Source organism: Mus caroli, unplaced genomic scaffold, assembly GCF_978045245.1.
Source record: "Mus caroli unplaced genomic scaffold, Mus_caroli_1 scaffold_11, whole genome shotgun sequence".
In the NCBI taxonomy this organism is placed as follows: Eukaryota; Metazoa; Chordata; class Mammalia; order Rodentia; family Muridae; genus Mus; species Mus caroli.
In genome coordinates this window covers 69,355,375-69,490,100 of record NW_028227266.1, presented here as the reverse complement: position 1 = coordinate 69,490,100, position 134,726 = coordinate 69,355,375, and the positions used below count along the sequence as shown (strand labels likewise).

At 39.4% G+C, this 134,726-nt stretch overlaps 2 protein-coding genes and 1 pseudogene across 4 annotated transcripts in view; 1 reads left to right on the top strand and 2 right to left on the bottom strand.

Moving 5' to 3' along the window:
* Lipc (lipase C, hepatic type) overlaps positions 1 to 4,303 on the top strand; it is a 128,421-nt gene extending 124,118 nt beyond the window's left edge. For all 3 annotated transcript variants that reach the window (XM_021173401.3, XM_021173402.2, XM_085844770.1), the window contains 2 exons: positions 219 to 437; positions 4,139 to 4,303. In XM_021173401.3, the coding sequence (XP_021029060.1) occupies positions 219 to 437; positions 4,139 to 4,280 (361 nt within the window). In that variant the 3' untranslated portion in view covers positions 4,281 to 4,303. The remainder of the gene's footprint in view (positions 1 to 218; positions 438 to 4,138) is intronic.
* Positions 4,304 to 21,482: 17,179 nt separating this feature from the next.
* On the bottom strand, positions 21,483 to 132,691 carry Adam10 (ADAM metallopeptidase domain 10). The gene is made up of 16 exons (XM_029481350.2): positions 132,399 to 132,691; positions 108,249 to 108,399; positions 92,000 to 92,118; positions 87,779 to 87,937; positions 69,692 to 69,792; positions 66,323 to 66,475; positions 56,354 to 56,446; positions 54,513 to 54,696; positions 46,397 to 46,560; positions 38,973 to 39,156; positions 36,261 to 36,411; positions 35,318 to 35,501; positions 34,467 to 34,575; positions 33,371 to 33,591; positions 25,206 to 25,332; positions 21,483 to 23,725 (listed from the first exon to the last, which is right to left on the bottom strand). The coding sequence occupies exons 1-16, from the start codon at positions 132,451 to 132,453 to the stop codon at positions 23,631 to 23,633; spliced, it is 2,250 nt and encodes a 749-aa protein (XP_029337210.1). The 5' UTR covers positions 132,454 to 132,691; the 3' UTR covers positions 21,483 to 23,630.
* On the bottom strand, positions 99,351 to 100,268 carry LOC115031912 (cytochrome c, somatic pseudogene; annotated as a pseudogene).
* Positions 132,692 to 134,726: the final 2,035 nt, after the last annotated feature.

Below are 134,726 nucleotides of genomic sequence, written 5' to 3'. Positions count from 1 at the left end.
GATCCTTTCTGATATGATAATATAGAAAATAGTATGGCTATCTGATTTTATTATTGGGGAAACCTGCCATACCTATTGCCCATATTGTTTATTGAACATTGGTTTTGGAAATGCAACAAAAATACCCACCAAAGTCACTTAGGTTCCCTGAGTGTGCCTCAGTGGCACTTGGGTGCTACAGCTAAACTCAGCTAACTGGTTCCCTTTGTATTTTCAAGGGGTGAAGGAATTACCAGCAATAAAACCTATTCCTTCCTTATCACACTGGACAAAGACATCGGCGAGTTGATCGTGCTCAAGTTCAAGTGGGAAAACAGTGCAATGTGGTCCAATGTGTGGAACACAGTGCAGACCATCATGTTATGGGGCATAGAACCTCACCACTCGGGCCTCATTCTGAAGACCATCTGGGTCAAAGCTGGAGAGACGCAGCAAAGGTGACAGTAACGGCTCCTTGCTTTGTGCCCATGGGTTCCAAGTGGTTTCTCACCTCAGCCTCCCCTCAGTCACAGGGAGTGGGTATCAGGCATCTTGGTGATAGGTGCAGGGAAGACATGGGGCCCTCCCTTGTTCACTCAACCCAAGGTGGAAGGCAAAGATGAAGGCTAAGGTCTTCTGACTGCATGGCCAGCTTCTTCTCAGCTGTGGCTATCACCAGCTACTTCCTCTGGAGTCTGAGGCTTCCCAAAGCCCAGGGTGCAGACAGAGCACTGGGGGAGGACTGCTGAGAGCTACATCCAGCTTGGTCGTTGAGCCAGAGAAGGGCCTGAGAGGCTGCAATCCCCAGATCCCTTCTCCCTACCCCCTCTCTTTCCCCTCCCCTCTTCCCCCCTCTGACTCTGTGTGTGCATCTCTTTTTCTGTATGTGTATTTTGTTTCTCTCTATTTCTTTGTTTCGCTTTGTCTCTGTCACTCTATGTGTCTCTCTGTCTCTCTCTGTCTCTTTTTCTCTATGTGTATTATGTCTGTTTCTCTTTTTCTGTTTCTCTATCTCTGTTTCTTCGTTTCTTGTTGTCTCTGTCATTCTGTGTGTCTCAGTGTCTGTATGTGACTCTCTCTCTCTGTGTGTGTGTGTGTGTGTGTGTTTGTGTGTGTGTCTTTCTTGTCATCCCCCCACCCCACCCCGCCTTAGGTGCCGAAGAGTCACGGGAAGCTTATTAAATATGCAGAGTTCTTGGACTCACGTGCAGAGCATCTATCCGATCCAGTATCTTGAAAGAGACCTAGGAGAACTCTGAGGAAGCTTGATAAGAACAATGTGACTCTTTGTGCCATCTCTTCTGGCTCCAAAGTGCCTGGGGGATGAAGGGGTTGGGATGGGAGTAGGAGAGAAGAAAGGGAAGTGTGGTACAGTGGTGCTTACAGACTTAGCAGAGCAGAGAGATGTTCAACATACTCTGCCATGGCAACCATGCTTCTCTATAGCTTTGTATTCTCCATGGCAGGGCACTTCTGTGCTTCTAAACGACTTTTCCTAGATCTGCCCTCTGTGTTCAGGAAATTCCAGTTCCCCTTTTTGCCTTAGCAGAGATAGCAAATAGTAGGCCGCTCACCTCCAAACAGCATGCCTCCCTCGGCCTCAGTTTCCACCACCCGAAGCCTGCCCATGGCAGACTTAATGCCTTGGTCCTTCCGCAGCTGCACTCTGAGATTTTTATCTCCCTGGAATGCAAAACCATGGCAGTTGCTGAACTCATACTCTGCAGCTGTCAAACGACCTCCTCATGATCACGCGGAGAAAATTAAACTGCTTCCCCTCCTCACACCCTTGGCTATTCTTGTGAGACTTTGAGGGCACTTTGGGTCCACAGTCCTCCTGAGCAGTGCTCCTCTCCACAGCCTCCTAGCTAAAGATAGTTGCCCACATAGGTGGCTGTTCATTGTGGCAGTCTGTCTGCCTTTCTCTGTGCACTGCTGTCTACACTGTTGCACACTGTATGGTTCTGAAGAAGAAAGGCGAAGAGGAAAAAGGCTTAAAGTATAGAGGACATGGGACAGAGTGAACTTAACATTAATCTCACATGACCTAACAGGGATATCCTGGATGCACGAGTCAGGATTCTAGGGCTCGCAGATGTTCTACAGTTAGTGTCTAAACCTAACTCTGCCTTGCATGGGTCAGATTCATTGCCCCCTTTCTCGCTGTTATACTGTTTTAAATAGTGCCTTTCTCTATTGGTCTTGGCTCCATTAATCTGATTTTCTCTAGCCCACTTTAGCAGAATTGCCTCACTGGGTATTAGTAATAAAGGTACATCAGTTGCTTCCTCTGGGTTGCTTAAAAGGGGTGGAGAAAGCTTGAAAGATAGTCTAGTCAATGACATGCTTGCCTTACAAGCATAAGGACCCATCCAAGCAAAGTTAGGTGTAGTGGTATGAACTTGTAATCTTGGTGCTAGGGAGGTGGAGACAGACTGCCTGGGACTCCTTGGTCAGCTAGCCTAGCCTATTTGATGCGTTCCAAACCAATGAGGGACTCTGTCTGAAAAGAACAAGGTGGACAGTGCCTGAAGAATGATGCCTAAGGTTAATCTTCTGGCCTCCATACGTGCACACACTCCTATGTGCACTCATATGAAAACACAACACACACATAAAGGAATAACAGAGGGTAGGGACCCAGGAGTTACAGCCTCTGTAGTTTTCCAAGTTGTAAATATGCCTATCTGTCTACATAGCACCACAGGCCACCATGGGGGGGGGGTGGGGGTGGATGGCTGGGACACCCCCAAATGCTTGAGTTGTAGCTTTCACCACAGACTCCAGGACACCATTAGGAAAGCAGGATAAATTAATTTTGCTAATGGTGTGCTCCATCCACAAGCTTCTCCAATCTAAATGAGCCTACCAACTTGTCAGAATGCAAGCCTGCCTTAGTAGACCAAGGTGGGACCACAGATTCCTCATTTCTAACAAGTTCTCAGCTGCTACTGATGCAGTCTGTGGTCTCTGAATGCCAAGATCCCAGTGGTTCACAGCCCAGGAACACTAAAGACAAGTGCCTCAGGTTATAGAAACCTGGACTGGGCTGCAGCAGGCTTTGAGGGATTTCCAGGAGACAGCCAGTGAACTAAATACCATGGCTAGCAGAGTCAGTCAGAATGCTGTGTTGGCCAGTCCTACTTCATAGCACACCATCTGTATAGCCTCAGATAATAACTCTACCTCTTTAAGACTGGGGTCTGTAGTAACAAATAGAAATCATACAACCTGTCTCATGTGACCAATGTTTAGCACCTTTGGGAATCCAAAGTCCAAAGTCAAGACACAAACACAAAACCTTATACTCTCAACCACTCTTCTAAATGCAAGGGATAAAAGAAAAAAGTAGATTAAGTAACTCACCCTGTGCTAATAAGTAGATGGACAGATATCTAGTTGAATGATAAATATACAGATAGACAGAGAGGTAGATGAATAGACAGACAAAAGGATGGATGACTAGGGTGAGCAGAAGGCTAGGTGGGTAGATGAACAGTTATATAGATGAGTAGAGAGAAGGATAGATAGATAGATAGATAGATAGATAGATAGATAGATAGATAGATAGATAGATAGATAGATGCATACATACATACATACATACATACATACATACATACATACATAAATACATACATAGGACAATTAGATTTGAAGTTAGTATAAAATATCAATTAGGCCAAAATAATGGTCAAAGCAGCCAGGTGTTTGCTTTCCTAAACAAACACCCTAAGGGGGCAGTGTCAGCACCAATAGGCAGGAAGGCAGGGCTGCAGACTGAATTAGCAAGGCTGAACTCTGGGGAGCTAAGCCTGCTCAGGAGGTTGCGGAGCCTTGGATGTCTGTCCTGGAACAGGGGAAATGTAATGAGAAACAACCCTCACTGTCAAGTCTGAAGAGCTGTAACTAGAAAACACAAGGGAAGCCGGCTCGCAGGCCCTCCGGGTTTCAGTGCTGAGTCCTCTGAGGATGGCTTTCACTGACTCACGTTTTGTTTTTCCTCTTAAGTTATAAAACTATACTCAAACCTAAGAATCTAATGTTAAAAAAATCCTATTGCATGCAATATACCACTGGTCTAGGCTCTGATAAAAGATGAGACACGTAAGCAAGCCCCACCTGAAACATCACACCGTGTTCTTTTGTTTCTCTTCAGAATGACATTTTGCCCCGAAAATCTGGATGACGTCCAGCTTCACCCGACCCAGGAGAAAGTCTTTGTGAACTGTGACGTGAAGTCGAAAAGACTGACTGAATCGAAAGAGCAGATGAGTCAAGAGACCCATGCAAAAAAATAAAGAAGTCTATTCTTTATCTGTAATGGTTGCCTTATTTGGAAGCCAAAATTACACAAAGGATCAATCATGCATCCGTTTAAATAAAGTTTGTATGTAAAGGAGGGCGTGCTTTGCTGTTATAAACTAAGCTTTCAAACTATATTGTGTGAGATGACTCAGCAGGTAAAAATGCTTTCAGCTTCTTCTATCCCTGGGACCAACATGGCAGAAAGAACAGACCTCATGTACCAAGTGGACACACACACAGAGTAAAAACCGTCTTGAAACTGAGCTTAAACACAATGTTATAGGACTATCTTCAGGTATTAGTACACTAAAAATTTCACAATTTTATCTCTGATTAGATGCATTCAAATGTAAGAGCCATTTTAGACTTGTTATTTTAATTGACAGTGTCTTTTACAGTTAAGTCAATTTCCCCATAATTCCTTGCTAATTTTTTCTGACCAATTTTTGAACCACAAAGGAATCATGTTTCTTTAGTACATGATTGACATTCAATAAAACAAAATCCCAATTAACCCCTGCTGACAGGTAGCAGCGCATTAGCCAAGACATACAGCTCCCTAAAAGAGACAAAAAATGTGCATCACAGAAAGGAGTTACATCCCACACATCCCACACATGCCACATCTATCTCACTGAAACAGACACAGAAGAACTCTACTGCCCCACTAGCAATAGCAGTGACAGCTGGACAGTGGGTATTTTAATTTTTAAATAACTAACTAGTGAATGTAATTCTTTTCTTTCACTAATGCAACAGAAGTGGATGGAAAACTTGAACTACCACAAAGAGTTTGCCATGGACTGAACGCATATGTTAAAATTTAAGGCAGTAATGTGGTGGTAGAGGTGAAGTTGTTAGTTTACGGAGTCCCTGGCTGTCCCCCCTCCTCCACCCCCAACCTCCTGTGCTTTCTACCTCCTGTGCACAATGTACGTAGTATGGACTTAGAAACAAAGGTTCACTGTCACCTCTGCTGCTCTTAGTACACAATTCTGATACCTCTGAGTTAAGGGCAGGCTCCCCACCCCCCACCCCACCCCAGGGGAATGGTATAAGGGATTCAGCAGACTAGGTATAAGCCTAGAAGACCTGAGGATTTCTATTGCTGTGAAGAGACACCATGACCACAGCAACTCTTATAAAGAAAAACAATTAGGGCTGGCTCATAGTTCAGAGGTTTAATACATTGTAGTCATGGCCAGAAGAATAGCCTTGTACAGGCAGATATGGTGCTGGAGAGATAGCTGGAAGCTCTACATCTCCACAGGCAGCAGGAAGAGAGAGTGTGTGCAGAGAGACACTGGGCCTGGTTTGTGCACTCAAAATTTTAAAGCCTGCCCCCAGTGACACACTTCCTCCAACAAGGCCACACCTACTCAAATGAGGCCACACCTCCTAATGCCAATCCCTATGAAGGCCATTCTTATTCAAACCACCCGATGTCAGGAATGGACCCATGTGGGAGCACTCTAAGCAAAAGCAGCGCTGCTAAAGCCACTCCAGGAAGGAGGAAGGACACCACAGTGTCCCCGGAGCCAGCTTCATCTCTAGGTAGTGCTGATGCAGATCTTCATGGTGACAGCCCTTCTACAAACGGTGTACAGACACTTTGTGCATGCTGTGTATACATACCACATATCACATGATGAGTAGAAACAAGTAATGAAGTAAAGAGCAGAGTTAAACAAACACGATCCCACTATAGCACCATGTCTTCTGACATTTATGTAAATTTCATGGGCGATATAATTAGCAATTATTTCATCTTTAGCAAGAGGATTTTTGAAGCGACACATACGTCATAACATTTTGGGCCGAGAGCTCCACTGGCATACAACATGGCAAGTGGTTAACCTAAGCATTTGAAACTCCTTAGTATGTCCAAATTTGGGTGCCAGTTCTGTTAGTGTTGGATTATGTTCCCTGGGGGAGGCATGCTCATCACCATCACATTTTGAAAAGTACATTCGAGCAGGGAAGTCAAAGAAGAAAGTTGAATAATGCAGCCACATCCGTTCATTGCACAAGAGACACACTAGCTGGAGCAGCGATTACACACACTGCTCTCCAAAGACAGCACTGATTTACGAGCCCACTCAAGAGACACACTGGCTTCTTGCCCTTCTGGCAAAAGCTTGTCAGTGCTTTGCCTCTTGGGAAACAGAGATAGATGGCACCCTGGGGCTACTGTAGCTGGGCTCTGAGGCCTGTGTGGAGAGAGGGGGCAACACTACAACCCTCATCTGGAGTGCACTCAGGTTGACTGCAAGCAGCACAAACGCTTTGTTGGCCTCATGCATCTGTGGGGTAGCAAAGATGTCCCGCACCGAGCTCCAGGAGATCCAATGACCTCTTCTGAAACACACACACACACACACACACACACACACACACACAACCTCAACACTTTGCAGTCACACCAGTCATGTCTAAGAACTCATTCCTACTTACTACCTCCTTCCAAAGTGAAAATAAGTTCTTTGAATTTTTACCTAGTAAAACCTAGTAAGTACAAACAAAGATCTTGGTATGTTGTCACACCTCCTGCTAAATTTTAGGGGCTTCCTGTGTTTATTAGTGAGTCACTTGATTCTATCCTTCCATAAAACAGGCCTTCTTGTTATATTGCAAGAACTACACATTTCATTAAATACACTATTCCCTTATATTTTGGCTTCCTTGTAAATATTTTCCCAAATCTACTTGTATTTTACTTTATGTCTCTGTCTCTCTATGTCCTGTCTCTTTCGTGTATCCCTGACTCTCTCCTTTTCTGTCTCTGTCATTCTCACTCTGCGTGTGTGTGCGTGCGGGCCTCTGTAAACCCCCCTAGAGTTGGAGTTACCAGCAGTTGTGAGCTTTACAATGTGCATGCAGGGAGCCAATCTCTGGTCCTCTGCAAGAGGGCAAGTACTCTTTAGCAGCTAACAGCTGAGCTATCTCTCCAACCCCTCCACTGCTGGTCTTAACTATATTATTTGCTAAACAGTAATAGACTTTTTTTTTTTTTGAACTCCAGAAATCCTGTATTACATAGGTTACTGGATTAGTTAACACTTCTGTTTCTACTGAATTACAATTTATACCAAATAAAGATTTTTCTCCTGAGTTTTTTTTTTTTATCCCCTATAGGCATTAATCCATCTGAAATGTATTTTTGTATTTGGTACAAGGATAGAGTGCCAAACTTTATTTTCTTCTATCTGGATAAAAATGAAGCCAACTTGTGTTGAAGTGAATTTGCTTTTCAATGCAGAGCTACAATCTTACATTTATCATAAACCAAAAGTATATTTATCTTTTAGCATCCATGTTCCTGTTCTAGACCCACACAAATGATTTCTGAATCTTTTTGTTTTGGTTAGCAGAGCCTTACACTGTAAGCCAGGCTGATCAGGAGCTTACTGTGTGGCTCAGGTAGGCCTCAAACTCATGGCAATCCTCTTGACTTCAGCCCCCACCCCACGCTGACCCCCACCCCTGTGCTGGGATTGCAGGCACGAGCTGCCATGCCCGGGTGGATTCAAAACCCTTACTAGCATATAGACACTGTGGTATGTTCACAGACTTTCACATGGAATGTTGGGTAACTATCAAATTTATCGGTAATCCCTGTTAATTTTCTAACTGGGCATCAGATAAGTATAGAGATAAATATAGAACTAACCTTTTCTTCTATGAGTTCTTGCTCAGGAACACTGTATGTTTAGCATCTGTTCAGACATTGCTTCATGTTCAACAAGATATTACATATTCTTTTCTAAAACGGAAGTTTTAGAAAAGTACTTGGTTTCTGTTGTGAGTGAAACCACTACAGTTCTACTTCATGGGACATATTGTTCATACATGGAATGTCTTTTGAGTTTATTTATTCTGTATCTGTTCATCTTATCAAATCATGTGACACACGCCAATTCTAGTTGCTTTTTTCTTTTAATTAGGATCTCATGGTGAATAACCATCTCCTTACTAACACCATGTATTCGGCTGATTCCACATCCTCACACTCCAGGGTTTTTCAGAACCTTCCAGATGACATTAACACCCACGGTGGGCACTACTTGACTCACTACAATTTGAATATGTCTCATAGTAGACTTTGCATTTAGAGCTTTGTTGGGGGTTTTGGCAAATAAGCCTTATTGTATTTAAGGATTTTTCTATTTTTTATTTGTTGCTGCTGCTAAAATTTAGGAACTGCCCATATAGTATGTTTTCCTCCTTTGTTAATTATGTAAGGCCTAGAAAGGGGGCTCCGAGTTAAGAGTACACACTGCTTCTGCAGAGAATCTGTGCTCAGTTCCCAACACCCATGTCACATGGCTCAGGGCCACCTGTTAACTGCAGCTTCAGAAGGCAGTGCACCCTCTTTTGGACTTCATGGGCACCTGCACTCACTTTGCACACATGCACGTACACACACACACACACACACACGCATCTTAAAATGATTTTTAAAAAATAGGACTGGGGAGAGATATCCCAGTGGTTAAGAGCACTAGCTGCTCTTCCAGAGGACCCTGGTTCACTTCCCAGTACCCACATGGTGTTTCACAATTATCTGTAATTCCAGTCCTGGAGAATATGATGCCTTCCTCTGGTCATTGTGGGCACAGGGCATGCATCCTGCCCTGGTACAGGTACAAAAATACACATCCAAGCAAAACACCCATACAATTAATACTAAAAATGAATATTTTAAAAGGTAATATAAATTACATTCATGTATTTCCTAATGCTGGCCCACACTGCATTCCTAGAATAGAGACTCCCATAGTCGCAGTGTATTGCTTATTCCATTACTGGGTATCACTTACTAAGATCATAGTTCAAATTTTGTACTAATTGCCTTTTTATGAATTATTTATATTGTGTACATAGATGTTCGCATCATGCCAACAGCTCATATGTCAGGTCAGAGGACACCTTTCAGGAATGGCTTTTCTTCTCCCCTATATGGCTTCCAGGTTAATAAGTTATTCCAGATTATTAGTCTTGGTGGCAAGTAAGCCATCTTGTCAACCCTCTTATTTTCATGACATCAGCCCATATCTTTAAGGGAGGTGACACTTTTTTTTTTGCATATTGATTCTACAGCAACGAACTGAGGCTTTAGTATTGATAGTATGCTGAAAGGTAAATCTTTGATAGCACATATTAATTGCACCAAAGGATTTCACTATGACGTGTTCACATTTGCATATGCTATATTCTCATCCTTTTCTCCCATTCTCTTCTTCCTCTTCCTCCCCTTCCTCATTCTCCAGCTCTGCTAGTTTCTCTTTAGTTTCATGCCCTTCTTTTATAATGAGTTTTTGCTTTTCTGATACAGCATCTCACTGTGTAGTCCCAGCTAGCACTGAATTCAAGATAATTGTCCTAGCTCGACCCCTTGAATGGTGGGATTTCAGTTATAAGTCACCACACCCAACAATTTTAAAAATTATGTTCATTTACTTGTAGCAGAGTGGGCAGAGACATATGTAGAAGTCAGAGGACTTTGAGAAGTGGTCCTCTCCTCCACCGAGTGGGTTCTGTGGTCTCACTCAGAACATCAGGCTTGGCAGCATCTCTACCCCACTATGCAATCTTGCTGGCCCTTAGTCCTTGTTAATTAAAGAAAAGGTTATAGCTGTAAAACCATATATTTTGTGCTTTTGCTTGTAACATTCTTAGAACCTCAGCTTTTATATTACACATCACATTCATTTTTAAAGAGTTGTGAAGCACCTTCAGGCAAGAAAGATTCAGAGAGACATACGACCATAATAATGAATAAAATAAAGGCTACCATAAAAGCAGAAAGCAGGAACTCTCCAGTTAGAACAATTCTGAGGTACTTGGAATGGCCATAATCCACTGACCATGGACAGCAGACACAGTGCTTTGTTCAATATTAAGTTTAGAGTCAGTCTGCAAACCGTGTCGGATTTAAAGTTCAATAACTCAGTCCGTGATCAAGAAGAGAACTAAGGAGGATGGTGGCATTCCTCTGCATTCCTCAAGTTACTCTTTAAAATATATGTAACTATAGACTGGAGCGGCTCAAAGCACTTGCCTAAATAAGCAAAGGCTGGTTCAACCCCAGCGCAGTGAATGTGAGGTGTTGTGTGTTGGCATATGGTGACAGAACACGAGTATGTGAGTGTGTGTACCCTTGTGTGCTCATGAGGAACCCAGAGCAAAATGGCTGACATCTTTCTCTATTGCTCCTTGCCTTATTGCCTTGAGACGTGGTCTGCTGTTGAATCTAAAATTCTTCTCTTCTGTTAGGCTGATTTTACCAGTGAGATTCTGGGATCCACCTCTGTCTATTCCATAATGCTGGGGTTATAGGTACACAAGGATTCTTATATGGGTGTTGGGGATTTGAACTCAGGTCTTTATAGTGGCAAGCAAGTGCTCTTATGGAGCCATCTCCTCAGCCCCTAGTCTTTCTTCTTGGATGACAGTGGTTTCTAAGCCTGTCCATATTCTTCTGCATGGATTTATATAAAATCCATATTAGCCCAAAACTTAGGATACCCAAGATATAAGATACAATTTGCTAAACGCATGAAACTCAAGAAGAATGAAGACCAAAGTGTGGACACTGTGCACCTTCTTAGAATTGGGAACAAAACACCCAGGGAAGGAGTTACAGAGACAAAGTTCGGAGCTGTGATGAAAGGATGGACCATTTAGAGACTGCTGTATCCAGGGATCCATCCCATAATCAGCTTCTAAACGCTGACACCATTGCATACACTAGCAAGATTTTGCTGAAAGGACCCAAATATAGCTGTCTCTTGTGAGACGATGCTGGGGCCTAGCAAACACAGGAGTGGATGTTCACAGTCAGCTATTGGATGTATCACAGGGCTCCCAATGGAGAAGCTAGAGAAAGTAACCAAGGAGCTAAAGGGATCTGCAACCCTATTGTTGGAACAACATGATGTACTAACCAGAACCCCGGAGCTCTTGTCTCTAGCTGCATATGTATCGAAAGATGGCCTAGTCGGCCATCAATGGAAAGAGAGGCCCATTGGACTTGCAAACTTTATATGCCCCAATATAGGGGAATGCCAGGGCCAAAAGAATGGGAATGGGTGGGTAGGGAAGTGGGGGGCGCTATGGGGGACTTTTGGGATAGCATTGGAAATGTAATTGAGGAAAATATGTAATAAAAATATTAAAAATTAAAAAATAAATAAATAAAAACGGTTCTCTTTTCACTGTTTTCTAGACAATCTAAAGGGCTTGATTTATTTTCTTCTTTATACTAAAGGTTATCAAGGATGAATTTCTCAATTAATTAAGCTCAATTAATTAAGCTTAATTCTTCAACAATTAAGCTATTTTGGTTATTTTTAAATCATTTCCAATTTTATTGAATGTTGCTATAAAGACAAGCAATTTCTAAATTTCGCAAGACTTTCATTGTAATCAAGTAGATTGTAAGTCCTTACAATGTTCTATTGGATATATGAAAAAAATTCTGTTTTTTTACTTTACAACTATATATATATATATATATATATATATATATATACATACATACATATATATACACATATATATATGAAATAAACAAAATAAACTGTGTTTGCTAGTTGGATATAGTGGTGTACATCTATAATTCTAGCACTTGGAAGCTGAGGCAAAAGGGTCATGAGGTCCAAGCCTGACTTTTTAATAAATAAATAAATAAATAAATAAATAAATAAAATAGTTTGTTGGTTATAAATCAGAATCAACCCTGAAAGTTTTAAAATCTCCATTTTTATTTAACTGTATTTGCAGTTCCATTGATTATCATAAGCTTATTAATGTGGTTCTGGTTCATAAAATGTTCTTTATAATGCATTTTATAGTGGTTTTAAGCCCAAACTCTTAGGGCCCTCATACTTAGTAGGCAAATACTCTACCACTGCGCTATCCCCACTTTCATTATGCCTTACTATCTTTATCTCTTCACTGTCAACATTTTTTAAAAAGTTACAACTTTATTTTGGAGTGGGCAAGATGGCTCAGTAGGTGAGGGTACTTGCTGCCAAGCTGCTAATCTGACTTTGATCCCTGGGATTCACATAATGGAAGGAAAAGAATAACTTCAGCAATTTGCCCTCTGACCTCACTTTTCACTCACACACACACACACACACACACACACCACTCAAATAAATTTTAAAAAATTTAAACCTTTAAAATATTTTTCTAGATACATTATAGATAATTTAAAATGTTTACTCAACATAAAGTCTCTAACTTTAATGGGAAAATCTGGCCCACTTACACTTAGTGTAATAATGAGACCTCAGGACCTTACTGGCTTCCTTTACTAATTGTTTATTCTTTTCATTTATCTTTATTGTTATACATAGATCAAATTTCCCTTTCCATCTCCTTCATTTGGCTTCTTTTGTAGAGGTTTGGTACTTTCCCCTTTCTGTTGCTCACAACCAAATATTTTTTACCAAGTTATGAAAACTAGACACATATTTCCTCCCACCAAAATATTCTGTTCCTCCCCTGCTTCATTCCTCACACCAGACCTCAAGACTGCTTTCATTTCTCCTCCAGAAGTATAGCCTCTCTCCATGGGAGAGCACTGGCATGTCTCTTTTCTTCCAGCCCACTCCCATGCCCAGATCTGCTGAGATTTGCTTACTATTTTTAGTAGCAGACTATAGAAGAGTTGTCGAGGCAGATGGCAATGTGATCCACTCAAGAAGGGAAAAGACTTGCAGAGTGGCAGGCCAAAGGCCCTTCACAGACAGAAGAACAAGTAAGTATCTCTTGTCTGAATAGCAGGTATTGAAATATATCTTGATTTGTGTTCAGTCTTCTGTTTGCTTTAATGTTTTTCTGAGACCTCATGTTCTTTTAGACCTTCCCGACTCTTCTGTAAACATGGAATTTAATTAACCACCACCAAGTAAAAGGAAATGGAAGCATTCTTAGATCCTTCTGTAAAACTTAGTGAGACAGAGGCTGGGGGAGTAGGTTGGTTGACAGGGGGCTTGCCTAGCAAGCACAAAGCCCTGGTTCCGTACTCAGCACTATATCTACCTAGTGTGCTGGGATACACTTGTAATCCTAGCACTTGAGAGGTTGAAGAATGAAGATTAGAAGTTCAAAGACATTGACTACTTCACAGTAAATTTGAGGTCAGCACTGTGTTGACTTAGGAAACAAGCAACACCCAGGTGTGGTGGTGTCCACCTTTAATCTCAGCACTTGGACAGCAGAGGCAGGTGGATCTCTATGAGTGCAAGACCAGCCTGGTCTACATAGTGGGTCCCAAGCCAAGCAAGGTTACATAGTAAGACTTCATCTTTGAGATGAGCAACAAAACAAACAAACAAACAAACAAAACCACCAAACAACAAGAAGAATAACCAAGAAGTGTAAGTGGAAGCTGCAGGTCTGCCAAGGTCCATTTCTACACTGTTCTTTCCCCTCCCTGATGGCCAGGCTGCAGGTTGTAGTTGCAGTGCAGTTAGTGAGCAGACCAATGTTAGGACAGGTCTTTCTCCTGCTCCTCTCTTGTCCTTGGAGCTTGCCTGCGAGTATGTTTTCTTACCATGGATGCCTCCCAGAACTCAGATACAAGTCCCTCTCCATCTCAGAAACTCCTTACTTACCATCGTCTCTTCTGTCACACGCATGCTCTTCTGGATTTCTTCAGGCTTATGATGCCTGCTTTATCCAACTCTTCTCTTGAAAAATCCAGAGCTCAAAAATCATGCTTTTGGTCCAGAAAAGCAAGCAAACAAACAAACAAACAAACAAAGTGAGCTAAAATAAATCTTTCCTCTCTCTGAGTGGATTGTCTCAGGTATTTTGTTACAACAGAAAGTTGGTATAATGGTTCCTGCTGTGAGCTTGCTTGATGAGATCTAGAATCAGTTTTGGACTTCTGAGCATGTGTGCAGGGAATTATATTCCTTATATTAATTGGCGTGAGAAGACCCATTTTGATTCTGGAAGGAACAATCCCCTGGGCAGAAGATCCAGAGGCATGACTATATAAAATGGACAGAGACACTTGAGCAGCCGCTTCCTGGCTGTGCGTGCTGTGTGATCAGTCCCTTCCCACTCCTGCTGCTCTGGCTTCTCTCCAGGATGTACTGGACCCCTCAACAGTAAGATTGAGTAAACCCCTTCTCTCTTAAGTTGTTTTGGCAACAAGAAGACAAGAAGACACTCATCTAACACATATGACTATTCCTAGACTTGGACTAACCACAGATCTACCATCCTTTAAGCACATTTGAGAAGGGACTTAACAGGAATTTGAATGTTCTTAGCTCAATATGCAGTTATTCATGCAAACACAGGTTGGTGTTTGGGTATCCCCCACTGCAAGGTGCCTTATATATATTCCTTCTTCAGCACACTTCCTTAAGGCAGTTAATATTATATTTGTTTCACAGATGAGAGACTAAGAGCTTTACTTGCCTTTACAAGGTCACACAGGTAATGACCCATCAGCTCCTTCCTTACAGATTCTGTCAGCTATAAATGTAGCTACTGCTGCAATTAGCAACTGACACCATCCTTCACACTTTAACCCCCAGCATCTTTCATCCTCGATTCACCATCTTTTCATGTTACAAAGTCACTGTGCTTGATCCCCACACTCCTCAGCTGTGTCTTGGGGTTATCAGCTTTGCTCTGAATCCTTTTATAGGGGCTGCTGAGACGGCTCAGTCAGTAGCTGCACTCACTGCCAAGACCACTTCTCTAAGGCACCTTCTGACCTCTACATGCCAGCCCTGGAGGGCTGCAGGGAAAAACTGTAGTCAGTGAGTGAACAGGATTTGCCAAAGCCTCTGAGTGTAAGGCATTCTGTCAAAGAGTTTGGCCAAATGCTGCAGTATGTGACTTGAAACGGGTAGACTGGGGAGGTGGGGACAGCAAATGAGAGGTACACCATTTAGTCTAGCAGGAGGGCTCCATGTCCTTTGCCCAAGTTTATAGCATTCATGATATTGAGGTCATGGTTTAAAAGTCCAAGGGCCTTTTATATCTCCTAGACTACTAGGCCAATATCCTAAAGAGAATCACCAAGCATGACATTTGCTAGGTTACTCTCCCAGGTGTTCACAAATGGAAGAGTGTCAAGCAGAAACAAACAAACAAACATTAAAAACATCTAGAGGATTCCAAATGACTAGGGTTATATCTAACAACATAATGGCCAGCATACAGCCAAACCAGTATCATTAAAATCACTATGCACACCATTTAACCTTCACTTGGCCTTCTGGTTCCAGCAATGTTTTCCGCATACCCTTCCCCTTTCTAACTAGGCCCTGCCTCCTCCCTCAACACTTTACCATAACTGGGATGGCACACTTTAATTCCATGCATGCTTGATTAGCACTACCATCTATTTAGCCTACTGGACCACAAGCTCCACCAGGACAAGAACATGGTTAAGTTCACTACTTTATTCTTAGGTAGTAGTGGCCTTGCACAACAAGCCCTTAAAAAATAACCCATTCAGAGCCAGCGGGGGCTGGCTCCTCAGATAAAAGGGATTACCATGCAAAACAGACATCCTGAAGTTTAATTCCTGGATTCCATATAAAAAAAAGTCAGCTGTGGGGCCATGCACTAATCCCAGTACTAGGACAAGATGGGAGGCAAAGGCAGAATTGCCCAGAAGCTAATGGAAAGCCTAAAAAGATCAATGCAACTGCAGAAAAAAAGAAATACCCCACCTCAACAAGGTGGGAGGCTACAACTGACTCCTTAAAGCGGTACACACACACACACACACACACCCTAGAATAAATAAGAGAAGATTTGTGCCTGATACTGGACAAAGGGCCACAGGTGGGGAGGACGTGGGCCATGATAGGGGAACCCACTACTGTTGTTTTGATAAGTGGACATGTTGTGAAGCTGCCATCTAAGTGTTTATATCTGTAGAATCGTGCTGCTTCTTCCTGCAATGGGCAGCAGTCAGTGAAGAGACCCATACCTGGTCAACATACAGCAAGTGACTTGAGTACTCACTCAGCCTCCACAAGGCTCAGAGAGCATCACAGAAAGTGGGTTGGAGTGTTGGGAAATGCTGTCTTCTAGCAGCTGTGGTCACCTGCACAAGATCAGGCAGTCAACAACTCCATTATGGATATGGAAGGCAGCCATGAGGCAGCCTCTCTATCTCTAGCTGAGGAGTTATTAACAATTGATGGATGATAGGGAAGTGTCGTGTGTTAGTGTGGTGTATATTTTTGTATGGTGTGTATATATGTGTGTGTATGGTATGTATGTGTGGGGGGGGATATATTTTTGTATGGTGTGTATATGTGTGTGTGTGTTGGCCACTGATGGCTTACTTATATTCATGCAGGCAGCACTAAGTGGACACAGTATGTTGAAGAAGGTACTTTTTCTGTTTTCTGTATATGAGTGTTTTGCCTACATGTATGCCTGCATGCCTGCGCCAGCAGAGACAGAAGACATCCTTTGATCCCCTGGGACTGGATTTACAGCTGGGTGTGAGGTACAATGAGGGTGCTGGGAACCAAAAGCAGGTCCTTTCAAAGAGCAGCCATCTTAACTGCTGAACCATCTCTCACTAAAGTAAATAATTTTTCAAACAATCTGTCCAGTGAGTGACTGAAATGAATAACCAGTCCACATAGTTTAGTGACTATGCATAGTATAGGACAGAATTCCAATCCTGCTGATATGGTGAGAGGGGGCAGAAAAGTGTTAACAAAGATGCTAATATGGACTATCACAGAACTAAATTAGGAAACATGAGTAACACAACACTTTTATCTGTAAAAGCTGACAGTCAGTAACTCACAAGGTTAACTCCGAAGCCCAAGTCAGAGGGGAAAAAGGCCAGTAAAACACGCTATGACAAGCACAGTAACCCGTCTACCAGCATTACTGAGCAGACTCAGCCTTCCTGAAGTGAAAACTGAAAACATTTTTTTCACTTTTCATGACAGACAACCCACATCATGCCAAATTATTCTAATCCCCTTATAGTGTGTGTGTGTGGGGGGGGGGAAGGCAACCCCAGGATACCTTTTAAAAGATACATTTGAACCTCCAGGGATCAGTATTACTTAAACAAGAAATATGGGACTCTAGTTTACTGTACTGAGCTACTTAACATTTATCCCAAAGTAGGGTTTGTGAGTTTACTGTGGTAACTTGACCATTAGAGTTCTTTTCCTTAAGTAGTTAGCAAGTCACACAATACTGTGAAAGGAAGGAGGGATCAAACAGCTGCTTATAAAGACTCCCAAAAGACTGATAGTTTCAAATTTTACCCTCATACTCAAAATCAATTAATCATTCATTGGAACTGGAGCAGAATATAATTAATCATGTTAGCTTGATTGGTTCAATCTTAATTCCACTAAAAAATCATTATGAAGCTCATCGTGAATACAGGTTATAAATACAGCCTTGAGTAAACCTCTCTATATGAACTCAATCCATATTTAAAACACTTTTAATGAAAACATTTAAATATAGGTAGAAAAAACAGTCTGCTGAATTGTTAAGTACCCCATTGCCTAGCTTCGACAATTACCAACTCACAATCTCTTTTCAACTTTCTTTCATACACTGGCTGTCTCCATTCTTCAGTATTTTTACAGACATCTGAAGACACTAATCATCACTTTAATAATATTTCAGTTTGTATCTCTAAGTGATATGGACTTCCTTTAAGAATGGCACTCTCACAAGTGGACTGGGAAGTGTAGCTCACGTGGTAGGACACATGCCCAGTACACATAAAGCCCTGGCTCAACCCCCAGCACCTAACAAAAAATTAAACAAAACATTAAACTAAAAATTAACACTAAAAATTACTGTAATCTCTTACCATCACCAACTATCACATCATATTTCACATATCCCTAATGATCTTTTAAGTTTTCCCACTGCAGAATCCAAATAAGTCTTGGCAAGCTTCTAATTAATCTTTTTCTTTCTTTGAATTTTCGTTGGTCACTTGCTCTGCAGTTCCCTGTAAGCCTGGATTGTGTTGAATTCCCCTGTGCTTTCATTTGTTCCTTCTATTTTTAGGAAGTGGTGTCAGGTCTGGAAGCTTGGTCAGGACATGGTTGGACTCCCTGAAGAGATGTGCTTCCACTGAGAGATGTCCTCGGTTCTGCTGTCTCTTCCTGAGGCTGACAGCGACTGGAGGGGATCCTCTCTACCCCTTAATCCCGGAAGGGGAAAATGGCAACATCATAATTCTATATTTTTCTTCAGTTTTTTTGGCCAGCATGTCTTTAAGTTTTTCACATTCCAAAGGTTAAGTATGAATTTGTAAAACTAGAGTTTCAATCTCTTGAAGATATTATTTTTACTGTTGCTAAAATTATCTTCAAAGTGCTTCCTGAATCATTGTATAGACTGGTGTGACCGATTTTTTTTTTTTTTGTACATATCTTTCCCTATACCCAGAATTATCCATTTATCCAAGGAAGTCTGACTCCTTTTAAGAAAACAGTATTTGAAGACCACAGCTGGAGCACTTAATTTTGGCCTCCATGAAATCAATGAAACAGTCTTCTACTGTTGTTTCTAATAAACTTAAGTGGGGGCAATACATGCAGATTTTCAACCCCTCATATTTCTTTAAGAAGAAAGTCTTATATTTTAAAGTCAAAGACACTATCACCTTTTTAAATCAATGACCTTTCAAACACCTTTAACCCCAAACTCTAGTTTTAAGACTGTGTTATTAGACTTAGGATTTCCATAAAGGATTGTTTAAAACAATGAAATATCTGGAACTTACATATCCAAACAATGGGGAAGTGATTAATGTAAAAAGGCATGCAATACCTCCATAGGGTGAGATCATTACGGCCACCAGAACGGTTAATACAGCATCACTATTTTTGCTAAATGAGAAAGGTAGATTACAAATTATATTTTGAGTCACATGCATTTACTCACATATTGTGCCCTGAAATCTTGACAGTGGAGACCAGGGCATCCATTATCCCATGCCCAGTCACCCATTTCACTTCAGGCTTAGAATGTGGTGACCCTGGAGCTGCCAAACCATGCAGACACCTCCATCTGTTCCAAGTTGCCAAAAATGGATTCTTGTTACCACGCTCTTCACTTCACCTGCTCTGTGCTGGATTAGCCCTGCCATTTTCACGGGGATTTCCGGACAGAGAAGGTAATAAACACTGTGTTCAACCCTCTTGTATTTATCTAGTATCCAGTTGCATTTTAAAAGAAAACACATTCTGAAAAGCTTATCAGTTATAAATACACAAGTTTCTAATGAAAATAGCACATAGGTATATGTCTGAAAACACTAAGCATATGGGAATATAGAATACAAAGGTTTAATCTGTGTCTCACTAAAGAGTTGGTTCCAGAAACAATAAAAATGCTACACTAGTAATAAATGAGGAAAAAAAAAATCAACTGGAAGTCTTTATTTTGTTGTTGCTGATGTGGCTCTCCTGTTTGGAAATGTGTCTGCTCTGTTGCCCAGCCTGGCTTCTATCTTTAGGGAACAAGCAATGCTACCTCAGCCTCCTAAGTAGTTAGGACTGCTGGTATATGCACTGTACCTGGCTTGAGAGTTCTTAATTGAGAATCTAAAATGCTTTAAAAAAAAAAAAAGCTATACTCTGGGCAAAGTGATGATCTTTTGTTTCTGAGACAGAAAAAAGTTTCCTCCTATAATCTCTTACAACATTGGTGACTTCTCCAGAGACGATTTATCCTTACCATCTGGCATCCTCCAAACTGGCATCCTCCCTGCTCCCTGGCTCTGGGAAACCCTAAACCTTTTGTTCTGAGATGCTCTGAGACATTTGACTAAAAATACTTCAAGAGAACTTAAAGGCCTTTTCAAGGACAAGTATGCACCTCATATCTACCAAAAACACCATGTTGAGAGCAACAGTTAGGCCTTAAAAAACAATAGCAGCCCAAGACCTGACTTAGAAATAGAAAACTGCTCAGTTTGGGCAAATCTTCAGTTTTACATTCAACTATGAATGCAACAAGTTTGAAGTACCTAGACAACAAAGTATTAAAGATACTGAAAAGCCAAGACTAATCTTATAAAGCTGTTTTTTCCTTAGATAAATCCTTCCCCAGCCTACATATTGCCTGGTGCTATGGAAATCACTAAATCCTGAAACTGTAATGATATATTTGTTTGTAAACTGGTGTTGAAATTTAGAAAACTATACCAAAAATAAATTCCAAACAAAATTTAAGCAGCAACAAATTTGCAATTATCTGACTTGGTAAAAATTACCAGTTTCATGGGGAAACAAAACAAAACAACCCCCCATTATTAAGTAATTCTACTGTAAAAGTATGATAAAGTAGGCACAAATATAAGTGCTCCTGATTCCAGCAGTTGGAAGGCAAAGGCAGTGAGTTCATGGCCAGCTACAGAGTGAGACTTCCACTTAAAAAACAAAAAGAAAAAGAAAAAGAAAAAACAAAGTATTACATATTTACTTACTTAATATATACCAATATTTATAGCTAGTCTTAATTTTAAAATAGGAATTTGGGGCATATTATTCCATAAAGGGCACTATCCTGTATACAAAATAATTTCTTTTGTAGGTAATATTACAATGTCAATTCTCTGCTTACAATATATAATAAATCTGGTAAGATGGGAAAATGTTAGTTCAGAATTTCAAATACATTTTCATTAGACCAAGTCTTCTTTTGTGTGGGGGAACTGGCAGGGGAGCTATGAATTGAAGACAAGGTCCATGTGCATGCTAGGTAATTTCTTTACCAGGATTGTTTAGGGAAGGAATCTTGCATATAGCCTAGGTTTGCCTTTTCTCTCCCGATCCTCCTACATTAGCCTCTACAGTACTGAAATTATGGATAGGCACTACCACATCCAGATAAATTAGACCTTAATAAAGCACTTAGCACCCAGACAGAACTCTGAGAACACAGAAAGAAGACTACAAGCTTCCAGTTAGCTTCAGCTCTTCACTAGGACAAGTCCTGGACCCTGCTTAGAAACAGTGAGAAGCCGCTGCGCTGAGTGACTTTCAACATGCAGTGACTGTGTGACAATGGCAATCAACTGCGCACCATGGCTCTGGACTGTAGCAGTGATGCCCTCACTTGCATGGAGACCTTTCTGCTGAATAGTCCTTCATTCAGCATGGTGGCTACTTCTGATGTTTCTGAGTCCAAAGAGCATAGACCTCAAGTTGATTTCATCAAGTCTATTTATTAATGCATTTCAAGTTTCAAAAAACCTTACATCTTTGCACAATACTTTATTTTTTGCAGGTTTTAGTAAAAATTTCCAAAGTGAACAACAAAAAAAAGATACTGTATAAAACACAGTGGACATTAAACTGACAGTAGTATTAGATCTCACTGGTCCTGGTCCTTTCATTTTTTAACCACATCTTGATTTGTAGTGGAAACAGTTCAGTGCATGTATCTCTTCAAAAAACATTTAACTTAGACTCAAAATAAAATAGGGCAAAACCCTACCACAGGATAACATTACAAGCAAAAAATGTACATGTTCCAAAGTCTACCACACTCAAGAAGTTACTAAGAACTCTTGCAGAATAAAAGTCACCATTTTAGAAATGCAAACCCACTTCCAACCTTTGCACAGTCCAAAAACAAAGGCATTTGAATGATTTAAAGCAGTGTCATACACAGCTACCTACTTGTTGGGTTAGAATTATTTATAGTCTATCTGGGGTTTCATGTACAAAATTTGTCTCTAAATCATGTACAAAAAGCTGTTTTGAAAAAAGTCCCGCGTACTGTACAAGTTTACAAGGAGAGATCCCATTGTTTCTCTAGCGGTTTTGGCCTTGCTGGCTCGCGTCACATTGTGAGTGATTGTGTAAACCTTAGACTCTTAAGAAAAAAGGAAAAAAAAAAAAAGCCAAACACAGTAATCTTGTCAACCTTCTCTAGATTGCCTCCTATGTAAAGCCAGGAAGATCACTGCTGCTGACTTCTAATTTAAGTGATGTAGCTGGAAAACAGAAGCAATGAATATGTCACAAGCTTACATTTTTTTAATGCCCCCTCCATTTTCTGCATAGCGATAAGCCTGTTAATACATTAAATGCTTTTGCTTTCTCTTTCTTTAAAAAAGCCAATATTTTATCTGCTTAAAAAAGAAGTTTGTAATGGGACACTGTGCTGTCTACCTTCATTGTTGCTAAAATGTCTTGGGGGGAAAACAACGTCGAAAAACCTATCTACAATTTCAACTACCTGCTGAGCAAATCACCCATCTCTAGTGGTTACCAGTGATCAGTGACAGTGCTGAAGAACTAACTGTCCAAGTATTTCAATGAAGACACTGATTTCTTTTTCATATTGGATAAAAACAGAATTAGCAGGCTTGAAGTATATGGAATACACAACGTAATAAGCAGGCTACAGATGAAAATTAATCATTTCCAACATAATTCCAAGGCATGAAAAAATTCACCTAGCAATTTAAAAATGGAATTGATTTAGAAAGTATAAAATACTAAGCAGAAATCAGACATCTACAAAAAGAACTGACTCTTGAAGCCAAATGCTGTTGCTGTCCAGTTTGTAAGCCATCAGCTGCATTCTTCAGCACAGCTTCTCCTGCTCACAGCAGCCATGTAACAAGGAAAAAAATGTATGTAAGAACCAACTCCACCATAAGAAAAGGGAAAATGATTCTCATTTCAAAACTGCCTGCATAAAGCATTACAGAATCCTGGACCACTGCACACCACCATTCTCTGTTATCCTGAGTATGTCAATTAAACAGTAATTTTTCATTAAGAGCGGAAAAATTTATAATACAAAGAAACATCCATATTGCAATTTCTGTTTACAATTGCACAGAGAAGTACAGTGTACGTAAGAAATACATGTCTGCATATAACAAGGTATGTACATTGGCAAGTGATGTATCCAATGTTGAGGTGGTCGAGCCTCCCAGCCTTGATTGGCAGTTGAAAAAAATATATTTCAATTTGTGATAAAAGTTTATCGAGAGCCAAGTCTGTCTGCAAGTGAAGAAAATGCAGCAACGAAGAACAGGGAACATGGGGCACATAATAATATTCTAAGACTTTGTGCCATTAGGTTAAAAATATCTGTTCATAGGAAAATTGGGTTCCTTTTCCATCCCATCCCCACCCCCAAAATTGGAATTTTCAGGCTTTAAATTTTGAGTAATTCCACCTGGTCTGAGGACATGATCTCTTGCCATTTTTTTCTTCAACTATTAACTGTAAGGGTATCATTTGCAGATGATGACTTAACAGGTTTCTCTTTGGAGTGAAGTTTTCCCACTGTAGGCACTAGGAAGAACCAAGGCAAAAGCTGCATTAGCGTCGCATGTGTCCCATTTGATAACTCTCCCGGGGCCTTTGACGCGGGGGCTGCTGAATGGGCTGTGGCGGTCTCCTCCTCTTTAAAGTGCCTGCAACGAAAGCAAAACAGCTCCCTGAGCACCACCTCCCAATCTTCAAAAGGGAAGCACTCTTTCACCAAGAAAAGCTATTCTTTGGCACTGAGCAGCAGAAACAGGTGCCCCATAACACTTCTCAGTTTTCTGGTGGCCATAATAAACTAAAAATTAATTTTTATATTTATTTTATCTAGGCCAATTCAAGTTAAAAATACCAACTATAGCATGTACTCAATATAAAAATTACTAAAATATTTTACTATTTTATGTTATCTTTAAGTCTGATCCATATTTAATACTTAACAGTACATCTCAGTGGAGATGGGGCATATTTCAAGTACTTAAAGAATTAGACTGACCAGTCAGAATTATTTTAGCTTTGAGAGCAGAATCTCTGACTGAAGCCCTGACAGACACTTGAGGCCTGTCTGCACAGCAGGATGGTAAGTCATTCACACAGTCTATCATGAAGACTTTAAAGCCGTCCTTAAGTCAGCACTTTTATGAAGGTTTAACTAGTGACGATCATTTTCAGAGGTGTCAATACACAAGTGCAATATCTGCTCCAATGAAGAAGGACACCATGGTAACCATGCCTCAAAAGTGTCCTATAGCTCTTGGAAATGTGTTCAACTCACACAAGTGCCTGGGTTCTGACTCAGGAAACTTAAGAAAGCAAGTATATCAAATCAGACATCCTCCACCCCCATCATGACTCCTGGGCACTCTTGTCCTAACACGGGAAAATGCAAGGAACAGCTGAGGGGAAATACAAAGTAGAAGAAACCACTTTGAGGCAAGGCTCTCCTAGGAGGGGCACATACTAGCACACAGCCTTCCCTGCCACTGCCTTGGGCAGTCTTCCCCACACCTGTAATGACTAGCCACACACCTTGGAGAGGGGAAGGGGACACTGATCAGACTAACTGCAACAGAACAGCCATCCCCTTCTGTCTTCTTCAAATGCTCAAAGTTGACTTGTCCTAGTGGCAGTGTCCTCCAGAGGGAAGGGTGGAACCTATCTGACAGGTTCTTAACATCTGAAGCTAAGATTCCCTACATGCAGACTTATATTTCTTAGTAAGGCTCTTGCAGAGGAAAATGTGCTTCCTACCGGAAACTATTTCAAGAACACAGACATTACAAATGGTATCAGAGCCATTAACTATTTAGATACAAAGGCCAATAGTTTAAAATCACCTTCGCTACTGTAACACAAACACGAGCTGAGACAAAAACAGGAAGGAGGATCCGACCAAAGATCAAAATGCTGGTCAACTGTTTCCTGGCACTCAGGATAAACCAGCATTACAATGGTAGTCAATAACTAGATTGGACTGACGGACAATTACACAGCCAGTGAATCATTTGTCAGGCAATTTATCAAAAACATAGCCCTCTAAGCTCAGTTGCTAAAGCCTCCTGAGGCTGCGTCCTCCCTGCCCACAGCTCTGGCTCTGCTCACAGCAGCACCCAGCGCTCAGCACCTTACCTGGAAGTGGTTTAGGAGGCGGCAACTTTGGATTACTACTTGGAGTGTGAACACTGCAAATCTTGATAAATCCAGCCATTAACATGATCAGGGCAATTCCCATAAGCAGTACTGCCCACCAGTGAGCCTGACAGGAACAGAATTAAACTGTTTTAATTAAGATAGCAGATACTAACATCCATCATATGCAATATTCACAATTTTCAATTTCTGAATGTCCACACTGGGTTTAATGCAGATTACTGTAACACTTATGCAATTACTACTCATTGTTTCTAGCAAAACATTCAAAACACCTCTATCATCTGAGGCTGTACACAACTTACTAACGGTACTGTTTACCCAGATCCTAAAATAAAAACACATGCTATGTCAAAACACCGCAAGTCACTTTTTTTATTATTATTTTTTATTAGGTATTTTCCTCATTTACATTTCCAATGCTATCCCAAAAGTCCCCCATACCCTCCCCCCCACTCCCCTACCCACCCACTCCCACTTTTTGGCCCTGGTGTTCCCCTGTACTGGGGCATATCAAGTTTGCAAGTCCAATGGGCCTCTCTTTCCAGTGATGGCCGACTAGGCCATCTTTTGATACATATGCAGCTAGAGTCAAGAGCTCCAGGGTACTGGTTAGTTCATAATGTTGTTCCACCTATAGGGTTGCAGATCCCTTTAGCTCCTTGGGTACTTTCTCTAGCTCCTCCATTGGGGGCCCTGTGATCCATCCAATAGCTGACTGTGAGCATCCATCCACTTCTGTGTTTGCTAGGTCCCGCAAGTCACTTTTTCTGCATACATAAGCTCCCTCATATTAAAAAAAATTTTGTTTCATCTTGAAAGAATTGCTAATATAATGAAAAGTTGTAAGCACAGTGCAAAGAACTTTCAAAAATTGGACCCAGCTTTATGCACCACACTATTCCCCATGAAAGTCCCATAACATAGGGCTCAATTGGTAAAGGGCCTGGCTTGTCACCAAAATGAGGACCCAAGCTCAGATCCCTTGACACCAAAAAGTCAGATGTAAAAGCATATACCTATAATCCCAGCACTGCGGAGCAGAGACAAGAGAATCTCTTGGGCTTGCAGTTTTGTCAATCAGAAATCTACAGGTTCAGTGAAAGGTCCTATCTCAATAACAACAAAAGTGGAAAACACTGCCCAGCATCAAACTCTGGCCTCCCACATACATGCACATGCAGACCACAAACAGATGGTTGGAGAGATAGACAGACATATGTGCACAAATTCTTATTAAATCTAAGATATAAGAGTATTTTCTTGGCTAGACCTTGTTCATCAAAGACATCTCATCACATCTTCAGCACCATGTGTTGTTGGGCCCTACTGCTGTCCTTCACTCTGGAAGGGAAGCACAGCTCCCTCTGGCCTTTAAAACTTGGACACTTGACATTTTCAGGGCAGTTGTTAATACAGGATTGTAATGACCTACTTTGAATTCTCTGGTGTTTCTTATGATCAGATTCTGATCAAGCATCGGGAGTATCACAAAAGGGATCTTGTACTCTTTACCACGTCCTAACACAGAGGATATGTCTCTGACTTCATCACTCTGATGCTAACCTTGATTACTTGATTGTGATGTTATTCACCAGAATTAATCAACAATATACTTTTCCTTTGTAGAATCAATGAGTATTTTATGGAGATGTAATTTGGAACTATGTATAGATTCCATTCCCCATAAATTATCATTTATTTACTTACTGTTCCTTTGGAGTTTCCTACTCTATACAATGGGTTATAACCCAATACCACCATTACCATGGGGTTTTTGACACTCTCCCCACCTCGTTCTTTAAGCACTTACTTTGTGACACAAAAACTTCCAGGTTCATCTTGTTCTTTCAATACCTGAGTCCTGGACCACCCATGTTGCTGTTGAAGCCTGGTTCCTTGTAGTGTTTCTCCTCCTACGAAGACCCCTCCTTAACCTACTTGCACTCTGACATGGAACTTGCCTTCTACATGGGAGAGGTAACTCACTGTAGAACCTGCTCACTCCACTTGTACTCTGACATGGCACTCACCTTCCATTACTTGGGGGATGCCATGCCACAATGTGCTCTTCCCCACACCCTCCTAACCACATAAGGCTCAACTGTAAGCCAGCCATCTCTGTGGTTCTGCAGCTGTACACACCTTAGATGGATTCCTACCTTGCTTAGAATCACCCAATGGCTTTAGGAACAAACTGTTCAACATGCGTACCACACACACACAAACCCCACACACACTTTTAGGTTTGTTTGTTTTTGTATAAAGGCAATGGAGAGATAGCTCAGTGTTTAAGAACACTGGCTGCTCTTCCAGGATCTAGGTTCAATTCCCAGAATCAACGTGGCATTTCAGACAACCATCTGGAACTGAAGTGCCAAGGGATCTAACAACTGTCTTCTGGGCCCTGCAGATACCAGGCACATCCATGGTTCACAGAACACTGAAGTACACAGGATGTGAAAATTAAAAGTAATGAAAGGAGAGGGAGGCCAGATGTGGTGGTATGTCTGTGATTCCAGCAACAGGGAAATGAAGGCAGGAGAAGCAGGAGTTTAGCCTCAACTAATACTCACTTTGAGGCTAGACTGGGCCACAGGAGATTCTGTGTCAATCCTTTCCCCACCTCCACCCCAAAAATATGAAAGAAAAGAGAGGGAACAGAAAACAGAAAGAGGGCGATTTTGTTTTGAATTCAAAATGAACTTAGAATGGTTTACATTGCACGTGGCTTCTCGTCAGTCTCTGACCATCCTCGGGTTGCAGGTGTGCATGCTCATTGTAGCAATGTCCACTTGGCAAGAAAGTGCAATGCAACTCAATCTTCCCTCCCAAAGATTTGTTTTTTAGAAGTTACAAATCTGAATTTCCATATGAAGTCTATTGTAAATGCTGGCAAACTTGTTTAGAGTGTCTAAAAGCAATGTGCAAACCACACAAAACATGTTGATGGGGCTGAATTTGGCTTAGAAACCATGGGTTTACAATCTACTCTTTTCCCCATAGTCATTTAAGACAACTATTGTGCTGGTTTATGATCTATGAGTAAAAAGTCCAGAAAGACAAAACATCAGTTTCTGCTGTTTTCCAGCTGTTCCAGGTGTGCTCAGGTATACTTTTGTATTCTGCTGAATGTTCATTTGAAGACCCTGAGCTTACTTACAATCTGCTCTTCAGTCTATTTCTTGTATCCTATCTTAGATTGTAGTTTTCTAAAACATCCTTTATTTGCTATAGAAAGCAATTTTCAGAGTCCCTTTCTTCTTTGTCCTCAGGATGATATATCATCCTTGTTATAGAAGTTTTCTATGGATTTCTTTTATTTTTCTATTTTTATTCACTCTCAAGTAACATAGTTGCTATTTATCAAGAGGCAGGGTACTGTTGTCAGTCTGTCCAAACAGTCCAAAGACAATTGTGAGCAATGCTGGAAGCTCAGCAGTCCTGGAGCCCAGTTAGTAAATACCAGGGGAGCCGTACTGCAGTCAACTCTTTAGTGCAAAGGGCAATGGTAGTCCTGCTCCACTGAGGCTGAGGTCTAGTGCTGTCAGAGCAGCTACCTCCATCCTTAGTGCTTCTGTGTTCTTCCTAACACTTAGTCTCCAGCCATCTGTGCTCCTAACACCTTCCATTCAGCTATCAGTGCTACAACTATGCAAACAAGGGGTTTGATTTTGCCCCCTTTTCATTTAAACTCTTTATCCTAAAGCTGGATAGCCCAGGAGCGGGGAAGTAAAGCAGGAAATGAAGCCTGAGTGTGCAAAGCAGCACGGCTCTACTTAGACCCTAAAGAGCACACAAGAAATTCATCCTGGGCAGACAGGCTGCAGGGCAAAGAGCAGGCCTGCTTTTAAATGGAGTATTTTGTCAATCACTAAAATTCACTAGGTGTTGAAAAGACTTTTCAAACAGTTTTCATGTGGAAGATTCATGCACTTTCTTCTCCATGAAAAACATTCCTGTATATTTGCTACTGCCGCACTTAAGAATCAAGTTGTAATGTCTTTTTAAAGAGAACTTTTCAGTGGCTGAGTCGCAGATAATTTGTCTAAAGCACGTAAGGCCCTGAGGTAAGTTCCCAGCACCACATGTGTGTGAGGAAAACAAACAAAAACCAAAAACAAACAAAATCAAAAGCAAAAAACAAAAAAATTTTAAAAATTTAAGACTTCTCCAATAGAACCTGCTGTTTTCTATGAAAACAACACACAGAACTGAAATGTGCCTATCTTCCATATTCTATACTGTGAGTTTCTGAACTTATAGCCTTCTCTCTCAATTCCAAAAGAAACCAACTTCAATTATCGGCCACCCCATGGCAGTTCACACTGTCTGTAACTCCAGCTCTAGGGGATCCATGCACTCTTCTAGCCACCATGGGCATGGAGATACTTTGGACCAATTCTAAGAGCTCTGACTTACTTGGTCTAGGCCCTGTGATGACACTAATAGCTGCTGCTCTTGGACAATGTATACCAAATGATATCTAAGGACATCTAGGTTTATAATCCTTCTGTGAGTAAGTGCTCCTGTGATTGTTTTGAAAACAAAGCTACAAAGACGTATGCATTCCATGATTTGTCTAGATCTCACTGGCCTCAGTTTTCTCAGAGGCACTGGACAAAAAAACCTGAGAGCAACTGTAGTTTGTGATCCACTTGGGAACCATTGCCCTAAATCTCCTACTCAAAAAACAAAAACAAAAACAAAACAAACAAACAAATTCTTAGTATCTAAAAACAGATTCTTCGTATCTACATTCACAAAGTTAGAACAAAATACAGGGACAGAGACTGATTTTAAAAATGAGAAAGTGAGCCAGGAGGAAATGGCACACTCTACTCCTTTAATTCCAGCACTTGGGTGGGAGAGAGAAAACAGATCTGAGTGAAGCCAGCCTGATCTACGGAGTGAGTTCCAGGACAGAAAAACCCTATCGAGAGAGAGAGAGAGAGAGAGAGAGAGAGAGAGAGAGAGAGAGAGAGAGAGAGAGAGAGAGAGAGAGAGAGACAGACAGACAGAGAGAGACAGAGAGAGAGAGAGAGACAGAGAGAGAGAGAGACAGAGAGAGACAGAGAGAGACAGAGAGAGAGGAGAGAGAGAGAGAGAGAGAGAGACAGAGAGAGACAGAGAGAGAGGAGAGAGAGAGAGAGAGACAGAGAGAGACAGAGAGAGACAAAGAGAGACAGAGAGACAGAGAGAGAGGAGAGAGAGAGAGACAGAGACAGAGAGAGACAGAGAGAGACAGAGAGACAGAGAGACAGAGAGAGACAGAGAGAGAGGAGAGAGAGAGAGAGAGAGAGAGAGAGAGAGAGAGTTAGTTCATTTTGGAGGTTGCTATAGGACTGCTGTTAGTTGGAGCTCAGCTTGGGCCATATAGAGCCAGATTTGGAGCTATGATACAAGACTTGCCTCAAAAAAAAAAAAGAAAATAAAGGACTGTGTACAAGCCCAGCTACTCAGAGGCTGAAGGTAGAGAGACTCCTGAAGCCCAGGGATTAGAGACCTGGACACCATAGTGAAAGGGGGTATAAGGATTCACCATCACCACCACCACCATCATCATCATCATCATCATCATCATCACAAGCTTTTGGCAAACTTAAATAAAAAGTCACAGCACGGGGGTGGGTGGGGAGGGTATAGGGGACTTTTGGGATAGCATTTGAAATGTAAATGAAGAAAATATCTTAAAAAAAAAAAAAAAGCTGGGTGTGGTGGCACATGCCTTTAATCCCAGCAATCGGGAGGCAGAGGCAGGCGGATTTCTGAGTTTGAGGCCAGCCTGGTCTACAAAGTGAGTTCTAGGACAGCCAGGGCTATACAGAGAAACCCTGTCTCGAAAAACCAAAAGAAAAAAAAAAAGAAAAAAAGAAACAAACAAACAAAAAGAAAATATCTAATAAAAAAATTGAAAAAAATGAAATTTAGCATATTCCTCTTATGCTGAGAACATTCTCACTAAATTATACAGTAAGAGAGTATTTGTTGATGAACAATGACATGTTTTAAAGTAAATGACCAGGCTATTGAACGATTCCTATATTAAAATTGCACATGCTACAAAAAAACAAAAAAGCAAAAGCAAAAGCAAAAACAAAAACAAAAAAGTCACAGCACAGTGAGAATGAAAGAAAGAGACAGATAACAAAATCAAAAAAAATAATAAAAAAAAACAAAAACAAAAACCAAAAGTGGTAAGAAATGGTTCTTTGCAAGATCAAACCTAGTGCAAAATATGCAAAGAGAAGTAAGACCACATCAACTATAGCAGAAACTGGAAAAGAATTACTGATGTCCTCAAATTCCACTTGAACAGGTGATAATGGCCCAGGATCTCAACAGATTTAATGGTGAACACTCTCGCAGTCTTCTCAAGAACTACAAGCAGGCACTAAAGTTAACGCCTCCTAGCCAGACAGACTCAGCAGAGCATACTCTGGAAAAATCTAAACATGGCTGTCAAAACAACACTCCACAAAAAAAAAAAAAGGATTATCTCCATGACAACAACAGTACCCATAAAATATCGAAGTGTTCGCAAGGTTCTTCAGACGCCACAGAACTGGATGAGGAGAAAAGGAGTCCTAGAGCACCATCAACGGAGACAAAAGGACACCAGGCAGCACTGGAAAAGACGCAGTGAAGGAAGTCCTTCACTTCTTGATAGCCTCTTATAGCAGAACAGCCTAACAATATATATCACCACAGAAATGATAGGACATCAAGATTCAAACTATCATTAATATAAAACAAACCTTGTTATGCAAGGAAACTGCACAAAATCAGATGAGATAAATAATGTAAAACAAGCTCAGCATTTATTGTCTTGTTTGACCTGGCCGATGCTCACTAAAGTATCTCGGTCTGCACTCCATGCATTGTGGATAGTGCTGGCTGAGGATAATACACCCACATTGACATTATAAAATAAAAGGCATGTGCTAACCCTCACTCACATACAGTGTCTGATTAATCATTCCAGAACATAAAATAAGCATTCTCATTGCTAATTCACAGAAAGGAATCTTTCATTAAATCTACTTAAAAAAAAAAAAAAAAACAACCTTGGAAAGGGAAGAGTTTGAGTTCTAAATCAATTTACAAAGCAAACTACTTAGTTTTAGGCATAGCATGTTCCTAAACATGCCACTTGAAAGTAAGTCTCCTACACTTGGAATGCATGAACATTTAGGCTAATCTCAGCAATTCTTTAAGAAAACCACAGGAAATACCATGTTTCAAAGGTTTGTTGTTTTGAGACAGGGCCTCAAGTATCACTGGCTGGCCTCAAACTCGTTTCTCTATTTTTGAGACAGCTTCTTATGTAATCCAGACTGGCCAGAATGAGCTAGATACTATGTGAGGAAGACCTTAAACATCAACCTTCCTCCTTTACCTTCCAAATGCTAGGAATAACCACATGTGCTACCATACATACCCCATTTTAGAGTACTAGTTCCAACAACTCAGAGGCTCATGCATAGTAGACAAGCACTCTACTGTCTGAATTGCCCCCTCAAGTCAGTGATTTTACAGTTTTGAGAATGTAAACTTAAAAATTCAATATAATAGATGAGGACCACGTAAGCAGTACAGCCATTAAGGGATCTGTAACTGACTCTTCATATGATCTTACATTGTTCAACATCTATCACAGACAAGACTAAGACTCAGAAATTACACTGAAAGATCAGAAGAAAAACAACAACAAATGCAGGAAAAAAAGCCTTCAGAAAATGTCTTTCTCATCTTTACTCTTGAGCAAGGTAAGACCCATAGCTGGCTATCTGTTCTATTGAAACAACAGAGAAATAAGAAAAACAAGGAGCACTTTCCCAAAAAGCCCAGTGAAAACACTAACATGTACCACCAGAAGTCACCTGCAAGAGACAATGTAAGCAAAGCAGCAGAGGGAAACAACGGCTCCTACCACCTAACATAGTTTTCAATACTTTCGGGTGGATATGCCAATCACTGCAGAAGGAAATAAGAGCCAAGGTTATCTAAACATTCAAAGACTATACATAGAGTGATTCTAGTATAAACAGGCAAGGTGTTCATCCTCCAATATTGGTGACCTCTGCCCAAGTAAAATTAAGATCAAACATTTTGAGGGTTTTATGAATGAAGACTAGACTTACCACAATCCACTCAGCAATGTTTTCATAGAGTTGTGGACTAAAAATGGCTTTTTTCAGCCTAGCTAGAGGGCCGTCAGCATCTACTAATCTGCAGCGCATGAAAACATCACAGTAGCCTCTGAAGTCATTACATGGGGAGCCCGGCTGCAGGGTGATGGTCCGACCACTGAACTGCTTGCTCCACTGCAAAGAGCCTGTACTGGCACAAGTTGACGGAGCCACTGGAAAAAGAAGTGCCAAACATAAACAGAGGTCACAATACCTGGCAGGACAGTCTCAGAAAAAAACAGACTACTATTTCCCATGTTACACAGATCTATACTTGTTTGTCAGAGTAACATCATTACTCATTTACCTTAAATGTTAAAATATAAACAATTGATTTGGTGCCTGCAATGACTTTAAAACCATTGAGGTATGTTTATATAAATTATTATCTAAGGCTGGCAAGATCTGGTCTAATGTATTACTTAGCAACATTGTAAAGACCATAGTGCAATGCTACATTTAAATTTTTCTCAAAAGAACTGATTTATCTGGAAAGTATCTGTCTAAACTTTGTATCAGTATAACAATGAAAGGCAAGGATCTTCTCTGCCCCATACCATCCCACTGCTGCCATCACTGTCATGGCAGCTCTTTCTAGGTCTTTCTCTGTCTCTCTCTGTCTGTCTCTGTGTCCCACTGTAAGCTGTAACAGGCTTCTCTCCAGGTTTTTAAAAAATATTTATTTATTTTATGAGTACACTGTATCCCTCTTCAGACACACCAGAAGAGAGCATCAGATCCCATTACAGATGGTTGTGAGCCATCATGTGGTGGCTGGGAATTGAACTCAGGACCTTTGGAAGAGCAGTCAGTGCTCTTAACCACTGAGCCATCTCTCCAGCCCCTCTCTCCAGGTTTTAGAGGGAAGCTTCTTTCTCTTTAAGGCTCTGCTAAGCTATTTTTCATACTGCTGTTCCTTTCTTATGCTCTCCCACATCAAGGCTCCATCATGGTCTCAAAGGCCTTTCTCCCAATAAACCTCATTCTCAAAGGATGAAAAAAATTTTTTTGGAAGTTGATTTTAGGAGGAGTTATTGAAAAGCCTTACTTTTCTTCATGCAGCAAACATGGCATAATTCCTTATCATCTTTGCCATCAGAGCTGGCACAGGTGCACTCCTCCAAGTCATACTTTTCACAGATAGAACCTGCACATTGCTGGGAGAAAGGCAAATTTTATTTCATCTCTGTGCAGTCAACACTGTTCATGGTATTAGGTAGGTATATGCTTCTGATGTCAAATAATAAAGTGGAAATAGGAGTTACAAACAACAGGGGTGGGTTTGCGCCTCCATGGCAAGCACTTGCCAGCATACGCAAGGCCCTGGGTCTGATCCCCAGCACCACAAAACAACATCAGATGTCATTAATACCACATATATAGAACTGAGAGTAAATGAAAGAAAGCTGTACAACTTTTAAAGCAATGAAGAAAAAAAAACAAAAAACTTAAAAGTAGAGGAAGGGGCAGCTCCACATTGTGTTGGTTACTATGGCTCCTCTATAAGCAGAGAAAAAGTAAGTTTTCCTCATGCAGAACAAAGTAACATTTAGCCATGGGAGCTCAGAAGATTTCACACTCTGAGGAAATGACCAGATGAGTTCTTTTATTCAGACTCCTGAAATATTAGTTTATACAACTTAAAAGCAGTGCAGATAAGACCACATGCCTAGTTGTACTCTTGTGCATACCAAAGATACACAGTTGCAAAGATGAAAGGTGAGTCAGGAGCTAACTATATGCCACCAGGCAATTGTGTCACATACATTCCAGGTTTTGTGGGGAACAGATAGGATCTTACTGAATGGGAGCCCCGGAATAGTTACCTGATGGGTGGCAACCATTATTCTGAAAAAGGATGTTCAATAAAATTTAAAACATCTTAAATCACATGCTTACCCCATTAATGCACACTTGTGTGTGCCTGTTACAGTCTGTAAAGTTGGGCTTGGGATCAGACGCTGGGCAAAGGGCTGTGAAGCCATTGCATATACCTTCCTTTGCACAGTCAGAATCATCCCGGCACTTTTCAGACTTCGACTTGAATGCACACTGTGCTGTACAGCAGGGTCCTTGACTCGGACTAGGAGAAGTGTTAAATAATCAGATAAAGTAAATCACTAGCTATTTATTATACCCCTAGATATGAGCCATATTTTCACATCATAAACTTCACCTCTTAAGTGGTAAGTACATTACTGGAATACAACTTCAGTTATTACTAGTAACAAGCTACTCTCTTTGGACAGTCTAACAAGTCTAAGAAGATGATTATGTATATGGTTTCCACAGTCAAAAATGCTAAAATCAGTATTATTAATTTGCCTTTTGTGAGGTAAATTCAGGATTAGAAAACTTTATAGTGTTTTCCCCCACAGCTACATAACACATTAATCAATTTACACCTCTCTGTACTAAATTGAACTTGGATTCACTGACTAACCATTTAAAAAGTTTGTGTAAACTGTAGTTTATTTCCTGTAATCATGACTGCATTTGACAGTGAAATGATATGGTACTAAGTCACAGAAGCCTACATGCCCCGCTTCACCTAAATAGTTTAAAGTAATACAGTCATGTTTTCACAGTTAAGAACTAGATGATGGAGCATGCATTTGATGTTTACATTCTCTTTTTCAATAGCCAAATCACTAAATTATAAATTGTTCCAAATGTCAAAACAGGATGCTGTCATTCCAAATAAACAAATAAATAACAATACAACAAAGCAAGGCAAACTTCCATGGCTATACAGCTCTCTTGATATCAGCATTTCATCTGTCCTAACTGCTGTGGGTGACCTTGCAGGGATGTTGGCATCACGGGTTGGCAAGGTAGGTACCTGCACTGCTTCCCAGGCTTCAGCTTGCATTTCTTCCCCTCTGGCTGGTTGGCATCGAAGCAGCAATCATCTTTGCACTGGTCACTGTAGCCACAGTCACACTCTTCCCCTTGTTCCACCATCCCATTTCCACAGATAGGCTGGCCAGATTCTGAGGAAAGTCACAGGACACGGTGATCGCTGTATGCACACATTAATTTTCTTCAAAATTCCCAAGCTCAAGGCTGAAGAGGCGGCTTGACAGTTTATCTGAGTGCACTTATTGCCCTTCCTGAGGACCTGATTTCAGTTCCCAGCACCCACAGGGCAGCTTACAACTGTCTATAATTCAAGATCCAGGGGATCTGGCACCATCTTCCAGCATCTGTGGGAATCAAGCTTACATATAATGCAGACATGCATGCAGGCAAAACACCACACACACACACAAATAAATGAAATTGACAAACTCTTTAGTGTTTTACCAAAAAGAAAAAGGAAATTTTGATGAGTAAGTAAGGCAAAAAACAGAATCTGAAAATCAGGAGAGCTGTCGTTTAGTATGGGCAGTGCTACAAACAGCAATTGCAGCCTCAGCAGACCACACTGTTTCTCCATCCTGAGAAGACTGGCCTCACCTATGTTCTTTATAGAACTAATCACTTGCTGTTTAGGCCACATTACAGTTGAGCTTTGCTGACTACATATGCGTATCATATGTATGCAAACGAAGTTAGTGTTTCTCAACCAGGAGAAAAGAGGAAAGCTTGTTACAGAAGTTTTCAAACATACATAAAAGTAGTAAGAAAATTAGCACAATGACCTCCTGTGGTGGTCTGAATATGAGTGGCACTGTTTGGAGGTGTGGCCTTGTTGGAGTGGGTGTGGCCTTGTTGGAGTGGGTGTGGCCTTGTTGGAAGAAGTGTGTCACTGTGGGCATGGGCTTTAAGACCCTCATTCTAGCTGACTAAAAGCCAGTTTTTCTCCTAGTGGCCTTTTAGATGAAGATGTGGAACCCTCAGCTCCTCCTGCACCATGCCTTCCTGGATGCTGCCATGCTCCTGCCTTGGACTGAACCTCTGAACCTGTAACCCAGTTCCAGTTAAGTACTGTTTTTAGTAAGAGTCACCTTGGTCACGGTGTCTTTTCACAGCAAGACACCTCCCATGAATGCTTTTCTTCTCTTACTTACTTGCAACCACTTTTTATTCTGTAGCATTTTGAAATTACCACACAAATCCATGTTCAAATTTCCTGAACTATGTTCAATAATTGGTCACCAAATCAAGTTCCAAAAAAGGTTCTCCTAACCCCACCCCTTCCACCATAATTGCTTTAGGTGATTTATCATTTAAGTTATTTTACTATAGAATAGGTTCACTTTGTTTTTTATTTTTTACATCATTTATTTGTTAAGGATATTGGATAATTTTATCCTATAATATAACTCATTTTTTAAAAGTGATCACAATAGTGTCAATAATAACTTTTAAATGAATATTATTCTACTTATTGCGAGACCAAGCACCTTAAGAAATAGGTATGAATTATTAATATACTCCCTGAAGTCCCAAGCAGCCTAACAAGGACAGATCTTAGATAATTAGAGTTAGAAAGTCTGGCCTAAATATTGGTGAATAATTTCAATATATTTCTTCAACTTTCTTTTTTTCTTCAACTTTTCTTTTTTTATTAGATATTTTATTAGATATTTTACCTACTACTGCTGTAACTGTGTGCAAATCCACAATTATCCCCCCCAAAAAACCTGTAATTAAAAAACTGTAGGCCCTGGCTGGCCTGGAGCCTGCTATATAGACCAGGCTGGCCTTGACATCAGAACCTTCCACCTGCCTCTGCCTCCCAACTCTTAGGATTAAAGGTGTGCAGCACCACACCCATGCAGTAGATACATGATGGAGTTGGTTTTAGACATGAGGAATGAAATTATTTGTTGTCTGCAGGAAAAGAGATGCAACTGGAGATAATCACCTTAAATGAATCAAGCCAATGTCACAAAGACAAGTATCATGCTGTCTTCTTGTTTATAGGGTTTATACAGATCCATAAAACCATGTACAGATATATGACATGAAAGCAGAAGCAAAACTATCTAAGAAACAAGGAAACTAACAAGAGGAGACAGTGCAGAAAGGGAGGATAGAGGTGTGGGGTATTGCTCATTGTACAGTAAGTGAAATGTCACACATGCAGCAAGGCATTGTATGTATTATGAATGAAATTATATATATACACACACACATTTATAACTGTGCAGTTCACCTATTAAAGAAAGGAAGGAAGGGAGAGAAGGGGGAGGGAAGAGAAAAGAACCTCAAACAAGATTGAACTCTAGCTAATGAGATATAAGCTAAAAGTGTTTAGAAGTAAAACACTCTGCTATCTGATACTTTCAAAGGGGCAAATGAACTCCTAAGTATTTGATAAAGCAAATACTTTTTTCAAAGTGTTAACTGGAAAACACAAGCGGGAGCTGAGTGGCCTCTTACATATTTTTTGACTGTAAATATTTTGGGTTGGGAAGATGACTCAGGGGAAAGGTGCTTACCACCAAGCTTGACAAGCTGCGTTCAGTTGTCAGAACCACATGGTGAAAGGGGAGAACTGACTCCATCAAATTGTCCTCTGACCTCCACATACCTGCTGTGGCTTGTGTGCACATGCACAAATGTAGAAGAAAAAGTTAATTAAAATATTGGAAAATATACATACCAACAAAACAGTTGTTCCTCTTCTTCTCAAGCACTTGGCTTATGTTTCTAATGCTGCAGAGTGAAAATTTGTTGTTGTTAAGTTTGTCCCCAGATGTTGCTCTTGCATACATGATGTAATTGCCATTTTCTTTTTGTCCTAAGTTCTTAGACTCTCCTGGAGTACACTCTGTTCCAGAATCATGCTGCCAAACAGAATATGGTGTTACATTAGTCGGAAGTAAAATTTCCCAGTCACCTGCTTATGTGTAACTTTCTCATCAGAAGAATAGTGGAAGTCACATACTTTCCTTGAAGAAGAATCTAACAACTGTCTAGGATCAGAGTTAGGATAAACACTTGCTCTATCGGGGCCACTGTTGCAGCACAGAGGAAACTGAAAGTCTTAACATAAACTATCTTAGAGCTTTGTAATTAGGGACTAGAACTGAGCATACATTGTCATAAAGATTACTAAAAAGAAGCTTTTATAGGTGGCAGTAATAATATGGATTCACATTCATTAAAATGCATGGTAAGGTACATGTTCAAACTGGTTCAGGAAGGCAGAAGTGAAAATGAAACCCAAGACCAGTGCTGAGGAAGGCAGAGTAAGAACTCAAGGCAGTGACACTTCCTTGTGAGTTGGCACAAAAGACAGCCAAGCAAAATGCTGATTGGAGTCAAACACAAGTTTTACTTTAAAATAAGATTAAGAAAGCCCAAGGCATGGGACCAAAACATTACTTTACAGGAGACAGAGTTCTGTATATGAGCCCCTGCACAGAAGTGGTTTGGATTCTGGTAATTTATCCAGGTATCAGAGGCATAAGAAAGACCAAAGCAAGAGCTCCCTGAATCTTCCTAACACTTTCAAAGCTGGGCTAAGGAAACACCTGCTTTCCTTGCACATATGCACTAAAACAACAAAGCCAGGGTTTGTTAGATGGCTTCATGGGGAAGAACACTTGATGTACATGCAAGAGGACCTCTGTTCAAAACTCCAGGACCCACCTAAATCCAGGCCCAGGACCAGAAAGATGGCTTAGTGGTAAAAGATACTTGTCACCAAGCTTGACAACTTCAATTTGATCCCCAGAACCCAAATGCAAGTAGTTGTCCTCTGACCTCCACTCACAGGCTGTGGCATACAAATGAACACACACACACACACAAAATATAATAACAATTTTAAGAAAAAAATTTAAAGCCAGACATGACTGTGTTTTTTTTTTGGTTTTTTTTTTTTTTTTTTTTTTTTTTGCAACAACCTCATCACTAGAATTCAGAGACAGATACCAAGAGCTCATTAGATGACTAGCCTAGCTCAAAGCTTCTGGTTCAGAGAGCACTACTCAAGGCCAATTGTCCCAAGAGTAAGTAAGAAGAAGACATTCAATATCCTTCTCTGATATCTGTGTGTCTACATACAAAGGTGAATACTCAGGTGCATGTACCACACACAAAATACCCTCAATACACACACAACACACACCTGAAGGAGACCTCAAAATGTCCTCAAGTAATTAAGGTATTCATTACTGTAAAGGGCAAAAATGTTGGACATTAGAACGGCAGTTGTATTTAACTTGATCTTAGTTTGAATAACCAATAACCTAACTCTTTACGAACAAACATAATACCAAGTCACTCTGACTTTACATTTCCTCATCAGATGTCATCTCACATCCTACTCTTCCTGACACTGCCCTGCTTTTCTCCTGGGCCTAGATTCAGCCTCGGGAAACTACTTGCTCTGTACATTACCTTGCTTTATGCTTCTGCTCCTTACAATTTGGTTTTTTATTAAGTATGTATGGTACTAGCAACAATCTCATCATTCAAATTGAGAAACAGAAAGAAAAGTTCCAATACTGAATGGCTGTTAATGTGATCAAAGAAACAGTAGCTATGTTAGAAGGCATTGAATATTAGAGTAGCTTGTTATACATGGAAGTGCTAAAATATACAAACTTATACAGACAGAATAAACATTGTCCCAAACTTGGCAAGGAGTTACATTCTTAAAAATAGCTAATTGTGACCTACCTGCCTAGTCTTAATCATTCAGGAATGGTGTAACAGATCTCACCAACAGCCATAAAAGGAAGAATGGACTGTAAACAAAGAATGCTTACTATTTGCTACAGCAGATACAGGAACAAAACTGGCAAAGAAAGGAATAAAAAAAAAAAAACCCACCTCCGACACACATACACACAATGGACTATCCTGACTGGATGTCAAAAAGGACTCAGGTTTCATGAGTATACTACAACTCTACTTAAATAAGAAAGTAAGAAAAACTACTTTCTAAGTTCATAATGTAAGATACATTTGGTGGAACAGACTGCAATCCCAGCATTAAAGAGGCTGAGACAGAGATCACAAGTTTGAGGTCAGCCTAGGCTATCCAGTGAGAACCTATCAAAGAAAAGAGAAGAAACAGAAAGAAGAAGGCAACAAAGAGAGAAAGAAGGGAAAAATATTCACAGAAAAATAAGAAAAAGATTTAAGAACATATGAAAAAATAAATTATAATCTACAGCCCACAACTATTGACATTTTGTTGTATTTCCTATGACTATAATTGGCTGTATCACATCTTAATATAAACTTTGGGATCTGGTATATATAATTATCTGTATCTCAGCTTACCAGTATAAGAAGCACTGAACAGCCTGTTTTTCAATGGCTGAAGAATATTCCATGGTATCAGTCAAAGGCATGTGCTGCTTCTTTGAGAAGATCTGTGCTAGTTCCCAGTACCCACACTGAGCTCACAATCTGTAAATTCCAGTCCCAAGGGTTCTGACACCTTTTACTCTAAGGATTGAGACATCCATGTTGTACCCAGACATATATACAGACAAAACACCCATACATATAAAAATAATACTTTAAAAAAAAGATTTTAAGGTAAGAGCAGGAGATTCATCAGATTTGAGAGGTGAGAAATGACACAGCATATATACTTTGACAAGAATTATGAAAAGGCCATAAATGATGAAACCTGTCGAGGTTTGAAAGAAATGGCCCTCATAAGCCCATACGAAGTGGCAATATTAGGAGGTATAGCTTTGTTAGAGTAGGTATGTCCGCAGGTGTTGGGCTTTGAGGTCTCCAAGCTCAAGCCAGTTCACTGCCTGTGGATCAAGGTATAGAACTCTCAGCTCCTTCTCCAGCATGTCTGCCTGCATGCTGCCATGTGTCCCACCATGATAATGAATTTAATCTCTGAAACAGTAAGCCAGCCCCAAGTAAATATTTTCCTTTATAAGAATTTCCATGGTCATGGTGTCTCTTCACATCAATAAAACCCTAAGACAGAAGTTAGTACTGGAACATTACTGATAGGCCTGACCATGCTTCTGTTTGGAGGAATGTAGACTTTGAGACTTTGGATTAGAAAAGCAGTTGAATGAATGTTTTAAGTGGGGCTTAATGAACCAGTCTAGTAGGAAGATGAAAGACAGTGGTGCTAAGGGTGATTTGAACTGTGGTGGCCTGGCTCAAGACGTTTCAGAGGAGAAGAATTTTAATATGTGGCCTAGTCACTATTCTTATGATATTTTGGCTAACATTGTTGCTATTTTCTGCCCTTGTCTGAAAAGTTTGCTTGAGGCTACAGTGAAGTTTTGGATTAATTGCATTGGCAGAGATTGAAATCTCAGAACAGCCTAGTACTGACTCTGTCTTGTGGTTGTTAGTGTTCACTCATAAGGAAATGTATAATGAAAAGACTCATATGAAGATGTATAATTAAAAGGAGCAAACTGAACAAGGGAAAATACAAAACAAATAGATCAAGGAGAAAAGGGGCACGGGGAGTAGAAATGGAGCTAAATCCTGTGTTTAAGGAGAGAAACATATTAAAGAGAAGCATGATGTTAAATGGATAAAAGGAGGAGAGCTCAGGGCAAGATTTCACCCAGCTGAGACCAATTTATGAAAAGAAATTAAAGAAAAGCTCAGAGCCAGATTAGGGGTCCACACCTTCAATCCCAGCACTTCAGAAGCAGAAGCTAGCGGATCCCTGAGTTTAAGGCCAGCCTGGTCAATAGAGCCAGGGCAGCCAAACTTAGACAATGAAGGAAACTATCGAAAACAGTAAATTAATAAGATGTAATTGAACGGGGGGGTGGGGGTGGGGGGGTGGGGGGGCACACGACATCTTCCAGCCCCAGCAAGCACCAGAACTTGGCAGCTTTGGAGTCAAGGATAGATTACAGGGATTACAGAATCTCCCTCTGCAACTAAGAAAAGCCACTAAGGCCAGGTGTGTGTCAGGGGTGTTCCTGCATGGAAGCCCAGAGAAGCCATTGTGTGAAGCTGTAAAGGTGAAGCCTGGATTGCTTTGGAGAGCCCAAAATGTTAGAGATACCAGAGCTGTGGGATACCTGCCACGGTAAACTGCTAACAGGGAATGGAACCAGCCCAAGAACAAGAAGTGTGTTGCAGTCAACAAAGATGAAAGGAGTTGGAGTTCTGAAGAATGCTTTGACATCAGACATGGAGACAAAGTCTGGAGTTTTCCCAGCTGGGTTTTCATCTTGCTTTGGTCCAGTATTTCCTTACTATGCTCTCTTTCCTCCAGTTTAGAATGGCAATATAGATCCTGTGCCACTGTGTGTTGGAAGCCTAGGATCTGCATTTTCATTTTGGTTTTACAGAGGTTACAGTTAGACTGCATGAGTCTCAGAAGACAGTTTGAAGTTTTAAAAAGTGCTGATACTATAATAAACTATGGGCACTTTGGAAGTTGGACTTAATTCATTTCTGCATTATGATATGGCTACAAAATTATAGGGCCAGGGTGTGGAATGTAGTGGTTTGAAAGAAAATGTCCTTCAATAGGCCCATAGGGAATGGCACTATTAGGCGTAGCCTTGTTGGAGTGGGTGTGGCTTTTTTTTTTTTTTTGGAGAGAATGTTCAACAAATATTTGGGATAAGTAAAGTGAATATAAGGGCGGGAGAGATGGCTTAGTCGTTAAGAACACTGAGTGCTCTTCCCAGAGGTCCTGAGTTCAATTCCCAACGACCACATGGTGGCTCAGAACCATCTGCAATGGGATCTGATGCCCTCTTCTGGTGTGTCTGAAGACAGCTACAGTGCACTCACATAAAGAAAAATGAATATAAGAATAATGCAAGCCACTTGGAGAAAGTATCATGTAGCACAGAGACACAGCAAGAGGAAAGCAGGGAGAAAGATTTCAGAGAGAGATGTCAAAGTGGACAGGTTTGTGAGTTTATGGCTCCAGTTCATCTTACCATAAATCACTCAATAAATACTTATTCAGGATCTACCATGTAGAATTAACAGCATATGCAAAGAAAGAGTGTGGTTAAGCATAGTAAGGTCATTAAAAGTAGTCCAGTAGGAAAGGAAAAGGTTAACAAAGTTGACAAGGAATGAGAACCAAATTACTTATTAAGCAATATATAAAATATACAATAATACTAATTTACTAAATGCAATTGTTGGCAGTGAGATAAAGATTAAGATGAGTGTGAGGGGACTGGGGAGAAGTGGCTCAGCAAGTTAAAGTGCTTGCCACCCAAGTCTGCAGATGTGAGTTTAGATTCCCTAGAATCCACATCAAAGGTGAACTAGGTAGTATGCTGGCCTTTAGACAAATCTCAGGGATTTACAGGCCAACCAGTCAGACTAGCTAAAAAAGGTGGGTTCCAGGTTCAGTGAGCTGTCCTGCCTTAAAAGAAGACTATGAAACAATGGAGGGAGTGCAATGGAGGAAGAGCCAACCTTGGCTTCTGACTGCTAACAAACAAACCAGGTATGGTGGTACATGCCTTTAACTTCAGCATTCAGAAAGTTGAAACAGTTGGATTGCCATGAGTAGGCCTGATCTACATAGAGAATTCTAGAACAGCCCAGTCGCCAAGTCTACATACTCTCCAAAAGCAAATAATTAATAAATAAATATACAAACAAACAAGCCAGACCCTAGGGCAGAGAAAAGGAACTAGAAGGGTATGGTGCTTGTGAAGAAGGTGTGTCTCCTTGCACTTGAAATTGCAACTTAACCATCAGCATCAGCCCTCTGCTCATCTCTGGTACTTTAAGAACTCCTTTGAAAACAACCTCTCAGTTTCTGATGGAGACTTAGACAAGGAAAGTCTGAGGTGATACATTTTAAAAACCTGGAAAATTTGGAAGTGCCTTTTAAGATTTTAAACTACAAACTCATGAATGTTTTTATTAGTTTATTTATTTTGGTACTAGAGATTAAACCCTAGGCCTCATGTATGCTGCATATGTACTCTATACTGACCAATACTCTCAACACCAACAAATTATCCTTAAAATAATAACCTCCATGTTTACAAATGATAACATTCAAGTAAAATGAATTTACACAATTTTCAAGTAGAATTTTCCCAAACACATACTTGATAAGCTCCACCAAAAGCAGAGAAAATCTTTTACTATTTCCTATTTCTGGGTTGAATTGATGTTTATTTAAAACACTGTAAAATCATCAGAATGGACCTAAGTATCGCAGAATACCAAAGACAGCTGCTATAAGTGTAATAATCACATTGTGGTTACATATGAAGCCTTTTTCTAAAGCATGTAAATAAATTTAAACATCTTAACAAAGAAAAAGAAAGGAACACAAAAAGCAAACAATGTAAAAACCTTGATAATTACCAACTGACTCAGGGGTCAGCAAATGAACCTACATTACACGTGAGCTGCTATTACAAGCCTAAGCTAAGAATAGCTTTCCCTACTTGAAGATGTAAAGAACTGAAAAATAAAGAACATGGAGCATAAGACAAATGCTAGCCCCCAAAGCCTAAAAGAAATGTTCACGTGGGCCCTTCGGGAAGCGCTTGCCACTCCTGTTCTAGATGATGAGAACATGGCCTGCTATGCTATTTTTTCTTCTTTGTGTCAGAAACCTATTATAAAAAAGTATAAAATATCAATCTATTTATACAGTAGAGAAATATATTCAAGTAAATCACAATATTGTTTTAATAGAAACAAAAGCCAAAAAGCCATCACACAATTTACGAAATTACTAAAAGGAGACTCATTCAAAATATATTTGAGTGTACTATGTGATGGTGACTGTCTCTAAGCCAGCAAATATAGACAGATCACCTGCATAAACAAGCCAGACATGGTTGGAGCATACAGATATTCACTTAGAACTTGGGAAGCAGGGACAGGAGGGTTAGGAACTCAAGACTGTCTAGGCTGCATGAGATTAAACTACCCTCCCACAAAGAAGCTAAATAAAATCCTGGCTTTCACAGAACTCTTCTTACTTGCAGTATGGTCAATTACATCACTATGTACTGGCATATTAACACTAACATTCATATGTACATTACTGTACTACAAAATATCACTGAAGATAAAAGTCAAGCTAACTGCTTTTTAAACTTTTAATAATTAGGCAGTACTCACTGGAGATCCAAAGTTATGTCCAACTTCATGAGCAAACGTAATATGAGAGACTTTGGGAGGCACATGGGAGCCATAGTTCTGAACAGTAATGATGCCTGTGTTCAATGACTTCTTCTTGCCATCTGAATACAACTTGCTTTTCTCACATATTCCCCCAGAGCTTCCTAATTCAGATTTTAAAATAATAATAAAAAAGACTAAATTAGTTATCTATTCCCCTATAAAAAAAATAGGTAAACAGTAATTAAAATCATTACATGGAGCTAAAACATTTATATTTTTTGATTTAAAATACAATGACTAAATTTACATATTAAACTTATTCAAATACTCCAATTAGTCCAAGATTTTAAAAATCATTAAAAATAAAATATTAATGGTCCCTGCAAAAAAAAAAAAAATCCCAGGATTTAGTAAACAATCCTTACATATTTTTCAGCATCAAAAAGTTATTTTTTCCTGCCATTAACATAGCAAAACATTTTTATTTCCTTTAAATTTGAGTGAGTTCACATTTACACTGAACCAAAGCTTATATCCCTTCACCTTTTAAAGGGAAAATTTAAAAAATAAATATACATTAAAATATCCTCAATAGTTTACATTCTCTAAAAGAAACTTGTACAAAGAGTGAGGGGCATTCAGCATGTGCTCATAGTTCTGTGATGCACTCTATCATGCATTTGTCAGCAAGACACCGAGTGACATGGATTTAAGGAATAAGGACATGGAAAAAGAAGGGTGGAGAGAAGGTAGGAAGAAAAAAGGGGCAGGAAAGCAAATATGGAAGAATATGGATATGTGGTCGGCCAGGCGTTCACTGCACTATTCACACAACTCTGCAGCAGCTGTGGAACTGAAAACAAAACTAAACAACTGAACTGTGGTTTTGATGTGCCCTGAAATAATTTTCAAATTTTAAAAGAAATTAATGAGGCCTCAGGGAGTGGGGAAGTCTGGTGAGGTGGGAGTGGGGGGTGAGGATATCCTCTTGGAGGAGGAGGTATGGGATGAAGAACAGTCAAAGGGCAGACTGGGAAAGGGATAAAGACTAGACTGTAAGAGAAAGAGAGAGAGAGAGAGAGAGAGAGAGAGAGAGAGAGAGAGAGAGAGAAAGAAGAAGAAGAAGAAGAAGGAGGAGGAGGAGGAGGAGGAAGAAAGGAAAGGAAAGGAAAGGAAAGGAAAGGAAAGGAAAGGAAAGGAAAGGAAAGGAAAGGAAAGGAAAGGAAAGGGAATTACTTAAAGTAAGCATAGTAAGCATTCTATAGTTTGTCTTTTTATTAAAAGAACTTTGGAGTTCAAGATCAAAATGACAACACTTCATAGCCAACGGCAGTTACACAAAATTAATAAGGGACAAATAAGAAAACCAACTCAAGTAGCTCGTCAATCCCTACACTGATAGGAATGAACTCTGCTGTGTTTGTCTTGTATTTGATAGGGTCTGCCTATGCTCAGTTCCCTGCATTTGCCATCTTCCTGATTTTAGTCTCCCAATTCTTTTAATTAATTTTATGATTTAGCAAGATGAAATCATGATGAACTTTGTGAAAAAGGAAAATGAATACTAAGCCAAGAGCAGAATTAGCCCACAAGCCTTCATGTGGTCTCTATACACACCCTTTCCTGAACAGAAAACAATAGAGAAAATAGATATTGATTTATGAATATTTTTTTCTGTTCTTTTTCTGAAGGTTACATCACTCTAGGAACTAAAAAATTAAGTCTATGAGTAAGTACTCTGTAACAATTACACAACCACATGTTAGCTTTAAGCAAGTAGTAAATTAATATCCTGCCTCAGTAAAGACTTGTCATATGAAACTGACCCAAGATAAGTCCTGTCAAATTTGATCTAGGCACAGAAGACTCCAATGCACATCTTAACAGTTAAAAAGAAAAAAGATTAAATAGGCACATTAAAAAGTTCTGACATATTGATGTATTAAGTCTAGCTAACTTAGCAAGATCATATATTGGGTTGAGAATACTCTTCTTAAACATCATCTCTGTGTTATGTGTATTGCTTAACCCCCTAAATAGCTCCTCAGTGCTGAGTTCACTATAACTACAGATGAATAGCATAAAATGGAGCAACTCAAGTCACACAGAAAACTTACTAAATTCTATTTTATAAATACGGTTTTAAATACTGCAACTAGTTTTGATATACCAGAAAATCAGTGACAGAATGTCTCACTAAGCTGACTGTAACTCAAGCTCAGGAACTATTTTACAGTATGTAAGCTTTTACTGCAGTTATCACAGAGAAACTAACCTTGTGAGTAAATGAGAAGAGTGACAGTAATCTGAGCAAACCTCGGCTATGTTCACTAAACTGACTAACACCGAGACCAGTTAATACAGGTCAGGACATATCTGAACAAGCCAGAGAACTCCATTGCAGAAGCATGGTAAAGAGGTTCAGCAAGTGAAATGAAACTGAAGGAAGGTGATGGCTCTCTTAGAACCAATGCCTGGGAACCTGCAACAACCAAGTCCTAAGCTTAACACAAATCTAAGCTCAGCCTGTATATAGTGGGCCCTCTGATGCAAAGTAAAATTTGCTTTGCTATAAAATGGCAACAATCAAAATGGCAACAGGTTATCTGTTTAGCACTGAGAAAAACTGTATAGTTTTCCCAAGTTTTGTTTTGACTTTCTCCCCTGGTGCTGATCAAACCCTAGGCCTTGTACATGCTAAGCCTGTGCTCTACCACTGAGCCACACCCCCTGTAAATCTTTGTATGGGAACCAGACTCTTTTCTGATGGCTCCACTGTAGGCATAGCATAATTTTAAGTAGAAATCTCCAGGTAAACTCAGCTCAACAGGTAGATACTGTTTTCTTGATCAAAGACACTGTACTGGCTATTTTTGTGTCAACTTGACACAGCTGGAGTTATCACAGAGAAAGGAGCTTCAGTTGAGGAAATGCCTCCATGAGATCCAACTGTAAGGCATTTTCTCAATTAGTGATCAAGGGGGAAAGGCCCCTTGTGGGTGGGACCATCCCTGGGCTGGTAGTCTTGGGTTCTATAAGAGAGTAGGCTGAGCAAGCCAGGGGAGGCAAGCCAGTAAAGAACATCCCTCCATGGCCTCTGCATCAGCTCCTGCTTTCTGACCTGCTTGAGTTCCAGTCCTGACTTCCTTTGGTGATGAACAGCAGCATGGAAGTGTAAGCTGAATAAACCCTTTCCTCCCCAACTTGCTTCTTGGTCATGATGTTTGTGCAGGAATAGAAACCCTGACTAAGACAAATTGGTACCAGAAGTGGGGTATTCCTGTGACAACCTGACCATGTTTTGGGGAGGACTGTGGAAGGACTTTGGAACTTTGGGCTTGAAGATCCATTCGTTGTTAAGAGCTCTGTCAGATGTTGTGTAGGAGCTTGGAAGATAATGTTGAGAACAGTGCAGAAGATGGAGGCCTGGTTTGTGAAATTTCAGGGGGAAAATTAAAGACTCTCTTCAGGACCATTGCTGTTTTTATTGTGAAGATTTTGTAGTTCTGGTTAGCTGGGGCTGAAGAATCAGCTGTGATTAACAAGATACCAGAACTACTAAAGCAAAAACTTTGCATTACTGGGACTATTGATGCTGGTTAGCTGGAGCTAAGAAATTAGCGGTGATTAAGAAGAGACCAGCATCGTTAAGGTAACATCTTCTGGGAAGTGTTTTCTGAAAGCACAAAGAGGCTGTGTTCCAGAGATAGGCAAGGTTGTACTCCTTCTGCAGCGGGACTTGGTAATGTGTAAGGGTCACCCAGGTGGTACTGGTTTTGAAGGCATGAAGGGGTCATGCAGAACAGCTGAGGCTAAGCACTGTGAGAGGCCATGGAAGGCCATTGGTGAAGGTGCAGCCTCAGTTGCAGTTGGGGGCCCAGGACTGAAGGGGTCATGCAGTGTTTTGGAGATGCCAGTACCATGAGATGACCACCAAGAGCAGCAGCAGCAGTGGAGTACAGGCATCTGGAGCCCAGAGGACGACGTGTGTGCTACAAAGGGCATGGCTGGAGAAGTGACCCAAGCCCTTGGAGGAGCCCAGAAGATCGTGAGTTGGATCCCAGATGTTGGACAGTTGGAGATTGATTTTTGCTTTGATTGTGACTGTGCCCTGATATTTTCCCTCTTGATGGAAGAAACTGTTTTAGTGGAGCCCACAGTTAAGAGACTTTTAATTGTAAAAAGACTTTGGATTTTAAAAGGATTGAAATTTTAAGAATATGTAAAGACTGTGGGACTTTTAAAGTTATTTAGATCTTGGGGATGAATAAGAATGTAAGGGTTGAGGCTTACTAGTGATGTGTTTGTGTGTCAAGTTGACAAGGGGTCAATTGTACTGGCTATTTTTGTGTCAACTTGACACAGCTGGAGTTATCACAGAGAAAGGAGCTTCAGTTGAGGAAATGCCTCCATGAGATCCAACTGTAAGGCATTTTCTCAATTAGTGATCAAGGGGGAAAGGCCCCTTGTGGGTGGGACCATCCCTGGGCTGGTAGTCTTGGGTTCTATAAGAGAGTAGGCTGAGCAAGCCAGGGGAGGCAAGCCAGTAAAGAACATCCCTCCATGGCCTCTGCATCAGCTCCTGCTTTCTGACCTGCTTGAGTTCCAGTCCTGACTTCCTTTGGTGATGAACAGCAGCATGGAAGTGTAAGCTGAATAAACCCTTTCCTCCCCAACTTGCTTCTTGGTCATGATGTTTGTGCAGGAATAGAAACCCTGACTAAGACAGACACCTAAAAAAAAAAACCTCAACTACAGGCAAGTACTAAAAAGGAAGGGACAGAGTTGCTCTAGGATACATGTATTCACACAAAGAAGAAGCCAGGACGCATGGTGTCCTCATTCTAACACAAAAGTAAAGGAGATTATTCGAAAAATAGCAAGACATAAAGACTAGAAACTTACTATTAAGTGTAAGTAACCCTCATTGATTTCCCTGCATCAACTGGGTCAGCAAAAAGGACTACTACTAATAATCTACATACATATTCTGTGATAATTAACCATAACATAACAAAAATCTCGACTATCATATTTTAGAATAGTGAGATAACTTCAGAATTTAATGAATTAAATTTAGGGCAAATTATACAACAAGATGAGAATTAACAAAGATTAATTAAACCAAATAAAAATGAAAGATTAAGAAATATTAAAGACTATAAACTCAATAAATTAGCTATGAAGTGTTATCTAAAAAGAACAAGATAATAGCAAACATAATTAAGACTTACAAGCAGAAAGATGGAGTCTCAAAGCAAGGAGAGAAAAGAAATTATAACACAAATTATCTGATGCAAAGTAATTTAGTGGAACGTATTAAAAAAGCAGGTAAGAGCTCCAAGCTCTTAGAGCCACTACTATTCCCACAGAGCTTTAACAATTACTCTACATGATAATGCTGAGGTGCAACAGAGTTCCCGTGTCCACCTTCTCTTAAGAAAGAAGGAAAAGCAATCAGTAAAATATAATATCTACTGGGAAGCAGGAGCCATTACCCTGGAGTAATCAAGCAGATTACATATGTAACATCCTTTATAAAAGAAAGTGTATATCAAACTCAAAATCTGTTCAGACAAAGCTGTCGGTGTTATTTCAAGACAGGACCCTGTATTAAGGCAACTGAGCCAAGAGAGTAGACGTCTTTCCCTTACTCTGGCCTCTAATCTCTCGGCCTATACTCTCTGAAACAGCTTTTGGAAAAAGCCTTCTAAGGCCCAGAGTTGGGGATTTAACAGTCAAGTCAGAGTACATTTCACACCTGAAGTAAAGAAAAAGAAAAGGTGGAAATAAGGATAAAGGTTGAATCTTCTATTTTTGCTCATGTAGGCTAAGGTAGAGCACTGTTTCTTTCATACAAAGAATCTAACAACAACAAAAACCAAAAAACCCATAAGTCACATTGTTTTCAACCTCAAACTCTACCCAGTGCCATGTTAACAAAATGAGCAACATCACAAAGCGATGGTTCAAATATCCCAAAATCTAGACATAAATACTGAGTGTCCCTAAGCCCACAGCCCCATTTGATCATAAAATCATCTGACTTCAGGACAAAATATCCTAGAATCCAGTCAAACAGTGTTCTTCAAAGCCAGTGGCGGGGAGGAGGGACTCCATAGCATCTGCTTCATTTAACTCTTTTCTTTAACTCTAAAAAATATTCTAAAGAAACAAAATAAGGAATGTAAAAGGAAATTAAGCAGTTACATGTGTAAAAGACATGAAGGCATCTAAAGATTTCAACAAAGTGGTTCAAGCTCCTGAAGTATCCACCTATCCCCCCCCCCACTCCTTTGTTTTAGAGACAAGCTCTTACTATGTAGTGAAGGCTGTCCTTGAACTCATGATTCTGCCAGGATTACAGACATTTTGATGAACAATAGTCTGTAAATGAAAATACAAAATGGTAGCAGGCTCCCATTTGGAAATTGCTGTTTGCTCTGGAGGTATTTGGTGAGGGAGCACTAGAGACATAAATAGTTTGGTGGTTCTCAGTCTCATTTTAGTGAGCAGCAATGCTTATTCAAACAAAGACACTGAGATGAATAACAAAGAGCCCCTGATTCAAAGGACATAGGTGGAGCCTATGAACCATAACATTTCTCAAAGGTCTGGCAACGCAAGCACTTCTAGCTATGTTCCACAGGCAGAGAGTCACTGACTTACCCAAAAGTATCTAGAAAATATGCAAAGGAAATCCAAAGAAATACACAAGCTTTTATAATACTAATTATATTAAAAGGGAATCATTAATCTTGTGAGAAAAAATATCCAGCTATTTGAGGGGAAAGAGAATTTATAAAACCTGAAACATCCTGGGAAGGAAAGAGCTGAACACCTTGTCACAATGCAAGAAACATGAAAAGAGGACTACGCACAAACAAGACTAAAACAACACTATGGTAAGAGAAGCAGGCCATGACAGACATCTGTACCTCAGAGACACAGGAATCAAGTGCATTTTACAACATGGGGGGAAAAAGAAAAGAAAGAAAAGCACTGGAAATAAAAATAAGGGTGTTTACTGCTGGCTTCTTTTAAAAAGCAAGAAATGTAAGATAAAATATACATAATAAATCATAGAATAAACTAAACAATAAGAAAAACGTGTTTTATACCAGGTAAAGAAAGGTCAATTTCTAAGTAGAAATGAGGCATCAGAAGGAGAAATCACTGCTTATGACTCCAAAGTTTACACACAACTCACACTCCTCAGCCACACTCAGATCCAAAGAACATGACCTCCTTTCTACCTGCCTTTCAGTGAATAACCTCAATTTGCCAACAGCGTACTCAAACCCACTGTAATGGGAAGGGGACAGCCCATCTCAGCCTTCTCAGTGTTGGACCCCACCCCATTGGGAGCTTGGATGATGCCAGCAAGCTGCATGTGGCACTCGTGCTGCTGCCTGGACTGCCTTCCAGGGAGTCCATCTCTGCTGTTAAAATAACGACCTGAGGACAGCAAATGAAGATATGTTTTCTTTCTTTCTACCTGCTGCTCCTGACCAGAGTTTCTTTCTCTCGCTACAGAACAGAAAAGAAGATAGGAGTGTTGTTGTTGTTGTTTTCTCTTTTGACAAAGCAAAAACAGTTTCTGCTGTTGATTTTCAGGCCCCATTCCAAGGAGCAGGCAGGGGAATTTAGCAGCATTTAGTTTTTGTGGGAAAACTTAGGTTTTCCTTTTATAGTGTCACACATACTACTTCTTCCCAAAAAATGGTTAACTTCTGGAAATCCCAAAATCAGGGTACTTCCCAAACTTCTCTTTTCTTTTTAAATTTTTACTTATTTGCTTACTTACTTGAGATATGGTCTCCCTAATCCCAAGTCCAGGGTGGCTTTGAACTTACCTCCCCAAGCCTCCTGACTCAGCATAAGAGCTGAGACTGTAGGTGTGTGCCACAGGGTCAACTCTTATATTCCTTTCAAAATAAAAGGCCGCTTCATCTATTCTGCCATTTGCTTTATGTTATGCATCTAGTCTTAACCCAAGTTGTGTGAATTAAATTTCTGCACAGGCATTGTTTTCTCCTATATTTAGTAAAGCCTCATCTTCCCCCAAACTTGCTTTTTCTTCCAAGTATTAAGACATTGTTACACAATCTACCTGAAGGTGCTCCAACCCAGGCCAGACCAAGAACACCATCATCAAAATCCCGGTCTGTGAAGACATAGGCCAGGCAGTAGTCATCATGATTCTGCTCAGAATTCAACTCCAGGAACTTCTCCACACCAATATTTGGGAAACGGAAAGGATTTGTAGGGTCTTTTTCATCAGAGGTTGTATTGATCTAAAATCCAAAACAATAACTGAAGTCAATGATTACTTCTAGTTGTTCTCTCTCCAGCCCCTCCCACAGACCTGGACTACATTCTCATGGGCTCCAGAGATATTCTCCCTGAGCACAGCTATTAAATGCCTCAGCAAGGATCTGCAGATTCCTGAACAGAAGCATGCAGAGAAGACGCTGCACCTCTGCAAGTTCTAACAAATGATGTCTGGTTTCTCAAACTCAACTGCCTGAGCAGGGCTCTTTATGGGAGCTCTGTGAATGGGCACAAGTAAAAAAACATAAAACCTCATCGTTAGCTTATAAGTAGAATAAGTTTGAAATGTAAGGCTGAGTTTGCCAGACTTCCCTGGTCCTTCTTGCCTAGAAAGCCGGTAAGTTAATCCTAACTACTTGATCCACTGTTTTCTTGGCTGTATACAAGAATTTTGATTTCTACTTTCACTTCACTTCTCTTACTGTTTAAGTTCCTGCACATCTTTTTTCTGATACTTGGCTACTGTTCTCCTCCATAGACCCTCCTTCACAATCTGAAAAACAGTCAACACCAGACCTTTACAGCTTTGGAGGGAATGGAGAGTTTAGTAAATGATTGGTACTCTGAAGATGTGTACATCAATAAAAACTATGGCAGCTTCAAAGTTCATAACTGAGATTGTAATTTTAGTTTAAAGCAATTATACTTAAATATTTATTACCTGTTTTTAATATAGCTAAAATTTAGGTTCAGTTTTTAGTTATAGCCATTATAACAAAAATGTCAAGAAATTGCAGCCAGTACCCTGTGGTTCTGTTCAGCAGTTCTGAGAGTTAGAAATGATATCACAACAAAAAAGGATTCCATGGCCAAATTTAGAGCTTTCTTTCTTGGAGGACTTCTAAAACCTGATATATGACATTCTAAGCTGTAATGTTTCAAGATTATAACAATAAGTGTTTCTCCAAAGTCTAACTTTATTTAAACACTGCCTTTATTTTTCCTCAGCCCTAGAATAACAAGTCTGGCACACCCAAAACAACACGCACAAAGCAAACCTTAAGAAATTAGTAATGGGGGTGGGGGGCAAGCAATGTTTATGAGACAAAAAACAATACTGTTTTACCTCTACTGTAGTGTCAATTAAGGCCTTGTAGACTTGATTCTTGTAGTGGTATGTGTACATGCTCATGTGGTATATACATGTGAATGCAAGCATGTTTGTATAGAGGTCAGAGGTTGGTACTAGGTATCTTCCTCTAAAGATCTCCACTTCATTTTTGAGACACAGATGCTCCCTAAACCTGGGGCTCATAAAATTAGCTAGCAAGCCCAGCCAATGAGCTTCAGAAATCAGTCTCTCTCCGTTCTAAGGAGAGTAAAAAGCAAGTATTTTCTTTCTTTTTAAACTTAGTCCTTACTAATTTTTTTAACCTTAAGTTTTATTTATTTTTATATGTTTTGCTTTCATGTATGTAAATATATCACAAGCATGCAGTTGGGGGGGTACAGAAAAGGGCATTAGATCCTCTGGAACAGGAGTTACAGACAGTTGTAAGCCACCAGGTGAATGCTAACCAAACCCAAGTCCTCTGGAAGAGTGTGAGTGCTTTTAACTGTTGAGCCCATCTTTCCAGCCCCCTTAATACTTTTTAAAATGGATCTACTAAAGTTCCTTACTCTTATGCGCTTCACCATGAAGCTGATGTTACGGATTCCGGAGAAGTCTGTAGTCTGGTAAATTGTATCAATTGCTTTAACATGACTGGATATCTAGTAATTAAAATAGAAAACAAAACATTTTAGGGACAATACTAAAATATGAAAAAGACATTTTCTCTTTGTAACATCAAGAGTTATTTATGCGACCTGGGCAGCTGGGGCGCAGGGTCTGCTGACACTCGCCAGCTACCCACAACACCCGCCACAGGATCTTAAGACTTCTGGTGAGTGGAGCACAGCTTCTGCTCCAATCCAATTGCGCGGGACCTGAGACTGCATTAGTTAGGGAAGCAGAAACCGGCCTGAGTAGGACCACAGGCCTCATCCGGCTGGATCAGCGCCTGGGTAGCGGGAGCGCAGGGTTGCCTGACACCCGCCAGCTACCCACGACCCCCGCCGCAGGATTTTGGGACTGCTGGTGAGTGGAACACAGCTTCTGCTCCAATCCAATTGTGCGGGACCTGAGACTGCATTAGTTAGGGAAGCAGAAACCGGCCTGAGTAGGGCCACAGGCCTCACCCGGCCGGATCAGCGCCAGGGTAGCGGGAGCGCAGGGTTGCCTGACACCCGCCAGCTACCCACGACCCCCGCCGCAGGATTTTGGGACTGCCGGTGAGTGGAACACAGCTTCTGCTCCAGTCCAATCACGCGGGACCTGAGACTGCTCTGGTTGGGGAGAGAGAAATCCGGCCTACATAGGGCCACAACCCTCTTCCGGTCAGAAAAGCACCTGGGCAGCTGGGGCGCAGGGTCTGCTGACACTCGCCAGCTACCCACAACACCCGCCACAGGATCTTAAGACTTCTGGTGAGTGGAGCACAGCTTCTGCTCCAATCCAATTGCACGGGACCTGAGACTGCATTAGTTAGGGAAGCAGAAACCGGCCTGAGTAGGACCACAGGCCTCATCCGGCCGAATCAGCGCCAGGGTAGCGGGAGCGCAGGGTTGCCTGACACCCGCCAGCTACCCACGACCCCCGCCGCAGGATTTTGGGACTGCTGGTGAGTGGAACACAGCTTCTGCTCCAATCCAATTGCGCGGGACCTGAGACTGCATTAGTTAGGGAAGCAGAAACCGGCCTGAGTAGGGCCACAGGCCTCACCCGGCCGGATCAGCGCCAGGGTAGCGGGAGCACAGGGTTGCCTGACACCCGCCAGCTACCCACGACCCCCGCCGCAGGATTTTGGGACTGCCGGTGAGTGGAACACAGCTTCTGCTCCAGTCCAATCACGCGGGACCTGAGACTGCTCTGGTTGGGGAGAGAGAAATCCGGCCTACATAGGGCCACAACCCTCTTCCGGTCAGAAAAGCACCTGGGCAGCTGGGGCGCAGGGTCTGCTGACACTCGCCAGCTACCCACAACACCCGCCACAGGATCTTAAGACTTCTGGTGAGTGGAGCACAGCTTCTGCTCCAATCCAATTGCGCGGGACCTGAGACTGCATTAGTTAGGGAAGCAGAAACCGGCCTGAGTAGGACCACAGGCCTCATCCAGCTGGATCAGCGCCAGGGTAGCGGGAGCGCAGGGTTGCCTGACACCCTCCAGCTACCCACGACCCCCGCCGCAGGATTTTGGGACTGCTGGTGAGTGGAACACAGCTTCTGCTCCAATCCAATTGCGCGGGACCTGAGACTGCATTAGTTAGGGAAGCAGAAACCTGCCTGAGTAGGGCCACAGGCCTCACCCGGCCGGATCAGCGCCAGGGTAGCGGGAGCGCAGGGTTGCCTGACACCCGCCAGCTACCCACGACCCCCGCCGCAGGATTTTGGGACTGCCGGTGAGTGGAACACAGCTTCTGCTCCAGTCCAATCACGCGGGACCTGAGACTGCTCTGGTTGGGGAGAGAGAAATCCGGCCTACATAGGGCCACAACCCTCTTCCGGTCAGAAAAGCACCTGGGCAGCTGGGGCGCAGGGTCTGCTGACACTCGCCAGCTACCCACAACACCCGCCACAGGATCTTAAGACTTCTGGTGAGTGGAGCACAGCTTCTGCTCCAATCCAATTGCACGGGACCTGAGACTGCATTAGTTAGGGAAGCAGAAACCGGCCTGAGTAGGACCACAGGCCTCTTCCGGCTGGACCAGCACCGGGGTACCATCAGCTACCCACGACCCCCGCCGCAGGATTTAGAGACTGCTGGTGAGTGGAACACAGCTTCTGCTCCAATCTTTAAATAGTGACAACGATAACAACTAACCCCAGAGATTACCAGATGGCGAAAGGTAAACGTAATAATCTTACTAACAGGAACCAAGACCACTCACCATCATCAGAACCCAGCACCCCCACTTCGCCCAGTCCAGGGCACCCCAACACACCGGAAAAGCTAGACACGGATTTAAAAGCATATCTCCTGATGATGATTGAGGACTTCAAGAAGGACTTTAATAACACACTTAAAGAAATGCAGGAGAACACTGATAAAAAGGCAGAAGACAATAAAGAGGAAGCACAAAAATCCCTTAAAGAATTGCAGGAGAACACTGCTAAAGAGTTACAAATCCTTAAAGAAAAACATGATAACATAATCAAACAGGTAGAAGTCCTTACAGAAAAACAGGAAAACACATCCAAACAGATGATGGAAATGAACAAAACCATACTAGACCTAAAAAGGGAAGTAGACACAATAAAGAAAACCCAAAATGAGGCAACACTGGAGATAGAAACCCTAGGAAAGAAATCTGGAACCATAGATACGAGCATCAGCAACAGAATACAAGAGATGGAAGAGAGAATCTCAGGTGCAGAAGATTCCATAGAGAACATCGGCACAACAATCAAGGAAAATGTAAAATGCAAAAAGATCCTAACTCAAAACATCCAAGAAATACAGGACATAATGAGAAGACCAAACCTACGGATAATAGGAGTGGATGAGAATGAAGATTTTCAACTCAAAGGACCAGCAAACATCTTCAACAAAATTATAGAAGAAAACTTCCCAAATCTAAAGAAAGAGATGCCTATGAACATACAAGAAGCCTACAGAACTCCAAATAGACTGGACCAGAAAAGAAATACCTCCCGACACATAATAATCAGAGCAACAAATGCTCTAAATAAAGATAGAATACTAAAAGCAGTAAGAGAAAAAGGCCAAGTAACATATAAAGGCAAGCCTATCAGAATTACACCAGACTTTTCACCAGAGACTATGAAAGCCAGAAGATCCTGGACGGATGTTATACAGACACTAAAAGAACACAAATTCCAGCCCAGGCTACTATACCCAGCCAAACTCTCAATTAACATAGATGGAGAAACCAAAGTATTCCACGACAAAACCAAATTCACACATTATCTCTCCACCAATCCAGCCCTTCAAAGGATAATAACAGAAAAAAACCAATACAAGGACAGGAACCACGCCCTAGAAACAACAAGAAGGTAATCCCTCAACAAACCTAAAAGAAGACAGCCACAAGAACAAAATGCCAACTTTAACATCAAAAATAACAGGAAACAACAATTACTTTTCCTTAATATCTCTTAATATCAATGGACTCAACTCCCCGATAAAAAGACATAGACTAACAAACTGGCTACACAAACAAGACCCAACATTTTGCTGCTTACAGGAAACTCATCTCAGAGAAAAGGATAGACACTACCTCAGAATGAAAGGCTGGAAAACAATTTTCCAAGCAAATGGCATGAAGAAACAAGCTGGAGTAGCCATTCTAATATCTGATAAGATTGACTTCCAACCCAAAGTCATTAAAAAAGACAGGGAGGGACACTTCATACTCATCAAAGGTAAAATCCTCCAAGAGGAACTATCAATCCTGAATATCTATGCTCCAAATACAAAGGCAGCCACATTCATTAAAGAAACTTTAGTAAAGCTCAAAGCACACATTGCACCTCATACAATAATAGTGGGAGACTTCAACACACCACTTTCACCAATGGACAGATCATGGAAACAGAAACTAAACAGGGACACAGTGAAACTAACAGAAATTATGAATCAAATGGATCTGGCAGATATCTACAGAACATTCTATCCTAAAACAAAAGGATATACCTTCTTCTCAGCACCTCATGGTACCTTCTCCAAAATTGACCACATAATTGGTCACAAAACAGGCCTCAACAGATATAAAAATATTGAAATTGTCCCATGCATCCTATCAGATCACCATGGACTAAGGCTGATCTTCAATAACAAAATAAATAATAGAAAGCCAACCTTCACGTGGAAACTGAACAACACTCTTCTCAATGATACCTTGGTCAAGGAAGGAATAAAGAAAGAAATTAAGGACTTTTTAGAGTTCAATGAAAATGAAGCCACAACATACCCAAACTTATGGGACGCAATGAAAGCATTTTTAAGAGGAAAACTCATAGCTCTGAGTGCCTCCAAAAGGAAACTAGAGAGAGCACACATTAGCAGCTTGACAACACACCTAAAAGCACTAGAACAAAAGGAAGCAAATTCACCCAAGAGGAGTAGACGGCAGGAAATAATCAAACTCAGGGGTGAAATCAACCAAGTGGAAACAAGAAAAACTATTCAAAGAATCAACCAATCAAGGAGCTGGTTCTTTGAGAAAATCAACAAGATAGATAAACCCTTAGCCAGACTCACTAGAGGGCACAGGGAAAACATCCTAATTAACAAAATCAGAAATGAAAAAGGAGACATAACAACAGATCCTGAAGACATCCAAAACACCATCAGATCCTTCTACCAAAGGCTATACTCAACAAAACTGGAGAACCTGGATGAAATGGACAAGTTCCTAGACAGATACCAGGTACCAAAGCTGAATCAAGATCAGGTTAATGATCTAAACAGCCCTATATCCCCCAAAGAAATAGAAGCAGTCATTAATAGTCTCCCAACTAAAAAAAGCCCAGGACCAGATGGGTTTAGTGCAGAGTTCTATCAGACCTTCAAAGAAGATCTAATCCCAGTTCTTCACAAACTATTCCACAAAATAGAAACAGAAGGTACTCTACCCAACTCATTCTATGAAACCACAATTACTCTGATACCTAAACCACAAAAAGACCCAACAAAGATAGAAAACTTCAGACCAATATCCCTTATGAATATTGATGCAAAAATCCTCAATAAAGTTCTTGCTAACCGAATCCAAGAACACATCAAAACAATCATCCATCCTGACCAAGTAGGTTTCATCCCAGGGATGCAGGGATGGTTCAATACACGGAAATCCATCAACGTAATCCACTATATAAACAAACTCAAAGACAAAAACCACATGGTCATCTCGTTAGATGCGGAAAAAGCATTTGACAAGATCCAACACCCATTCATGATAAAAGTCTTGGAAAGATCAGGAATTCAAGGCCCATACCTAAACATGATAAAAGCAATCTACAGCAAACCAGTAGCCAACATCAAAGTAAATGGTGAGAAGCTTGAAGCAATCCCTCTAAAATCAGGGACTAGACAAGGCTGTCCACTTTCTCCATACCTATTCAACATTGTACTTGAAGTCCTAGCCAGAGCAATTCGACAACAAAAGGAGATCAAAGGGATACAAATTGGAAAAGATGAAGTCAAAATATCACTTTTTGCAGATGATATGATAGTATATATAAGTGACCCTAAAAATTCCACCAGAGAACTCCTAAGCCTGATAAACAGCTTCGGTGAAGTAGCTGGATATAAAATTAACTCAAACAAATCAATGGCCTTTCTCTACACAAAGAATAAACAGGCTGAGAAAGAAATTAGGGAAACAACACCCTTCTCAATAGTCACAAATAATATAAAATATCTTGGCGTGACTCTAACTAAGGAAGTGAAAGATCTGTATAATAAAAACTTCAAGTCTCTGAAGAAAGAAATTATAGAAGATCTCAGAAGATGGAAAGATCTCCCATGCTCATGGATTGGCAGGATCAACATTGTAAAAATGGCTATCTTGCCAAAAGCAATCTACAGATTCAATGCAATCCCCATCAAAATTCCAAATCAATTCTTCAACGAATTAGAAAGTGCAATCTGCAAATTCATCTGGAATAACAAAAAACCTAGGATAGCAAAAACTCTCCTCAAGGATAAAAGAACCTCTGGTGGAATCACCATGCCGGACCTAAAGCTCTACTACAGAGCAATTGTGATAAAAACTGCATGGTACTGGTATAGTGACAGACAAATAGACCAATGGAATAGAATTGAAGACCCAGAAATGAATCCACACACTTATGGTCACTTGATCTTCGACAAGGGAGCTAAAAACATCCAGTGGAAGAAAGACAGCATTTTCAACAAATGGTGCTGGCACAACTGGTTGTTAACATGTAGAAGAATGCGAATCGATCCATTCCTATCTCCTTGTACTAAGGTCAAGTCTAAGTGGATCAAGGAACTTCACATAAAACCAGAGACACTGAAACTTATAGAGGAGAAAGTGGGGAAAAGCCTTGAAGATATGGGCACAGGGGAAAAATTCCTGAATAGAACAGTGATGGCTTGTGCTGTAAGATCGAGAATTGACAAGTGGGACCTCATGAAACTACAAAGCTTCTGCAAGGCTAAAGACACCATCAATAAGACAAAAAAACCACCAACAGATTGGGAAAGGATCTTCACCTATCCTAAATCAGATAAGGGACTAATATCCAATATATATAAAGAACTCAAGAAGGTGGACTCCAGAAAGTCAAATAACCCCATTAAAAAATGGGGCTCAGAACTGAACAAAGAATTCTCACCTGAGGAATACCGAATGGCAGAGAAGCACCTGAAAAAATGTTCAACATCCTTAATCATCAGGGAAATGCAAATCAAAACAACCCTGAGATTCCACCTCACACCAGTCAGAATGGCTAAGATCAAAAATTCAGGTGACAGCAGATGCTGGCGAGGATGTGGAGAAAGTGGAACACTCCTCCATTGTTGGTGGGATTGCAAGCTTGTACAACCACTCTGGAAATCAGTCTGGCGGTTCCTCAGAAAATTGGACATAGTACTACCGGAGGATCCAGCAATACCTCTCCTGGGCATATATCCAGAAGATGTCCCAACCGGTAAAAAGGACACATGCTCCACTATGTTCATAGCAGCCCTATTTATAATAGCCAGAAGCTGGAAAGAACCCAGATGTCCCTCAACAGAGGAATGGATACAGAAATTATGGTACATTTACACAATGGAGTACTACTCAGCTATTAAAAAGAATGAATTTATGAAATTCCTAGCCAAATGGATGGACCTGGAGGGCATCATCTTGAGTGAAGTAACACAATCACAAAAGATCTCACACAATATGTATTCATTGATAAGTGGATATTAGCCCAAAACTTAGGATACCCAAGATATAAGATACAATTTGATAAACGCATGAAACTCAAGAAGAATGAAGACCAAAGTGTGGACATTGTGCACCTTCTTAGAATTGGGAACAAAACACCCAGGGAAGGAGTTACAGAGACAAAGTTCGTAGCTGTGATGAAAGGATGGACCATTTAGAGACTGCTGTATCCAGGGATCCGTCCCATAATCAGCTTCTAAACGCTAGCACCATTGCATACACTAGTAAGATCTTGCTGAAAGGACCCAAATATAGCTGTCTCTTGTGAGACGATGCCGGGGCCTAGCAAACACAGGAGTGGATGTTCACAGTCAGCTATTGGATGTATCACAGGGCTCCCAATGGAGAAGCTAGAGAAAGTACCCAAGGAGCTAAAGGGATCTGCAACCCTATTGTTGGAACAACATGATGTACTAACCAGAACCCTGGAGCTCTTGTCTCTAGCTGCATATGTATCGAAAGATGGCCTAGTCGGCCATCACTGGAAAGAGAGGCCCATTGGACTTGCAAACTTTATATGCCCCAATATAGGGGAATGCCAGGGCCAAAAGAATGGGAATGGGTGGGTAGGGAAGTGGGGGGCGCTATGGGGGACTTTTGGGATAGTATTGGAAATGTAATTGAGGAAAATATGTAATAAAAATATTTAAAAAAAAAAAAAAAAAAAAAAAAAAAAAAAGAGTTATTTATGCTACACATTTAAATTTTAAAATATGTATGCCATATGTTGAACAGAATGGAAAAGATGAGTGAGCTAGGACAGAGTGGATACTCTTGTCTTTCCCAGGCTCTGGCTAATCAATCAACCAATGCATCAATTAGAAAGTGTACCCCTACTTCAGTCCTATTAAAACTCCTTCATCAACCCAGCCTGCGAGTCCCACTCCCTCTGCTTTTCACATGCTGCTGGCCTTAGTGCCTGGAATGTCTGCATTAGTTTGAGTCCTTAAGACTCAAACACCATCTACAGGGATCTAGCAATCTCAGGGCATGCATTCCTTCCTCCACAATAGTCCTTCTGTTGCTGCACTGACACAAATTCCAAACACCCTGATTACTTTCTACAACTGGGCACTGTTTTAGGGGTCAGAGATAAACTAATAAATGAAATAGAGAAGGTCTCTATAAATTAATAGAGGCTTACTGTAATGAAGTATACAGGAGGGAAAGATAACCTGAATATAAAATAAATATGGTAATATCTACTTAAACTCTGAAAGGAAATAAACTTAGTGAAAGAACACAAGAGGCATTTGTTTACTTAGCTGACTCCCAACTAAGCATTGGCTCTAACCACTCTGCGTGCAACCTTCCAACTTTATCTACAAAAGAGCACCCTGGCTGGCTACCATCTAGGTGGAAATATGTATGTGCCATTTCAAAACTTATTGAGAAGGCACAGAAGATAGTCAAGAAGTAGCATTTCAAAAGCAGTCCACACTGACAAACACTCCCTAGGAGTAGGACAGCAGTGTTGAAGGGTCCATCCTGAACTCCCACGCCTGGCCTCAGCAGCTTCCAATGCCTCGTCCAGTTTCCCCACTGTTTCTGCTCCATGCGCATCTGTGGCAATTCAGATATGTCTCCAGGAAGGTTTACACTGCCTGCTTTACTTGGAGTCCCTTCCTTTTTACCCTTTTCTTTTCTATCTTTCCCTCTAAATTTTCCTAACTCCTCAGATGGAGACTTCTCCTGAAAGGGTCACTTAAGGTTACCCCACTCCTTAGGGAATGTTCAAGAGCACTTTCTCTTCAAAAATACTGTGGGGATATTAACATTACCTGTGTTTACACTGTCTTTCTACAAAGGTGCTTCCCGGCCTTTAACTGTGCTCATTGCTCTCCATTATTCTATTATTCTCAAATTATAGCTTATTGCATCCTTTCTATTTCTCACATTTCTTAGACCCCTGTCTATCCTCACCACCAAAATGTAATCTTCATTTACACCACAGTACTTCTATCTTCTCATGCTCAAATTCTCTGTCAAAAATAAATTTAATAAACTTTCTCTAGGTATCTTCAACATAAAAAGACATTCTAAATGGTACCCTAAAATAGTCTATTTTAATAAAGATTTTCATACAGGTACAACAAACCTGTATCCCAGCACACTCAGGAGGCTGAGGAAGGATTACCATAACTTCCAGGACAGCCTCAGAATGAAGTGAGCAGAAGCCACTCTGGGCCACAAAGAACCTGTTCTCAGCAGGGAAGATGGGGACAACTATAAATAATAATTTTACTTGGAAAATGCTAAGTAAATACAATGAAATACAAAACAGAAATTATAGACTTCTAGCTAAAAGAAAATTCCTGTTTTCTCTTGCAAAATCCAAATGAAAAATGGAACTGTTTGCAAAGGTGAGTTTCATACTTGTTTACCATGCATGTCACCAGACCCAAATCCAAAACACGTTTTCCCCAAAACAAAACAAAGAACAAAAGCCTAAGTTTCAATGCTACTAGCAACTTTTAATTAAAATTGTTTCCTTTATCTCTCTTCTGTTTGGCAATCCAAAATCTAAACTGGACTTTGCATCTCCTCTACACTCAGTTTACAGACTTCCCTATGACACAACTGAAACAATAATACAAAACGTAACTCAATGAGTAACTTTCAGTACCTGAGCAATCACAGCTTCTCGTGTTCCATAGTATTTAAAAAACAGGTGATCTGTCTGGATATAGAGCTGACAAGTATTTCTTTCAGCCAGAGTTGTGCGCTTTTTCCTCAGGAGCTCAGGACCACTACTAGCAGCATGCTTCTCTGGATGTGCCTGTACGTCAAAGTCATTTCTGATTATTAGCTTGTTTTACAATTATAGTTTTACAGTTAAGAACACATATGTTAAACAATTTTAAATCACATGGCTATGCAATACCCCCAAGCTTTTCTAAGGTCACTAGAAAATACCTCATAGTGTAAAAGGGTCACTAGAAGTTAGGAAGAAAGGTATCACACACACACACACACAAATAGTAACAGCCAAGGAAAGGGAAATGTTGAGGAATCTGATCTCATACACTCTGTGTGTGTGTGTGTGTGTGTGTGTGTGTATGTGTGAGGATTCCCAGTCTCTTTGTTTGGGAGTTTGCACCAAACCTATAAATATGTACATCATGTTGCATACATTTTATAATATTTAGAATTTACTTATAAATAACACTTTTGTCCATAAAATATTCTCCACATGGGTAACTTACTATTCAAACAATTCCTTCATCTTTATAAACATTTTCAAGGTGTATAAAATATATTCATTTAAATGTAAAGCAAGTCATGCATAATAATTTAATATCATCTTTCCTTTCCCATCTATGACCTAGTCTTAGCAAATTTATCTCCTCCAGCCATTTTCTCTGGCTCTGCCACTTCACCTAAAGCTACCTACCATGTCTGGACTTTGAACTGGTTTTCATACTGTAATCTTTGCAAAACTGAAGCCTTCTATGATTCTAAAGCACACAGCCTGCCTGCCTCCCGCCAGTCTTTGTACACACTTATGCTGTCTCTCTGGATCCAGTTAGTGTCTTTCCTCAGATATAGAGCCTGTTAATTCACCCATTTCATCACCTCACAGAGCTATGCACCTATCTTCCTTCTACAATGCAACCTTACATTCATTATCTCCTGTTTAATTTCTGTCCCTAACTCATCAGCAACTAGAATATACGTTTTTGAAGAGGAACCACATTGTGTTTGTTTTCCACTATATTGTCATCACTTAGTAAATTTAACAGAAAGTATTTCTTTAATGAATTACCACAACTGCTGAATTCAAACACTCAAAAATGTTTAAGACATCAAAAACATCATGTTAAGCCTAACTTGACAGTCACATAGAACTTAAGTTTTAAGTCACAACTCTAAATTTACATTCACATTTTATGTTTTCCTTCTTCCTTGATAATTTCATTAATTTATACAAACTTAAATGCTATATTATGTTCACAAAAGGAGATGTAACAGTGTGATAATGAAAACATTAATTTGTTTCCTATAATAGTCATTTTAGTCTATATGTATTACAGAGACTATATCATAACAATACACAATTTTAAATAAAATTTTCAAATGCTATTATAGTTAAAAAACAAAAACAAACAAACAAACAAAAAAACAAATTCTACTGGGCGAGTTATATAGCTCAGTTGTTGAGTGCTTGGCTAGCATGAATGAGCCCTAAATTCAATTCCCAGTCATGGGGGAGGAGAGAATCAATACAGTCCTAAGCAGGACATTTGGAGGAAGCATGTCTTTAATACTATTTTCCTCTATATACTCACTTAGGTTGTTTCCAGGTACCAATCTGTTCAGCTTGAAAATGACTGAAAAGTACTTCATGGACACAGATTTGTGTTATATAGTTTATCTTTACAATCATGTTACTTCATACATAAAGGATCTGTATATTAATCTTAGCTACACTTAAAGTTGTATATACAGCTTTTTATTTTATTTTATTTTATTTTATTTTATTTTATTTTATTTTTAACTTTGGGAGGGAAGTCTGAATGCTCCAATATGAAAATATTTTTTTTAGTAAAAATTTTTAAATTAAGTTATTCTTAAATGTGAAAAAGACTGTCAAATAAAGGAATTAACATAAGTTAAGCGGTCAAGTTTATCAATTATATAATTCAGAATTTCTATATCTTTATTGGGCTTTATTCTTTGTCTAATTATTCTCTAAGAAGTGGACTAAAACCTCTGTCATATATTCTTTCTACTGCTCCTTTTGAATTAGTCAATTTTAGGTGTATTGCTCTGTTTTAGAGACAAGGTCTCATAATAGCAAGGCTAGCCTTAAATTCAAAGTGGAGCTAAGGACAATCTTGAAGTTCAGATCTTCTTACCTGTACTCCCAAGTGCTAGGAATACAGGCATCTATCAAGTGAGCTACAGCCCCAGGCCCTGCTTTATATAAGTTTCAATTTAATGCTACAACATGAGAGAACTAAACCTTTTTAAAAATATTTATTTTGGGCTGGTGAGGTGGCTCAGTGGGTAAGAGTACCCGACTGCTCTTCCAAAGGTCCGGAGTTCAAATCCCAGCAACCACATGGTGGCTCACAACCATCTGTAACAAGATCTGACTCCCTCTTCTGGAGTGTCTGAAGACAGCTACAGTGTACTTACATATAACCAATAAATAAATCTTTAAAAAAATATACTTATTTTACTAATGCTTTCTTGCCTAAAGTCTACTTTGATATTAACAAAGTATATATAATACTGGTAGGAATTTGAAATAAATACTTATATCTTGTATGTTGGGTTTTTTTTTTCAGTCTTTCTGGATTCTTATATTTTAGAGGAAGAAGTTAACTTAGAGATAACCATATAATCCTTAAGTTAACAAAATCAAATATACTTTTAACTCTTCACAGAAAGTTTAAGAACCTGAGAAAACATTTGTTATCTTTCATACTGTGTCAGCCTCCCAGTACTGAGATTCCAGCATGGTGTTCACTACCGTGGGCAGTCTTACATAGTCTTAAAGCCTGCTTTCCCCTGGAGTGTTTATCTAGCATTTGCCTAGACACTTAAATGCTGTAAAGATCTGGGAGCATGGTAATCTATCAGAGAATATTTGCGATGAAAAAGTTTTAAATATCAAATGGAAAAAGGGAAAGATCAATGTGTAATTAAAATGTCCAAAACACTGAGCTTTTATTTAGGGTGAATAATCATCTTGGTTTGTCTAAAGATTCAAGATTCAGTTTTAAAACAGGTGATCAGCCACGGCTTTACTACTGCTAAATTATGTGGATGGCCTCTTGGAGTTGAAACCAGGTCTTCTGGAAGAGGCTCTTTATCACTATAGCATCTCTCCAGCCCCAAACTAGGATAGTTAATTTTCATTTATTTAAATGGGAATATCTCACAACAGTGGTATAAATGTTTCACAACTCCTAGAACATATGTGGGAAATGAAGAAACACTTGCCCAAGTCCATTCTGCTTAACTTAGAGAATGCTGAAATCCTTACCCGCGCTCCTTCCTCTACTCCAGTCATTTGGTACTTCCTCATCCTTTCAAAAACGGAGTGATCTGCACAGCCCCCCTGTGGGCCGTATTTATGGGGATAGTCTAAAGCAGAGAAGAAAAATCATGGTTATATATTTAGATAGAGCCAGCATCTTATCAATAAAAATTGACTATCCTAATTTGGGGTTGGAGAGATGGTATAGTGGTTAAGAGCCTCTTTTTCCAGCCTCTTCTTAGAAGACCTGGTTTCCAAATCCCAGCACCCACATGGCATCTCACAACTGACTGTAATTCTAGTTTCAGGGGATCCATCCAATGCCTTCTGTAAATACCAGACACAAATATGGTGCACAGACACACCTGCAGGCAACATACATACCAAATAGAAGTACATTTTAAAAATTAACTATCATAATTAATGAAGGCCGTAAGTGTTTACTGAACATTCACGAGAAAGACACTATGCTAGGGACCTGAATCCTACCAGCTGTCTTCCTTGATAAAAACCTAGCTTTTTGTCTGTGGACAACTTCTGAACTCAAAAACAGAATCATAATCATTTTTTATTTTGGACTTAACTTTCCCACTATGGATAAAAAGAACATCTTAAAACTATAATTTACCTCATTTTGATATTTATATCTTTCCTTTCAGTACATTAAATTTTCTATACTACAAATGTACAAATTCCCTCAATTTGAACACAGTAAGGTCAATATATGTATCTTTGGTTTTAGGTCCTTCTACGAATACTAACTGGCCTCAGATAAAGTGACCTCCAAAAACATTTCATGGCACGATAAAAAGTAGGTTTATTTTAAATTTATCCCATGTATAATCCAAATTAATGCTATTCAAACTAGTATTTTATCATTTGTTCTCCCTTCATACATTAATTTATCCTTAGCTAAGCTGTTTTTGTTTTCAAATAAGCTATTCAATTTACTTATTCCATTCTCTCAACATTCTAAAAACTTCTTTCTTACCAAGTTCATGAGTATAGTTTACAATCCAATCCAATAAGCACAATTAAGAGAACGTATAAAATTAAACACCAGAATGTAAGTAGGACAGTACGCACTGTAAAGTGCTTGAGCAGCAACTGTAGAAACCAGGAAAATAAAATGGGACCATTGCCAGGACAGGGAACAATAGAGGCAGAGTAGAGGGTACAGTGATCTGAACAGGGATCACTTTTCCCAAAGTAGGGGGCTCCTTAGGAAGGAGTGGGGGATAAATATAGAAGAAGGTGGGAAGAGTATAAAGGGGAAGGATCTGAGAGGAAGATAGGAAAAAAATGGGCTCTTTTAGAAGGAAGGAAGGAAGGAAGGAAGGAAGGAAGGAAGGAAGGAAGGAAGGAAGGAAAAATAACAGTAAGGATGTCTGAAAAGGACATGGTATGATATTAAGATGATAGTGTAATGAGGAACCATACTATTAATTATCAACCTTAACAAAAAACTTCTAACACATAAAGTTCTGTACATAAATATATTTAAATAGTTTTAGTGAATTTCTCATCTGGGATGGCAATGCTCCCATCAACAGTCAAGGACCCCTAAGAAAACACCAAAACCAGACATGAGAAGGCTGTTTGAGTTCTTGGTCAGGGTTGTCCAGAAGATTCTCAAAACATACAGCCTATTTTGCTGCTGCCCTTGGTTGCTCCCTGAGGTGAAAACAAAGTTCTGATGCCCTTAACTGGAACCGACTTGAATGCCTCTCCCTCGAGGACTAGCTTTCATAGTACCAGAAGGCACCATGCAGCTTCCAAAAGAGGAAGGCAAGGAGCTAATAGTGTAGTAGGATCACACATACCTTGGAGGCATCCAACAGCTCTCTAATTGGGTTTAAGACTTGCTGAAGAAGAAGAAAACCACTTGTGACTGCAATCACAAGTGGGGAGGAAGGGAAGGGACCTGGGAGGAAAAGTGGATGGGGCGGGGAAGTGGGGGTGAGAGGGGAACCTGATCTGCTAATTGGCTGAGAGAAAAGGACTGAAGCCCTGAGGGCCAGCAGAAAGAATGGAAACAGGCAACCTCAGGAGATAGGTTTGGGAGACCCTCTAGAGTGCACCAGAGACCTTGGAGGTGAGAGACTCTCAGGACTCAAAGGGAGGGACCTTAGATGAAATGCCCCACAATAGGAGCCCACCTCCAGCAGGAAGACAAGGCATCAAATGAGGGAGAGGGGGAGCCATCCCACAGTCACAACTCTAACCCATAATTGTTCCTGTCTGAAAGAATTACAGAGATGGAAATAGAGAAGAGCATGAGGAAAAGAAGGTCCAGTGACAGGCCCAAAGTGGGATCCAGCTCAAGGTCCTAAGGTCTGACACTATTACTAAGGCTATGAAGCATTCACAAAAAGGGACCTAGCATGACCATACTCTGGAAGATCCAACAAGCAGCTGAAAGAGTCAGATGCAGATATTTGCACCCAACCAATGAGCAGAAGCAGCTGACCCCTGTGGTTGAATTAGGGAAGGCTGAAAGAAGCTGAGGAGAAGGGCGACCCTGTAGGAGGACCAGCAGTCTCAATTAATCTGGACCCCCCCCCCAAGATCTCTCAAACACTGGACCACCATACACCAGCTGATATGAAGCCCCCAACACACATACAGTAGAGGACTGCCGGGTCTGTGTTCATTCAGAGATAATGCACCTAACCCTCAAGAAACTGGAGGCCCCAGGGAGTTTAGAGGTCAGGCGGGGTGGAGGGTAGGGACATCCACGTGAAAACAGGGGGTATGGGATGTGAAACAGTTGGAAAGTGGATGGTGGTGGTGGGGAATAAAATATGGAGTATAAAAAAATAATTAATTAATAAAAAAATAATAAAACCATTTCAAGTACTGGAAACCTAACTAACCACTCAGTGCTAGTGAACTCATGGATATTAGAAGATACTCTACTCTAGAAAAACTATCACTTTACTAAATAAACCAGCATAATTTCTAACAAAAATCTAAACATTTGTCCTTCAACCTGGAAGTATAGTCTTCACCCCACATTAAGAAAATCTCTTTTTTGCAACAGAGACCATTACAGGAAAACACAATGGATGGATATATCCCAATGGATATATCTACAAAACACTCCCACAGGGAACACCGTAGAAGAGAAGGCAGAAAGACTGTAAGAGTAAGAAGATCTGGGAATTTGTCACCTAGAAATGTCAGAAGCCACATCCATAAAGTCTCACCAACATGACTGCCCAAACATGAGCTGAACATGGATGACACCAAAGGGCATGCTAAAGTAGATAGGAAAAAGCCTACAAGGCCCCAACCCTAGTCAAAGAACTGCAGGCAACTAAGGAATGCTGAGAGTGGGAGAAATAGTTTTCCCCCAGGATTAATTGGTTATCTAACAGTCGGTAGAACTATTTGGAAAGGATTAGGAGATATGGCCTTATTGGAGGTGTGTCACTTGGGGATGGGCTTTAAGGTTTCAAAAGCCCATATCATACCCAGTTAACTCTTTCTGCCTTGTGGTTGTTGTCTCAACATGTAAGCACTCAATTACTGCTCAAGACATGCCTGCCTGTCTGCTGCCATGCTCCCTGCCATCATGATCATAGACTCACCCTCAAACTGTAAGCCCCCAATTATCTCTTTCTTCTGTAAGTTGCCTTGATCATGGTGTCTTCACAGCAACAGAAAAGTAACTATGACAGCGGTGACTACAGAAGCAACTGAAAAACAAAAGTTCTAGGAGTGCTGACATACTAAATGGTTTACTATATAAACTGTGGTATTTAAATTTTTAAATTCTTGTTTCAATATGAGAAGCAAATAAATTACTATTCAATTAGTATACCATGTTCTTGGTTTTCCTTTGTAAGTAAGTACATGATGCCTCTATATAAATTTCTAAGAATGGTGCCAATACTTCATTTAATAATAAGATCCCATCTTAACATTTACCTTAGGCTAATCTAAGTTTAATAGGAAAAATTATTCAATATTTGATACAACTTATACTGAACTGAATTAGGCACTCTCCTGCAAAGGACTATGCTTACAGTTTTAATTTATTATGAAGTTTCTAAAGCTGTTACACCCTAACCTCCCAGCCCCCACCCTCAGCCACATCCAAACTCCATCTTACACTCAAATGAGAGAACAGACACAAGAACACATAGATATTACTCCCAAATAAATGACTACTGAAACTAAGAGTTTCAAAAGACAACCCCTGTGATTAAACCACTTGCAGCAAGTTTCACAATAACATTATCCAAATGCCTCCTCCTCCTCCTCTCTTTACACCTCAATACCACCTACCACTAAAAAAAAAAAAAAAAAAGTGTATGCTAGAGTTGGGTAGGAATGATCTGTTCAACATAATACATACCCTTTTATATTAGCATACCATTTATTCCGACCTTTAAAAATATTATTAAACTTTCAAATTTTATTTTTTGAAAAAAAGCAATTTAAAAGTCATTGACCAAACTACTTCTCATTATCCTAGGCAAATGTCTGTAGAACGAACTTCGTAGCTTCAAGTAAGGTATCACAGACAACCAAGTTCTAACTCAAGTAATTAGCCACAATATGATCCTCCCTGATCTTTTGTCCTGAATGGCTAATAGACTCCAATCTGGTAATAGCAGAATGATACTATGATTTGAATAATAATAATAAAATGTTCTCTAGCTATGAATCCTGTAATGGCCCAATGACTTTGAAATGGAAAATGTTCTAGCTGTTTCTGTGCATCTATTGGTAAGACTTGTACCTTTGTTAACAGCTATTGATTTCACTGCCAAGTGTAACAATATATTGAAATAAATATCTTATGTATTTTCAAAAAAAGAATGCAAATTCTAAGACTCTGTACTCTTGCTCAAAAAGAAAGAAAAAAGGAAGGAAGGAAGGAAGAAAGGAAGAAGGGAGGAAGGAAGGGAGGGAGGAAGGAAGGAGAAAAGAGAAGGGAGGTAGGTAGGAAGGAAAGAATAGATGAGTAAATGCTGGACAGAGCTGGAGATGCTCCTCAAGCCTCTGTCTGTATGCATACACAGGTACATTGGTGTGCACATACACCACTAAAAAAAACCTTTTAAAACTCCTTTAGTCATTTACTTACACTTTTAAAAGAGAACTTGTTTAAGAAACATATGAAAAACATGAAACAGGTTTTTTTTTTTTTTTGGGGGGGGGGGTTCGAGACAGAGTTTCTCTGTGTAGCCCTGGCTGTCCTGGAACTCACTCTGTAGACCAGACTGGCCTCAAACTCAGAAATCTGCCTGCCTCTGCCTCCCAAGTGCTGGGATTAAAGGTGTGCGCCACCACCGCTCAGCAGGAAACAGTTTTTTAAAGGCCACTTTGCACAATTTTTTGAAAAACAATTTTTTAAGCACTAAAGCACATGTCTGTAAGTACTAAGCACTGCCTCAGCACACTGGCAATGAATGACAGCCGTCGGGTCCAAGAGGAAGGCAGAGAATATGGACAGAGCATTCTATATGTAAAGCAACTATGCATAAACTATATGTAAAGCATTCAATACACAGTGACAAACTGAATCTTTTGATTAGATCAATTAAAAACCACACAAGAACAACATTATGTATGCAGTTACTCAAATAGCCAAGTTCTCAAAAGAAGCTTATCATTCAAAAATGCAAAAATTCTTCACTAAATAAGGATAGTTCAATGATGTACACACTCACACACACATACAATTTACACCTAAGGTAATGCTACAGGTTTTGTTAGTTTTGATATAAGATCTTAACATGTAGCTCTGGTTGCTCGAGAACTTCCAATATAGAGGTTGGCCTAGAACTCTCAGATCTGCCTGCTTCTGCCTCCCAAGTGCTGAGAATAAAGACACCACTATGCCCAGCTTATAATGTATTTTCATGGAGTCAAACACACAAAACTCCATAAAACAAAACTGAACCTAGTCTAAACTACTTTTTACTTTCAGTATTATAAATAATAAAGGATAAAATAAATAGCATAGCAAATTACAGAAAATAATGTTAAATTTTAAACAGTGAAAAAACGAAAATGAAAAATACTCAAAGTTCAGCATATGAAAAAGTACACTACAGAGAAAGACTAGCAACTGTACAGAAGAAGCATATGAGAGCTGGCTGACTTTTATAGCATCAGCTTTATGTTGAAGTACTGTATAGGAATGAATAGCTGTTTGCTTGCCTTTTAGGTCATATGGTGCTGCTCCTTTTGAAATCCCTATGTAGTCTATATATGCAGATATGAGCATTCACTACTAGATTTCTGCACCTACTGTCATGCCATGATCTGTGTTGTTCCATGGTAACAGCAATGGTACATATATATGTGGTGTATGTATATGTGCTTGCATGTCCACACGAGTTCAACATTGGGGGTTTTTTCAATCCACCTGCTCATCCTCTCTCTCTCTCTCTCTCTCTCTCTCTCTCTCTCTCTCTCTCTCTCTCTCTCTCTCTTTCTCCCTTTCTTTAAATGTGTGTGGGGGGCTCCCTATGCAGAAGCTAGAGAAAGTACCCAAGGAGCTAAAGGGATCTGCAACCCTATTGTCGGAACAACATGATGTACTAACCAGAACCCCGGAGCTCTTGTCTCTAGCTGCATATGTATCGAAAGATGGCCTAGTCGGCCATCATTGGAAAGAGAGGCCCATTGGACTTGCAAACTTTATATGCCCCAATATAGGGGAATGCCAGGGCCAAAAGAATGGGAATGGGTGGGTAGGGAAGTGGGGGGCGCTATGGGGGACTTTTGGGATAGCATTGGAAATGTAACTGAGGAAAATATGTAATAAAAATATTAAAAATTAAAAAAAATAAAAATAAATGTGTGTGGGCATTTTGTCTGAATATTTGTCTGTGAGCCACTTGCATGCCTGGTGCCTGTTGAGGCCAGAAAAAAGTACCGACTCTCCTGGAACTGAAGTTGCAGGCCATTGTGAGCTACTGTGCAGGTACTGGGATAGAGTCTAAGTCCTCTGGAAAAGCAGCCAGTGTTCTTAACCACTAAGCCATCTCTCTAGACAATGACACTACCACCACCATCACCACACCACCATGTTTGTTTGTTTTATTTTAGAGACAGGGTCTCTTGCTAAACCTGGAACTCACTGATTCAGTTAGCCTACCTATCTAGCAAACTCCAGAGATCCTCCTGTCTCACCTCTCCAATGCTGGTAATACGGGCGTAAGTTTGTTGGGCCCCATTTAGGCTCTGGTTTGGGCCTTGAGGACAAACCCAAGCATGGCTCGAATTTTGAGACCTGTCTCAGTCACTTCCTTCCGTATTGGGGTGACTCAGCAAGACCTGTTTGGCCCTGCCTCTGCCCCGCCCTTGCTGATGTAGAGCTTTGCCACTGGCCCTGTCAGTCACTCCATATCCTCTGTCACCCTTCCCTGCCTCCTACATCATCTTACCCCACCAAAACTCCCCCTTCCTATGTTCTGAGTTTATATAAGCGAGAGGCCGGTGCCATAAAGTTGAGTTCCTGCTTCTACAGGACTCCTGGCTCTGTATGTTTCCTTTTGGGCCATTGACACTCGCCATCTAGCTCAGCCCCATAGAGACCCCAGTTAAGACCAGGACCCCTCTCCTCTTGCCTGGACCTGCTGGCAAGGAGCCCGCATAAGTTGTCTGTTCTAGTTTATTACATGCATGCTGAGTATGCACTCAGAGATCATCATGCCTGCAAGATGACTGAATCATCTCCACACACTCTTTTATTGGTACTGGGAAATCCATTTGAAACACACTCATACAAATCACAAAACTGGCACATAATATACTGCATATAATATAATATACTATTATATGTAACATATAATATTCAAAATGCAACACTGTAGAACAAAAGTCTTCTTATCCTACTCTGCAAATAATTATTTTCAAATCTCACCAGCTAAAACAAAAGCAAATGAAGACAAAAAACAACCTTGTTTTGTTTTGTTGTTTTAAGCAGGGTCTCCCTATGTAGTTAAGGCTGATTTAAAACTTACTATGTAGTCCAGGCTGGCCTCAAACTCACCTCAGCCTGTCCAGTTCTAGGATTACAAGCATGAGCCATTACACCTGAGAACAGTTTTAAAATGAAACCTTTGGGCTGCCATATAGCAAGACTAATCCCTTACCTAGAATCTGCCTTTCTGTTCCTCACACATAGCTCACTTTGTGTACACACACACACACACACACACACACACACACAAGAGAATTTTTGTTTTGGAGATTTCATCTTTTGGGACACTAACATTTGGGACTTTAGTCTTTTGGAGTGGTGATGTTTTAGAGGGGAGTGGCAGGGCCTCGCCATATTGCACATGCTAGCCTCAAACTCTTTCCCATATCTCAGCCTCCTAAAGCAATTACGACTACCCACTATACATTACTATGCACCATTTAAAATTTCTGCTATTTTAGACTTTAAGGATTTTGATCTTTAGGGATATTTCAGCGTTTGGTACTGTGTCATCTGAGATTAGGATCAGCACTGGTTTTCACCAATATATTATTATGGATGCAGACTAGTTATTTCATTATTAATCCTAAAATAATCTAACAAATAATATCTTCTGGGTATTTTACTTCCTCCTTTACTGATAAAAGATTTGAGTTAATACATTTATACACATAAACACATCTATCTGTAACATAGTGCAATTACATATACTTGATATTAGAGTAGATTTCTAGTCTTCATATAATAGTAAAGTATGTGTCAGAACCAATATCTAATAGGTTGTCACTCCTCCGAGTTGAAAGGGAGCCTAGAATTAGTAATAAAACTGCCATGCCCCTACTTCACTGAGAAAAGATTACAGCTCTCTATAACCAAGAGTACATGTTTAACAACAGGAGGTGGGGGCTTACCCTGACTCTGCTGCCTGTCTAAGGATCCTGTTCCCCTCTCTGGGCTGTCTTGCCTGGCCTTAGTGGGAGAGGATATACTTAGTCCTGCAGTGACTTGAGGTGCCAGGGTAGGTTGGTAACAGGGAGGACTTCCCCTTTCTCAGAGGGGGATGGAGGGACAGGGGAAGGGCCTGTGAGGGCAGGACTAGGAGGAGATGGGATATAAAGTGAATAAATTGATTAATGGGAAAAAAAGAATGTTTTTAATAAAATCAGTTCCTCTAAAGTCCATCATCTGGCAAAGGCCAAGAGCATCTTTCCTTTCATCATGAAGTCAAGAGCAACCTATTGTTAGAAAGATAATTATCTCCCCCCTCTCACTTTAATAAGTACTCAGGGCTATCTACTACTTTCTGCCTTGGATTATTAAAATAGCCACTAGATTATACCAGTGACTATCACATGTACCACAGGAATTCAAAGTCACTTCCCATTATTTATTTTTAGATCTTGACTCACTCTCACATCAACCATCATAATTCTTTGAAACAACAACATTCATGCAGATAATCCCTCTAATATTCTTAGATCTTTTCTCTAGTCTACAACTCTACTTTTTAACTTCTCATTCCTGATAACCTCTTTACAACATCAACTTTCAGCATCCTATGATCTGTCCACCATCTACACAATACCTCTAGATAGAGCCAACCCATTCAAACACAATAAATCTTTCAGTTCACCAATGCCTCTCATCCTGTGCACTACCATAGGGCAGTTTCCTTCTGCTTGTTCAGTTTATATGCCATCTAGGATCATAATTACTTACTGCATTCACCTTTACTTCCTTTGTCCCCTAACCTACTCCCTTGACTCCCAGCCAAAACCCTTTTATTTTTTTTTAATTTTTAATATTTTTATTACGTATTTTCCTCAATTACATTTCCAATGCTATCCCAAAAGTCCCCCATACCCCCCCACACTTCCCTACCTACCCATTCCCATTCTTTTGGCCCTGGCATTCCCCTGTATTGGGGCATATAAAGTTTGCAAGTCCAATGGGCCTCTCTTTCCAGTGATGGCCGACTAGGCCATCTTTCGATACATATGCAGCTAGAGACAAGAGCTCCGGGGTACTGGTTAGTTCATCATGTTGTTCCCCCTATAGGGTTGCAGATCCCTTTAACTCCTTGGGTACTTTCTCTAGCTTCTCCATTGGGAGCCCTGTGATCCATCCAATAGCTGACTGTGAGCATCCACTTCTGTGTTTGCTAGGCCCCGGCATAGTCTCACAAGAGACAGCTATATCTGGGTCCTTTCAGCAAAATCTTGCTAGTGTATGCAATGGTGTCAGCGTTTGGAAGCTGATTATGGGATGGATCCCTGGATATGGCAGTCTCTAGATGGTCCCCAAAACCCTTTTAAATACAACTCTTTACCCACACCTCTGATAAGCAGGACTTTCTCAGTCCAAATTCATGACCTGTAGCCTTAAGCTGCCAACACAGCCTAGAAACCTCCACTATACCCCAAAGTCCATTTGCAGTTTCTCTTACACAAAGCTACACCAAGGAGACCTCATGTACAGTAGCATAGGCCATAAAACTAATCCTACAAACTTATCAAACTCCACAAAGTGACCTTAATAAACAATGAAAAAACTATAACCACTATAATGTTTAAAGACTTTTGTCAAAAGACTAAAACTTTCTAATGTTATCAATGCATATGGGAATGTAGAACAATAAAAGTATTATTTACTTAATATGCTGTAATTGAAAAAACTAAAATTAGTGTTTAAACAAGTAGTGTTTTTTCTCTTTGTAAATTACATTTTATATAAGTTAAAGACATAAATTATTTTGAAAACTTGTTAGGGTAAGAAAAAAATTCCAAGGCAACAAAACATTATTATATGTTTCAAATTCTGTCAGCACAAAATTCTCATGACAGAAAAAGGACAGAGGCCAAGTATAAAATTTTGTCTGTATACTTCCAAAATTTCTAAGAGACTATTTTCCCTGGCCACCACATTAACCACAAAAAAAAAAAAAAAAGAACAATGACATTTTCTCTGTAAAATTATTGACAATATAATCCCCATTTCTAGAAAAAGCCTTTGTTCAACTAATGAATAAGCCCTCATTGAGATGCAAAATCATAGGATGCACTGCGGTTCCCTGAAAAGGCCAAACAGAGATTCTTTCAAAAGAATGAGCAGTGAGTGGAGAACATTAGCCAGTTTCAAACAAAGATCCGCTTAGAGCTCCTGCCTTTCCTCCAGTTCCTGTGCATGCAAACCTCTTGCTTTTGTTTTGCTGTAGGAAACACAAATATAAATAACACTTACATTATGGTACCACCTCACACAGGAAGTAAGTAGCTGACTCTCAATTATCCACTCTACTAAAGCAGGATATTTATTCTCTGAATTATCTGCCCAGCACCAACAGTCACAAAACACCCACTTTCAACAGCTTCACCACCTTGAGAACAGCACCTCTGTGCAGTTAAGATCTAGGGTCTTCACCAGGGCTCTCTAATAGACAAAAGAAGTTCTAAAATCTAATAATGTGCTATTAAACAACAAATTCAATTAAATATTTCAATCCTTAATCTAAGCAGAAATTTAAATAGAACAACTCCGCAAGCAGATAATATAAGAAAACTGTTGTCATATCACCAACTTGTTCCTTAACTAAGAAAATTTCTATTTATTCCAAAGTTGCCCAAATAACAATAACCAACAGGAGAAAGAACAAAGAGTGTAGAGGTAGAGAAGGACTCCAAATGCTTCTCTGCAATTCCGGTGTGAGAGGGCCCCTTTCCCCTATGATCTATCCCCAGCCCCAGTCCCAGTTTTGTAAGGTTGGGAAGGATGGAAAGCAGCAGACACAGCATTCATCTTCCAGGAAACAGGTGGGAGAGCTGACTCAAGCAAGTCTATCCTCACCCTGGCCTTTAGGAACAAAGGATTAGTGCTGGCAGGAAGGAGATCATGGGAGTCAGAGCAACAGGAAAATTTGCTGTATTATGATCAATTATAAACGGAATCACTAGACTTTGAAGTCCAAAGGATGAATTTTTGCAGTATTTACCACTGTATACCAGGGCCTAAAGAGAGGATCAGCCATTCAAATGTCAATTAAGAAATAAAGTAATCATACAAACCTGTTAATGGAGTATTTGCTGAACACCTGGCCACCTATTGTGCCCAAAAGCAGTGGAGTAAACCTAGCAGGAATTAGGTCACTAGAAACAATCACTGAAGAAGATAACTGGACCCAGGCCCTCTCCTGTCACTTTCTCTGAATTCCCAGAGGACATAAAGTGAACAGTATTTACCAGGTTCCCCACCATGATATATACACTGTTGCCCCCAGAGGCACAAAGCAATAGGGCAAACAAACCATTGACTAAAACCCCAGAACATAAGACAAATTAAATCCTTTCTCTAAAAGCTTTTTTTTTTTTTTCTTTTTCGGAGACAGAGTTTCTCTGTGTAGCCCTGGCTATCCTGGCACTCACTTTGTAGACCAGGCTGGCCTCGAACTCAGAAATCCGCCTGCCTCTGCCTCCCGAGTGCTGGGATTAAAGGCATGCGCCACCACCGCCCAGCTCTAAAAGCTTTTTAAGGAAAAAAAAATCACAAGTTGAAGTACAAAACTAACACAAGTGTGAACTGAAAAGCTTAGAACTGAAATACACAAGAATACTTTTAACACATTGATTTATAAGTCTATCTTGGGATGGTACATCTGTCCACAGTGCCTCCAAGACAAAGCCAATGTTAGTTCTTGGACTTTTTGTTTTTGTTTTTGTTTTTAAATTTTCTTTTCTCAAATTTCTTAAGCTGTATGACAGGCAAATTTTAGATAGATAGATAGATAGACAGACAGACAGACAGACAGACAGACAGACAGACAGGGTCACAACCAGGTAACAGCTTCTGTAATCACAGATTCTTTTTAGCAAAGACCTTTTGTCTTAAGGTTCAAATCCAATGTCACAATCCCCAGGAAGCCTTTCTATAGCCAACTAAGGATTTATGAGATTGTTCCACCCTCTTTGCTTTAGTTACAGCTTTTATTTAGCACATTCTTGTACCAAGTCAAATTTGCTATCACGGTGCTTTTTTTTTTTAATTTAATCTTTCCTGAACATTTGTAAACCAATATAATTGAATTTAATATCCAACCAGCAGCTGTTTTCTATGGCTCTTTCTCAAAGGCATCTATCATGCAAAGACAAATATTTAAAAACAACAACAAAAACATAGTTTCAATAGCCTCCCGCTGGCTTTCATTCCATCAACAACTAGGAATTATCTAACATTTCTAAACTGCTTCTCCAAAAAGTATGTTTTAAATCTCTGTTTTTACAGATTACTACAAAAGACAAATTGAAAATTAAGGGCTGAATTGGAAATATGGTTCTGTAGAACTTGTCCAGAACATATACAAAACTTGCTCTTTAAAAGTTAAAAAGAAAGAAATTTAAAAAGTGGCAGATGCTTTGACTAATATGTGTTAATATTATCCTGAGTTATATTAACTTATGTGCCAATACTCAAATGAAAATAATGATTTTAAAATGAACACAGATGTAAAATTTTAAGATTTTTTAAAAAATTCAGTCTTCTTAGTAACAGATTGAATATTCCCAAACATTTCACCACATTGTACATTTGAAAATACTCAACTATAATATCTAGATTGTGTGATAAATTAATCTCTGCTTTTGGTTGATGTTGCTTATTTAAGACAAGGTCTCATACTATAGCCTGGGCTGTCTTGGAACTCATTATGTAGTCCAGTCTGGCCTCAAGTTCATAATCCTCCTGCCTCAGGCTCCTGAGTACTATACTACACACATGAGCCACAATGCCCTGCTAATCTAATCTTTTTGTAAAATACTGTAAAACAGAATCATGAGCAGTTCTCAGAAGAGCAAAAACCGTCGATGTTACTTCTTAGAGTTGCTTTAGAACAGATCTTTGATGTTTGTGCTTCTGAACCATTGTGTTTTATTGTAGCTATATTTTACTTTATAAAGATAAATATATATACAGATACATGTGGTAACAAATTAGAAAAGGTCTTGATCTAAAATTTTCTCAACAAGTCCTACTTGTATAATTTCTGACTAAATAAGTCCTCTTTTTTTTACCTAATTTTTGCGTGTGCGTTGTAGTTTGTTTGTTGTGCTTATTGTTTTGGTTTTTGAGACATGGCTTGGTTCTGTTGTCTAGGCTGGTCAGAACTCCCTATGAAACACAAGCTGGATTTTATCTTGGAATCTTTATTACTCAAATAACCTATATGCTGTATTGCAGATGTTCCTCATATACCTGGTGTCTTCGTATTTAATTTTTAAGCATATTACATTTCCACTTAACTATCATTTTTAAAATAACTGCCATTTCTCATGGTTTTCTCCATTTTTTCACCTGTAAAATGGATGGAGAAATTTATATTTCCTAGAGGTGATTAGAGGAGAAGAGAACCCACAACGAAAAAGCACCTCTCTAACTGATATTTTAAAGATATTAAAAGTAATATACTCAAGCCTCCATAAATAACATTTCTACACCAATGGAATCTCTATCTTGAGATGATAAAACAAAGTTTTAAATACCTTCATTTTTAAGTTCATAAGATTATGTGCTTTCTCACTGAAGTACACACACACAAAAGAAGAAGTACATACAGCTATTACTAACACACCCTAAGAGCAGGAGCACCTACATTCCTAGAAGAGACAGGCAAATGTCTACACACAGGAAAATAAATAAGAACAATAACTCTAAAAGAATAAACCAAACATTCTAGATAGCTTTATACAATTAAAAGGTTTTTAAATTCAGAGTTTAAGGATTTTTATGAAAATATAACAGGAAAAAAAAAATGACTTAAACTTCTGCCTCAGAGTATACAGAAGGTTCCAAGGAGAAAATAGTCAGGCACTCCTAAAATCTACACATATCAAAATTACCATTAGAGGGCTGGAGAGACGGCTCAGCGGTTAAGAGCACTGACTGCTTTTCCAGAGGTCCTGAGTTCAATTCCCGGCAACCACATGGTAGCTCACAACCATCTGTAATGGGATCCGATGCCCTCTTCTGATGTATCTAAAACAGCTACAGTATACTCATATACACAAAATAAACAATCTTTAAAAAAAAATACTAGTTTACCAGACAGAGGTTTCTTCAAAATAAACTATGCTAGCTAGTAGAAAACTAAGTGGCATTTTTGCCTTGTCATCGTGTAATACTACGAAAGTGTTTTTTACTGCTGCAATGGAGAACTGAGCATATGCGATTTCTAAGCTGATAACTGTATGCAGTGAGCAGCATCACATCCAGGTGTGTGTCAAAAGCACCTGGAGAGGCTGCTCAGTATTTCTGCTGAAAACACATCACCTAATGTTCTCCAGAACAAAAGCATCATTTTCCACATGGATGTATACACTTATGCCAATAGGTACAAAATGAATATTCAGAAAGCATAGCTAAATTATCAGAATCTTTATATAAGTTCACTTATACATACCTACAGTATATACATAATCAAGTAATACTTCAGTTGTGAAAATAAATTATTGGCACTAAGCTAGTTATGTAAAAATAATAACATGCATTTAGGAGCATACCCTTTCTTTTCACTAGTTGAGGGGAAGAAAAAAGAAACCCAAGAATAGATTTTGGTCTAACACAGCAATAGATGCAAATGTGTAATTTTGGGAAGGCATGCAGATTTCAGAAAAGCCGCAGTAATCCTGGTAGTAAAGGGTAATGAGGATTATAGTGTTTTCCCCCATGGGTACATGGCACAGAAGACGATATCCACAAGCCACATTAGATTCTAAGTCTTCCTTTCCTCACCTATAAAACAGGAATAATGTTTCCCTATACCTCACAGAGCCTCTGAGGATAAAATAGTTAACATACATAAAGAATTTTATCTAGTGCCAAGCAACATTAAATCACAACTATCCTTCTAATTAATGCTGTTTCTTTTAGGATCACCAACATCCAGAGTTTAAATGGTCAATTAAAAGTAAATTTACTTGTCAATCCCCTATAATTGGAGTAGGTAAACTACAGTTTTCCAGACAAGTAAGTCTAACTCCCTGTTTTTGATTAGCATACTTGCTAAAATTGGTTTTTATACTAACTGTGTGCAGTACATATGTGGGGGAAAGGTACATGGGCACAGGTGCAGGTCAAAGCCAAAACTGGATATTGGGTGTCTTACTGATTACTCTCCATTTTATTTATGGTCAAAGTCTCTTGGTGAACCTGGGGCCATCAATTCTGGATAGTCTAGCTAGCTCTGCCTCCCAAACGCTGCTGTTGCACCTCTCAGGCTTTTATGGGGTAACAGGGCAGCCTTCACACTTATGCTGCACACTTTTATCCACTGAACCATCTCTCCTGCCCCAACAACTCAGCTTTTTGTATGAATAAAGTTTAAAGTACACTGAATGAAAATGTAACAAATCTATCCAGTTCACACTAACAAAAGGTGATAAACATTTTTATAAACTGTTGCTTCCCATATGCCCATCTTGACACTACCGCATTTCCACTTAACAGAGAAGTTATAAGCAAAATCATCTAAACATAACTATCTTTAAGTTTTAATGCTACTACTGGTGCCTAATAAGAAATACTGACCTAAGATATTTGGAAGTTATGAGATGTAACAAGGGGGAAGTGTAAATGTAAAAGAACAAAACAAACAAAACAAAACAGGGATAAACAGAAGAAAGAACACAGGAGAAAGAAGACATCTCAGAAGTCAAAAGCAGCACAAAGTCACATGGGAGCTGATGGCCAGATGTAGCAGCAGTCACAGTGCCGAAGGAGGAAAACCAGCCTGAGCGGTCACACTCCTCAACTTTCTTGTCCAGAAAGACCTGGTCCAAGTTTGAAGGCAGGCGATAGGGAACATATTTCAACATTTTATTAGAAATTCATCAAGATCTACTTCACAGATACTGTTACTTGAATATTAAATGGGCAAAACCCACAGAACCTGTATTTGTAGAAAAGCACGTTGTAATAGTGGAGATAAAACTACAAAAAAGACTAAATTTATAAGAAAATTTCAAGGAAAAGCACAAGCTCAATGAAGAAAAGTTCTGTCAGTAGAAAGAAAAGCAAAGAATCCACATTCCTACTTATGGGAGGAGGACTATAGCTTAGAGGCCAAAAGAAATTCCAGGTAGAGTGGGAAAGGTATCGAATAAGGATGACTGAAAGTGCAAGTGAGGCAGCATTAATAAATCCATGAGGCTGCAAATAACAACAGTCATAATCACATCCTTAATAAAGTTGGCTATTCTCCCATAGCAAGCAGTTCACCATCAGAAGCAACAGCAGTTGGGCAGATGGAAATACAGAAACAGTCAGAGCCAATGGAGCAAAAAGCAAAATAGTTCACATTTGCCAGTATATTACCAAGCACAGGAATGAAATATGGATAATAAATCCCTATCTGTAGATAAAAAATGAAAGCAAAAGGAAGCTGCCAAGTCAGGAAAACAGGCAAAACTAGAGAAACTAGCCTGCTTACGTTAAAAAGGAAGGAAAGTATTCAAGGTGCATAGAAATTACAGGAATGTATTTGTGTTATTTTAATGGCACAATCTCACAATTGAATAACCACGGAAACACAAACTGACAGAATTAAAATGTAAAGGTTAAATGAATTTTCTATCCTAAAACATAGAAAAAGAATTACCCCAACAAATCCATGGAAAGCCTGGAATCATACACCAGGCTGTGGTCACATCATTATTTCAAGATTCTAAAGAGAAGCACTCAGTGGATTTAGAAATTAGAAAAATCCTATATTACACAAATATTCATATAGAAATGGATATTTGAAGATAAGACATTGTGGTACCTTCAGCACAATGTCTGTTGAAGCCACAGACATCAGATGTTGTAACCAAGCAGACTGGCTGATACCAGAATTTAGAATGACAGTTCAAGTCGGTTTGGCTAACTCACAGTTCAAACAGAATTGGTTGTTTATATCAACAAAGTATGACTGGCCTGTGTTGACAACTGCTATACCACAGAGACCCATTATTTACTAAATGGAGACTTTGCTTATTACACTCTGGTTGTTTAACCTGAATAAGCTTAGGAAAGAAACAGCCCAGGCTACATTTGTCTCCACACAGTTATGAGGATTCCTATGCCTTTGCAAAGACTACCTAATATAAAACATGAATACTTACTAATATCATCTTCATGATAAATGACAGAGTGAAATGGCAGGATTCGATCTTTAATGTATCTCTCTGCTGGCTCAATATAAAACGTGCCACCACGAGTCTTGATGAAACCTTCAAATCTTCCATCAATGACAGACCCATGACTAAAGCTTCCTTCTTCACCTATTGATGAAAGCAACAAATTCTTGAAATTTGAATTTGCACATTCTCCTACTTTTAAAAAAAGCCATTCATATATGAATGCACACACACACATATTCACATATATACACACAGTTATTTTTACAACTATCCTAAGTATAAATGTGCTGGGAAATTAATTTTCACGTAAAATACATCAAGTTAATTGAGATATGAAATAGCAACCAGTATTTAGTTAAAACATATACAATTACTTATACAGCAATAAAAGTGGAACATCTGTCATACTGACAATCATATGCCTACTACCTAGCACAGTGACTGACATACACATAGCAGTTATTCAATAATCATCACATTAACTTAAATTTTTTAAAAAGCAAAGAGATCCTCTAATAAACTAGGTATTTCCAGAATAAATAAACTTAAAGTACCCTGGAAAACTTTTCCTAATTTACCACAAGTGAAAACCTTCCTTCTAACTTGACATTGTACATTTTTTGGCCTTCTTGCCACCAATAAATTTTATAAATACATGAAAGGGCCAAGTAGTTCAGAAGTAATTTTTAAAAAACTCACTCCTATAATCTAGTTTGAGATGCTGGACAAAGAAGCTAGATATAGCTTCTCAAGCTTTTAATAACAGAGTTCAGGAACCTGCGATTTCAAACTGAGAATGAACTGCACACTGAGAATTAAGCCAGCCTGGGAGGGAAGATTTTTAAACCTTTTAAAAAATGAGTCTTGCCGGGCGTGGTGGCGCATGCCTTTAATCCCAGCACTTGGGAGGCAAAGGCAGGAGGATTTCTGAGTTCGAGGCCAGCCTGGTCTACAGAGCGAGTTCCAGGACAGCCAGGACTATACAGAGAAACCCTGTCTCGAAAAACCAAAATAAATAAATAAATAAATAAATAAATAAATAAATAAAATAAAATAAAATAAAATAAAATAAAATAAAATAAAATAAATGAGTCTTTGAAAAACAGTACTGGACAGATTTGTAATACTACCACATTATTCTCTACTAAGAGAAGTAACATCAAAAGAGGAGTGCTTTTAGTTCTATTTCAATACAGTCATAAACCTAAGTCACCAGAACTAAGTGACACGGAGGCACGCAGCTTCACCTTGCTTCATTTCAGTTGCTCTGATGGTTCTGAACCCATGGTTTCTCGAGTGCTACTCAAGAATTCTACCTCTGAGCCGTGTTACAGCACCACCAGTCATTTAGTTTTGTTTGAAGAGAGTATCTTGGCTATATTGCTCAAATTGGCCTCAAACTCCCCCTACCTCAACCTTCCAAGCAGCCAAAACTATATGCACATGTCTTTAAAAGGGGCGGGACTCAAAAGTTAAATTAACAAAGGTGGCATGAGACTGGGATGGGAGTGCTTGAAATCAGCCTGGACACTATTAACAAGACTTTCTTCAACAACAAACATCTCTCACTAAAAACAAATTTTCGGGTCTCAATCCCAAACATTACAAAGAGAGGAGAAGAGAGAAAAGGGAGGGAGAGGGGAGGAGAAGAGACCATATAAAAGGAAAGAGAGGGAGGGTAGAGAAGAGAGAAGGGAAGAAAAAAAGGAGAGGAGAAAAGTGGAGACGCAGGGTAGGGAAGGAATGGAAGGAAAGGAGAAGGAAAGAAGAAAAGGGGGCAGTGGTGAATAGAGAGAGAAATGACAAGAAGAAAAGGGGAAGAAGAGGAGGAAAGAAGAAGACAAGGCTGAAATCACCTCATAGGATTTTCTGTAATTTGGGGAGAAGGAAGGGGCCAAATTGTCTGGTCCTGACGCATGCTAAGCACATACATCACCCATGTGAAATACCCCAACCCGGCCTCTCAAGATTTCTAAGTTACACATTAACACTGGTTGATTTTTAATGAATCACGAGCTGAAAATAAAATCTGTACTTTTCTTGAAACCGCCTTGTCGTGTAGACTTAGCTGGCCTTGAACTCATGCTCCTCCTGCCTATGCCTCCAGCTTAACAGAATTACAGGTGTGTGCCATCAAATCTAATCCCTGAGATATTTTAAATGACATCACCTTTCTTTACAAGCTCATTTATACTTTTATTTTTATGACCATCACCTACAAAAACGGCACAGTTTGCCCAGTAAGACAGGTGATGAAGAATGTAAGAGAGTACTAGAAACTGCCAGAAAAATACTTTCCTTGGTTACAATTAGAAGACTGCAAAGAACCACTAAAATTTAGTAACAGATTAGTGTACAGGTAAGTAAAAATATGCATCATTTATCTAATATAATAAAAAATTAAAAGTTTCTCTTTAAGCATTTAATTTTTCAAAATGTTATGACTTCAAGCAAAAAAAAAAAATCTCATTTACAGAAGGAAATTGTTGACCACTGTTGAGTTAATAGTTGAGGATTGTCTGAATTATGTTAGTTTCTTTATGACTTCCCTGTCTGTCCCACTTTGCTGTCTAGTGACCTTCCTGTTAGATTAAGTATGTGTCTGTTCATCCCAGCACATTTTAAACTCTTAAGAGATATCTGTTACAAGTGTAAAAAAACCAAACAACAACAACAAACCACATGGATTTTAGGGAGAAAGAACCTGGGAAAATTTTCTTAGGTGACTTTGTCATGTTGTTTTGAACTAAGATGATCTCTACTGTCAGTTTCCTTTTAACTTTTTCTATTTATATAAGTCAGAAATTCCCACTTATTTATTCCTTGGAAAATCAGAAATTATAAAAATCATTGAAAGTTTTTTTTGAAAACTCTGATTGAATGTGGAGGTACATGCCTGTAGTCTTATCAACTACAAGTATGAGACAGGTATGAGGTTTGCTAGTTCTAGGCCAGCGTAGACTACATAGCAAGATAATCTCAAAAGCAAACAAACAAACACACAAGAGGCTAAAACAACAGTAACTCTTAAACTTGGAAGGACCAAGCATCAAAGTGTTATAGATTTTTGTCATGGTACACATGTAAAGTACATCATGTAAAGTGGCTCCACAAATGACTTCATTTCAAAGACCATTGCCTAAGATGACCTGATCTATCTCCTCAGGTTTTGTTTTAAAACAGAAAAAAATTAACTGGATTAAGTTAATTAATTAATTAAAATTTTAAAACTCCACAAAATTCCCTACATGCCATGAGCAGGGAATACCAGGCTCAAAGTCAGGCAAGACAGGTGACTCTAAGTAGACTTCTCATCTCTTCCAGGCTCTGTGCCTCTGCTGCACACGGTGGTCCAGTCTAGGAAAGGCTGGGCAGAAAGAATGTACACCAACAGCCACTACCATCTTGTTTGGGGGGTTTTTTTTTGGTTTTTTTTTTTTTTTTTTGCTTTTGTTTTAACAAAGTTGGAAATTCATTGACAAGGTTGGGTTTTTGTTTGTTTTGGGTATTGTTGTTTTTGTTTTTGAGCAACTAATGTTGGGGACATAAGTATTTAGGGAAAGGACAGTATAAACCAAAGTACAGATAGACAGCCACCTGGGATCAGATGCAATCTCTTCTCCCCTAACTCATAGATATATGACTCCTGTTCAGAATGCACACTGAGGTACAAATCAAAGTTGAACCAGGGACCACAGAGTCAGGGGAACACTGTCTCCATCCTTTATGGATCTCTAGGGGAAAGGTCCCAGGCCAACAGATTGGTAAGCTTGATTTTTAATCAATGAGAGGGGAGGCCCTTGGTCCTGTGAGGACTCGATGCCCCCGTGTAGGGGAATGCCAGGACAGGGAAGCCGGAGTGGGTGGGTTAATGAACAGGGAGAGGGGGTATGTGATAGGGGGTTTGGGGAGGGGAAATGAGGAAAGGGGATAATATTTGAAATGTAAATACAAAAATATCTAATTAAAAAAAAAAGAAAAAAAAGGATCTTAGAATCTTCTAGAATTCTTGACACTCTGAACCATCAAATGACAAGAAATTCTTCCTCTGCCACTTTCTTTCCTCTCTTCAGTATTTACAAAACCTTTTCTGAACTATCTGCCTATATTTATCATTATACTCCCATGTGTAGAAAAAAAATCTTGAAAAACCAAAAAAAAAAAAAAAAATCAAATAATATGTCAGATAAAAGTCCAACTTACCATAAATATGTCCAGTGTAAATATGAGAGGTATCATAATCAAGTACTTTATTTGATGTTTCTACTTTAAATTCATCACTAAAAAGGGAAGTGTCCCTCTTCATTCGTAGGTTGAACTGTCTGCAAAATGGGATGAGAAAAGAAATTTAAAGGATCCAAATCCTAAATGACTTCTTTTACTATTAAAAAAAAAAAGTACACAAGACAAGGGCTGTGTAACACAATTCATCTATTTGGAAAATATAGTGAGTTCCAGACCAGGTGGAACTATAAAATGAAACCATGTCTCAAAGCGAAACTGAAGTAAATTATAATTCTGCCCATCTTGTGGAATTGTTTTAAGGATTAGATCATAACATAAAGTCAATACAATACTTAGCCTGCAGGAAATGTGGATAAATGGCAACAACTTAACTGTCATCACTAAACTCTTAAAAGTATATCATAGTTCCATAATTGTTACAGAAGTCTGCACACAATACAATTTCTACTCCATGATCTTTATGACAAATATAACAAAGATGTGTTGTAATAGTTTATCTTCTCAAGCATGTTTTGAATAGTAGAACAGGAGGAAGAAACCTTGTTTAAAACACATTACAAATTTGCACCAGTTACTATACTCATTTGTGACATAAATAAGTCTGTACAACATCTGCTTAGGAAAACTGATCAAAAAAGTCAGTGGCAGTGGCTTCTAGTACAGGAATTCTAGAATTCTTAGGCATGCTTCCATATAATGAAATGACCTCCAGTACAACAGACTTTAATAAATGGCCTCTGTCCCCATTTCCTATGACAAATTCCTTAAAACTCGGGGATCTTCTGGATGATAGGAGTGTCCTCATCCCAATTCAAGCGTCTATTTCTAATCACACCCAAATCTATAAACAGGTGACTGAACATGGGGCCCCCACATGTCCTCAGGTTCATCAGGGGCTGTGTAACATGTTTATAGATCTCTGGGGCTAGAATTCCAGCCCTCAGTCACTTGGACATTTCTGATGATCAGCCCAACCTGAGGCTGTCTGAGGGTCGGCCCATGTTCAGTCACTTCATTATCACAGTCATTGAAATTGGTGAGTGTCCACCAGTGGTTAACGCATGGAAGTACAAAGGTGATACATCAAGAAAGGGCATGGAAGTTCTGTGCTCTTATCTGTCCTTTGTGTCACTTTCATTTTGCTGTTCCTAAGTTTCGTCCTTTACAACAAACTAATATTAGTTAAGTAAACTGTAGGGCTTGTGGTATAGCTAAGAGGTAAAGTACCTGATTATTATGCTTAAGAGGTATGAATTTATTCCCTGCATCAATGAAAATAAAGACTTTATATTGATGTGAGGGAAAAGAAACACTTATTCAACTGTTGGTGCAAACACAAACCAGTATAGACACTATGGATATCAATGTGGTGGTTCCTCGGGAAGCTGGGAGTCAATCTACCGCAAAATCCAGCTATACCACTCTTGAGCATATACCCAAAGGACTTTATATCCCACTACAGAGATAATTGTTTATCCATGTTCATTGCTGCTCTGTCCATAATAGCCAGAAAGCAGTAGTCCAGATATCCATCAACTGATAAATAAATAATGAAAATGTAGTACATTACATAATGAAATATTCTGTCATTAAGAAAATTTTAATTGTGAAATCTGTGGGTAAAATGGATAGAGCTAGAAAAAAAAATCATCCTGAGTGAGGTAATCCAGACCCCAAAATACAAATGTATATTTTCTCTTACATGTACATGTTAGGTATTAAGCTCTCAATATATGTGCTACAATTTGAACACCACAGTCGTTAGGTACCCAGTAGTAAGGGACTAATGAAGAGAGAAGATCTCAATAAAGAAGAAATAGCATTTTGTGTTATAAAAGAGACAAAAGGCTTAAGACGATTAAATAGGGAAGGAGATGGGAGAGAAAGGTAAAGAAAGGAATATGGTGAAGTACAACTAACACTAAACCACTGAAAAACCATATGGAATCCTACTACTATAAAAGCTTTCTAAAATAGATACAAATAAGAGTCACTAAATAATAAGATACAATACCCCAACTAGGGGTTGGGGATTTAGCTCTGTGGTAGAGCGCTTGCCTAGCAAGCCCAAGGCCCTGGGTTCGTTCCTCAGCTCTGGGAAAAAAAAAAAGACAATGCCCCAACTAGACCATCTTATGCTACCAGTAAAACCCCCAAGGCTAGAAATAGGTTGCATCTTGTTGAGTCATTGGCCAAAGGGCCCTTACAGAAACCTCCAAACATCAAAGGCTATTGCCAAGGCTACTGGTTACTCTTCACAATTTGATATAAAGGCCTTATTGCTAAAGACAACACTTACTGTTAAACTACGAGAACTCCAATGACTAGCATTCATGGTACTGGAATGTACTCTGCAGGCTATACACAGAGAAAAGCAATCATCAGTATCACCCAGTTACAAACCCTGTGACCTACAATGGTGACCTACCCACAAGATTAAAGTGGTACAATACTGGCACATATATTATTGGAGTAACCAACCACTTTCTGGTCGGATTTAAAGCCCATTCAATGAGATATAACCCATACCTGGCACTGCTAACTTGGTCAAGAGCCTGAGACTAGATAGGTCACCGGTACAGGGGAATAAATAATAAAAACTACATACTATTATTTTACTAAAGGTATGGCAGTAAAACAACTCTTTTTTGTTTTGTTTTGGTTTTTTCCCACATTTTTTATTAGATATTTTCTTCATTTACATTTCAAATGCTATCCCAAAAGTTCCCTATACCCTCCCCGCCCTGCTCCCCTACCCACTCACTCCCACTTCTTGGCCCTGGCGTTCCCCTGCATATAAAGTTTGCAAGACCAATGATGGCCAACTAGGCCATCTTCTGATACATATGCAGCTAGAGACACGAGCTCTGGGGGTACTGATTAGTTCATATTGTTGTTCCACCTATAGGGTTGCAGACCCCTTCAGCTCTTGGGTACTTTCTCTAGCTCCTATATTGGCCCTTGTGTCCCATCCTATAGATGACTGTGAGCATCCACTTCTGTATTTGCCAGGCACTGACAAAGCCTCACAGGAGACAGCTATATCAGGGTCCCTTCAGCAAAATCTTCCTGGCATATTGCAATAGTGTCTACATTTGGTGGCTGATTATGGGATGGACCCCCAGGTGGGGCAGTCTCTGGCTGGTCCATCCTTTCATCTTAGCTCCAAACTTTGTCTATGCAACTCCTTCCGTGGATATTTTATTCCGTATTCTAGGGAGGAATGAAGTATCCATGTGTTGGTCCTCCTTCTTGATTTTCTTGTGTTTTGGAACAACTCTTAATGACATACTGCTATACCCATAGATCAGAGCCTTCATCAGAGAGACATCTTCTTGCAGTAGATGGAATTTAACAGAGACCCACAAATGGACAATGTGCAGAGAAACTCTGGAGCACTCAGTCCTAAATAGGATGTTTTCATCAAGTCCATCACCTTAAGGCTCAGAGATATATGCAGAATAAGAAGCAAAAAGATTCTAAGAGCCAGAAGTGATGGAAGAATCCAAAGAAATCATGTCTTCCAGCCACAACAAGACTGATACACATAATGAACTCACAGTAACTGTAGTAGCAGGCACAAAACCTGTACAAGTTCAAGCCAGATAAGAGCCCAGTACTGAGAGGGGGAGGTAGACACAGTGTCTTACCCCTGACCAAGAAACTATCTGCAACTGATACCCATGGACAAAGGGAAAATCTGCCTCCTCCAATGGAGTCTCTTTGCGTATATTAACCACACTTCCGAGCAAGCCACAAACCCAGGAGTAGTTAATTAACACAGAATGAACTCAATGGTATTTTTGTCAACTTCTGTTTTATTTTGCATTATTTACTCCATTTTTTTTTTGTCTTATTAGACTTTTACTTGTTTAGATTTTGTCCTGTGGTTTCTGGAAGGTTTATGTTTCCTGTTTCTTCTTGCTTTTGTGTCTTGTTTTGTTTTTTGAAAGAAAGGGGAAAAGTGAAGTTGGGTGTGTAGAGATATGGGGAAGATCTGGAAAGAACTCAGTGAAGAGTAAAAAGATCAGAATATATTGTATAAAATTTTTTCAATAAAAAGTATAAGGAAATGATTTTCCTGACTTCCATAACCCATTCTTGAACTTATAACTTTAGAACAAGTTATAAGCATTCATTTGTAAGGGTTTTCCCTGCTCCCTACCAGATTCCTGGCCTGAAACACATGACCACACTCCTAGTGGTCATGTAGATCAGAACAGACTTCTTCATGCTAATACTGTATTTAGATGGGCCCTCAGGGTTTAGCCAATAAGCTTCCCTACCAGAACATTCCTTTCTACAAAAGGTATTTAATCTCTAGTCCACCCTGAGGAAGTGGTATACAACCCATTTTCCATGATGAACAGTCAATAAACAGTATGGATAGGCTTGAACTGTCTCTCTCATCAAGAACGGCTGTAGGGAGCATGGAGGAAGCCTTAGTTACAGAGCCTCGCTGTCTAAGTCTCCCATAGAAGGCCCCTATTCCTCCAATATAAAAGTAAATAGCATAATAAGTACAGTTAAATATTTTTCTATTTTTATTTTATTATTTTATGTAAATGAGTGGGTATCAGCCTGCAGGTATACCTGTGTACCATGTGTGTGCCTGACACCTGCAGAAGTCCAAAGAGGGCACTAGATCCTCTAGAATTGAAATTACAGATGTTTGTAAGCTACCACATTGGTGCTGGGACTCAAACATGGGTCCTTTGGAAGAGAAAAGTGCTTTTACCCTCTGTGCCAACTTTCCAGTCCATATCATATTGTTTAAATAGTAAAAATTATGAATAAACATATACATATGTACACATATTTCTGCAAAGAACATTTTTGTGTGAAAGACATAGTGTTCAAGTGTATGCCAAATGACTTTAAAGATAAAAAAGAAATTAAAAGCAAGGGTCAATCTGGAATGGAAAATGAGTGGCTGGGGACAGGAAATGAAAGGAAATTGTCCCTTTTACTCTTCTGCACCATCTAGATTTGAAATATATGAACTTACTCCTTACTTAAAAAACAAAATGTAAATTGACATCTTAATTTCTAGGAGTATAGTTCAGTGATAAAGCACTACGTAGTATATACGTCAAGGCCCTCTATTTTAGCCCAGTGCAACAAAAAGGTACAAAACAAAACAAAGACAACCTTAAGATACAACACAATGACCCCCAACCATAAAGTATTTTTTCCTACATCACAACTGTAATTTTGCTGTTATGAATCATAATGTAAATATCTGACATGTAGGATATCTGATATGTGCCCCCCCAAAGGGGTCCCAACCCACAGGTTGAGAACCACTGAATTAGGGGGAGCATAATAGCATTATTAGGAGAAAAAAAACTACGAGGAAAAGGACAAGAAGGAAATGGCAATATAAAAAAATGATCATGTGGTCTGAATGAGAACTGAGTAGAGAATCTTTAAGTTATGGGGCCTCATCTCTGAGAGACAGGCCTGGTTCTGGCTACCTCTCTGCTTCCTGATCTGTACAAGTGTAATCAAGCAGCCTGGTGCTCCTGCCATCACTTGTCGTGAGCTACTCCTGCTGCTGTGTCTTCTGTGTCATGATGTCACGATGTGCCCTCAAGCCATGAGCCTGGAGAAATCCTTCCTCCCTTAAACTGTCTCTTACCGGGTATTTAGTCAGAGAAACCAGAAAAGTGCCTTAATAAAAATACTATTTCAGCCGGGCGTGGTGGCGCACGCCTTTGATCCCAGCACTCAGGAGGCAGAGGCAGGCGGATTTCTGAGTTCGAGGCCAGCCTGGTCTACAAAGTGAGTTCCAGGACAGCCAGAGCTACACAGAGAAACCCTGTCTCGAAAAACAAAACAACAACAACAAAAAAAAATATATATATATACTATTTCATGGTCAACTTAGCTTATTCAGGAGTCAGGTGGGTTTACATTTAAAAATCAATGTAGAGCTGGAGAGATGGCTCAGTGGCTAAGAGCACTGGCTGCTCTTCCAGAGGTCCTGAGTTCAATTCCCAGCAACTATATGGTGGCTCACAACCATCTGTAATGGAATCTGAAGCCCTCTTCTGGTGTGTCTTAAGACAGTGACAGTGTACTCATACATAAAGTAAATACATAAATCTTTTTTAAAATGTGTAAAAAAAAAAAACATCAATGTAACTGACTATATTCAAAGGAAAGAAAACCCACACAGCCATAACATTAGCTGTAGAAAAGGCAACTGAAATTTTCAGCACTCACTCAAAATAAAAACTGATAGAAAACAAGAGTCAGAGCTTCCTTAACCTATCAAAATATTGCTAATATATTTTAATATTAAGAACCAATCATTCTTCCCCTGAGGTAGATATAAAAAGGTATTTGCCCTTGCCAATTCTTCTCAACACTAAATGAAGGTACCAGATAGCACAATAACTCAATATGTAAACAAAGAAATAAGTATACCTTTATTTGTAGATGAAATAAAATCAACTACTGGACACTAATAAAGTCACAAAACGCAGGGCTAATATACCAAGACCAAAACAAACCCCACCAGCACGTTTTTATATCTAGAAGCAAACACATGAAAGAGGAAATTTAAGAAACAATCGCAATTAGTGTGTGTGTGTGTGTATCTGTCTGAGTTTTTTTAATGGGGGTTGTTTTGTTTTATCAGACAGGGTCTCACTATATAACCCTGGCTAGCCTTGAAATCAAGAGATCCACCTGCTGCTGCCTCCCAAGTACTAGGAAATTCAAGATGTATGCCACCATTTTCAGCTACAATAGTATTTTTTTAAATGTTATATACTCTTTATTTGATATTATACAAAAAACACAGAAAGTGCCTCTCAGTGGTAAAAGACAGCATACTTGACATAGGGAATTCTAATTAAATCAGCATTGTCCAGAATAGATAGTTGCCCTCCTGATATTTAACCATTGCCTGTAACAAGCCAGTGAACACAAACTGAAACACAAGTAAGTCTTCTTGTTTCTGAGATAGTGATAGAACTTTCCCAGTGTTTAAACATATTCATATGCCCAGTTTTATAAATCTAATTATAAAACTATTTAATAGGTTTGAGGTGACACCCCCATCTTTCTGGAAAGTAGAACATCACTAATTAAGTTCACTCTTATCTTGAGAAAGGCTGAGCAGTACATACCAAGTATGCAGCTGAGATTGTTATTTTTAAAAAGATAATATCGATTTTACTATAATCTAGTTTTACTTAAATTAGGACTGTATAAGAAAAACACTTAGCCATTCATGATCTGAATTTTGGTATATGCATTAAATTATAGTATAATTTAAAACCCAAGAGACATTTGTTTTGTAATAAATAAGGCAGTAGAATTACTTGTTAGTAGCCTTTTTAAGATAAGCTATTAGGTCTATCCTTTCTCTCTTCTTCTCAATCCCGGTGAAGATAAATTTTGTTCCAGGAATGTACTTTTTGAGATCCTCCAAATACTCCCTCAGGGTATCCTCTTTCCAGGTGGAAACTTTGTTCTTGCTGGCATCTGTATAAAAGAATCAGCAGCCTGACCTGTCTTCTGCCCGAACAGACCATGGAGATTTGGTCCAGTCTTGCCTCCCGTTTCAGATTGTGGCACACTTCTAAACTAAAATCTCCTTGCCTTTCTCAACATCAGCCATTTTTAATTCACTCCCAGGTCAACACCATAAATGGCACAACTCTAAGACAGGCAATTTGCTCTCTGTACAATAGCATTTTAAAGTGGTTAGGAATAAATTCAACAAAAGATGTGTCATGTCTCTACACTGAAATCTCTTTAGAAAAACAATTTCAAAGAAATTAAATAAGACTTAAATAAATAGAGGTATCAGATTCAGGATATGAAGACACCGTAGTGTTGTTGGGTTGGGTGTACGGTGTGGTAGAATGTGTGCTTAGCACACAGTGGGCTTAGGACATGAAGTCCTGAGTATCAAGACTTAGCACTCCTTCCAAAAAGCTATCAACTTTCCGAGTTATCTAAAGATATACCAGTCTCCATCAAAATAGCAAGTTTTGCTGTAAATGCTGACAAGTCAGCTCTAACACGATGGACATGCAAAGGGCCTGGACCAGTAAAGCATCTCTGAAAAGAAAACAGATGGCCGTAACCTCCCCAAAAAGAACCACCAGCTGGGACCACGCATTCAGATACATAAACCTATGGAAGATAGTTCTCATTTAAACCACAAGGCATTCAAGAGACATGTCTGCCATCTCCAGGTGTTCATTTTCTCTGTCTTCTTATAAAGATGCTTGAGATAGTCACTCTATCTGTATTTTCTTTCCATTTCTACTGTAGGAGTGAATATGAGCATTACACATGATGCTCACGGGTAAAGGTTTTAACAAAAATATTCTTACATACTAATTTCAAAAAAATAAAAAGGTAAGTTGCCAATATAAGCATCAAATATTATGAGTTTGCTTTCACTAGTATACTTTTTATTACATTTCATATCATTTACTTGTGTGTGTGTGTGTGTAAGTACACACATGTAGAGGTTGGAAGACACTGAGATTCTGTTCTCTCCTTGAACCACGTGGGTCCCAGAGATTGAACTCAGGCCATCAGGCTTGTCAGCAAGTGTCTTTACTGAGCCATTCACGAGTGCAGTAACATTTTTTTTTTAAATAGAAAAGTTGGTCCCAGGGAGTGGGAAGGTCTGGTGTAATGGGGGTGGGGAACATCTTCTTGGAGACAGGAGCAAGCGGGAGGTATGGGATATGGAACAGTTGGGGGGAGTATCAGGAGGGGGATAAAGTCTGGACTTTAAAGAATAAATTTTTAAAAAAAAGAAAAGGTTTTTTTTTTTCAAATCTCCTTTTATAATAAGCTTACTATGCATCACAGTCACATATATAAAGAATAAGCAGAACAGTTTTGTAGAAGTACAAGATAGAATCACTCTGTGCACCCTGGGTATCATTCACAAAAGTTCTAAGGCTCTACAGACTGTAAACAAAGGCAAAAAAAAAAAAATAGCACAAATTAAGCAGAAAAACATACACTTAATAATCTCACAAGTCAGAGCACAGTAACATGAATATAGCACAAGTAAAACCAGAGTCTGAGTCTGACCAGTCATCTGTATTTAACCAGCCAATGGCCTTCTCACCATACCAAGTTATAGATCGCCTGCTTAGGATGTACAAGGAATCACAATTGGCAAAATGCAGGCTTTCTAGCAAAAATCAAAATCAAAGGACTGACTGAAAAAGCATAACCAATAGTGGGAAATTTGAAAATGTGTAAATAACGGGAGCCTAAAAGAAGCAGATCAAAGAAGTAAAACAGGCTGAATACTCTGTCTCAGGATGTCAACCAATATCAGTCTGGGCAAAATGGCCAGTGTTAGCAATTAGGCATTTCCACCCATGCTACATGTGCAGTACAAAAAAGGTCCCAGGCACCCCACATCTCTCTCTCCCATTCCCTCTTTGCCTCTGTTTCCTTTATTCTTTCTCTCTCTCATTCTGTGTCTTGTTCATTCTCTCTGTCCCTATCTCTGTTTCTCTCTCATGTTCCCACTCCTAAACAGCCTTTCGCACTCCCTCCTCCCCAACATTAAATCTGTTGCTTGGCATAATTTCTTAGTAGCACACAATGGCACCACCTGCCAAAGGTACCCCACCTTCACCATATTTATTCTATCAACAATAAAGGCCTTCAAGATAAAATCAAAGAGTTACTGACTGGTGAGAGTAAGCTCTATGTGAAATTGGAAGAAACAAACAAAAGACAGCTGGGAGTCAAATACATAGATAGAACCTCTTTACCAGGGTCAAGCAAAATATGTTTTTACTTCATTCCATAAGGAAGAAATTATCCAAATCAAAAGTCACTGGATTCCTGTAATCACCACAGAATTAATAGAGATCGTTCCTCCTAGACTGACTGGTCTATTAGGCATGCACAATCTGTTGAGTTTGATCCCCAGAATCCATTTTAAAAGAAAAGGCTGGGCCCAGCAATGGGAGACAGGAGAATCCCTTGGGCTCCTTGGTCAACAAGCTTAGCCTATTTGACAAGTTGTAGACCAGTGAATAACATGCCTCAAAAAAAGAGATAGGATACACCTGAGGAACAACATCCAAGGTTGTCTTCTCACTTCCATATTCATGTTCACAAACATGGATGTACAAATGTGTACACTTACACACAAGTACAAAAGAAGTATAGCCCTTATAAGAGTGAGATAAGAAGATTACACTTGTTCAAGGGCAACCTCAACTACAAGGTGAGTACCAAACCAGCTTATGCTACATAGTGAGATCCAGGCTAGTCTGAGCTACATAGTAAAACTTAAATAAAACAGCTCTTAGGAGCAGAGGCAGGAGGACTGCTGTTAGTGCAAGGCCAGACCTTGTCTCTTACACACATACACACACACACACACACACACACACACACACACACACACACACACAAAAAAAAAAAGTTGCTGAGATGATTCAACAGCTAAGGGCTCATACAACACAAATCTTACTAAAACCTGAGTTTGATCTTCAAAACCCATGTAAAGGTGAAAGGAAAAAATCAACTCCTTAAGAATTGTTCTCCTACCTTCATATGCATGTGCAGAAACACACACACACAACATAAATAAATGCTTTTGAAGGGATGGGTTTTTCTGCTACCCAACTCATGACAGAAACAAAGCCCAAGACATATCCAACTAATCTATGGAGTTATTACATCACAAAATGCAGAACTGCAAAACCAAGACTTAAATGAGATTTAAGGTAACACACAAACCACATCAATTAAATTCCTCAGGAGATTATAGTCCATGCATTATAGAAGCCTAAAATGCATGGTAGTCAAACCACGGAACATGATAGTTAAGGTAGGACTATATGATAGTTATAGCAAGATGCAACATGTCTCCAGCTAGTACTTAAAAGGAATATAGAAAAACAAGTTTCTGGTACATTATACACTATTACATGAAGACAAGGATTGAGAAGCACAAATTATCCAAAATTATTAGAAAAATTCTATGTCTTAGAATATGATAGACTTGCCATTTCTGCATATTCTGGATATTTTCATATTCATTCCTTCCTTCTCCCCCCCCCTTCCCTCATTACAACCATATGTAAAAACCTAAGTAAGACTCAGGCTCTGTACCTCAAGTTCTTAAGGGAAGGACATGCACATTTGGACACAATAAAACAAAATAATCAAAAAAGGAAAAAGTCATAATTGATGTAAATATAGCACTAACTAAGCCATCCCATTTATCCAAATGAAATCATTTCAGAAATCCAGAAAATTTATTATTCTAAGAAAATTATCTTTGATGTATTTTACCTTAGTACCTAATTGGTAAATTCTTTTAAAATATCCTTCTTCAACAACTGTAGTACTGGCTCAAGTCGCACTTTTCACAAATTTTCAACTCTTTCAAAAGTAATATCTTTTCATAGAATTGTTAATTTTGGGCTTAGAAGCCAGGCAGGGTAGCTCATGCCTATAATTCTTGCACTCTGGAGGCTAAGGAAGCTAGAATTGCCACAAATTCAAGACCAGCATGGTCTATATCTTCAGCTCTAGGCTATCCTGGGATGCAGAGTGAGACCCCGTCTCAAAAAACCACAAAGGCATGGGCTGGTTATATACCTCAGTTAGTAGAGTGTTTGCCTAGCATGCACAATTCAAGCCCCAACACTACATAAACCAGGTATGGTTATATGCCCATAATTTCAACAGTGGGAATATGGAGGCAGGAAGATCAGAAGTTGATGGTCATCTTTGGCTATGTAGCAAGTTCAACCAAGACCAGACTAACATATATGAGTCCCTGCCTCAAGGGAAAAAGGAAAAAAAATCTTAGGCTTGAAAAAAGGCTGCATGAATACACACTCACACACATACAGTATTTTATTTAGGTCTGGTTTGGGGGAACAGGAATTCTCTACACAGCCCTGGTTATCCTGGAACTCACTACATAGACCAGGCTGGCCTCAAACTCAGAGACCTACCTACCTCTGCCTCCTGAGCACTGGTATTAAAGGAGTACACCACCTACCTATGCCTGGCCTGGAAAAAAAAAGCCCTTAATATTAAGCAAAGTTGAAAGTTTGTTCATATGCTTATTTATAAAAAAGGACTTTAATATTTGAACACATAGGGGCTGGAATACTTCTAAAAAATTCAAATCATAATTGTCTAATCATAATGCAATAGTACAATGCAATATTTGTCTAATCATAATGCAGGTTTTCAAATAAGATAAATAAACTCTTGAATATGCTTGGGCCAGGGGAAGTGGCACTACTACAAGGTATGGCCTCATTGGAGGAGGCATGGCCTTGTTAGAGAAAGTGTCGCTCTGGAGGCAGAACTTTGAGGTTTCATATATAATGCTCAAGCTCTGCCAAGATCCTCCTCCTTGCTGCCTGCAGAAGACAGTCTCCTCCTGGCTGTAGGATCAAGATGTAGAAGTCTCCTCTTCCAGTACCATGTCTGCCTGGATACTGCCATGCTTCCCATCATGATGATAATGGATTGAACCTCTGAAACTGTAAGCCAGCTCCAATTAATTGTTTTCTTTATGAAAGTTGCCTTGGTCATGGTATGTCTTTACAGCAATGAAAACCCTAAGACACAGTGCAAGCAAAATCATTATGTATGTGAGCTAACTGTTCTGTATTCAACATGTTCCATAATTGATTAATTTACTTGGTTCTGAGAGACTGGGCCCTGGTTTGCAATTAAAATAAACTTATTGATATCTTTAAAAGGCTGAAAAAGTAGGTAAGTACTCTAGCCACAATGCATATGACAGTCATATGTTTATAGATGTGGCTACAGTTAAGGGTAAGCCAAAGTCTTCCTTATAGTGTACTCATTATCAAATAGAAACATACAAAAGATCATTTAGAAAAGTAAAATGCAAGTTACTCTTTAAACAGATGCATATCCTATTAGAGATGTTATGATATGCTTAACTGGTATTTCAATTTGTTTTTTGAGGCAGGATCTTGTTCTGTAGAATACATTGTTCTAGAACATGAGATCCTCCTTCCTGGATCTCTTGAGTACGGGGAATAGATTACAGTCATGTAGCATCACACCTGGTTTTAGCATTTCTTATAAGTCAGAGGAAATAGATCTAGTAAGAAATCTATAATTTCTTACATAGCTTCATCACTTTGTATTTTCTATTTCAAAGAAAAGGAGACACCACACCATCAAACCATCACCTCAATTAGATGTGCTCCTCCTGTAAGTTCCCACAGTACTTCATCTCCAAAATACCACAGCAAGTTTCCCTCCTGTGACGTGACCTCTGCACACCTTACTATCCTATTAGCTCTATGTTTATGGTCCTATCAGCCAAGGCTTAAATCATAGAGGTCACTTTTAACCAACAATCAAATTATTTTGTAGATGACTGCATACTTGCATGGTTACTCATTCTCACTCATAGACACATAAAAGAACTAGAGATTTGGTTTGTCAAATATAAAATTTGTAACTTACCTAATAAAAATCTACCTATACAACAATGTGGCATCCAAAACAAAGGCAGCTACTGAAATCTCCTCCTCTGTTTAGTGAGGAAGACAATAGTACACATATTTGGGGACACAGTAGTAAGTTTATTTTGAGAGGTTACTAAAGTTAGGAAAGCTAATGATATTATTATTTTATGGTACTAATAAAGAATGGATGATTTTTAATAATACCTAAAACTAAGAGTCATAAAATTTTATTTAGTGTTGTAAACTGCTAGCCCTAATTTTTTTTAGTAGAAAGAAACATCTTCAAATTAATCTTTTGATTAATCCATTAACATTTTTCCAAAAACACCTAGATCAGATACGAAATATACTGAGCAATACTAAGTGCTTGCCTTTGAAGAAGAAAACAATACAATACAGAAAACAAGCAAGGCTAAAGAGACAGCTAAGTGCTTAAGGGCAATGGCTGCTCTGAAGAGAACCGAAGTCAATTCCCAGCACCCACACAGCAGTTCACAAACACCTGTAACTCCAGTGCCAGGGAATTTGATCCCCAGTTCTGGCCTCCATGGGTAACAGACACATATATGGTGCACAAACATACAAGGCAGGCCAAATACCCAAATACATAAAATAATTTTTAAAAAGAAAAGAAAAATAAGCAAGAAATACATGAAAGGAAGGAGATCACAAATCAAATGTCAATGAAACAGTGAGGAATTTAAAAGTTCAAAAGAACATGGAAGGGTGTCTAAGAGGCAGAAGCTGAATTGTACATTAAAAGATCAGAATGTGTGATAAATGTTACAAAGAACAAACTGTATGTGCACCCTAGATACTCAGACGACCATTCTGGATGAAAAAACAAAACAAAACACTCAAAGCTAGCTTAGACTAATAGGCTATGACTAATTTACAGAAAAAATTCAAAGGCAAGTTTAAAAATCTGGCTAAAACTTGTGAATGGAAGGTTTCAAAACATATGTAAAATGACATTTAAAAAAGGAAACATTTAGGCACTCAGTGGTAGAGTGTTTGTCAGCAGCTATAAGGCTCTGGGTCCTATGTCCAGCACCACAAAAAAAAGTTACAGTGGCATAATACTACATTAGTATTCTCAGGTATATACCTCCATGGCTGGAGGTAAGGATGTGTGGACTAGCAAGCAAGCCTCCTGTGCTCAGTGATGGACTGTGACCTGGAGCTGTAAGCTAAAATAAACCTTTCCTCCCTTCAGTTGCTTTTGGTCAGAATTTTGATTACAGGGAAAAAAAGCAAACTAAACAGTGCTAAGAAGACAAATAATAAAATGCACATAAAGGGTCTTTGAATGACTCAGCAGATAAAGGCAATTTCTGTGGAAGCCTGGACAACCTGATGCCTGGGCCCCACATCACATAAAGGTGGAAGGAGAGAAACACCACAAAGTCGTCATAGTCTTCGTCTTCTTTCTTCTTCCTTCTTCCTCCTCCTCCTTCTTCTTTTTTTTTTTTTTTTTTGGTTTTTTGGTTTTTTGGTTTTTCGAGACAGGGTTTCTCTGTATAGCCCTGACTGTCCTGGAACTCACTTTGTAGACCAGGCTGGCCTCGAACTCAGAAATCCGACTGCCTCTGCCTCCCAAGTGCTGAGATTAAAGGCGTGCACCATTACTCCCGGCTCAAAGTTGTCTTCTTACCACTACATGTATACCATGTCATGTACACACCCATAGATACCCAACAATAATAATTTTTTAAGAAAATGCAAGTAAAACCCTGAGAGTGGAACAGTTATTTAATAATTAATTTTCTCTTTCTCTCTTAGTTCTCCTTTCTGTATCCCTTCACAACTCTGTTTCTGAATTGAACAGGACAGCAAATAATCTGTCTACTGGTTGTTATTACAGAACTAATAAAATTGAGTTAATAAAAGATTAAGTGACTTATTCAATAGAAAACAATTAGCTACTTTGTCTGTTGGTACCAGAAAAGAAACATTAAACAGAAAGCATACAAAGAGTGGAAAGCCAAGCACAAGATGATTTTAAAAAGACCATTCAATCATCCTATTTTCAAATCTGACTAACTGTAAGAAAAACAGGACCTTAAGGGCTGGCTAATACTTAGAAAACACATTGCTAATATGGCTATCTGGTATGAGTTAGCTGAAACATAGCTGACACTCATGGCTAACACCAGATTTAAAAAAAAAAAAGGTGATGTTATCTGTTATATAACTATTCCTAGCAGAGTGCCATTTTGTGTGATATATGGCCTTAAGATCAAAGGTGAATGCCTATGTGTGTCTGCCACTGCCCCTACCTCTGTATGGCCGATGTGCCAGATGAGTGTGTGTATGCATGCATTCATGTGTCCCCCTGTGTGCAATTTGTGCCTCAGTACAGCATCTCTCTTCATAGCCACCTGTATGTTACTGATTAAAGTATGTCTTATCTGTCTATGGTTCCTCACATTTTCTACAACCTCTTATCCTCCTATGACCGTCCTTTAAAAATATCCATGCTTAGACCTCACATTCACAATTCAAAAACATTTACAAGTGACTTAAATACATAAAAGGGCAATCCATTTTTAATGATGGCATTTTTTTTAGTGTATATACCAAATTCCAGTATAAAAAATGTGGTATATTCATTGAGGATGAATATTCAAACAGGAAGCTTTCCATTAGGATAAAAAGTTTCTTCCATTAGCAGACTATTTCAAAAGACTTCAGATACTGAGAGCAATGAATTTACTCACCTTCCATGAGCATGGAAATCTAGAAGTAAAAACTGGTCCTCATGTGAGATTGCTCGTTTGGCACGCTGGTGTTTTTGGTGTAATGAATCCACATTGTAAGATAATCCTTCATAATGTCTAATATATTTATTTAAAGGATTTCCATACTGACCTATAAAAACAAGCACACAGGTAACAGTCTGAATTAATACCAACTTGAAGGCTCTTTCTAGTTCTAACTTATTAGTCCTAACTTATCCATTATTTTCAAATATCTATGAATAAGTACATACCAACTGTCTTATTAATCCTGACTACTATGATGAATCTCCCACAAAAATAATTTTTGCACACTTTTGAGCTTATTGTTGTAAGAGTGACATTGGCTGGATATGGCGATGCACGCCTTTAATCCCAGTACTTGGGGAGCAAAGGCAAGAGGATCTCTGAGTCAACCTGGTCTACATAGTGAGTTCTAGGACAGAAAGGGCTATGAAGATAAATCCTGTCTCAAAAACAAACAAAAAACAAAAAACAAAGCCAGACAAACAAATAAACAAACAAGAACTTATCATAAGGGTGACATTAACCACACACAAAAGCTTTTGCACCTGCTGTAGGCTTGTCTTATATGCTTTATCAGGTTTCACAAATTCACATTAACCACATTTTTGCTGATAGAAATTATCACCATTGAAGCCAATTTTGTCATCTGGTCCACTCAGTAACTATTGATATTATCTGAGTAAAAGATGAGTGAAATTAATGGTGTGTCTTCAATTTTCTAGATTTCTAAATTCTTTTAATTTAAAAAGAAAATAAGTTATCATTTTCTTCTTCAAGTTTGGTCAAAATTAATCAATGAAATCATCTTACTGTTTTGTAGAACCATATTAACTACAATTTCATTTTATAAATAAACTAAAAAGCTTGGCATGGTTGTACACACCTTTAATCCCAGCATTCAGGAGGAAGAGACTGGTGGATCTCTACAAGTTAGAAGCCAACCTGGTCTACAAAACAAATACCAGCACACCCAGAGCTGCATAGTGAGATCCTGCCTCAAACAACAAATAGATTTTAAAAAAAGAGAGAAGAGAAAGAGAGAAAGAAACAAAGAAAGAAAGTCCGTCCATCCTGGGTGAACTTTATGGGCATTAAGTATTATAAATGTTCTCTCAGTACTGCCTCAGAGGTAACTCACATATTCTGTTACATTTCATTTCTATTTTTACTCTCTCTCATTATTCCTAATTTATTCTTTGATCCATATGCCATTTTAAATACTAATGATATTTAGTTCTAAACTCTAAATATGTTTATGGTTCTGGGGACCAGCCCAGAGCCTCATACACACCAGCAATCACTCTACCACTGAGTACATCCCAGAACCTGTTCCTGTTATTGCCTTCTAACTTCTTTTTTTTTTTCTTTTTTTGCGGGTTTGTTTTTTTTCAAGACAGGGTTTCTCTGTGTAGCCCTGGCTGTTCTGTGTCCTGGAACTCACTCTGTAGACCAGGCTGGCCACGAACTCAGAAACTTTAAAAGAATAAATTATCCCACCACAAAAAATAAGAACCACCAGAGAAGAGGAGACTAATTCTTCTCGGTAATAATCTGCCTCTGCCTCCCAAGTGCTGGGATTAAAGGCATGCGCCACCACTGCCCAGCCTAACTTTATTCTTAAATAGCCAAAGAATATCCTTTTAAATACACTTAAATTCTTTTCATAACCCAGAGTAAAAATCTCTCCTGAGAAATGTTACATGTGCATTTAAATATAACCCTGCATAATCACATTAGAGCAAAACCACAAAAGAAACAAAATAAAAGGGGGGAAAAAATCAACCCTGGATGAAAACAAACATATGAAAATAATTTGCAACAAACCAGAATCAGTCTTTGAGGACATTAAGGAATTCTTGCTACTTTTCTTTAGTACAGTACCATGGTTACATAACAGAAGGTCTTGAATTTTCAAAGACACTTTTTTGAAGTATTTTATGAGTTAATTGGAATGATATCCATAACTTACACTGAAGTGACTCAAGAAAAAAGATGCAAATTGTTAAGTCAATATCCAGTTCTCGTTAGGATGAAATAAAGACAAACAGAATTTATCCAACCACCCTAACAATGAGAAGCCTGACAAAACCACAAATGAGGTGAGCTCTTTTCCAAATGCCCACAGCTTCCAAGAAGCAACCTAAACAGCTGAGTTCAGTGAGGACAAACATTTAAGATCTGTGGGACAGAGTTGCCAAGAAAAGAAGAGTTGTAATACCTGGATTGTTTGATGAGTAATAATCTGAATGTAAAAGAATAAATTATCCCACCACAAAAAAATAAGAACCACCAGAGAAGAGGAGAATAATTCTTCTTGGATTTTTTTTCATTTTTGTTTTGAGACAGGGTCTTTCCATGTAGCCTTGGCTGCCCTACAATTCACTATGTAGGCTGGATTAACCCTGAACTCACAGAGATCTACCTGTATCTGCCTCCTGAGTACTGGGGTTAAAGGTATGTATATACTACTAAGCCCAGCCATAACACATCTAACACAGGACTGGTGAGTATTCATAGTCATATCACCAAGAAAGAAAGTCCTAAACGTGTATAAAGCACTGGGTATAACCCTCAGAGAAATAACTCCTTAGTAACGGGGTACAAGTAGCCATAGTCAAACAGCTGTTCTAGATCTATATTAACAAAGCTTAAATAAACATTTTCTTCCAAATTTAAATAACAAATTAGATTCAACTGATTCCAAGTAGCTTAACTGCCAGAAAAGTCTGAATATGTTTAAAGATACAATGAAACACCTCCAAATATAAAAATAGGAATTTCTTTATCCAACAATTACGATACATATATATGTGTGTATACATATTCTCCCATAACTAAAACAAAATTTAGTCCTTAGTAATAGAATGTTAGAGATGATGAAATTTGCAGATGAGGTTATAAAAGCAGATATTAAAATTAAGCCACACTTAAGCCCATTGGTGGGACACCTATAACCCAAGCACTTGAGAGGCAGAGGCAGTTTCCAGGTCAGCCTGGTCTACAGAATGAATTCCAGGGTAGCCACGGCTACTCTGAGAAACTCTTGTCTCATAAAACCAAAAACAAAGAAGTGTGTATGTGTGTGTACATACACATAATACATATGTTTACATATATGTATGTATATGCATGTGTGTGTGTGTGTGTGTGCGCACGCACCCGTGTGCATGTAAAAATCTAAAGCCAAAAAGAATACATGTAAAAGAAACCAGATAAAGTCAAATCATAAACTAATGGATGAAAACTAGAGGTCAAAATATTAAAATAAACTGGGACAGGGAACAACAACAACAACAAAAGCCACACAGAGATACACAGGGAAGAATGAAGACACAACTCTATAAATCACAAGGTAGGCACTTATGTTTAAAGTTCAAACTTTCAGCCCAAGATCCTTTAAGCAGTTAAATAAAGGGTCTTAGAGGTCAAAACTAAGACTTGTTTAGATATCAAAACTTCTAAATTATTAATACTAGACCTATACAACTAGAAATATTAAAAGAAAATTTTCAGAGAGAAAAAGTAATAACAGGGGGCTGGAGAAATGGCTCAGCCATTAAGAATTACTGCTCTTGCAGAGGACTTGAGTTCTCAGTACCCACATGGCAGGTACTCCAGGGAATCCTATACATTCTTCTAGCCTCTAAGGACACCAGATGTGCACATGATACAGAGACATTCAAGCAGAAAAAAAAAAAAATCCCATGCACAAAAAAAATAAACAAAATATAAATTTGTTTTTAATTATTCATACTTGTTAAAGTACAGGATAAAAAACAAAAATCAGACAACTCAAAAAACAAAAATTCCCATTTGTTCTCTCAAAATTTAATTATCAGCATTCTAATCACTTCTAATAAACTATTAGCCCATCTTTCAACAATCTGTTGTTCCTAAATACCTCCATTTCGAACAAGACAATGCAAGAAGTAGGCAAAAATAAAAGATCAAGTACCGATCAATTCCGGTATGAGAGAACATTTGTAGAACCTAGAAATACAATTCTGTAGATGTTTAAATCCTACACAAATACTTTTCCATGCACAGATTTCCCTGTCACAAGAAACCTCACTGTCTAAGTTGTTTCAAGGGCAAGAGGATAGGTACACACTGGGAAAATGTTAGGGTAGATTCTGGAGCACTCCATGGCATCTACTGGCACTCCCAAATAACTCAGTGTGGTAAGTAACTTTGAATGTTGCCTGGACTGGATTGAGAGACATCCAGACTGTTAGGACAGATCCTGTACAGTGTCTGTGAAAATTTCCAGATACTGTTAGATCATCAGGACTCTGATCTAACCAATGCTCTCAGCCACAGACAGATTTAAAATGTTGAGGAGACTACTGGATGGAGCTATGGAAGATGGGCCCTATTTTAAAGAAGTTAGTCATTGGGAATATGCATGCCTTTAATAAGCATATTTACCTTGACCCCACAACCTCCTGTCACCCCTCCTTTTTCCTGGCCACTATGAAGTGAGCAACTCTGTTCCATCAGAACGTTCTGTCTGCCTCTCTATAGGCCCAGAAACAATGACTGTATCAGCCCATGGGCTGGAACCTCTGAAACCATGAGCCAAAAGAAACTATTCTTTCCTTAAGCTGACTGTCTCAGGCATCTGTCATAGTAACAGAAAGGCACACAATCTAAGTCCAAACCAGATTTCCAAAGTCATCCATATGTACATTCAAGCTCAGGAAGCATTGCAATGTTTCTTCATGAAGAAATTCCAAACTTCAATCAGCAGCTATTTCCCTTTCCCCCAAGCCCCTACAGAATTGCTTTAAGCATCAGTAGAGTATTAACAGGGCTAAGGACCACCTATGCTTCTAGGTAAAAGAACTGCTAAGAAAAATTTACAAGAGTCCACAACCTAAAATCCAAAGCCAGTTTTCAAACGGTACCTGTGTTTAACACAGATAAGCTCTGTGTTGGTTTTCATCCTGGCTTATGTGCAACAGAGCTGAGTAAACTTGTAATCCTAGCACTCATGAGGCTGAGGCAGGTTGGAGCATTACAGAATGTTACAGAAATCACTAAAGACATTAAGTTTCTTTAGTGTTGATTTAACAACAATGCATCCTTTTTTTTCTGCTGCAATAAGAACACTAACATGAGATCAAAAGACCTCTGTAATAGTGCCCCCCTGAATAGATTAACAAATATCTAGAGATAGGGCAAGAAAGACAGTGCTCTTGAAAGCACTAGCTGTTGTTCTTCCAGAGGACTAAGGTTTGACTCCCAATACCCAAAGGGGAGCTCACAACAGTTTTTAACTCTAGTTCCAGGGAATCCAACCCCTTCTTCTGAGTTCCAGAGTATACCAGACACCCATGTAATACACAGACATACAGGCAGGCAAATACTCATACATGTAAGATAAACTTGATTTTGTTTCTGTTTTTTAATTTAATTAAAAAAAAAATAACCTAGGGCTGGAGAGATGGCTCAGAGGTTAAGAGCACTGACTGCTCTTCCAGAGGTCCTGAGTTCAATTCCCAGCAATCCCACAATCCCACAATCATCTGTAATGGGATCTGATGCCCTCTTCTGCTGTGTCTGAAGACAGCTACAGTGTACTCAAACACATAAAATAAATAAATAAATAAATAAATCTCTAAACAAACAAACAGACAAACAACATGAAGCGTAGTCAAAGTGATATTTCTGGGTGTTTCTATGAGACTGCCATGTGAGTTACGGATGTGAGTGGGGAAGACAAACACAGGTGAACATCACCAGCTCACCATCCTGCATGCATTTTTCTCCCTTTCTCTCTCTTTGATGGCCTCCCATGAGACTTCTTGTAGTCCATAACAAGTCAATTCCTCTAATAAACCCCCTCACATACCTAGATTATCCAGATCCATTTATCTGTTTCTTATTGGTTTTATTTCTCTGGGGAGAACCTGTAAAGTCTGTGATTATGCATAAAAACTTGTGAAAATATTTTTTATTTTCTTCCCTGGCACTGTTTCTGTTTCTCCTATTTAAATCTCTCTCTCATCTACTTATAGCCTTATCTGTTTAACTTACTATACTAACCAGGATTACCACAAACCATGAGAAATGAGAGCATTTTTACTTTTCCCTCAACTTTAGTAAGAATACCTTTCAGTTCATCGCATATTCATAAAATCATGCTAATTCTTTCCTTCCAGATCTATTTTAGAAATCTAGTATTTTAAAATTCACATGAAAATCTGGCTAGAAGAAACAAAAAAAAACTGTACATTTTACATGTACAAATGTGAGCATTTTATATCTTAAGAAGGAAAATTTAAATCCCCAAACTACCAAGAGCTATTTTTTTTAAGTACTTTAGTTGTGGGGTTTTATTTTGTTTTTTGGCTTTGTTGTTTGTTTTTAATGGACACTGACAGTTTACTATGTATCAAGAAGGAAAGGGACTATCCTGATTAGGTAAAGTTTTTATTTAATTAAATACTTACTTGTGTTCAATCCCTAGAACCCATGAGGTAGAAAAAAGAACCAATTCTCAAATGTTGGCTTCTGACCTCCAAGCACACCACGACAGGCTTCTGTTCCCACCCCACCCCCACCAAAAAATAAATAAATAAATGCAATTTTTAAATAATTTTATAAATTAGCACCTGATTTAAAAATAGGTCAAGTAAAATAAATGCTTATGCAAGCTTGTTAACTTTATATAATGGTTACAAAAAAAAAAAAAACAAAACTTGAGGACAACATCGTGAAGGAAGAAATACTTATTTTGACTCACACACTCAAAGGAAGAAATACTTATTTTGACTCACACACTCAGATATTTTATTCTGCCATGGCAGAGAGTGTGACAGAGCAAAGTGGCTCACATCAGTGGCCAGGGAGCAGAAAAAACACTTTTTTCTTATTTCCCTTTTATTCTACCTAGGCCTCAACATATTGGATGATAGGTACCTCCTATATTCAGGAATTATCACGCCCTTACACCCAGTTAATCCTCTCTAGACTACTAATCTCAGCCTCAAGATAGCCACGGTCAACCACCACAATAACAGTACTTATAAACTGAATGTAATGATAATTAAAATTTGTTAAGCACTTGCTATTTACCAGGCTATGTACTGCTCTGTACTTTTCTATCTGATCCACCAAACAGGTCTATTAATTTAAAAAATTATCAAGCAATGTAGAAGAAACTGGTGGTGTAAGAGATATGTAATAAGCCCAAGGGCATGGACAAATCAGAAGCAATATGAAGGAGGCAAGTGAGGTATCAATGAGGCCATGATAACAGCTCTACTATCTTCATAAAGTCGGCCTCATGCATGACTCTGATGTGACTACAAAGAACTGAGAGGAAAACCATCAGGTGGCAGCACATGGCCTTCAAGCCTAGCATTCACCTTTAAGATATACTTTTTAAAGCTACATACAATGAAATACTAAAGAGGAATAAAACGTACTTTTTATAGATCAAAAATATATGTGTAGACCCTTGATTTCCACAGCTGGTAATTGTGACTGGCATGGTTGACTCCACAGGAATGCAAGCCAATCTCCAGCCCTTGCACCACTTACTCAGTCAGACACCACAGAACTGCCTGTTTCTATATGTAGAGTTCTACATGCAGTTCAGACTCTGAACTGACTCAACTGAACTTTGTTCTTATACTTTAACAACTGGTCAGGGACTCAAAAGGTAAAGCCAGAACAGACTGCCATCAGGTCTCACAGGCACATGTTAAACACTCTTGCATCTCTACCTAAACAAAGCACAGCCTCTATACACCTCACTTTTGCATCCAGTCCTCCTTGGCAAAGCTCTCTTGGTTTCCCCAGTGCCAATGTGCCAACTCTACTCCAATTCCTTACCATCTATTCCAGTACTAATCCTTGCCAACAGATTCTATCAGTCTATAGATGCCTTTGAACTGAAAATGTTATCCTTCCTACAATATCAATCTAACCAAGAGAAATAATGACTCAGGCAAAGCAATATCACACTCAAATAGAAATCAAAGGTTCTGTTTCTTACAAATCATCTTGCATCCTCCTCATGAAAATTGTTCCCATAAATACTTAAGTATTTCTCAATATGATTTTCTTCAATCTCTACTCTTCTCATACAATACAGTCTATTTAAGAATAAAATTCCACACTTTAAAACAGCATCAAACCTCTCCACCATCATCCTCAAAAATACACAAGTAACTCCTAGAAGCAAGCAGAAGCACCATAATGACCATCAAAATATTAAAAGTGCTACCTTTCTAATGTCATCTTTGTGGTGCTGGGGACTTAACACGGGGACCTCATGGGTGCTGAGACAAGCACATTACCACTGAGCTGAGCCCCAGTCCTTCTGGTGCCAGAAACTCAATCTAAAAGCAATTGGGGAAAAAAACTTCCCAAAAGTACCAAAAGATGCACACTAATGCCTAAATTCCATCAAGAACGCATGTCTGCTCAGTTCAGAACCTATCTCCAGGGATAGTTCTAATTACAGGTGCCTGTAACTACCATAACAGTAGCTTTCTTTACATGCCTAGAAAGAAAGAAATGTGCTGCAAAGAAATTCGAAACTCCAAAAGCTGAAAATGTACCAAACACAGCAAGGTTCAAAAGTATCTCAACAGTCAGTTGAGTGGCAGGCAGAAGCAGGTAGAACTCTACAAGTTTGAGGCCAGTGTGGTCTACAGAGCTGGTTCCAGGACAGCCAGAGCTGCCTCAAAAACAAACAAACAAACAAAAACAAAAAGTATCTTGACAGTCAAAACCATGACAAACAACTGACCTTTATGGTACTATTCCTATCCTTCTACCATCTATCCTTTACACAACAGGGTAACTCTATTCAAGAAAAGTACAAGTATGTTAGCCTTCCAGACTCAGTCTAAACTATAGTTTATAAAGCTGAGCATGATCCTTGTAGGTGATTGCATCCCCTACACCCAACTCCTGTCCGTTCTCATCCTCCTCCACTTCTCCTTCTATGTGCAGTATCTCTATCTGTCACCTTTTTTGTCATCCTGAGTTCTCTGAACACCCAATCTAGTGCACATTCCCACCACTCACTCTCTAATGGCTACTCTGGTATTCTTTGTGAGTTCTAACTAACATTTACTACCCATCACCACTATTAGAATACAGTCACAAGTTAAATCAGCACTCTGTTCACTACATATCCTCAGCACCTAGACAACAGTCAGGTACAGCATGCTGGTATACACCTTTAATCTCAGCACTTGAGAGGCTGACACAGGAGGACCTCTGAGTTTGAAGTCACTTTGGTTTACACAGCAAGTGCTAGTCAGCCAGGGATATATAAGGAGACCCTATCTCCAAAGAAGAAAAATTGATCGATAAATACCAATATAAATAATTAATGAATGAACCTATCCAAATGTTCCATGCAAAGGGAAACTACATTTTAGAGATTAAGAGCCATAATCCAATCACTGAAAAACATGTGGTCATATGGAACACATTTCAGTGAACAGAATTTCAAAAATCCTGGCATTGGCATAAAATTTACTCTTTTATAAACCTCTATACCTACTTTCAAGATAAAGGATCCGGGATTATCTTACTGCTATCATGGATGCATTTCAGGAAATTTTCATGCAAAATAATCATGCGGCATTCACAACTGTCTGAACTACCTACTTCATTATGCCTTAGTTTTCCCATTTGAAAAAAAAAATATGATTTACCAGTGCTTATACCTAATGGTGACATTGTGTGGACTAAATGTATGTGTGTTTAAAGTGTTGAGAATGGTATACAGCATGCACTACCTAAGAATGTAGTAAGTTATTGTTTAAAAAATAACTGCTGAACATTGTGACAGATATCTACAAACCAGCATAAAGAAAGCTGAGGGAGGAAGATGAGGTTGAAACAATCTTTGGTTATAATTGTCTCAAAACAACAACATATTTACCCATTTAGGCTATTTTTTTCAATGAACAAATATATGCTTCAAAATGCTTCAGGGATTAGACTTGGCTCAGCAGTTAAGAGCACCTCCTGCTCTTTCAGAGGATACAAGTTAGATTCCAAGCACCTGCACTGCAGCTAATAAGTGTCTGTAAACACCAGTTCTGAGTGTTCTGACACTTTCTGGCCTCTATGAGCATCAGACATGCAAGTGCACAAACATACTTTCCAGTAAAAATACCCATATGCACAAAATAAAATATACTTTCAGATTAAAAAGACACAGTTGTTTTTAAAAAGCAACTTAGTTCTTATAGGAAAAAAAAAGTCTAACTCACTCTACCTCTTTAATTAAAAGACCATGTAAAAGTACTTAATGAGCAAAATAAATACACTAGCAAGAACGGTAATCTGCTCTATTTTAAAGTTGATTACAGTATGGCTGAGGCACAGCTCTGTGGTAAAGTGCTTAGCTAGCATCCTGAATTCTTAGGTTTGATCCTGAGTACCACTCAAAATGGTAAGGGGGTCAATTAAAAAACAACAACATAAATCTTCAGAGCTTCTCCTCACACACACTCTCTCAGAAATTTGAGCACACTTAATAGTGTATCTGCCAATCTTTACAAGTTCTGAGAATACAAATATTAAAAAGTTACAATAAATAGCTACTGATCTTGTGGAGCTTTGCTCCAAAATGATAAACAATAAACAAAGCTATAAAAAGTTAATGGAAGAAAGGTATAGAAAAATGGTGGCTTAAAATTCCCAAGGAAGGAGCTAGTATTTTTAATATAAGGTAATCTTTATAATCATATGAAAAGTCTTGATAGAGAATGAACTGCAACAATATGAATGTCCATACCACTACTGAACTTTTAAACTACATACTTTAAAATCATTAAGATCTTATTGCCCTTTTTTAAGTTTCCAAAATAAAAATTTAAAAAGCTGATAATTCAGCCACATACAGAAATATCTATTTCATGTAAAGGACCAGCGGATAAAGGCCCTGACACAGAAGCAAATTTGGCAGGAAAAGAAATGAACACAAAGGCACTCACAGCTCTTATAAACTTTTACATACAATGGTGAATTACTTGACAAGTGTGCTATTGTTTGTTCAACTGAAATATTTTTAATCAAGATAAAATTCATACAATAAAAGTCATAACTAAAGCCGGGCGTGGTGGCGCACGCCTTTAATCCCAGCACTCGAGAGGCAGAGGCAGGCGGATTTCTGAGTTCGAGGCCAGCCTGGTCTACAAAGTGAGCTCCAGGACAGCCAGAGCTATAAAGAGAAACCCTGTCTCGAAAAACCAAAAAAAAAAAAAAAAAAAGTCATAACTATAGCCACTATAAAGCATACAATCTATTACTGGCTGGTGTGACCACTTTTGGATGATAGCTGACTGTTAGGCTGAAGAGAAACTGAGAGGGACAGATTCAGGGAGAAGAGTGACTGAACTAAAGATGACTTTAACTTGAATTAGGAAGGCAGTAACAGTGAACTGCAATCAGCTACTCAGGAGAACAAATTCAAAGCTTACCTGGGTTACAGAGAAAATAACTACAAACTACCAGCAAAGAAATGTGTCTTTCAAAAGCTTGCTGTTACTTTATAGCCCATGATGAAACTCTTCTTCTGGCTTAAACCTTTAAATACATCAAGTACAAAAGGAACAATCTTCTAAAGACTAAGAGTAAACCAAAACCAAAACAGCACAGAGCTAGAGCATCCCTTTCACTACTTATGCATTACCATGCAAGGCCCAATGAACAGCAGGAAGTTAACAGGAAGGGCTCAGAAGATGCCAACCAGAGGCCAGGAAAATACATAGCTCAATGGCAGAAAACTTGTCTAATATCCACAATGACTGGAATTTGATACCCAGTACTGAAAAAGAGATTAAAAAAAAGTTGCCAACCCAAACTCCTTTTATCTTCAAACATAGACAATACTATTAAAGGTGTTCCCATGTAGAAATGTTTCCTGATAATAGCAAAAGAAACACATTTAACCGGGAGTGCAGAGTGAAACTTCCTTATCTGAGGTCAGTGGAAAATGACAGCTTCTGGTGAAGGAAAGTTTCTAGATCGCCCAAGTTTTTCCATGTGTCATTATCTTTCCACTTGAACTTTATAATTTCTCTCCATAGCCTCGCATCTTGATTAGGGGAGGCTACAATGATGCAATAATCCTAAGGCTATTTTACTGCAGCATTGTAACTATATTAAATCACTCCACTCTGCACTTTGTCAAGTAAGTTATCTTTCTCTTCTGCTACTTTATTTCATTTACACAGAAAAGCCTATCAGCAGCAGTTTGCTTCCTTGCCCTGTTACGGATTTCAGAAATCTGAATTTCTATAACGTACACAGTAAATGCACTCAGTACCTAACACTTTAAAGGTCCAGAGGAAATTGTGAACACAATTTAACACACACAGTTAACACACACACACACACATAAACAATAGGGATGGTAAGATGGCACTTCCCACCAAGCCTGAAAACTGAGTTCAACCACTTAACCCCACAGGACAGAGTACTTTCCTAGCATGTGTGAGAAGGCTTAGGTTCAATCAAAGTACTGCAAAACATCATGAAAATAAGTAACTAAATAAACTATGCATGATTGTGCACACCTGAAATCCTAGCTACTCAGCCTACAGATGGTGGGTTAATAGTATCACTTTACATTAACAAAATTTTTTCTCTATATCCAAACAAAAAAGTTGGTAAATTAACAAAAATATTAACAATAAACCTTCCTAGTTATAGAAAACTCAATTACAACATATGAAAGGGTAGATAAAGGACAAACTAAAGCTGGTACATTTCTAATGCCTCAAGAAAATTAGCTGCAATCAAGGTATTTCCAATACTTTCACTTACATTAATTTCAAAATCTGACACTGTAGTTACTCAGTTGCCTTTCTCACGGCTGTGGCCTGGCAGTGTAGTCCACCACTGACAGGAAGATGTGTGCAGGAAGGCCAGGCAACTAGTCACAATTCATCCATAGTCTGCAAGCAGCGATGGGGCCCTGACGCTCAGTATCCTTTCTGGTTTGTTTTTTTCCCCTTTTCAATCAGTCCAGGACCCCAATCCATAGCATGGCAGCACACACATTCAGGTCTTCCCTCCTCAGCTAACCCTCTCTGGAAACACCCTACAGAGTTGTGTCTCCTAAGTAATTCCAAATTCAGTCAAGATGTCAATTAAGTTCAACAATGTAATTTCAAAATCTTTCTTTTCAAATCATTATCTTTGCCTCAAGAAACATCCATGACCAATGTTCTTTATGCTGCTATATATTCACTCTGATCTTGAAATATTACACAGCACTTACAAAAGTGCTGTCTCATATAACAAAAATAGCCTTCTAAGAACTATGTCCTATATTTCAGCAATATTGCAGAGTATTTTAATGCACTTAGACACACCATTTCTACTATATAACTTCAAACTGAAAACAGTATCTATTTCTTCACTAGAAACCAGTCAAATCATCTAGAACCAACTATCTACATCTCACAGTTACAAGTGAAACTTCAAGATAACAGGGTATATCTATAATTAAAAGCATATTTCAACACATCCATTTTCAAAAAATATTCTAGACTCTTATAAACATAAATAATAAAGACAGCTGGATCTGAAGTGAAGCTAAGAAACCCTTTCACAAATACAAACTAAATCAATCACACAGGGCACAAAATATGAGTGACTAAAATCCACTGACTATTCTATTTCTACCTTTCACTTAAGAAATGAAGTTTTTAAATTCCAGAATGGATGGATGGAGATATATATAACTGAGATTTTTCATATACTTTCAAATAAATACCACCAGTACAGATGATAATCTTCATTAAAGACGGAAGCTTCCAACCTACCTACATTATTCTCCCACACAGATGCAAGAAATTCCAGCCACCATTTCCACTGCTGCTGTACCTCTATCTTACATTTCACCCTAAACCCATTTCCATGACCTCGCTTTCCACCTATGTCACACTTGTCTGGCTCTACACATGAAGGAAAAAAAAAAAAAACTCTTGGATTACTAAGAGATTTGTACTACACTGGAAAAAATCAGATTTTATATGTCACCAGGAAAATTAAACATTCTGACCAAAATAAAGTTAGAATTTATAAGTACAAATGACTAATTCCCTAACTAGTCTGTGAGTACAAATGACTACCTATCTCCCAGACTAGCAAATGGTTCTGGATTAAAGTACTTAATCCTTATTATTGTCCACTTGGAATTATGATAATAATACTGTATTAATTGGAAGGTATACTCTCTAATGCACTGCAAGAATATTCTACTTTAAAAAAAATCATCATGACATTTAGCTGTATATAATGAAGCTATTCCCATAACACTGTAGACAGCCAGCAATTCAAAGGCTGTTTTACTAGACTACAACCTTGCTTAATGAAAATGTCTATGTAACATGAACTCACAAATCCACTCCACTCACCAAGCAATGTTGTTCTGTGGGTTTTTTTTAACTTCATTTAATATTGTGCGTATGATGTATACCTGTAATAGAGAGTGTGGGAATGCAGGCACACATTAATGTGCCACAGCAGATATGAGAGGACAACTTTTGGGAGTTGGTTACCTCCTTTTACTGTGGATTCAGGGCAGCTTATCAGGCTTTTTTAAAAAACAAAAAACCTGCTGAGCCATTTCACCAGCACTAATTCTGCAATTTTAATAAAACACTTATTATAAATCTTGATGTGAGCTAGGCTTTGTGCAAGGTCCTAAAACAAATAAACTAAAAATAAAGTCAGGGATGAGTAGATAGCCTAGTTGATAAAGTGTCCACCACATTAACATGAGAATCCCAGAACACTTGTAAAAAGCTTGTAAGCTTAGTGCTGGAGAGGCAGAGATAAGCAAATCCCTGTGACTCACTGGTTGGACAGCCAGCCTAGCCCGCTCAGTAAACCCCAAGCCCCAGTGAGGTTTTAGACAGATGAGAGACAGATAGACAGACTCATTCATGCACACTCCAAACCTAGATTTTACATATGACAGAAAACATTTAATAGTTATCTCGGTGTGGCTTATTTGCTTAACATGACAACCTCCAGTTCTATCCATTTTCCTACAAATTTGGTCAGTCTTTAAAACTGAATTAAACTGTACTGTGTATAAATAATGCATTCCTTTATCCATTCATCTGTTAATGGTCTTCTAGGTTGATATATGCTATTATTCCAAAACTCAGTCAAAAGTTCAAGTATTTGTGTGACTATGTGTCTCTAATCATCATTAATGTAAGCAAAGACATGGAAAGATATTTGTGGAACTATTGTTAGTTCCACAAATAGTATACATCCATTTGCCTAAAATTTAAAGATAATCCTGTTCTCTTCATCTTGTTTCTGAAATAGAAAGTTCACAATCTGCCTCTAGTAGGATCTAAAATCCTAAAGGCTAATTCCAACAAGATAAATCAGTAACAAAAACAGAGGCTAAAGAGAAAGTTCAGTATGGATTAGCAGTTTAAAGTACAAGCTGCTCTTACAGAGGACTTGGGTTAGTTCCTAGTACCTACCAGGTGGTCACAACCATCTATAACTCCAGTCCCAGGAGATCTGATAACCTCTTTTGGCCTTCACAGGCACCAGTTATACACAGTGCATATATATACATGTAGGCAAAACACTCATACATTTAAAATAAAATCACTTTGTAAAAATGTATTAGTGTATCTTCAAACTAATGGCTCCCCTCTGTTCCAAATTTATAGACTACTACCATCTAACTCTCTAGCCACAGAGAACGGAAGAGCAATGCAAACTCCTAAGCAGTCCCCAGGAAGAAGCATGATAGTATTAAGTCCCAGACTGTGATACCCACCCCCACCTTCTAGCTAGAGTCAAAATCTCAAGACAATTTCAACAACTTAGATCCTCATTACAGAGCCACTTTCCATTGTAAAAGCTCCTAAGATTCCATTTCAACAGTAAACCCTCAGTACATTTTGTTAGCCTAACATTAAACATTTGCCAAGTTTTACTAGTGCTTTTTCATGTGTTATGTGTGTGTGTGTGTGTGTGTGCATATGGGGTGGCGGGGTGGGGGACAATATATGTGACTGTCAGAGGACAACTTATGGAATTGGTTCACTCCTCTACCATGTAAGTCCCAGGGATAAAACTCAGGTTGTCAGTGCCTTTACCTGCTGAGCCAGCTTGACAGCCCTCACTACTTTTAAAATCTTTTTTTCTACAATAACTACTGTAACCTGAGACTAAACCACACAGTTCACCAAGCAGCTAACTTATTCCTTATTGTATTACATCCCAGTCATTCGATATGGAGACCAACTGCATCCCATAATATTCCACCTCCTAGTTATGGCCCAGAATACGAATAATGCAAGTCCAGGTTCTTATGGCCCAGTTAAGCATCTCTCTTTACTGCCATTTAAAACTCAAAGACCAGATTATTTTCCCCAACTAATGTTTGAAATGGTAAATTCACAATTTGCATATAACCAGATGTACCAGGCAATCTAGCACCAAAGAAATTAATTCCAACATGTTAAATTAACAAAATCAAAAACAACTGTGTCTCCTCAAACCTAGTTTCTCAAGCTACATGCACCACCACTCTTTACCTCACAAACTGTGCCAGTTAGCCAGGTGACATTTTCACCAAACTTCACTTCAATATAACTACAACATATAATTGGAACTGTATGCTTACATCCTGGCATTTCCTCCACTCTGATAAATTTAGTATTTTTTACTTTTCTTCTCAAACTGTGGCATCAAAACTCCAACCAATTAAAGATGCCCAACAATCCCTGGTTCTCACTGAACACCTATTTAGCTAGAACTGTAGTAGGTTCAGGATGAACTCTTTCTGAAGCAAAGGGAGAGCACATTATCTGGAACTGTTCTCATATGCATTTCTGCTATCTACCTAGATCAGAACTATGCCCACAAGTACTAACTCAAGGCAGACTCGCTGTTGGAGAATAACTAGAGATCCAACTGGTAGAAATTATTGCAGCTTTTCCACTCTCACTGACATTACTTCATTGTCCCTAATATAAAAATTGGCAATCGGTGGATGGGGACAGAGGATGGGGAAATGGCTCTGTGAGGAAGAATGCTAGTCCAAACACTGGGACCTGAACTTAAATGCCCAGCAGACAGAAACAAGTCTGAGGACTGATGTTCATACCTGTAATCCCTCTATTAGTGGGTACAGACAGGCTTCTGGCCAGCCAGCTTAGCTAAAAAAGCAAACTTCTGCTTCAGTGAGAGACCCCACTTCTAAGGAATAAGGTGGAACATGATACAGGTAGGCACCAAAGATCATTCTCTGGCCTCTTCAAAGTGCTTACAAAATATAATTACATCACATATATTAAATAAATAAATAAATATAACCTTTTAAAAACACTGAAATCTGGGTTAGTTAGAATTACCACTGCTAGGTTATTTTACAGAACAAGTCAACTCTGTACATGTATGGTCTGAGTACGACTTACAGTAGTCAGATCTTTCCTTCCACTGTGTGTATTCCTGGGATCTGATTTAAGTTCTCAGACTCGATGACAGGCACTTCCATCTTTCTGGCCCCAAGCCAACTTTTTAGAATTTCATGGGAGAATTATTAGCAAGTATTAAATAAATTAACTCTTTTTAAACAACAACAAATTTTTAAACAACCTTAAGGCTCTACCCAACCTTGTCACATGGAGTTGCCTATGTGAAAAACAGACAAAATACAAATCATTTCCTGCTATCTGAAGTCTGCCTCCGTGACTCTGAGCTTGGGGCTCCAACCTGGAAACACCCTGTACTTCTCTATCTACAGACTCTTCTACTTTACAATTAATAGATAGGCACATGGCCTACCACTGAAAGGCACCGGTTGAGATAACCAATAAGTACCTGTGTCCTGCTCTCCAGCAGTCTCCATACATGCAAACTACATCATTGGAATTCACACAGATTTCTTTTAAGCTAGACCATTGCAAAACTACATGACTCCATGATGGCATATACCTATAAATCCCACTGCTACAGAGCTTACTTGAGTCTAGAAGTTTTTAAGCCATCTTGGGCAACTCAGTGATTAAGCCCTGAGTGTATTAACAAAAAGAAAAAAACCAAACCCCTACCCACATCAGCAAACATTATAAGTAAAACACAGAGCTGTGCATCTCAGTGGTAGACCATTAAAAATGGCCTGGGTTTAGTCTCCAACACCAAAGAGAGAAAAAGAGTGGGGGTGGGGAGTTAACTTTACCTGGGCCTACTATAATCCTAGTTACTCAAACTACTGAAAGAGAAAGATTACAAGTTTAAGGCTTCTCTGGTCTACAAACAGAGTTCAAGGCCACATTGGTCAACTTAGTGAGACCTTGTCTTAAAATAAAGAAAGAAGGGCCAGTGAAAGCCTAGCAATCTGAGTTCAGTTCCCAGAACCCACAAAGTAGGAGAACTTCCAAACGGTTCCCTAACCTGCATAAGCATGCTATGGCATGTGCATGCAAACAAGTATGTGCACATGTACACACAAAGTAAATAATTTTTTAAATTTCAAATATTAAAAGGGGGTTGGGACATATGTCTCATTATTAGAATGCTTTCCAAGCAGGGGCAAGGTGTTCAATTCTCTATGCTGAGAAAAAAAAGGTAAAATGGGAAAGTAGAAATGCAACTTTAATACGAACAAAAAAAAAAAAAATCAAACCTAGAATAACAAGTGTTACTATAGCACAGCTCTTACAGTAAATAAATAAAACAAATATGGGAGCTTCTAGCTTTTACTGAGTTTCCTTTAAGTAGAGAAAATGCATTTTCTCAATTCACAGTTTATATCACAACAGGGAATATTACAATAAACATTACTACAATATACATTTAAAAGTATGTGTTTCGGACTGGAGAGGTGGCTCAGGGGTTAAGAGCACTAACTGCTCTTCCAGAGGTCCTGAGTTCAATTCCCAGCAACCACATGGTGGCTCACAACCATCTGTAATGGGATCTGATGCCCTCTTCTGGTGTGTCTGAAGACAGCTACAGTGGACTCACATACATAAAATAAATAAATAAATCTTGAAAAAAAAAAGAATTAAAAAGAAAAAGTATGTGTTTTCTACCAATAATCTGGTAAATTAGTTTAAAGCTACAGTATTCACCATTCAGACTCAGGACAGGATATATCTATAACTAAATAAATGAGCATAGTCTTTGCTAAGCCTTCCAGGTTATTCATGGGTTTTCTTTCCGTTCTACTCTCCTCACTTTAACTAACACATCAGTACCATCTCTCAATTGTTCAGAAACTAACAAAGTGACCTCAGCAGTAAACTCTACAAAGCCAAACATATATTTAAAAGATAAAACTTCCAAAGGTCGTCTACTTTATCACACAGGAAAATCAGAACTTGCACTTTACAGGTCAAGTGTTAAGTATATTTATTTAGTTTTCTCACAGGGAGAAGTTAGAAACTAGTTTAAGTTGACAACCTGGCTAGTTATGATGGAACACAACTGTAATACCAACACTCCAGAGGCAGAGGCAGGAGCAGCAAGAACTCCAGGCCAACACAAACTATGTGGTGATTCAAGGCCAGCATGGGCTTCATGGTAAGATCATGCCTGACTCCCACTCCCCACCTCCTAAAAATAACATCCTCTAATTTCACAAGAAAACCAGAAAACCTAAATGCATTATCTATCTAAATAGAAAGCTAGTAAATAGGGGCTGAAGAGATAGCCTAGTGATTCAGAGCACTGGCTGCTCTTCCAGAGAATTCAGGTTTGATTCCCAGCATCAATATGATAATTCACAACTGTCTATAATCCCAGTTCTAGAGGAATCTACCAAGCACACATGTGGTACATAGACATACATGCAAGCAAACACCCATACACATAAATCTTTTTTTTTTTTAAGAGAGAAAGAGAGATTCTTTCAATTAAAAAAAAAAAAGCAGAAAGTTGCTGAGCTGTTTGTTTGTATTCTTTGAGACAAGGTCTTATTATGTAGCTCTGGCTGTCCTGGAACTCATTATGTAGACCAGGCTGGCCTCAGACTCAAAGATCCACCTGTCTCTGCCTCCTGAGTTCTGGGATTAAAGACATAAGCCACCATCCAGAAGAAAGAAAGTTTTTATATAGTCTGACATGGTAGAGTTCACCTGTAATACCACCACTAGGTAAACTGAGGCAGGAGACTATAAATGTAAGTGTAGGCCATATACTGAGACCCTGTTTCCAAAAAGAAAGAAGAAAAGAAAAACAAAACTTAAAAACAGGTATGGAGGTATATGGAGAGAAGAGGGTTAAAAATGTTAACCTTTGAGATTTCTCTTGTTTGAAATAAGTCAGGCCTATTGGTACAGACCTGTAATCCCAGCACTCAGAAGGATAACAAGCTCCCGGCCAGCCTAGTATTTAGTGAGGAAGCCCTGTCTAAAACAAAAAAGTTTGGGGCAGAGGAGACTAGAATGTAGTTCAGTAGTAGAGTACTTGCCCAGAATTTGGGAGACCTCAGATCTAATCCCCACCACCTAAAATAAAACAAAAAAACACTGCCTTATGTTTGGATATTTCATCACTTAGCAGATATTAGAAAAATTATCCCTTTAAACTTACATTTAATTTTCATACATGTTTAAAGGAGAAACTCCTAAACACTATTAAATCAATGATGAGCATCTGAGAAAAGTGCTTTGCACTCCTCTATCCAACCCTTTAGGTTAAAGTCCTTAGGAAAAAGAGACCCAATAATATACACTATACAAAGGTCTGGAACAAAGGAGTGCCTGCCATGCCCAGTCACCTCAACTCTGCCAACAGAGGTCCTGCACACTGACACAGAGCCACTGCTAATGTTGGGGATGACTTGAAATTGGCCTTATTAGGTGACAGAGTGTACTGGAATCTCAAACTCTAGCTGAAAAGATAAAAATTCAAAGTTCCTTTGAGCCGAAAACAAAAAGACCTTATCTTCCTATACTCCTACTTGCTGGCAGAAGTTGGAAAAAAAAAAAAAAAAAAAAAACCTGAATGAACAATTAAAGCTTAAGCCTTGATATTTTAAATTCTTTAGGTTAAATATCCAAGTTTGTTTCTGTAGAATGTGTATCATACAAAGCCAGAGTTTTAAATTAAAACACACACACACACACACACCACATACCAAGTATGGCTCATTACATGGATGACTTCTTTAAGCCAAACATTACAGGATTACTTTGTTGCTATAACTAATACCTTCTGAGTTCTTAAGTACACAAAATAATTTTTCTTTTCCTTTTTTTTTGGGGGGGGAAACGTGTTCAAGACATAGTTTCTGGAGCTCACTCTGTAGCCCAAGCTGGCCTTGAACTCAATGATCTGTCTGCCTCTGCCTCCCAAGTGCTGTGATCAAAGGTGTGCTTCCCCACTGCTCAGAAAGACCTTAACTTTCACATTTTCTATCTTAAAAGTAACCATCAGCCCTACATCCAGGTCTTCACCCACAGTCCCAGCTACTAGAAAGACAGAAGATAATCAGTCTGCATCTCAAAAACAAACAAACAAACAAAAAAAAAACACACAAAAATTGTTGGCTAATCAGGGTAGTGCCAATAAGTTCCTAACATGTCTCCAAATAACTTTATTATTTTATTATTGTGTGTAGTGTACATGTGTGAGTAAGGGCACGAGGAACCATGGCGTGCATGTGAAGGTCAAAAGATAATTTTCAGGAGTTGGTTCTCTCCTTCAACTAAGGGATGGGGACTAGAAATCATATAGTCAGGCTTTCAAAGCAAGTGTTCCCACCTACTGAGTCATTTTGCTAGGCAACAAATAACTTTTTAGAAGCATTTTGTACAGATATATGAATACTTCCATACTGACACTTCATAAACTCGAAAACTATCATGGTATCTTTCTACAAATATAACACTGGGCAGGACATCCACCAACATAGAAGGGAAAACTAGGAAAGTTGTTTTAGTGTTTAAACACTTTATTGCCTCCTTCCAGCTTCCCACCCCTCACATTATGTGCAGTAAGAAAAACATTCACACACAACAGTGATTAACACAAACAGGCAAGATGAAAGCAACCAACAGAGTTTAGTTTCACCTGAACATGGCTTATACCGTAAAGTTCTGTATTTCTACAACTACCCTAACCTTACAAACATTCAACTTTCCAATGCACTAAAGCCAATATCTACTAAGTTTGAATGCACACTAGCCTACAAGACATCACAAAAATGTATAAACTTAGCTATATGCGGTTCAGTTTAATGTATAAACTTAGCTATATGCAGTTCAGTTCAGATAAAAAAAAAAAAAAAACAGCATATAGTATAATGAGTTACAAATAAAAATAGGAGAAGTTTTTGGCCTTAAACAGAGATGTTGAATCCAAAGCCTTGCATGGCCTTGCTAGGCAATTGCCACTGGGCTACATTCCACAGCCCCAAATTATAAATATACCTGCATACTCAAGTATTACAAACTTGACATAATGCTTAAGTGAAAACTTTGATTTTTTTTTTTAAGTTTTTAACAGAAGCACAACAAAACCTGGCCTTTGAATCATTACTTAGTGCAGAAAGAAACTCCGAAGATCTGAATAAAACTCTTCACCCACAATGCTTATGCTGTTAATTTACTTTTTTCCCCAAACAACAGGCCACATTGGTTTTAGTTTTCCTTAATAAAAGGCATTTTGTATCACTACTTATCAAACTGTATCACATTTAACTTAGATTTTATTACCTCATAGAGAACAGTGTCTAATTCCTGACCATAATCACAAAAAGTGAAAACAGCCAGCCAGGACTATAAGCCGTGTTTCAGAAATACAAATGTTAAAGAAAGAGGCTCTTTACAAACGGTCTGCAATCTGGTTCTTAAAAAAAAAAACAAAAACAAAACAAAACAAAAAATAAGCATTTATTAGTGGCTGTCATCTAAAATGTGTACTTAATAACAACAGAAACTGAGTACACAAAATCAACTTCAGAGTAAGCAGAATGCCAGGCAAAAATAGGCTGGGCCCTGCAGTTTAAGTCAATGAGACAAAGGGATGAACACAGACAATACACTACAGAAAACACTAGGATATTTTCTAAAGTATCAAATTAGGCTGCTGACAACCATCCGAAGCACCCCTGGAAGTTTTGGGGTTTGTTTCCAATTCAATGCTTTTAAGCTAACCTCTATCCAGATACTTGGGCGGCAAATCAGCTACCTAAGATAAAGCACTTTCTCATAGGAACAAAATAATCATGCAACCTGTCCTAGGAAAGCCTGGGAATGAAATACCGCTGTCTCAAACCCGAAGCATCAGGAAACTTGAAGCAACTGTGAACTCCAATTTGCAGGGGGAGGGAGCACAGCCCTGACAATCCTCTGACTAAGCAGTACGTCTGCTCCACCTGAGAGTTTAAGAAAACTCTGAAAGTTGGTTCGCCCAGGAAGGGTCGGTCTTGCTTCTCTAAGGACTCAACTCAAAAAGACAGATGGATCGAAGAGCATCCTAAAACGGCTTGCCCTTCTCCTCAGTCAACTAAAGTCTTGCCCCGGGGAGACAGAAGACAGACAGACAGAACGACAGACACACACACACAAAACCTCCGGCGCGCTGGCTACAAACACTCCGAAAAGAGCACGATGCGGAGGGAAGGCACTCGGGTGGGACACGCACACTGGCGTCCGACACCCGGCCCGGGTCCGCTCCAGATCGCCCGTTCGCCCGCTCGCCCGCTCGCTTGCAGAACAATGCTCGTGCCGCGCTGCCAACCTCGCAAGTTGCTGCGAGTCTGCGCGGTCCCGGGGCTCGGACCCGGGCAGGGCTGAGGTGGCTGCGGAGTGCGCGAGGGCGGCTGGCCTGGGCTCCGCCGCTCCCGGGGAAAGCGGCGCGAGAAGCCGGGCAGGCAGGGCCGCCGGGCCGTGGGGGCGGGGAAGGCCTGGCCCGGGGCTCCGCAGCCTGCTCGGGCCGCCGCCGGCGGGAGCGCGGTCGGGGCGCGCGAGGGACAATAGCGCGCGGGGAGCGTCGCTCGGGGTCGGCTGAGGCGAGCTGAGAGAGCTGACAGAAGCGGAGGAGACCTGACACGCGCGGCCCGGCTCCGCGACGCTGCGCTCGGCCCGACCGACCGCCGCTCCGCCGCCGCCCCGGGTCGTGTCTCACCTCCCAGCCCCGCCGCCCAGGAGAGGAGCAGAATTAACACTGTCGGCAACACCATCTTCCCCGGCCGCCGCCTCCTCACGGGTTAACCGCGGTGCATCGATCCTGAGGGAGCCGCGACCGGCGCTGGGTCCCGACGAGCCTCCCCGGCAGTGGCACCGGCGAAGCGCCTCCCTCTCGCTCCACTTCAGGGGCCCAGCCGCGCGCCCTGCTCCGCCAAAACAGGGCCCTCCCTCCCCCTCGGCCTCTTCCTTCCTCCCTTCCCCGCTTCCCTGCCCTCGCTCTTCGCCTGGTCTCAGCCCCTTCCCTGAGCCGCGGCCCTCCGCCTCCTTTCTCGCCACGTGACGCGACGGCACCCAATACACTCGCGAGGCCGCACCCCTGCCTCCCGCCCCGCCCTGCTCCCCCAAGCGCCCCGGGATAATGCGCATGCGTGCCGAGGGGAGCGCCCGGGCCGCTAGGCCCCGCCGCTGCTTCCTGTCCGCTGGCGGAGAGCTGGGATTGGCCTGGGAGGGCGGGGCCGCTGGAGACTCCGCCCACCGCCCCGGGCGGGAGCGCTCTTTTCCCTGTGAAAGTGCTACCTGGTTCTTCCAGCTGTTAAGGATTGTCTCTGGGGCTCACACCCTACCCCGAAGCTGTCAAGAAGGGCTTTCGGCTTCTTCGCCTCCAGAAAACTAGAGGTTTTCCTTGCTTCTCTATCTGTTTCTCTTGAAGCTCTGCAGCTGCCAAGTAAACAAAAGCAGTCCCAGCAAACCATGATTTTAGCCGCGATACACAGCTCTGATGGGAACATACAAGGAAAGATCCAACAGGAAGAAAAAAATACCCAAAGGGGTATTTTCCCGAACCATTAACAAATGTATGTCACCTACTAGGCCTTAGCTATAATAAATAAATAAATAAATAAATAAATAAATAAATAAATAAAGCCGGTGGTCCTTAGTCTCCAGCTCAGAAAATGCTCGCTTGTTAGTCTGTTTCCCTCATACTGCCTTCATGCCAACTTCTACAAAACCGGTATTTGACTTCTCATTTACTCGCTTTGATTCTTTATACTCGTATTCAAGAACTACAACTTTAGGGGTAATGGGGGGAGAGATTTTTAAGGGTGGGACTAGGAGGAGAGGAGCGGGGCTGCTATCAGGATGTAACGCGATGAATAAATGAAAAAAAGAACTACAACGTCTTCATCATACTTAACTCTGCTTCGGTTGACTCAAAGAATATGAGTTTATATTATTGCTAATAAGAATAAATTGCAAACCTTTTACTTCCGCCCTATATATTTTCTACAACCTACATTGTTAATGTAGATAATGTGGTTTTTAAAGAAAACAGAAATAAAGATGAGTAAACTTTTCCCACCCCCATCTCCCATCTCTCATCTAATTATCCCAGATTATTCTTTGAGTGGTTATGAGGCCAAGGGTAAACGTGAACTTCTATTCCTCCCATCTTCCATGCAGCGTCACACCTTATTTAAGGAATATACTTATTTTAATTGTTTTGAAAAATGAATTGTTGTTTTGCTTCACATTACTAAACTCAATACTGCAGTCAGAACTTCCCACATCATCATGATTGTCCTGTCCATTCGTTTCTACTGAAGCATATGAAATCAATACAAAGTAACTGAATGCTGTTATTTTTTTCCTTTTGTAAAGTATCTACTCTGAGTTACCTGCAGACATGTTGCTTATCACATGCGCTGTTTCTGCCTTAAGTATGTACTCACAGGCAGTAGAAGTTTTGACTTTTTGAGTTATTAATCCATCTCTGTGACAAGTTTGATATTAAGTAGTATTGTTTATGATCAATTCTAATAATCATAAGCAAAGATCATTTTCTTTTTTAATTCAAAGAAATCACAGGAGTTTACATCTAAGATGCTGTTTCTTTTCTTTGAAAAATATGAATGAATAATGAATGGTATTTTCACGTTACAAGTTTGGACTATTGCTTTGCTTAAAGTCTTAATTCCATTACTGGCATTTTCACAAGTGAAGAGGAAAGTGAAAAAATGTACCGGGGTAAGGTCTGCATTGATGCCATGCATCACAACCTACTTGAGTTTGACTCCCACCCCTGCCTCTTAAAAGTTGATAGACTTTGGCAAGGTTATTTCAAAATTCTTTGTAACCTTGACATTTCCCTTGCAAAATGAAAATTGCCTTTTGGAACTATTTTGATGGATTAAATTCAGATCACTTAACATTATAAAGCAATTACAAATTCTTAGCAGATAATAATTGTTATATGGTAAATAAAGTATATAAATACCATTTATTTCCTCAAACAAATATCTAATCTAGTGGAAAACAGTGATTCCTT

What these genes read in the sequence shown, in the direction of transcription:
- Adam10 (XM_029481350.2), bottom strand. Translation starts at nt 132,453, where the DNA reads ATGGTGTTGCCGACAGTGTTAATTCTGCTCCTCTCCTGGGCGGCGGGG. An exon ending in GATTTCCATGCTCATGGAAG is followed by an intron (nt 92,119 to 108,248) that starts GTGAGTAAATTC and finishes CCCATTTTGCAG; the next exon opens with ACAGTTCAACCTACGAATGA. An exon ending in CTGGGTTGGAGCACCTTCAG is followed by an intron (nt 46,561 to 54,512) that starts GTAGATTGTGTA and finishes AATCTGAATTAG; the next exon opens with GAAGCTCTGGGGGAATATGT.